This window comes from Notechis scutatus, chromosome 2 (assembly GCF_049901735.1).
Source record: "Notechis scutatus isolate UNSWTSFEM ecotype Mainland chromosome 2, rNotScu1.2, whole genome shotgun sequence".
Classification (NCBI taxonomy): domain Eukaryota; kingdom Metazoa; phylum Chordata; class Lepidosauria; order Squamata; family Elapidae; genus Notechis; species Notechis scutatus.
Genome location: NC_142010.1, coordinates 18,028,845 through 18,172,732, shown reverse-complemented (window position 1 = coordinate 18,172,732; position 143,888 = coordinate 18,028,845). Strand labels below are relative to the sequence as shown.

General features: G+C 44.1%; 3 protein-coding genes, 1 long non-coding RNA gene and 2 other non-coding genes across 7 annotated transcripts in view; 2 read left to right on the top strand and 4 right to left on the bottom strand.

Annotated features, from left to right (window-relative positions):
- Nucleotides 1-26,529, bottom strand: part of MDC1 (mediator of DNA damage checkpoint 1) — a 31,514-nt gene extending 4,985 nt beyond the window's left edge. Inside the window, 12 exon segments of the mRNA XM_026684461.2 lie at nt 3,356-3,538; nt 4,764-4,895; nt 6,308-6,708; nt 6,711-6,834; nt 8,458-8,522; nt 9,739-10,158; nt 13,283-13,465; nt 14,185-15,944; nt 21,468-21,564; nt 22,383-22,856; nt 26,189-26,324; nt 26,327-26,529. Of these exon segments, the coding sequence (XP_026540246.2) occupies nt 3,356-3,538; nt 4,764-4,895; nt 6,308-6,708; nt 6,711-6,834; nt 8,458-8,522; nt 9,739-10,158; nt 13,283-13,465; nt 14,185-15,944; nt 21,468-21,564; nt 22,383-22,856; nt 26,189-26,324; nt 26,327-26,416 (4,065 nt within the window). The 5' untranslated portion in view covers nt 26,417-26,529.
- LOC148131855 (uncharacterized) overlaps nt 1-52,495 on the top strand; it is a 205,892-nt gene extending 153,397 nt beyond the window's left edge. The window contains exon 2 of the long non-coding RNA XR_015747433.1: nt 52,380-52,495. This is a non-coding gene — a long non-coding RNA (uncharacterized LOC148131855). The remainder of the gene's footprint in view (nt 1-52,379) is intronic.
- A 2,565-nt stretch (nt 52,496-55,060) lies between these two features.
- On the top strand, nt 55,061-76,891 carry TUBB (tubulin beta class I). The gene is made up of 4 exons (XM_026684468.2): nt 55,061-55,304; nt 73,231-73,339; nt 74,696-74,806; nt 75,756-76,891. The coding sequence occupies exons 1-4, from the start codon at nt 55,248-55,250 to the stop codon at nt 76,811-76,813; spliced, it is 1,335 nt and encodes a 444-aa protein (XP_026540253.1). The 5' UTR covers nt 55,061-55,247; the 3' UTR covers nt 76,814-76,891.
- Nucleotides 76,892-83,552: 6,661 nt separating this feature from the next.
- On the bottom strand, nt 83,553-83,640 carry TRNAY-GUA (transfer RNA tyrosine (anticodon GUA)). Its single transcript is given in 2 exon segments — nt 83,553-83,588; nt 83,604-83,640. It is a non-coding gene; the product is annotated as a tRNA-Tyr (tRNA).
- A 6,818-nt stretch (nt 83,641-90,458) lies between these two features.
- Nucleotides 90,459-116,196, bottom strand: FLOT1 (flotillin 1). 2 transcript variants are annotated; one of them, XM_087954353.1, is made up of 13 exons: nt 116,123-116,196; nt 111,107-111,164; nt 108,334-108,409; nt 107,871-107,961; nt 107,002-107,145; nt 104,000-104,119; nt 102,145-102,240; nt 100,782-100,934; nt 97,387-97,568; nt 95,469-95,514; nt 95,235-95,372; nt 93,535-93,699; nt 90,459-92,182 (listed from the first exon to the last, which is right to left on the bottom strand). In XM_087954353.1, exons 2-13 carry the CDS (start codon nt 111,147-111,149, stop codon nt 92,147-92,149), a joined length of 1,290 nt encoding a protein of 429 aa, XP_087810479.1. In that variant the 5' UTR covers nt 111,150-111,164; nt 116,123-116,196; the 3' UTR covers nt 90,459-92,146. The 2 variants fall into 2 exon arrangements, with proteins under 2 accessions (XP_087810479.1, XP_087810480.1); XM_087954354.1 differs by having other exon boundaries at nt 90,459-92,179.
- Nucleotides 116,197-119,027: 2,831 nt separating this feature from the next.
- On the bottom strand, nt 119,028-119,100 carry TRNAV-AAC (transfer RNA valine (anticodon AAC)). Its single transcript has one exon. It is a non-coding gene; the product is annotated as a tRNA-Val (tRNA).
- Between the last annotated feature and the right edge of the window lie 24,788 nt (nt 119,101-143,888).

Sequence of the window (143,888 nt, the reverse complement as noted above, 5' to 3'; positions counted from 1 at the left end):
AAAAAAACCTTTCAAACTGCATCCCAAACACCTGGATTCCCTTAATCCAGTGATGGCGAACCTTTTTGTTTTGGTGTGCCAAAAGCTTGCGCGCGCCAGCACCCGCAATGCAATGCGCATGCGCGTGCAACACCCCTGCCCTCTTACCCGCACTGCGCATGCACGTGTCTCCCAGCTGATTTTCGGCCCATTTGAGGCCGTTTTCACCATCCCAGAAGCTTGAGAAAAGCCTCTGCGGCCTCAGGAGGCCGAAAAATGGGCCTTCTGGAAATACTGGAAGTGCCCGCTTTCAGCCTCCAGGGGGGCCTCTGGAGCCTGGGGGAGGCCGTTTCACTCTCCTGGGGGCTCGAGGGAAGTCTCTGCAGCCTTTGGAGGCCAAAAAGCAGGCTCGTTCGGCACTTCCAGTATTTCCGGAAGGCCTGTTTTTGGCCTCCCGAGGCTGCAGAGGCTTCCCTCAAACCTCCGGGAGGCGAAAACAGCCTCAAACGGACCGAAAATCAGCTGGGAGGCATGCACGTGCGCAGTGCAGGTTAAGCTTGGCTGGGGCTTGCTGGCCTGCACAAATGGCTCTGTGTGTCACCTATGGCACGCGTGCCATAGGTTCACCATCACGGCCTTGATCAATAGGTCTGTGTCCGCAGTCCTAGTGTTGAGCTCTTAGCTGTCAAGAGGCTCCCAGATTTCCCTCTATTGGAGGATCTTTGGAAGTAGCTGGATGCAAAGCTAGCACACTTCCACCGAACTATCCCTTCCCTCAAGGCAGGGGTGTCAAACTCGCATCGTCACGGCATGGTCATGTGATGTATCCAGTGGCGGGATTCAATTTTTTTTTACTACCGGTTCTGTGGGCGTGGCTTATTTGGTGGACGTGGCTTGGTGGCCATGCGACTGTGGTGGGCATGGCTTGGTCATGTGACCGGTGGGAGTGTCTGGTGGCCATGTGACTGGGTGACTCAATGTCACTCACATCAAGGCGTGCCTCGCCTGGCCCCTCCCCTCCCAGCCATTCCTTGTCAATTAAAAACAATAGCACATAGTTTTTTCTCTCTCCCCTCCCTTTCTATTTCTTTTTCCTTTCTTTCTCTTTTCTTTCTTGCTCTTTCTTTCTCTCCCTCTTTCTTTCTTACTCTCTCTCTCTCTCACACACACACACCCACACACACCTGGTCGGGAGGGTGGAGGAGGCACTGCTGCAGCGGGCGCTGCTACAGGAGGCAGCCGGGATCCCAAAGCATGCTGCACCCATGCCTTTCTTCCTTTCCTCCCGGGAGGAGGAGGACGCGGGTGGCAGCGGTCCAGGGGGACGAAAGGAAGAAATCTGCCGGCTAGTCTTCTCTTTCTCCACCTGTTTGTTTTGTATAGCCAAGGAGGAGGAGACCAGCTGGCCGATTCAGGGAGGATTTCGGTGCTGAAAAGGCGACTGGAGACCAAAAAAGAGTCACCTCCAACAGCAGCCCTTTTGGCCAGCTGATCTCTTCCTCAGCCATACAAAACAAACAGGCGGAGAAGGACCAGCCAGCCGATTCGGGGGAAGATTTCTGTGCTGCAAAAGAGGCAGCTACTGATCCCCAGCTTCGCTCTGCTTCTCCAACAGTCCGGTGCCGCCCTGTTCTATGTGCCGGCTGCTCGGACTTGTCGGGCCCGGCACACAGAACAGGGTGTGCTTTTTTCGGTGCGGCTGCTGCACTGCAGCCGCACCAAAAAAAGCACGCAGCAGCTGCAGGCATCTCACGACAAGGAGGGCGAGGACGCCCGGCATATCCGCTCACCCACCTCCTGGCTGGGCTGAGCCGGGCCGGGCCAGAAGAGGCGCATCTGCTGGGAGAAGGAAGGAAGAAAACGTGCTCCAGGAGGGCAGGCGGATGTCCCAGGGCTGCTACACAGGCAGTGCGCATGTGCAGCAGTCCCGAGACATCCGCCCGAGCTGCGCCACGACCGCCACATGGTAGGGAAAGCTAGGAGAGTGACCGGGGCAAGTGAGCAACCGGGCGACCTGGTCAGGGATGTGGCCAGCCAGGCGTCGCCACCGGTTCAGCGACCCACACCAAATCACTACCGGTTCGCGTGAACCGGTGCGAACCGGTTGAATACCACCTCTGGATGTATTGTGACTTTCTCCCTTTTGCTAAACCGGGTATGGGAGCGGCCAGCGCATGACACATCCGTCCTGCGGGCTGCGAGTTTGACACCCCTGCCTTAAGGGATACATTCCATCCCAAAGCAAACTCAACTCAACACACAACGAATTCAACTCAGAAGCACTCTTACGCTTAAAAAAGATAAAGTGGCTCATCTTCAGAGAAGTGTCCTCCTTGTGCTCTTGCATGAGTCACTGTTCTGAAAGACCTCCAACAGCACAAATGTCTCCTTTGTTCTAGGAATCACCCCCCAGAAACACATCTTTATGCTGCTACATCGCCTTCGGGAGACTCCTCCAAAAGGCGGGTGCATATGTATGAGGAAAAATAACATGTGTGAAAGCAATTCCTTGGCCTCAGCCGAAGCAGGATGGGTAGAAACAGAGCCAGAGCAATAGAACATGCAGAGAAGCATCGTGAATCCTCTCTGGGAGTGAAGTGCACTGGACTTGCAGAGACCAATCCTTGATTCTATTTATTTCTCACAGAAATCTACCTGCAGTTGCTTTGCAGGGCATTAAGCTGGAGTTTGGATTGCATCGATTAAAAAAAAATAGTGGAAAAGTATAGGTAATCCTTGGCTTACAACTAGTCATTTAGTAACTGAAGTTACAACAGACTCCCAGGGCTACTTACGACCCAGATTCCAATAGCTTCAAGTTCCAACAGCTGCTCTACCCTGCAGTCATATGACTGCATTTCGGGCACCCTGCAACCAACCTGTACTTCAGCCATTTTTAACATCCCGCAATCACAAATGTCCACAATGTACAATGTGTTTTGCTGGAAATCAGAATTTACTTCCAGTTGCTAGCAAAAAAAAATAAAAAATATGCTCATTGTGGACAAAGGACAAATTGTGGACAAATTGTTAACAACTGCAGTGTTCGCCACATCTGCTTAAACAACAGTCACAAAAAAAGGGTAGTAAAATCGGGCCTGTGGTACAGCCCTGGGTGGCACAGTGGTTAGAATGCAAAATTGGAGGCAAACTCTGCCCACAGTCTGGAGTTCGATCCTGACTGGATCAAGGTTGCCTCGGCTTTCCCTCTTTCCTAGGTCGGTAAAATGAGGTCTTAGGATTGTTGGGGTCAACATGCTGACATTGTAAAGCGCTTAAGGGAGCGTTGCAAAACACCGTGAGGCCTAAGTGCTATTTCTATGAACGATTGGCATGACATACGACCGTAATTCTGGGTATTAGAAAAGCGGATTACCTTCTCCAGCCAATCGAGCGTCACAATGGGGATTCCCCGAGCCAGGGCACACAAAAACTTGACGGTGCGACGTACGCGGTCCGTCACAAGGTGAGTGCAGTCAAAGACGGATTCTGCCAGAGAACCCCCCAACTCGGCCACTACACGCTCTCCTTCCTCATCAATCACACCTGTAAACAGCACCTGAAAAGAGAAAGGGGAGGGGGAGAGATTAGACAAAACTTTCGTGTTAACGGTGGAGCCAACACAGCTCAAGGGAAGCCATCTTCCCTTGTCCAGCCTCTAACCTTCCCCCGCTATCCTAATGTGCAGCACAGTACTTAAGGAAAATAGTTCGGTTGAGATCTGCATATGTGGGGCTGATTGGGGTAGATTGTAGGGGGTGACACCGAAATACAATTTTATCATACTTTTATCTGTATCTTTAAAAAAAAAAAATTTTTAAACAATTTTATTAGTTTTTAAAGACAAACAAACAAAACATAAAAACATCCAGCTTTCTTTCATAAATATACAAACAGTGTGTCGGTTGGTTTACCAATTTTTGTGCATCCATTTCGTAGTCTCAGTTACAGTTACATTACATAATAACTCATATTATCAATCAGAAATTATATACCCTAGTATCACTATTAAACAATCATTTGACTATAATTTTATTCATTCATACTTTGCGAGATAACTATAATTTACTTAGTTTATTTTATAACAAATCATATAATCATACCAAATCTATCCTGAAGACATTTTATAAATATGATATCAAATAAAAAAGAAAAAAAATCTCTTTATATATTCATTATTATCTAAAATTCTAAATATTCTATTATTGTATTTTATCATCCAACCATTGATAGAAAAGGTCCCAAATTTTATAGAATTGTTTATCCTCTTGTTCTCTAATTTCAAATGTCAATCTACTCATTTCAGCACATTCCAATATTTTCTTAATAATTTTTCCTGCAATGGTATTTTCTCATTTTTCCAGTTTTTAGCAAATACAATCCTAGCCGCTGTTAATACATTTACAATCAGGTATTTCAAATCTTTGCTATGTGTATCAGGTAAGATTCCCAATAAAAAGATCTCTGTTTCAAGTCTATGTGTTTTACTTATCTGTATCTTAAATTATTGTATTTCGTTCCATTTTCATCTTTAGATTGTATTTTATTCCCATTTCATTTTAAATTGTATTTTATTCCCATTTCATTTTAAATCGTATTTTATTCCCATTTCATTTTAAATCGTATTTTATTCCCATTTCATTTTAAATTGTATTTTATCCAATTCCATTTTAAATTGCTTTTGTCAAATTTCAGTGATAATTTGTTTCTGGAACTCTGCACTTCGATATGGCCCAAGGGCTAATCAATCAATCAATAAAAATAATAATACGCCAACACCATACCTTGGGGGCAGGGCTGCCGGGTCCAGTGGCGCGCCGGGTGTGACTGTCCGATGAAGCCTTTGGACTTGTTGCTTTGCTCTCTGGGCTGTGACACCGCAACCTCCTTCCTGAAGACGGAGTGAAGACGGGTTCCTGGCAAAGACAAGGAGGGGAAAAGCCCACCGGTCCCCAATTGTATGAAGACTTGGTGAAAGAGCAGCACAACCTCTGACCACAACCTCTGGCCAAGTACGCCTCTCACTTCCTGTATGGAGGCCTGAGCAGTCGCACAATCCAATGACAGATGGCCTTGCTCAACAATCCCATGTCAACTCATAAAATATTTCTATGGTCTTTTTAGAGTTGCCAGCAGAAAGGGAGGGGGAAGCAGTGCGGCAGCTTGCAAACTGAAAGTGCATACCATAAATGTTTTCAAAGATAGTAACTAGGCGACTGAAGTTTCTGCCGCACAAAATTCTACCTGGAGAGTATGATTGATGTCTCTGGCTATGGATGTGTCCCATTGGAGAATATGAATTATGATACACAGGGGGGTGGGGGAAAACCAGGATCAAGGGTGACAATGAATGATGTGTCTCAGAGTCGGCTACACTCAGGCAGTGCCGGACATTTTAACTCCCCATCAATCCTTTTTAAGTTTTGGAAGTTTGGCTCTAGACTCATGATTTAAATGAGGGTAACCGGCGGAACCTTAACACCCCCAAGTTTGTTGGCTTCACAAAACCAAGATTTACCAGACTGGATTCACTCCCGGACTTCTAGAATCCGTTTTTACCAACAGGTATTTTAACGTAGACCTGCCGGCTTGCCGATTTTCCAGACTCAGCTTAAGGCAGCTGTGTACAGGAAGCTCTCGACTTACAACAGTTCATTTAGTGACTGAAGTTACAGTGGCACTGAAAAAAAGTGACCATTTTTCACACCTAACGACCGTTGAGCCATCCCCCAGGGTCAGTTCAGAGGCTTGGCCGCTGACTCGTATTTATGATGGTTGCAGTGTCCTGATCCCCTTTTTGCGACCTTCTGACCAACAGAGAAGTCAGATTCGCTTAACAGCCGTGTAACCAACTTAATAACCGCCGTGACAGAATTAACAACCGTGGTAAGAAAAGTCGCAAAATGGGGCAAAACTCGCTTTTCTGTTAGCAACAGAAATTTTGGGCTGTCGTGGTCATAAATAGAGGACCACCTGTGCTCATTATATCAAAAGGGGTGCATCAGCTGGGAATTGTGGGAGCCGCGGTCACAACCCACCAGGGAAGGCAGGCAGGTTGGGGACAGATGCTCCCCATTGGTTCGTGGAACTTTGGAGACCCTCCCATTTAAGATGATTGACTAGCATGACCCCGCTAGGTCTGTCAAGGGCCTAGTTTGAATGGAAAAAGTGTGACAGAGCAGCAGCATCCACCCGTCTAAGCAGCTGTAGATATACGAGACCTAGAGAGGGACAAGGTCCTTCTTATGATTCAATTAAGGGTCCATTGCCCTGAAAGGGGAGAAAGCTTTCCTAGGGCAGCTTCTCCTTCTTTTGCTTGGATACCCACCTGCCCAGGCTTGGCACCTTTCCCAGAATCCTTGGGGCTTGGGGTGCTCACAGAAGTGCTGCTACTGGAGTGCTTGCTGGCCCGAGTGTTTCGACGCTCCGCCTGCCCTTCTAGCCCGGGAGCAGGAGCCTTCCTGACCCGTTTCGTGGGCTCCCTGGGCCCAGCGCTGCCAGGGATGGCTTTTGCTACTTCTGCAACTTTGCTGGCAGCCCTGGGTTCCTTCTGGGAGCCCCTCGTTCGACCTTGAGGGATGGGAGCAGCGGTGGGGTCTCCATTCCTGGCCTTCTTCCTTGGCACCTCTTCTCCGGGCTCTTCTGGGCTCTCCTTTACGCCCCTCCCTCGCTGACCTGTGTTGCTGAGCTGCCTACACCTGGTCTCTGGGGCAGCCGGGGTGCTGGAGAGCGGAGGCTTCGTCTTTCTGGCACAGGGGTGGGTGAAGCGGAAGCGGTTGAAGATCGCAGGCGGCGCCGCAGCTCACGGGCAGGGGGCGTCGCTGAAGCTGGATCCTCCTGGGTTGGCACCAACACCTAAGGGTATCAAAAGAAGCTCAGGCATCATGCCAAACCATGATTCGGTTAACCAGGTTGGGTGGGCCTGCACAAGCCACAGTTTGCTGAGTTCTCATAACAAACCGCAGAGTCATCACGGTTATCTTATTCTACCCCGTGAGATTAAGAAAAGCGCGAAGGTGAGCTTCACCAAATCAGTCCTTGGTTCATGAAAGAATGCCAGTCGCCCTCAGTCCAACCCACCTCACAAGGTGGTGGTGGTTGTTGTTGTGGGGAAAAGAGGAAAAGGGAGGCGTATTAGGTATGTGCCACTGCCTTGTGGTATTTATAAAATAACTCATTTGTAATTATCTATAATAAATTTATATATTTATTATCGTTATCATTTTGTCTATCCACTGTAAGATGAAGGCCTCTTCTGCATATTTCCAACCAGTACAATCCTGAGCTTTCTTTTGCCAAGCGGGCCCACAATACTTGCTGATATATACAAATATGTATGTGTTGTGGCTCTGAGGTTTGAGCCTGCATTGTTAGAGGACGAAGACTCGGACAATGGGGAAGAGGAGGATTTGGAAATGCCTTCCTCCCCAGGACCTTCCTCTTCGGCAATGCCTTCCTCCCTGATTGTGCCTCAGGTGTCGGCAGATAACTGGGAGGGAAGACCTGAGGCTAATCAGGAAAAGGAGGAGGGTGTATCAGAGTCTCTGACTGAGAATCAAGCAGAGGAATGCTGGCTTGATGCGAGGCAGCGTCGCAGGCAAAAGTGTGAGCTGCAACGCAGGAGGAAGGGACGAATCAGAGACTGAGCTGAGGGACTGACACACCCCACAGGGGAATAAAAGTGGGTGTGTTCGCTCTGAGAGTTTCGTACGGGACAACGTGTGACTTATTCAGAGGAGCTCCGGAGTATTCTGTGTTGTGACAGCTTGTGTGATTTATATTCCTGCTTTCTTGTCGGACTTGGCAGCCAGCGTGTGTGTGAGACTGCCAAGAACTTTATCGGCTCAAGGAATTAACTCTATAATTACTGGATTTGCTTGCTTGTTTGTATTCAGTTGGGATTTGGACTTCTCACCTCCTTTGTAAAGGTGAGACATAACATGTATGTATGTATGTATGTATGTATGTATGTATGTATGTATGTATTATACATAACAGGAGTGTCAAACTGGATTTCTTCGAGGGCCGAATCAGCATTGTAGTTCTCCTCCGTGGGCCAGCCACGGATACTGCCTCCTGCAGTATCCTGCCGGCCAAAATGGGGAACTGGGGGAGGGGTCCAGGCTGAAAATGGGGCGCGGCCCTCCTGTGCCCCATTTTGGCTGCCAGAGATACTGCAGGCTGGTCCTTTGCTATTTCCAGGCTGGCCCCGTGGGTCGGATTTAAGCACCCTGCGGGCTGGATTTGGCCTGTGGGCCTTCGAGTTTGACACCCCTGGTATATAATGCAGACACACCACGGACAGCCCACAACTCGTCAGATGTCAACGATGGATGAAAGTTATCATATAATAACAAATAACTATTATTTATATTTAACATAATGTATGTTTTATATTTTTTTATATGTAATATTTATTATTTATAAAAAATAATAAAGACAGGGTATTAAATAAGTAAAGGCGAATCTGGTGCTTACCTTCTTAGGTTTCTTTATTTTTCTTACTAATTCCGAGTTTTCTGCCACCCGGTCATCCACAGGAGCTAGAAAAAGCCAAAGGATGAAACAGCCTGGATTGAAAAACACCAATATTTTGCCACCAGGGGGCAGAGCAGAAATACGGACTTACTATAATGCAGGCCCTGTGCTCCCCACCTCACATAAACCAATGGGAAATAGAACTCTAGTCCGCACCAATATACTATAATCCCGGCTTCCTGCCAGAGGTTTTTGCCTATATACAGATAACTGGCTTATGACTGGTTGCTTAGCAACCGTTCAAAGTTACAATGGATCCCCCCCCAAAAAGGCTATTTATAAGGTGCTGAAGTTACAATGCCCCTGTCACATGACCCCATTTTGAGCGGCCAGCAACCAGCCTGCATTTACAATGGGTTTTTTTTCCAGTTTCCGTCCCATACAAACAATGGATTCACTTAACAACCAGATCCTTTCACTTAACAACTGTGGCATTCTCTGTGGCCTTTGCTTACTGACTACTGAGCCTCAGTGGCGCAGTGGTTAGAGTGCAGTACTGCAGGCTACTTCTGCTGACTATCGGCTGCCTGCAATTTGGCAGTTCAAATCCCACCAGGCTCAAGGTTGACTCAGCCTTCCATCCCTCTGAGGTGGGTAAAATGAGGAGCCAGATTGTTGGGGGCAAATATGCTGACTCTGTAAAAACCGCTTAGAGAGGGCTGGAAAGCACTGTGAAGCTGTATATAAGTCTTAAGTGCCATTGCTATTGCTACTGCTGCCAAAAAACAAAACAAAACATAAAAAAGATGTTGGGCTTGTAGGCTGGAAAGCCAGCAGCCCGGGTTCGAGATCCAAGCTCCATGCAAAGGGGTGAGTTCCCTTCCTCTCCCCATCTCTGGCCAGCCTAACAGTTTCAAAGCATACAAAATGCAAGTAGATAAATAGGTACCCCTTCGGTGGGAAGGTAACAGCGCTCCGTGGTGTCATGCTGGCCACATGACCATGGGAATGTCTTCAGATAGCAATGGCTCAATGGCATTGAAACAGAGATGAGCACTGCCCAGTATAGTTGGCAAAGATTAACAAAGTAAAATCCACAGGGACTTCTTTTTTCAGAGCCAAACTATAAGGAATGGCATTTGTAAGTAAGTAAGTAAAGAAAGAAAACAGGCTCCACAAAGATTCCCCCATATGCATTGCAGCCTCCATGACACATTGCAGCAGTGAGAACCATAATCCATTCATTCCCTTTATGACAATTTTTCACATGCTGCCACTCACTTGCCTCACTCTGTCTCGGGACCTCCACCCTTTTCTTTTCCTGTGAAGTCAAGGACCCCTTGCTGACCACAAGGGGGATTTGAGCTTCCTCTTCAGGGGCGCCCTCTGGTGTCTGCAAGGAGGACTGCAGAGAGGGAAACTCCACCACCTGAGGCAGAGGGTTGTCTCCTGGAAGACTGGAGGTGGTTTCTTCTCCTAGAGAGGCTGCAGCTGGGAGGTCAGGCTGAGACACCTGCTCAAAAGATTTGTCCCCTTCGGGTTGGTTCTGGATAAGCCGTTCTGGGTCCGCCTTCTCTTTGCCAGCCAAGGCCTCACGGGGCTCTGCTGAGACTTGCTCAGACGCCTCACAGTATGGCTGGGTAGCTTCCAGGATGTCATCTTCTTGGTCAGAGGTGTTGTCTTTCAAAGGTGAGCTGGTTACTAGGAGGACAATGAGTAGAGACATATTGTCTTCATTTGCTCTTAAGACTTAAGCAGGACTTCCCTGCTCTGATGTCCTTCCTGGGCTACAATTGCCTTGATCTCCAATGTGATGGAATCTAGAATTTCCATGGTAAGTCATGATGGTCATAAGGCAAAGCACCACATGACCAGACCTGATTTTATGACTATATTTTGCAGTGGTCATTAACCCAATGCCACAGTAGTCTTTAAGTGATTGTGGCAGTCAACACAAATTAATGTATGCCTATGTGCATTTTGGGTGGAAAGCAGCTGAAAAGACTGGAAACTGGCCAGGAGCAATCCTTGCTGAAACTATGGGGACCAGAGTCCATATATTTATTTAGAAGGGGAATCAGGTGAAGGAAACCTTGAAGCTGATAGATCTTCGTGTTTATCGTACCAAGTTGCAATCATTTCCCTCCCTGTCTATTAGAAGCAACCCAGCTACAATTTCAACCAATCAGAATAGAGCTTGGAAGGGAACTTGGAGGTCTTGTGATCCAACCCCCTCCCTGCTCATGCAGGACACCCTGTATATCAAGGGTCTTCAAACCTGGCAAGTTTAAGACTTGTGGACTTCGACTCCCAGAATTCCTGGGCCAACATGACTGGAGGAGGAATTCTGGGAGTTGACGTCCACAAGTCTTAAAGCTGTCAAGTTTGAAGATCCCCTGCTATACACCACCTGAGACATGTGGTTCTCCAATCTCTTCTTAAAAACCTCCAGTGATGAAGCACCCACAAGTTGTTCTACTGTATTTGTACTAATTGTATTAATGATCACCATGTTCACGTAATGACTGTGGCATTGAATTAATGACCGCTAGAAAATAAGAGTCATGAAACTGGATCTGGTCATATGAGCAGAAACATAGGCCAACCAAATTTAAAACAGAAACGGCTGTGAAAGTCTGATTCACAGACGAACACTATATAGAAGCCTGATGATGGCAGATGAGATTCTGCCGAAACGTCGCTACAACTTTAAAAGCACAACTATAATGACGTGGGAAAATACCCGAACAAAGGTGAATACCATACATATAAATACCTGCGAAAACTTAAGAAAACAAATATATATATACCCATCACACAACCCATTACCCAAGCCGTTAAAACACAAGAGGCTATTGGAAAAAAGATCACTACAAAACAAACGACCCAAGAGATTACAGCACAAGATCCAGGATATCTCTACAACAAAACTCACAAGGCCACCACACAGCCCATTATACCAACATCAACTCCATCAACCAATCAAGAGGCAGCACCGCAGCCAACCAGCCCAGCACACCAGCCCCCACCACCAGTATTTATAGAGAGATGGCAGCTCCGATCACACACTGCTTGCCCTGGCACGAAGCCGAAAGCACCAGCCTGAGGATGGCGAGTGGGACCTCGCCAAAACATCACCAAGATACTCTTAATCTTACACGGGAAAAGACCCGAACACACCTAGACCTACATACCTGTACCCGTGAAAATCTACGAATATATGTATGTATGTATGTATATTTGTTTTTAATTGTATAAATGTTAATTTTTTTTTTTTAAAAGACAGCACCAAGAACCGTCATATAAACCCTGAGCTACAAATATTGTCTTTTATTAATGCCACGTATGGGCATCAAACACTTCAGACAGCACACAAATGGGAAAAAACTGCCTGCAGGCACAACTTTTCTTCCTGCACGAATGCCTAGACCAGCATTAATGATGTTCCCTAGTTTGGGTAATGAAATATCTGCAAGAAAACAAGCAAGCTATGAAGAGCACCAAGGACCCCTCACGTCAACCCTGAGCTACGAATATTCTCTTTTATTATATCTCAATGATTGTTCGTAGACTACCATTTAGGAAAGTCTGTAGAGATTCTCAGTTATCCAGGTCATGGTTGTCCCAAAGGTGCTCTTTCAGAAGGCAACTGGACTTCCTTGTTTTTTCTTTGAAGACGAGGATGAGAAGCGAAATGTCTTCAAAGAAAAATAAAGAAAGTCCAATTGCCTCCTGAAAAAGCACCTTTGGGGAAAGCACCATTTAGGTAGAGCCTTGATGAATGAAGGCAGGGTCAGAGCTGGGCTGATATATAGTTTCCCCTCCATAACTGACTTAAAGTCGGTATAAAATCCTTAACTAGGGGCCTAATACCCTGTTTCCCCAAAAATATGACCTACCCTGAAAGTAAGTCCTAACTTGATTTTTACACATGCGCCCAATATAAGCCCTACACCCCAAAATAAGCCCTAATTAAGATCCTGCCCATTTCAGAGTGCACGGGTAAAAATTAAGCTAAGGTGTGGATGGGTATGTGTGGGTGTGTGTAGCTGCCCTACTACTCATCTTTGGACAGTTGTAGCCAGGCGTCACACACCCCAACCCCTGCCTTGCCAGCCCGTTTCTTCTGCAGCCAGCAAGGCTTTCCTGAAGGCCTCTGTAGCGAATAACGAAGCTTCGGAGCGATCCAGAGCTCTGTTATCTGCTGCAGAGGCCTTCAGGAAAGCCTTGCCAGCTGCAGAAGAAAAAATTCCTGAAGGCCTTTGACAGCGAAAGGGAGGCCGGAGGCGACACGTGCAAGTGAGGTTAGTCAAGTGGATGACGTCCCCCGAAAATAAGACCTGTGCCTTTTTTGGTGGCCAAAAAAATAAAATAAAAATAAGACAGGGTCTTATTTTCGGGGAAACATGGTAACTCTTTTCCACTATGAATCCATGTCTATCAAAAATCCAGAGGGAGTCCTGGAGCCATCACAACAGGTTACCCATTTCTCTCGTCCTCAAACCCATTTCCAGACGTTTAAACCTCTCCCTATATACTTTCTCCTTTTAATCTTCTATTTGTCATTGATGGCATGTTCACAATAACCATGGATCACCACTATGATTATTGTCCATTTTGTTCCACTGATACAAGATGAGGTTTTGCTTTGGGATCACGAATCCTACATAAGCAGACTATGATCTGCACAGGGCCTTAAACTACAGCTCCCATCATGCCCTAATCAGTTCTTCTGGCACCGAAGCCAAGAACCAAGCGTCTTGGCTTTTATGCCACCAGGTCTCTTCTCTTCCTGATGATCCAGAAGTATAGCAATGTTTCTTACCTGTAGCTGTGATACCTCCAGCTTTTTCAAGTCCAGGGGGTGTGGTTTCAGTTGGCAGGTAAGACTGTGTAGCTTGCAAGGACACATCTGTAGCTGTGATACCTCCAGCTTTTTCAAGTCCAGGGGGTGTGGTTTCAGTTGGCAGGTAACACTGTGTAGCTTGCAAGGACACATCAAGCTCATCTGAAAGAAGAGAAACGGTAGAAAGAAATGCACCATGTACATCTTGTGCTTAGTCTTGAGTAAAGATGGATAACTAGTCCAAACAGCATTTCCTACATACCAGACAGTAGCAGAAAACAAGCAATTGAACAATGAAATGTCTCAAAAAATATCCCTAGAACCTGCCAATCTTTGAATGAGAAGCTCTGTTCAACAGAGGGAATGATCTGGGCATATTTATCTGAAGTTGTTTCGTGCACAGTATACATTTCCAAATATTTTTCCTTTCCTTTTCCCTCTTTTTCTTGTTAACTTTAAATCCCGAAAGAACTCGTTGCATAATCTGAATTCAGATTACATAATTTGTTATTTTTTAACATCAAAAGATTGTGACATGTTACTATTGTGACATTAACATAACGATTATTTTGTAATGTGCACATCTGCCTTTCTAACTACAGGCAGTCCTCAAGTTATGACCGCAATTGAAGCAATCCAAGAAGCTTCTTCAGGACTAGCTTGCCAAAACTGCCTTGGCTTTGCCCTGCCTTGCCAAAAGTGGAGAAGCTTCTCAAATGAGAAGTCAAACAGAAAACAAAACAAAACCCAGGAACGTCCAGCTGCCTTTTGGAAAAAGCACCTTTGGGAGAACCATGACCTGCGTGATTGGTAATCTCCATAGACATACGGGGACAACAATACTTGAAATTTGCTTCTCTCTTTCCTTCCCTTCTCCTTACCATCGGTGCTGCTCTCGTCTGCTGAATAGGATCGCCCTCCCTCTGCATCTGTGTCTTCATTGTCTTCACGAGATTTGAAGGACACTCCAATTCCCACGGCAGAAGAAGCCAACTTCTCTCCTTCCGCCTCCGACGTCACTGGGATGATTAACCGAGAGCTTTTCTTTTCTAGGGGTTTTCTTAGTAAAGATGCAGCAACGTCTTCTGTGTCTGTATCACTGTCTTGAGCCGTGGATTTATCACGATCCATGGATGTCCCTTCAGCATCCGTATCGCTGTCCTTGTCTTGTACAGATGAAGGTTTTCCCCGAGATCCAATATCTGGATCCCGCAAACGGCTCGCTCTGCTTCCTTTGCTGGACTCTCCGCCGGAGACTTGCTGGCTCTTGGATTCCACACCTGGATTACCTGCCTCCTCTTCCTCATCTGTATCACTACCTAGAAAGAATATGGGCAGGTTGTGTTGTGCAAGATTCGTCGAGGGCTCCTTCTCGTCGAAGTCCCTAGGAGATTTGTCACCAACTTCATAACTCGTCTCAAGTTCAACATCAGAGTTTTTTGTCAACCCAACCACATCACTGTGTCTCTCACCGACACTATGACCCTCTGGCACAATCCTCTTGAGGGGGACCTTTTTCTTGCCCGTGCTGCTCTCCTTACCACTTGAAGAATAAGTCCTCTGAGGGCAAGTATCTTCTGAATTCTCCAGCCGGGGTTGAATCGCTTCCTCCTCGGTATCACGGTGTCCATCAACTCCACGGTTCTTGGTCCTACCTGGAGTCTCTCCCTTGGCAGATAAGTCTTCCACATCCGTGTCAACATCTTCACCATCACCATCTCCACCAACTCCACGGTTCTTGATCCTACCTGGAGTTTTTCCTTTGACAGATGAGTCTTCCACATCTGTGTCAACATCTTCACCATTACTGTGTCTACCAACTCCATGGTTCTTGGTGCCACCTGGAGTCTCTCCCTTGGCAGATGAGTCTTCCACATCTGTGTCAACATCTTCACCATTACTGTGTCTACCAACTCCACGGTTCTTGGTGCCACCTGGAGTCTCTCCCTTGGCAGATGAGTCTTCCACATCTGTGTCAACATCTTCATGTGCAGCTGGAAGCGGGGCATTCACACCGCTTCCTGGATTATCCAAATCTTCCTCCACATCTGTATTATCATCATCCTTTCTCCCACCAAGTTGGACATTGTCCTCATTGTCTTCCAACCGTTTGCAGTCACCTGCAACAGGCTCATGTTTTCTTGGACAAACAACACTTGGATTTTCCACTTCTGCTTCCACATCGGTGTCGACCTCTTCTTTTTCCATAGAATTAGAGGGGAGCTTCAATCTGAAGACAGCTGGGCTTTCGATGGTCTCCTCCGCATCCGTATCGCTGCCAAGCTCCATTGAGGTTTGGGGACAACAGGCCGCTGGAGCCACCACTGAAGACTCATTCAGATCAGAGTCAGGGTCCACTTCTGGGCCCCTGTCCCTTTTTGCAGGTGCTTCAGAGATGCAATCCATTTGGTTTTCATCCTCTACATCTGTATCGCTGTCCAAATGAAAGCCTTCCACCAGGCCATGTTCTGCAGAAGCTCCCCCCTCTTTAGTTGTGGGCTCTCCACAGTCTTCTCTGTTGGAGGAAGGACCACTACCACCATTTTCTATGGGGGTCCGTCCAGCATCTTGGCTCTCAAAGGAAAGGCGCAGAGCAGGGCAGGGTGGGCCAACGACTGAAGGGTCTCCGTTTTCATCATCGCTTGAGAAACAAAAAGAAAGCAGAACAATTTAAGCTCGCAGTAATTAACTGAAGTTGTCTACATTGCTATCTAGAACTATTCTCCTAATAAGAAAAATACAGGTAGTCCTCAACTTATAGCAATAGCTCTTAGACTTATATACCGCTTTATAGTGCTTCACAGCCCTCTCTAAGTGGATTACAGAGTCAGAATATTGCCCCCCAACAATCTGGGTCCTCATTTTACCTACCTCGGAAGGATGGAAGGCTGAGTCAACCCTGAGCTGGTCAGGATCGAACTTCTGGCAGTGAGCAGAGTTAGCATGCAATACTGCATTCTAACCACTGCGCTACCATGACTCTTATAACCACAACTGGGACCAGAAAAATGTATCAATAAGCATTGAGATCATTAAGCCAAGTGTCACAGGACTACTCTCAATTTTATGCCTTTTCTTGCAGTCATTAAGATAATCGCTGCAGTTATTAAGCAAACCCAACTTCCCCACTGTCTTGGTTGGAAGCTGGCTGGAACGGTCACAAATCACAATGTCCACAGGGAGCTGTAATTGTCGTGTGAGCCAGTCACCAAGCACCCAAACCACAATCACGTGACCATGGGGGCAGTACAACCCTCATAACTTTGAGAATGAGTTAGACATCACATTTTTCAGCAACTTCAAACTGGTTTTAAGTGAACAGTCATACGTCAAGGACAACCTGTATTAATTGAGCTCTACTCCCAATCTGATATCCGTTTGATGAGGTAAACTACAATACCTGGTATCCCATATTTTAAACAGTTAAATAAGTGTCCAAAACACTTTTGAGATGTGTGTTTTAAAAAAAGTGTTTCATTTGTTTTTAATAGGGACTAAAATATCAAGATCTCCATCCTGCTGATGATGTAAAGACAGATACTTTTTCTAAGATACCACCTGTTCCCTGCATGGAGTATAAATATTTTATATATTTGATTTGAAATACTTCTGCTGGTATACAACACTCGGAGCAACTATTGTCCCAAAGGTGCTTTTTTCCCATTTCTTTTTTTCAAGAGACAGGAGGAAGAGATGCTGCCTAGGGAATGGACGGATAAGAGACAATATAACCCACAACTGATGGGGTAAGAAGCTCCAAATGGGCCTAGTAGTTTCTCAGACTGTAAAGTGGATGGTGGGAGAACTGTACGTTCAGACTTGCTAGATTCTGCTAATGTAGTTTTGCAATAAAGTAAAGGTGTAGGTAAAGACTCCAGGCCCTAGGGGGCAGTGCTCATCACTGTTCTTTTGTCGAGGGAGACAGCTTTGCCTGAGGACACTTACTTGGCGATGTGGCTGGCATGACTGCAGCACACAAGAGCGCTGTTTCCTTCCTACCAAACTGGGACCTATTTATCTACTCGCATTTACATGCCTTAGAATTGCTAGGTCGGGGGTGTCAAACTCAATTTCATTGAGGGCCGCATCAAGGTTGGGGTTGACCTCGGGGGGGGGGGCAGTCTAACCGGGCGAGTGTATCCAACTGGATGGGCACAGCCAGCTTGGTACCACTCCCCAAACTGCTGGCTTGTTTTTTCTTTGGATTGGGTAGACTAGGCCAAAGCCACGTTAGCCCGATCTTTCCTCTTCGCATTGGGTAAACCAGGACTGCCCCGCAGGCCAGATCCGACCACATTGCAGGGTGGTCAGGAACGAGAGCTCACCCCATTAGCCATCGGCGCTCGAGCCCGGGATGCCAGCTTTCCACCTGACAATTTAATTGTCTTTGATCATCTTTGTCTTTAATCACTGAGCCATCGCACCTCCCAATACAACGAAGCAGAATAAGCTTATCTGGCCATGTTTTCTGTCTGGCTACCTGGTCATGTTGACACCATCTGGATGCACTAAAGATGCTCCCAAGCTGTGACTGGAGGGCAAAAGTTCCCATCTGCTGTTGCTACCTAGTAAACTACCTTAAAGACCGGCTCCCTCTGGTTCCGGAGGCTGTAAACAGCCATAAATAAGCCACTGATAACTTAATCCTCCTTCAACTTTTCCCAATCCTCTTTAAAGGTATCTAAACTGGCTGCCATCATCACAACTTCTACCAGCAAAGTCTATAGCTAATTCAGCACTATAGATTTCAAATCTTTCTGCACTTGGTTATCCATTGAGTATCATTTAATTACCTACGAGGCAGCCACAACCCAGTAATTATTTACGAGGTATTTCCTTACCAGATTCTTCACTGACTGCCTTCCACAACGGAAGAGATTCTAACGTACAAGCAGTCCTCGACTTATGACCACAACTGAGTCCCAAAACCCCATTGCTAAGCAAGACTGCTGTTAACTGAGTTTTGTCCCATTTTACAACCTTTCTTGCCACAGTTGTTAAATGAATCAATACAATTGTTAAGTTTAGTATCCTAAACTAAATCTTTTTTTCAAGAGGCAACTGGACTTTCTGAAAAAGTGGAAAACTGGACTTTGCCTCTTGAAAAAAAGCACCTTTGGGACAACCATGACCTGGATGACTGAGAATCTCAACAGACATTTAGTTGTTAAGTGAATCTGGCTTCCCCCTTGATTCTGCTTGTGAGAAGATCACTGAAGCTGATTGTCAGGATTCCAGCAATTGCCCTCATTAAATCATGATTCTGGAGCCAAACTTCAAAAAGCTTCAAAGGATTCATTAGAGACAACATACTGGCACTGCCGTGTATGAAGCCAACTCTGGCATATGTAATTTACAGTCACCCGTGACCCTGTTTTCCCCCCTCCCCCCTGGGTGTGTCATAAACCAGATTTTCCAATTGAGCTCGTTCACGGGTTGGTTGTCATCATTCACGTTCTCCAATTAAATATATTTGTGGTAAAAAGCTCTGGTATTTTAGTTACAATCTTTTAAAGCAGGGGTTGCCAACCTTTTGTACCTCACAGACCACCAAACTCATAATTTTAAACCCTGCGGACCACTAATACGAATTTTGAGTGACGGTGGCTTGCTGATGTTGGGGGGGGGGGGAATCTAACCTCAGAGGGCTGGTGGTGATGTTCTCTCCCTCTCCCTCCCTCCCTCTCCCTCTCTCGCATGTGCACACACACAAACACACAGAGAGATCCCTCACGCATCCCCACCCCCTCCAAGGCCACATTCCTAACCTGCTTTTCAGCTCCATTCTCGGGTGTGGGGGAGAGACGGTATCCTGCGATCCCAAATAAAGAACGACCCATCGGTAGGAAAACAGGGTAAGGAACTTTCCTGCAAACTTTTGGGGGGATTTTCCCAGGGTCTCTGCAGAAAAAGCAGCAGGAAATCCCAAAAGAAGTCTACAGGAAAATTCCCCACCCCGTTTTCCTACCGATCAATTATTCTTTATTTGGGATCACAGGATTACCGTCTCCAGCTCAGTTCTCAGGGGGAGGGAGAGAGGGAAGGAGAGAGAAAGGGAGAGGGAGAGAGAGAGAGAGAGAGAAAGAGAAACTTTTGGCTTCATGCAAGGAAAGCAGCAGAAGGTCTTTCTTTTTCTCTCCCAAACTCCACCAGAGTGGTGCAGCCTCTTGGAGCAGGATGCCTTGCAGGGTCCCAAAGACTCATTTCTGGTGGAGTTTGGGGGAGAGAAAGAAAGACTTTTGCTGCTTTCCTTGCATGCAGCCAAAAGCAGAAGAAGAAAGAAATGGAAAGAAGCAGCCTGGTGGCCAGGAAATACTGGAAGTGCCTGTTTTCAGCCTCCAGAGGGTTTCTGGAGCCCGGGGGAAGCCATTTTTGCCCTCCCGGGGCTTGAGGAAAGCCTCTGCAGCCCTTGGAGGCAGAAAAACGGGACTTTCGGAAATTTGAGCCTCCGGGAGGGCGAAAATGGCCTCCCCCGGGCTCCAGAGGCCCTCCGGAATTTGAAAACGGGCACTTCCGGTATTTCCAGAAAGTCTGTTTTTCAGCCTCCTGAAAATCAGCTGGGAGGCATGCACATGCGCAGTGCAGGTAAAGGGGTGGGGGTGGGGGTGTTGTGCGCAATATGCACGGGAGGGCACATTGCATTGTGGGTGCCGGCCTGTGCGCACTTTCGGTACACCACAACAAAAAGGTTTACCATCACTGGCATAGCCCTTATTTATTTTATTAATATTTCCTTTTTCCAAACCACCCATCTCCCTCAGAGCCGGGGGTATCTTTTGAAAATTAACACCCAGAGAGTCACACACCGCCCATCCTCACATGTCTTAATCAAAAACATACAGGTAGTCCTCGGTTTACAACCACATTTGAGCCCAAAATTTAGGCGACTGAGTGAAACACTGTTTGCCCCATTTTACGACTTTTTGCAAGGTCGCAAAAGCGGATCACATGACCCCAGGACACTGCTGCAACCGTCATAAATATAAGTCTGTTTGCAAAGCATCCAAATTTTGATCGCGTGATTATGGGGGTGCTTGCGACGGCCATGGTGTGCGAAAAACGGTCATCATAAGTCACTTTTTTTCAGAGCCGTTGTAATTTTGAACGGTCACTAAATGAGCTGTTGCAAGTCGAGGACTACCGGTACTACAAAGGAAGTTAAAAGAAAAATGCCACGATGTAATAACCCTGGAGAGATGTGGATTAATCCTTCCACAGATTAATCTAACTCTCCCCACAATAGACTCAGGGCATGTTCACAACATGCTAAGTTGTAATGTGCTTTGTCAGGCTTAAATTTTAGCCTCTTCTCTCAATCAAACCACTTTAACTGGTAAACCTGCATACTACTGAGGAGAAAACTCCTGATAGTGAAAGCAATTCTGGCTTGCCTCCAGAGGTTGTGGATGCTCCAACACCGGAGGCATTTAAAAAGAAATTGGACACCTATTTTGTGTAAATGGTATAAGGTAGTGATGGCGAACCTTTTTGTGGTGGTGTGCCAAAACGACAGCACACACGGGTACACACAATGCAATGCGGCTCCTTCCCCCCCGCGCATGCGCACGCAACACACACCCCGCCCCCTTACTTGCACTTTGCATGCCTCCCAGCTGATTTTCGCCCTGTTTGAGGCCGTTTTCGCCCTCCTGGACACTCGAGGGAAGCTTCTAGAGCCTCGGGAGGCCAAAAACAGGCCCGTTTTGGCACGTCCAGTATTTCCGGAAGGCCCATTTTTTGGCCTCCCGAGGCTGCAGAAGCCTCCTGGAGGGCGAAAACAGCCTCAAAACGAGCCGAAATTCAGCTGGGAGGCACGCGCATGCGCAGTTCAGGGAAGTTTGGCTGGGGTTCGTGTGCCTGTACAAATGGCTCTGCGTGCCGCCTGCAGCACGCGTGCCATAGGTTCGCCATCACGGGTCTACGGTCTCCTGCTTCAAGCAGGGGGGTTGGATTAGAAGAGTTCTAATTTCCCTTCCAACCTGTTATTCCATGTTCTTTGTTCAAGTGCGTTGTGTGAACCCAACCAACTGCTATTTGGTCCCTAAATAATGGTTGTAACAAACCATCATTGAACATAATGCATGACTCTTGCCTTACACTCCTTTTGAAAAATGCAGAAATATTCCAGTTTGAACCCCAAGGAATTTGTGACATGATGACCTACCTTTCAGGCACCACTGTAGTTGAAGGAGAGAAGACAGCAAAGGAAGCCAAACTCGCTTGTCCTTCTCCTGTGCCGTTTTTGTTAGAACAACCAGACTCTGTTGATAAAGATGGAGATAAGAAATATCAGCATTAAGGCATTTTCTATTATTTTCACTTTAACAATGTTCAAAAAGCGGTGGGGGGGGGAGGGGAGGAAATGCCAGAAAATATTCCACAGGAAAATTTCATCCCATATCAACTGCCTTTCTATACGTTTCTTAATGTTATTGGGAAAAATGCATGTTGATTGGTGTAAACAGCATCTTTTTTGGTTAAAAATTAATTTGAATCATTGTATTTGGCTGCCTGCAAGTCCCTTGGACTGCAAGGTGATCAAACTGGTCAGGAAATCAACCTTGACTGCTCCTTAGAAAGCCAGATCCTGAAGATGAAACTCAAAGACTTTGGCCACCTCATGAGGAGGAAGGATTCACTGGAGAAGACCCTAATGCTGGAAAAGATTGACGGCAATGGAAGAAGGGGACGGCAGAGAAAGAGGTGGCTGGATGGAGTCACTGAAGCAGTTGCCATGAACTTACATGGATTCTGGGGATTGGTAGAGGACAGGAAGGCCTGGAGGAATGTTGTCCAGGAGTCGCGATGGATCGGACACGACTTTGCGGATACGACTTCGCAACTAACAATAACATACGGCTGCCCTTCTCTCAAAATATAAGTCCTTGACTTATGACCGTACCTTGAGCTTGGCAAATACAGCCTTAAGTTGTGACGGTTGTAAAGCAGATCATCATGTGACCGACCCATTAGTTTAGCATATGCTAAATAATATAACTGACCCAATCTTACAACCAAGGAGTCACAAAGCAAACGCTGTGGTCCATAAAGCCCCCAGTCTGAACACCGACTTCCTTACCCTCTTTTGAGGCGTGGTGCAGGTAGCTTCCTCTCCCATAGATCACTTCCTCCCCTTCCTCTTCCTTGTCGGAGTCCTGGACCAGAACTTGCCCACAACCTATTCTCCTGCCAGGTGCAGGTGTTTCCTCAATGGCTAGCGCACTGGCCTCCACTCTTTCCTGGGTTGGTGGCACCGCCATGGAGTCATTGGGGGAGTTGCAATCGGTATCCGGGACCAGGATGAAGTACTGGCATCCCATGTCCGCAAAGAGCAAGGTGTCTCCATCCTGGAGGCTGTAGCGGACCTGAGGGATCAAAGTAATCCGCTGGCGCCGAGTCCGGTTCAAGCTGCCCTGATCGTACAAAAGGTGGGGCCCATTGGCAGAGAGCACCTCGATCATCGCGTGCGTTTTGGAAACAGAATTAGCAGGCAAACAGACACGACAGCTTTCCAAGCGGCCAATGGTGTTCTCGCCAGGGTAGATCCAGAAATCTAGAAACAGAGAAAATATACGTGAAGAAAATCTACTTTGGTTGAATCTGTTTTACTTCCGTGTCGGAGTGTCAAACAAAAAATTCAAGATGACAGCCACAACCATCTGACCAAAAGCCCACCCCCTTTTAAAACTGCATCACAATAAACATAAACAGGGGGCGGCACTTTGATTTGGTTGTGGCCGCCATCTTGACTTTGTTGATTTCCCCCCCCCCCAATGCCAATATCTCTTCTTTCATGGTTGCCCCAGAAAAACAGTTTTACTTAAGCATGTGGTTAAATCAAGTGAATAACCCAGGGAAAATCAATGATATTCAAATTGAGTAGTTATAAAAATCGTACATGAGGGTGTGCGCACAAACACATACACACACACACATATATACAGGGGTGGGATTCAAATTTTTTAACGACCGGTTCTGTGGGTGTGGTTTAGTTGGTGGGCGTGGCTTGTGGTCATGTGACCGGGTGGACATGGCTTGGTGGTCACGTTATTGGTTGGGTGTGGCCAACTCAATATCACTCACATTGAGGCACGCATCTCCTCCCCTGGCCTCTCATGATTGGGGGGATGCTGCAACAGTCGTAAGTGTGAAAAATGGTCATAAGTCACTTTTGTCAGCGCCATTGGAACTTTGAATGGTCACTCCACACAAGCAAACTACCAGCAAAGGAGAGGAAAAAAACTCCAGAGAAGTTCCAGAGACAGGAAGTCTAGTCCTGCCAAGAATAAGGGTTAATGGAGAGGCAGTTTCTATAAGCAACACCAGAATGTTTCCTTCCTGCCTTCCTTACAGGATTAGGCCAATAATTTCTTCTAACAACCGGTTCTCCAAACTGCTTAGAATGTTAACAACCGGTTCTAGTGAATAGGTGCAAACTGGTAAAATCCCACCCCTGCACATATGTATGTATGTATGTATGTATGTATGTATGTGTGTGTGTATATATATATACACACACACACACACACACACGTATGTATGTATGTATTATATACAGGAAACACAGGAAATACAGGAAACACAATGTTGCCAATACAGGAAACACAATGTTGCCAGCCAATCAAGACAAAAAAAGCCACAAAACAGACAGAAGATATTAGAAACACCAATCAAGCAGAACACAGCAAACTCCAAGACCAATAAAAAACAGACCAAGACTCCCAACCAATCAGGATGAAGAAAAAAAAACATTCTGGCACAGCAGTAGGCTAGCCCCAAATTTAAAACAGCAATGGCTGTGAAAGCCTGACTCACAGACCAACACTATATGGTATTCCATATGGTATTCAGCTTTGTTCAGGTATTTTCCCACATCATTATAGTTGTGCTTTTAAAGTTGTAGCAACGTTTTGGCAGAATCTCATCTGCCATCATCAGGCTTCTGTATAGTGTTGGTCTGTGAGTCAGGCTTTCACAGCCGTTTCTGTTTTAAATTTGGGGCTAGCCTACTGCTGTGCCAGAATGGTTTTTTCATGGAATAACAGAGCCAGCCATGCAGAAATGAGGGCCAGCTTGATCTAAGTCAAGGTGCTAAAATAGAATCTAGGGAACTATGAGTTTTAATCTTGATTTGGACATAGAAGCCAGCTGGGTGACTTTGGGCCAGTCAAACTCCTCCCTAGAACAAGATGGCTAGGGCAAACCATTTTCAAAAATCTCACCAAGAAAACTGCAGGCCTCTGGTCAGCTTAAAGAATGCATATGACCAGCTGTCTGCAAGGAATATAAATCCTTCCATTCCCCACCATCCAGACAGAGCTGAAGCAGCTTCTTGGATGAGAAGAAAAATGTCTTCAAAGAAAAAAACAAGAAAGTCCAGTTCTTTGAAAAAAAAAAAGCACCTTTGGGTTCCTCAAAATGTAATTATCCACAAAACCAACTACCCAGTCCATGAAAAGGATCTCCGCCATATATGAAAAACAACTCTGAAACTAGTACATTCCCAGGCACCATAATAGCCCATAGACCACAAGAATTTATCCAAAAGATCCCAACCATACTCAAAAGCCGACAGGCCAAGAAAACCAAGTAAGTGTTATTTCAGTGGGGGCAGGTACAGAAAACGCATCCATGAAAACTGGGAGTTGGAAGATATGAAAACTCCTTATGTATGAAAACATACATTTTCCATCGGGGAAGCTATCAACATCTTGCACCAAGCCAGATCAAAAATCCCAGAGACTTCTTAGAAGCAAAGCACTTTGAGGAATCAACCATTTAAGAAACACCCTGAAATCTGGAAACTCTCCCTTTCGGGAAAGGAAGCCAGTTCAAGGCTAGGAGCAATGATCCCGAACCCCTCATCACTTCCTCTTATCACATGCCAATTAGCCAACATCCAGATAAGCAAGAGGCTGCAGAGAAACAATCAATCAAAGACCAATCAAAGAAGAAACATCATCCAGATAAAGGAGAATATTTGTAGCTCAGGGTTGAAATGGGGGGACTTTGGTGCTCTCTGAGCTTGTTTGTTTTCTTGCAGACATTTCATTATCAGTCCTTCCCCAAACAATGTTCCATCCAAAAAAACAGTCACGGAAGAAATAATACCCTATCAAGGCTAGCACGTGTAAACAGCCTACAACTACTCCCCCACACCTTGATGAAGTTATGCAGGCTGGTAATGAAACATTTGCAGGAAGTGAAGCAAACACACAGAATACCAAGAACCCATCATTCATGTGAAATAGCAACAAGCAAACATATTGTACGCTGACATTGTAACATATCTTATTACAGACCATGGCTTGTTGTCCCACTCTACAGCAAAATACACTTCCATATCAGTAAATATGAATCTGGAGTGATCAATCAATCAGAATAGAGCTGGAAGGGAACTTGGAGGTCACGTAGTACAACCCCACTACTCAAGCAGGAGACCCTATAGTACCATTTTAGACAAGTAGCTCTCCAGTCTTTTCTTTAAAACCTCCAGTGAGAAGCCCCTACAACTTCTGGAGGCAAAGCTGTTCCACTGGTTAAGTGTCCTCCCTGTTAGCAAGTTTCTCCTTAATTCCAGGTTGCTTCTCTCCTTGCTTAGTTTCCAACCATTGTTTCTTGTAATCAGTTTAGTTTTAGTTTCGTTTACTTTTTATTGTCACTGCACCTCGTTACAACGAAATTAAATGCCATCTTCAGTGTACATTATAGCCATAAAAATAAAACACAAACACACACCCCTTCCCATTCTGTACAACTGAATTGAAAACCCGATATTGCGTTAATATTGCACGACACGGTAGAATTCACACAATTCCACCAACCTGGAAGCCACCAGGGTACCTGTAGCTCTCAGGAAGCAAAGGCAGCTCCAGAAGGCCTTACCTTTCTCGGGGCCGTACTTGCTGCTCAGCAGATGCAGGCGCCCCACCGGCTTAGGGGTCTCCCCTGCACCATCAGACCTATCCGGGGAGTCGCCTTCTCCATCCCACTCCAGCAACTGAGTTTGTTCCATCTTGCAATTAAAAGAAAGGACTTTAATTCTCCTGCAGAGTGGAAACCCGCCCCGCCGCGCTTTATTACACCCGAATCGCCGTTTTCCCTTCCTTGCATTACTCCTTTCTCTTACTTTGGCGGTGCCCCCAATTCCTGGTTTTTATCCCCACCTTATATGGCAGCCAACTTTTTTTAAAATAAAAGAGGCATGGCCCTTTAAGCCTTAAAGTGGCAGCAGCCCTTTCCCGATTAAACGCCGGGGAAGCCGGGGAAGCGGGGTCCTCAGCTTAAAAAAAAAAAATCAGAAAAGGAGATGGGGGCAAATTACCTTCCTTGCACCCCCTCCTCCTCCTCCTCCGGGCACCCTAAAGGCGAAGGTGGACGATCGCTCTTTCTGGGCGCGCCCCACCTCTCTCGGCAGGAAAGGTTTCCATTCGTCCACTCCGCTGCCGTTTAAAAGTCTTCCTTCTCTTGATTGGACCATTCGAGTCCTGGAAGACGGGAGAGTAAACGGTCCTACCTTTGCACCCCGCTTGTCCCAGAACCAATGAAAAACCCAGGGGGAAAAAGATCATAGAGAGGGGAAACGCCAGGCTAGAGAGTATTGCCATAGAGTTGCTTTTCAAGTCTAGCCCTTCTTATCTGAGTTTTCTAACCGTCTGTTTATTGTCTCCTCTTAAGTCGCTGCCGTTCATAGCAAATAATATTGTTTAATATGGCGCGAAATGCAGGGATCTACCGCAAGGCGCCGTAAGCTTCGACTGCCACCCTAAAACTAAAATGGCCAAAACTGGGTTAGAAAATCCGAACGACTGGCGAGTAGCAGCAGAATGCTAAGTGTCCCCGGGTTAGTTTGTTTTTTCGAGCAAAAGCCGTACTTTTGCAATTTGCATGCAAAATTCATTTAATTTTTTTTAATTCAAAATCATTTTGAGAGAGTAGAAATGAAATAATGGGGATCATCCCAAAGATGCCTTTGCAAGAGGCAACTGAACTTTTTGGTTTTTCTTTGAAGACGTTTCACTTCTCATCCAAGAAGCTCTTGAGCTGAAGTCCAGTTGCCTCTTGAAAACCTTTGGGATAACCATGACCTGGATGACTGAGACTCTCCATAAACGAAATAATGGAGACTTTGTATTTTCCCTAATTTTGTCCATCTGTTTATGTTTCCCCTGAATATGCTGCTTGCAATTCAGTTCAAATTTATAATTAGATTAGCTAAAGTTTGTTTCTGAAGATCCCCATTTGCCTCATCATCGTTGTCATCCTCATTAAGATGGCAGTGTTGGAGATGAAATGGTAAATGTTTTTCATTGTGGAAATCCCTCTGCTCTCAGACAATGCACATAATTAATTACAGGAATGCATTTTTTTCCATTTGCAGCTATTCCTTCCATCCACCCATCCTTCTGCCACCTACCTGAACAATATTCAAAGAAAAAGAAAGTATTAAAAACTGTAGACAAAAAAAGAGCAGCAGAGGTAAAAATAATTCAATCACAAATTAACATAACCAATATATTGACTCACCCACAGCTCCTAAGCTGGTTATATCTTGAACTTCTGTCTATCATAAACTTTAAAGAACCTAGAAATTTATACACAATCACAATACAATCCACTTTTACTTGCTTCCATTGTGTGGAAGATGTAGTCCTCTACTTACAGCAGTTTGTTTAGCAACCAAAGTTACAACGGAACTGAAAAAAGTGACTTATGACAGTTTCTTACATTTATGACTGTTGCAACATCCCTAATGTCACATGATCAAAATTCAGATGCCCGGTTCATATTTATGACGGTTGCAGGAATCTGGGGTCATGCCCTTTTGACAACCTTCTGACAAGCCAAGTTAATAGAATCCAGATGGACTTGACAACTGTGTTACTAACTTAACAGCAGTGATTTGCTTAACAACTGTGGCAAGAAAAGTTGTAAAATGAAGCAAAACTCACTTAACTGTCTCACTTAGCAAGAAAAAATATGTGGTCGTAAATCAAGGGCTACCTGTACTAATCCTTTCAGATGTTGGTATGAGAGTCAGTTTGGTGTTAGGGCTAAGACCTCAAGCTAGCAACTGGGAGACCATGAGTTCTACTCCCACCTTGGGCACAACGCCAGCTGGGTGACCTTGGGTCTGTTGCTTAGCTCTAGGAAGGATGCAGTGTTAAACCACTGTTAGGGATAACATTGTTTTACCCTAACTGTTTTGGGTAAAGATAATAAAATGATGAATCATGGTTTGTCAGATAAAGTGTATGTGACTTTAAGCTAAAGGAATGTAATTAAGGGTGCAGCTGTAAAAGTACTATATAAGCAGCAAGGCACTCTCTGGCTTACTGATCCCTAATTACTGGCTGGCTTATTGAAGACTGCATTCTTGCTGGATCGGGGAGGAGAAGAAGTGTTGGATTACTTTAAAGATATTTCTCAACGGAGAGAAGATAAGTTTTGGACAGATTTATTATATGTGTACTGACACTGGCTATTTGACACGGACTTTGCAATTAGAGTATCCTCGACAAGACTTGACTGAATTTGGTATATGACTAATGGACTGTTTATAATGACTATGCTATCATTCTAAATGGAATAAACTATAATTTTGGTAGCACAAGCGTATCTGTATTTTTACTGCGTGTTAACTAGAAAACTTATCTCACACATTTACCTGTCTTCCTATCTGACTTCGCTGCACATTCTGTTTAGTTTGTTTTCCTTAACACCCGTTGGGGAATCCAGGCTTAACACTGGTTATGGGCCCAGAGAGACTGCAAAGTCAGTTTAACTAGGATAAAAACAGGTTTATGTAAAAAGTGAGATTTTGTGTTGTTACACGTTACAGTAAACAGACAGCTGTGTTTTATCAATTATAGTTTTATATCCATATAGTGAAACATGGCACAAGTCAGTCTACAAAGTTTGTCCCTTATATCCAAGCTGGATGGAACAAACTATGTTTCATGGTCTATGAAATGTAGTCTACTTCTACGAAGAGAAGGTCTGTGGAACATAATTGAAAATCCACCAAACGTAGAAGAATGGGATTCTGAAGATGAGGAAGATAGTAAAAAGATAGAAGAATTTAAACAGAAAAATGAGCAAGCACTTTGCATCATAGGACTATCATTAACTGATCAGCAGCTTGTTCATATACGTGAAGAGCAAACAGCTGTTGGGTGTTGGCAAAAACTGAGGAGGATTTATGTTCGAGATAACGTTGGTGCTCACATAAATCTAACACGGAAGCTTTTCCGGACGTATCTCCAAAAGAATGGTGATATGCTGAGTCATTTGAATACTATGAAAAGCATTTTCCAAGAACTGCATGAGAAGGAATTAATTTCTCTGAACTACACCAGGTCTACATAATTCTATCTTCATTAGACGAAAGTTTTGATGACTACGTAACTTCCCTTGAAATATTGCCTAAAGAAAGTCTAACTTTAACTGATATCACTGGCAGATTGATTGAAGAGGCCAGAAGAAGGCTTGAAAGAGATCAGTTAAGGAGGGAGCAACCTCAAAAGGAAAATAATGAATCTCCTACTGCATACGCAATTAAAAAGTGTTTTAATTGTGGGGGGAGAGGACATTTTGCAAGATTTTGTAAGAAACCAAAGCGCCAGAATGCAAGCCAGAATACTGTAAGCCATCAAAGAAGAAATAAGAATTATGAGTTAGCAATGTATAGTAATGGAGTTGTAAAAAATAATTTATGGGTGGTTGACAGTGGTGCGTCCCACTGTATTACAAATGATAGCAAAAAAATTGTAAAAATGTCCATGAGTTCACAACATATCTCATTGGCAAACGGATGGAAACTGAAGGCAAAAGGTGAAGGTATAGCTCATTGTTCTTGTATAAATGAGAACGTAAAAATGTTACCGTGTTTCTCACATAATAAGGCCGGGCCTTATTTTTTTTTGACCCCCGAAAAAACGGCTAGGACGTCTTTTCGGGGGTGACTTAATTTCCCCCCCCCCTTGCATCCTCGGGTGGGCGGGCGGCGACAGCTTGGATGTTCGGGAGACCTTCCGCCACCGTTAATTTCCCTTCTCCCTTGCTGCCGTAGCGTTACAGCAACGCCGCTGCGTTTGGCGCAGCCACGTGCAGCCAGTCAGGGCTCCTCCCTGCAACCGGAGCCCTGAGGAGACATTTGGCTTCAGGCGCTCCTGTGGCCGCCTTCCCTTTGCCTTCGATGGTAAAGTGAATTATTTTAAAAACCTCCGCTCATCCTATCAGGGCCGTGCGAGCTGAGCAGAGCCGGGAAAGCAAGCCGCGGGTGTTTCCTGGTTCTGCCCAGCCCGTACGGCTCTGCCGCGGCCCTGGCGGGATGAGCGGAGGTTTTTAAAATAATTCACTTTACCTTCGAAGGCAAAGGGAAGGCGGCCACAGGAGCGCCTGAAGCCAAGTATACCAACAACAAAAGGCAAATCCTCAAGGTGGGCTGGAGGGAGGTGGCTACGTGCCCCCCGGGCTGCTTCAATGCAAGGTCCTGACTTGCAGCATCCTGCCGTTGCCGCCGCGTCCTTTTCGCCGCCGCCTCCTCCCTCTCCGACTGCAAAACTCGTGTGCTTCGCCAAACGCTCCGAGCGAGGCGAGCTCTTTCATACATAGAGAGAGAGGGAAAGACGCCGGCGTGCTCCGAGAGGCTGGCTCTTTTCTCTAGCCGAGGCTGACAGGAAGTGCCTCCAGGGCCGTGGCAGGCAAGCCGCGGGTGTTTCCTGGTTCTCCCCAGCGCGCGCGGCTCTGCCACGGCCCTGGCGGGATGAGCGGAGGGCCCGGCGGGGAGGCACTCGTTGCCTTGGTGACATTTTGGGTGCCTCCGCCGCCTCCTCGCCCATCGCAGGTGGCGGTGGCGGCGGCAAGCGGCGGCGCTTCGCTGAGGGAAAAAGAAGACAGCGCAGCCACCTTGCTTGCTTTCCCACCTGCCCGCCCCAGATGGCCTCAGGAGCGGCGGCAGTGGCAGCAGGCGCGCACACTCCTGCCGGCGAAGGGAGGAGAGGCGAGGAAAGAGAAGGGAGTGCGGCAGCAGCGGCTGTCACAGTATCGTCTCATAGCGGGGCAAGGCTGGCAAGCTGAGGTGGCCGCACCAGAGAGCGTCACTGCCGACCCCGTCGTGAGGATAAAGGAGCGGGATAGAGATTCAGTCAGAATCGGCTAGAGAAAAGGGGTCGGCAGTGACGCTCTCTGGTGCGGCCACCTCAGCTTGCCAGCCTTGCCCCGCTATGAGACGGTACTGTGACAGCCGCTGCTGCCGCACTCCTTCTCTTTCCTCGCCTCTCCTCCCTTCGCCGGCAGGAGTGTGCGCGCCTGCTGCCACTGCCGCCGCTCCTGAGGCCATCTGGGGCGGGCAGGTGGGAAAGCAAGCAAGGTGGCTGCGCTGTCTTCTTTTTCCCTCAGCGAAGCGCCGCCGCTTGCCGCCGCCACCGCCACCTGCGATGGGCGAGGAGGCGGCGGAGGCACCCGAAATGTCACCAAGGCAACGAGTGCCTCCCCGCCGGGCCCTCCGCTCATCCCGCCAGGGCCGTGGCAGAGCCGCGCGCGCTGGGGAGAACCAGGAAACACCCGCGGCTTGCCTGCCACGGCCCTGGAGGCACTTCCTGTCAGCCTCGGCTAGAGAAAAGAGCCAGCCTCTCGGAGCACGCCGGCGTCTTTCCCTCTCTCTCTATGTATGAAAGAGCTCGCCTCGCTCGGAGCGTTTGGCGAAGCACACGAGTTTTGCAGTCGGAGAGGGAGGACGCGGCGGCAACGGCAGGATGCTGCAAGTCAGGACCTTGCATTGAAGCAGCCCGGGGGGCACGTAGCCACCTCCCTCCAGCCCACCTTGAGGATTTGCCTTTTGTTGTTGGTATACTTGGCTTCAGGCGCTCCTGTGGCCGCCTTCCCTTTGCCTTAGAAGGTAAAGTGAATTATTTTAAAAACCTCCGCTCATCCCGCCAGGGCCGCGGCAGAGCCGTACGGGCTGGGCAGAACCAGGAAACACCCGCGGCTTGCTTTCCCGGCTCTGCTCAGCTCGCACGGCCCTGATAGGATGAGCGGAGGTTTTTAAAATAATTCACTTTACCATCGAAGGCAAAGGGAAGGCGGCCACAGGAGCGCCTGAAGCCAAATGTCTCCTCAGGGCTCCAGTTGCAGGGAGGAGCCCTGACTGGCTGCACGTGGCTGCGCCAAACGCCGCGGCGTTGCTGTAACGCTACGGCAGCAAGGGAGAAGGGAAATTAACGGTGGCGGAAGGTCTCCCGATATGAAGTGCTCCACCAACGCAGGCAGCACCATATCCGGGCATGCAACAAAGTACTTCCAAACGGCAAGCCCCCCCCCGCCATTCCCCCCCCCCATTTCGCATGTTTAATATGGGCCTTAATTTGGGGGGAGGGGCTTAATTTGATTTTATGCCAATAAATCATGCTGGGGCTTCCTATTGGTGGAGGCCGTATTGTTGGAGAAACACGGTATATGTACCTCAACTTAAATTTAATTTGCTTTCAGTTAGAATGTTGGTTAGATTAGGATACATAGTTACCTTTAAGGGAGATACTTGTTTAATTGAAAAAGAAGGTAAGAAAATTACTGCATCTTTAAGAGGTGACTTATATGTGTTAAATGATAATGATTTAAATGTGGCTAACACAGTTTATGAAAATAAGAAACCTCATGATGAATGTATTCACTTGTTACACCGAAGGCTAGGTCATTTAAATTTTAAAATGATTAAGAGAACTGTTCAACTATCTAAAGGAATAAGTTTGAAACCTTGTAATAAGTATTTGCAATGTTCTGCTTGTAATCAAAACAAAAGCAAAGTTATACCGGCAAATAGAGTTGATGGATTTACTACCAAAGAGCCTTTAGAGGTAGTATTTGCCGATATAATAGGTCCTAAAAAGGCAAGTGTAGGTGGTGCTAGATACATATTAAGCATAATGGACCACTATTCTAGGTATGGTTTCTGTTTTCTAATGAAGAGAAAAACTGAAACGTATACAAATTTCTTGGTTAAAATTTGCAGAGAGAAAAACTAAAAAAAAAATAGTAACTCTTATAACAGATAATGGTGCGGAATTTATAAATAATAAATTCCAGAGTAGACTTAGAATGGCAGGTATTCAACATAAAAAGTCTGCACCATATAGGCCTCAGCATAATGCCTTTATAGAGAGAAGAGGCCAAACACTGCAATCAATGGGAAGGATAATGTTATCTGATTCTGGATTACCTGACAATTTGTGGGGAGAAGCTATAATGTGTGGGAATCACATATTAAACAATGTTGTTAATTCAACAACAGGTGAATTACCATTCACTCTGTGGCATGGTAGGAAACCTGATTTGAGTTATATTCACACATTTGGTGCACCAGCATGGGTGCATATCCCTACACAACTCAGGCACAAAGGACAACGTAGAGCTAAAAGATTAGTTTTTGTTGGATATCAAGCAAACCATAGATCTTATAGATTCTGGGAACCAGGTACAACTAGAGTATACTGCAGTGCTAGTGCACAATTCCTAGAACATATAGGATGGAATAGATTAGAGCAGGATTCAGATAATGATGTTATTATAGAACACTTCAAGAGGCAGAAAGAAAAGACTAGTTATAAGAAAAGTCCAATTAAAGAAGAAGTCCACGAAGAGCAAATAGAACCAGATCAAGAGGAAATAATTGATCAAGAAGAGATAGATAGTCAAGAACAGGAAATAAAGGAAAGTCCACCTGTAAGTCCTGTTATACCTAGACGCACAACGCGTATAACTAAATCACCTGAAAGATATCAGGCGAGTATTGTTTGCCAAGTAAATAAAGTTCCTACTAGCATAGACGAACTTAAGATGTATCCTGCTAAGGATCAGGAGAATTGGCAAAAGGCAATGGAAAAAGAGTTAAATTCATTAAAGGAATGAAGGTTTATGAAGAAACCAAATTACCTCCAGGAGAAAAATCCATTGGGTACAAATGGATATTTAAAGTAAATAGCAATGATTGTTGGAAACTCAAGAAGAGTTTATATGGATTGAAACAATCTGGCTATGAATGGAACCAATATATTGTGAAAGAATTAAACAATATAGGGTTTAAATCTGGTTTAGCAGATCCATGTATGTTTAAAAGAGAAAATAATGGAACGGTGTCATTATTGTTATTATTTACAGATGATATTGCTTTGATTACTAAGACCAATAATGAAGCTACTGAGATTATTTCATTATTAGCCAAAAGGATAAAATTAAAGCATTTAGGTGAAATCAAAAAGTATCTAGGATTGACAATTGACAAAACATCAAAAGGATTTAAGATATCTCAAGAGGATAAAATTTGCCAATTAATTAAATTATATAAAATGGAACTTTGTAAGCCTGCAAAGACTCCAATGAGTCAGGAAATTTGCAAAATGGATGCTCAAAGTCCCAAATTTGATAAGACCATATATCAATCTTTGATTGGTAGCTTATCATATATAAGCAATTGGTCAAGGCCAGATATAGCTTATAGTGTTAATCAGCTGGCACGATATAATAATGATCCACATCAATGTCATTGGCAAGCATTAAAAAGAATTTTAAGATATCTTAAAGGAACAATGCATCATGCATTGTATCTAGAGCCAAAAGGTGATTTGAATCTTAGTGCCTATGCAGATGCAAGTTTTGCAACTGACATAAACACTAGAAAATCAACATCTGGGATGGCTATATTATTTGGTAAGACTTTAATAGGGTGGAGGTCAATCAGGCAACAGCATATTAGCTTGTCAACGATGGAAGCAGAATTTTCATGTCTGTCATTACTATGCACTGACTTAATTCTGTACAAACAGTTATTATTAGACATGGGTATAACTGTTAAAGATTCTATTATTGTGTACGAGGACAACCAGGCAGCTATACAGTTAGCTACTAATATTGCTGTAAAGACTAGATCAAAGCATACTGATTTAAGATACTTAAATGTTAGAGAATCTGTTAAAAATGGTCTAATTAAACTTGAGTACTGCATGACGGAAGAAAATATTGCAGACCAGTTTACAAAAGCACAGGGTGTTGTAAAATTTAAAGAGAGTTGTGACAATTATGATTTGAAAGTGTAAATGGTTATATTATTGTAATATTTATTATTATTACCCAAAAGGGGAGAATGTTAGGGATAACATTGTTTTACCCTAACTGTTTTGGGTAAAGATAATAAAATGATGAATCATGGTTTGTCAGATAAAGTGTATGTGACTTTAAGCTAAAGAAATGTAATTAAGGGTGCAGCTGTAAAAGTACTATATAAGCAGCAAGGCACTCTCTGGCTTACTGATCCCTAATTACTGGCTGGCTTATTGAAGACTGCATTCTTGCTGGATCGGGGAGGAGAAGAAGTGTTGGATTACTTTAAAGATATTTCTCAACGGAGAGAAGATAAGTTTTGGACAGATTTATTATATGTGTACTGACACTGGCTATTTGACACGGACTTTGCAATTAGAGTATCCTCGACAAGACTTGACTGAATTTGGTATATGACTAATGGACTGTTTATAATGACTATGCTATAATTCTAAATGGAATAAACTATAATTTTGGTAGCACAAGCGTATCTGTATTTTTACTGCGTGTTAACTAGAAAACTTATCTCACACATTTACCTGTCTTCCTATCTGACTTCGCTGCACATTCTGTTTAGTTTGTTTTCCTTAACACCCGTTGGGGAATCCAGGCTTAACAACCACTTCTGATAAACGTTGTCAAGAAAACTACAGGGACTTGTTCAGTATGTTGGAAGAAATATCCTTCTGGGTTCAGTTCCAAGTGGGGAAAAAGACACTGGAGGCTGTTTGGAAGGTTTAATGGTGGACAGGAGGAACACATGGCTTGAAGCTCCAGAGTGAAAAGGATGATCACATGCTTCAAGGTGAAAGAAGAGATCAAGAAAGAAGGGCTTAGGTGCTGAGAGTGCCTGGGTTTTATAACCTTTGTTGGGATTTGAATTGGAGCTTGTTTCTAATTGGTTGTCAGACTCCCATGAGGCCATGCAGGGGCAACTCTGTAGGCTGTCCTGAGTTCCAGGCTTGGTTGAGCCTTGCTGGGTGATGATGCACTGAAAAGGGCTTTTGGCAATTGCTATAGTTTTACCTGCGGATCCTTGTTCTATAAAGTATTCTGGCCCAGGCCTTAATGGCCCACCCATTAACAAAGGTGGGGGTGAGCTTCTACTTCTGAGGTGAGTTTCTGCTTCAGAGTTTCTACTCTTTAGAGGAAATATTTGGCCTTTTTAATATTTCCCAGGATATTTCATTTTTCTAGGAGAGGGGTGGGTGCTAACTTCCTACAAGTCTTAATGTAGGGCGCTGGGCTGACGGGAGGCTCGGGCAGGCTACAAAGTAAGCTTGCTTAGAGAACAAATCAACTACAGTCCAGATTATAGTATTGTGGAAAGGGAATTTCATGAGGACAGTGGTGATATCCACGCAGGAAAAGCCCGAGGGGAACATCAGGCCAGCCATAAAACAAACTTGCATAGGAAAAGAAATTTAATAAAAGGTATTGAAAGAAGCCCCCTAGACAAAAGCTAAGTAATTAAGAAAGCTAGGGAAACAAGAAAAGAAAACCCTTACAAACACAAGACATGCCAAATCAGCAAAACAAACAAACAAAAGACACAAAATATATTGCAAAGGAGACAGACAGGAGATTGCCACAAAACAAATATAAGAAACCATTAAGCAAAAAAAAGATTAGGACGAAACCGATAATCCAATCAAACCACCCCGCAAAGTTTGCCTTCTGCACCCCACGGAGTTTACCCTCCGGCAGAAATGAAGACAACCCCTGACAGGATTTAAAACATTAAGAAATACAAACACAAGCACACACACACAAAATGAGAAAAAAGGGTACAAAAATCAGGGGACTTATCATACAAAGCTAGCTAGCCCAGGAATGCAGACTTCTTGCTATCTCTTGCCTTCCTGAAAAATAAAAAGATCCAGCTTTCAAGCAGTTGTCTGTATCCTTGCACCAGAGCTCTCCCAGCGGGAAAATCGAATCCTCAGAAGAAAGGCATTTTGTCAGCCTTTCAACAGTATTCCCCCCACTTTCTGGGAGTTCTACTGTGAAGTCCATAGTTATTTTTCCCCAAGGCTGAGTTGGCTCAGCCACTTGCTGTAACAATCCCGAGATCTTCCCTGGTCTCCATTTCATGGAAATACAGCAGAGGTGGTATTCACCAGGTTCTGACCAGTTCTGGAGAACCGGTAGCAGAAATTTTGAGGAGTTCAGAGAACCGGCAAATCCCACCTCTGACTGGCCCCGTCTCCATCTATTCTCTGCCTCCCGAGTCCCAGCTGATTGGCTGGGTCTTCTTTGGTTGCCCTGCACAGGAGAACAGAGCTGGAAAGCAGGCTAGTGGGGTGGGGAGGGAATGGAGATTTTACAGTATCCTTCCCCTGCCATGCCCACCAAGCCATGCCCACAGAACCGGTAGTAAAAAAAATTGAATCCCACCAATGAGTCACACAATGCTACTTTTTACATAGTTCTCTATGTCCTTTTTCATGCCTGGCCACCAGAATTGTCGTTTGGTCAGGTGTAAGGTTTTTAGGAACCCGAAGTGGCCTGCTTGCTTAGCATCATGGCTTCGTTGCAAGACTTTCATCCGTAGACTTTCAGGAACCTACAGCTTGTCCCTCTTCCAGGCCATCCCATTCCCTCAATGACACCATCTTCAAGAATCGGATAAAATTGAACAGAAGGAGAAAAAAATGGTGTTGGTATGCTGTGAGAATAAATCACTTGTGTTTTCTAGAATAATCTGTTGGAAGTTAAAACCCACCTCTTCTCCTAGGAAAATGAAATATTTTAGGATATACAAAAAAAGGCAGAAACATTTCCCCTAAAAAGAATAGTAGAAACTCAGAGAGGGACTTCAATGGCACCAAAACCCTAGCCACAATAGAAAACCCCAGCTACAGAATTATCAGAGAAGCCATAGAGATTGAAAAAAGACCTGAAAGCATGAATAGAAGAGATGATTCCACCAGACTGTCAATCATTTGGAAGCCTGCACTCTCAAACAAAAAAAATCTCCACACCACAAGCCAGGCAAACACCTGGGCACAAACAGATCCCCCCTGATACCTCCATCTCAAACACACCCCTACCAGGCACCCAGATGAAACCTAGCTTCCTAATAAATGATATCTGTCTGTTTACTCGGAGCCAAGCCGCACTAAAAGCCTCCAATACAGGAAACACAATGTTGCCAGCCAATCAAGACAAAAAAATGCTACAAAACAAACAGAAGATATTAGAAACACCAATCAAGCAGAACACAGAAAACTCCAAGACCAATAAACACAGATCAAGACTCCCAACCAATCAGGATGAAGAAAAAACCATTCTGGCACAGCAGTAGGCTAGCACCAAATTTAAAACAGAAATGGTGTGGAAGTCTGACTCACAGACAAACACTATACAGAAGCCTGATGATGGCAGATGAGATTCTGCCGAAACGTCGCTACAACTTTAAAAGCACAACTATAATGATGTGGGAAAATACCCGAACAGAGCTGAATACCATACATATAAATACCCACGAAAACTTAAGAAAACACACACACACACACACACATATTGGTGTCCGATAATCAGAAGGAAGGGGAAGGGAAGACAGAATGGTTATGCAGATACAGCCTCGGGTTTTCAGCATTGGCGCCAATCTCGGGTATCTGAGGGTTCTACACTCTCCGCTTTAAATCCATATGAAGTTGCTGAGTGAGGTCATCGGTTGGTATTGCTTAAAGTATCACCAGTGTTATCAGTTCTCAAGGTAGGCTGAGTCAAGAAATGGATTCCAGGAATTCTATGTTATTGTTATGGGATATATTAGTGCTAAAAAAACCCGTCCAAATTCACAACAGCCCCATTTAAGGACAACGAAGTCACTGAGGGCTGCTCTGGGGGGGGTCTCTTTTGCACGTTTTCTATCTTGCCATGGCTGTGCAATTGTTTTCCCGCTTCCACTTCTTCCTCCAGGCAGAATTAAGTCCCTTCTTTAACTAGATTAACGATAACCAGATGCATATCTTCAGCCTAAACAAACCAGGTGATCATGTCAAAGTCCTTTCCCAGTGTCTGCACTTTATGGCATCCTGGAACAGGCGTGAACTGGGGCATCTCTGAACATGGAACTGGAGATTTGGTACCATTGGTTCTGTAGGGGGGAGGGTGGTTATTTGCAATCAGAACCAAGGCACAATTTGAAGGCCCCTGTGATGTCACAGCTTTTGCTTCTCATTTTTGGTTGTTATTGTAATGTTATTACAGGTAGTCCTTGAGTTACAACCATATTTGAGCCCAAACTTTCTGTTGTTAAGTGAGACATTTGATAGGTGAGTTTTGCCCCATTTTACGACCTTTCTTGCCACAGTTGTCAAGTGAATCACTGCAGCTGATAAGTTTTGTAACCCACTTGTTAAGGGAATCTGGCTTCCTCATTGACTTTGACAAACGGTTGCAAGAGTTGATCACATGACCTTGGGAAACAGCAGTGGTCATAAGTATGAACCAGTTGCCCAGCATCTGAATTTTGATCACATGATTATGGGGAATGCTGCAATGGTTGTAACTGTGAAAAATTGTCATAAGACCCTTTTTTCAGTACCATTGTAACTTTGAATGGTCACTAAATGAACTGTTGTAAGTCGAGGACTATCTGTACTACTTTTTTTTTTTTAAATGTGAAGTACACTGCTTATAGTTATCATTGAATTGAGCAGCTCCATCCATTTTCCAAACCAGTGTTTCTAACCCTTATTATTTAAATATATGTGGACTTCAACTCCCAGAATTCTCCAGTGTTGGCTGGGGAATTCTGGGAATTGAAGTCCACACATCTTAAAACTGCCAACACTGAGAAACACCATTTTAAATAATTCGGAGGAATGTATGTCTTTCCTCATGTGAGATGCTAATCCGTAAAACTCCTCTACCTTTGAATGTTGTGCCTTAAAAAATCCCCCTTCCAAATTGCATTTAAATTGTACAACTCCTGTCTTCTTTTGCCTTCCCCATATAATACACAGCTAAGCTATCTCCTTTTTTTAAAACCAGAGACAGCAGAAGATATTTAAATAAAAATTTGGATGGCTCCTTCAAGACGGATCTTGAAGGCAAAAGTCTGGCACTCACTCAGTAAAATAAAGAGGAGAGCTTTCAGTACAGTGAAAAAGCAAATAATCCTTATAATGATACCGTGTAGTCTGGTTAAACCCATTATGCCTAGAAACAAACATTGCTTAAGTGCATCAGTAGAAGGTCTACACGTCACTCTTTCTCATGTGCAAGCTCTAAAGATGGCATGTGAATCCATTTTAGAGAGGATCAAATTCCAGCCATAATGAAAACCAACCTTCAAGCAGAACAAATGATAGCCATCAAAAGCTACGTTCTGGAAGGAGGCCAAATGGATGCACATCCTGAGTGCTTTTAAGAGCGCAGAGGAACAAAATGGGCATTGCTGGGTGCCTAAATTATTCAGAGGTAAAGTACATAAATGCCCCCAATGTCAGCTTGCTTTCGAATACAAAAATCTCGGTGAGAGCTGGCTTTCATTGATCTGACCTCTTGTTTCGCTCCCACAGCTGACACATCGCAACTTCTGAAATGTGTGTAACCCGTTTCTGAGCGAAATAAAAATTTTCTAACCTGCCCTTTTAGTGTTGAGCCTCCCTCTGAGCAGTTGATTGTGAATTAAAACATTTAAAGCATCTCTTAGAGCCTTTGGGGAATGAACCAGAGATGTTTCCCTTGCAGTATGGCATTGTTCGTATGGAGGGAAAGATGCCAATCTGGTCTAGTGGTTCAAGCACCAAGCTAGAAAATGGGAGAGACCATGAGTTCAAATTCCACCTGAGCCACAAAAGCCAGTTGGGTGACCTTGGTCCATACACTGTCTCTCAACCCAATCCACCTCACAGGGTTGTTGTTGTGGGGAAAATAGGAGGAGGAGGGAGTATCAAGTGTGTTTTGAGTTATGTGTGCAAACAATAAACAAAGTCAAGATATAAATAAATGAATTAAAAACATTTACAGTTTAAAACTTTACAATGCTGCCACTTTGTAAAATAATGTATCATATCATGTTAACTATGGATATTGTTGTATAGTTGCAAGAAATATTAAGTTTGGATTAATAAAAGATGGTGCAGTGGACCGATTCAAAGTTGACTCAGCTTTCCATCCTTCCCAAGTAAAATGAGGACCCAGGTTGTTTGGGGGCAATAGACGGACTCTGTAAATCAGTGGCCCCCAACCTTTTTTGTGCCATGGCCCGGTACCGGCATCACAAAATGATCCACGGCCCAGTACCGGCATCAGTACGCATGACAAGGCAAGGCGAGCCGAGCGACTGGCCAGCCAGCTGTCCCCCGCTTCTCCCCGCCACCTTCAACTCCTCCTTTGTACCTTTGTCGATGGGCTTCGGGACGGCTTCGGGACGGTCGCTCGTCTCGGCTTGCCTTGGGTGCTGAAAGAATCCTCGCGCCTTAGTTTCGTTTGAAGCCGCCCCCCCTTCGATGAAACTAAGGCGCGAGGATTCCTTCAGGACCCAAACGCCGCTTTCCAACCGGAAAAGCTCACCCGGAAGCACTTTCTCATTGAAACAAGATGGCGGCACCCAGCAAACCGGCAGCCCGGTAGAAAATGTTCCATGGACCGGTACCGGTCCAGGGCCCGGTGCTTGGGGACCCCTGCTGTAAATCACTTAGAGTGGGCTGTAAAGCACTGTGAAGCGATATATAAGTGTTCTGACCAAGGCTTCCTGAGACAGTAACAATCACATGCTATTCCCAAAAGTCTTTTTTATTATTATTTCAACAGCTGTGAATTATATGCATTCACAGCCCATAATGAGTCCCAAACAGTTTATGAATAGTCCAACAGAAGTTTACTACAATCTTTCGGGATAAGGCTGATAAGCACCCACCTTTATCTCCCTTGAAATGCTGCCAATAACTAAATTGCTAATTAGCTGTACAAGGCCAAACGGAGCACAAAGTCAACACAGATTTTAAACTGACCAGAATGAACAAAGTTGCTTCCTGCAAAGGCTCATGTCCCTTTGTTCCTCCTTTATGTCTACCTTACTCCCGAGTCACCCCTTTTGTCTTAACTGTTCTTGCCTTCTGGCAGCTCTGTGCAAATGCACACTAGAAGCCAGCTCCCCCTGTTCTTCTGCCTTGCTGATGTCAGACTCTGGAGGCTCCGGAGTCAGCACATAACTCTCAGATGGCCAGGCCGCATCTCTGCGTCGGATGCAGATCTCTCGTCCGAGCCTTCCTCAGGCTCCAGGAGTGGCCCATGTTCCTCCCCACTATCCAACTCTGCTGCCAGCTCCACAGGCCACTGACAGACCACAACACTAAGTCTAAGTGCTATTGCTATCTTTCACATGGCACTTGTCTGCTCCAAGATGGGTTGTGTATTTCCACGATATTGTCACTTTTGACTCAGTGGTCACACATTTCAAGCTGCTACATCAGCTGCTTTTTAAAAGAAAAATGCTGTGGATGAGATGCTTGGTCCAAATTTGAGGGAAAGGATGACTAAACCCACGATGGATTTTTACAGCAACTGCATGTATTCCTCAATTTACAGCCATTCATTTAGCAATCATTCAAAGTTATAAGTGGCATTGGAAGAAAGTGACTGACAACTGGTCCTCACACTTAAAATGCTCGCAACATCCCCATAGTCATGTGATTGAAACTCAGCCACGTGCATTTGCAAAATTCAGCATGTACTTCAGTAGTGGGATTCAAAAATTTTTTACTACCGGTTCTGTGAGCATGGCTTGGTGGACGTGGTGTGGCTTGGTGGGTGTGGCCCGGTGGGCGTGGCAGGGGAAGGATATTCTAAAATCCCCATTCCCTCCACACCAGTGGTGGTATTCTAACGGTTTGGCCCGGTTCTGTCGAGCTGGTAGCAGCGATGACCAGCAGAGACTGAACCACCACTCTGATGTTGGGTTCAACTGTCCGCCTGGCCTCCCATACTCACCTTTATCCCCTGAATTTGAAGCACAGCTGCTTTGCGCAGCACAGAAGAGTGCCGCGCGGCAGCTGCTGAAGCAACTGAGATCGTGCAGGCTTGCAGGAGGTCAGGTAGAATGCCTCCGCGCCTGCGTAAAGTGTGCATTTGGCACGCGCAGAGCAAAGTGTGTGCACGTGCACAAAGCACGACCACCAAGCCACGCCCACCGAACCGGTGGTAAAAATATTTGAATCCCACCAGTGCTCCGCACCCCACTAACCTGCTTTTCAGCTCCGTTCTCCTGTGCAGGGCAACAAAAGAAGACTCAGCCGATCAGCCGGAACTCAGGAGGCAGAGAATAGATGGGGGCAGGGCCAGTCAGAGGTGGGATTTGTGGGTTCTCCAAACTACTCAAATTTTCTGCTACCGGTTCTCCAGAACTGGGCAGAACCTGCCGAATACCCACCTGTGATGTATTTACGATGCTTGCAGCATCCGAAAGTCATGTGATCACCATTTGAATAGAATAGACTACAACTAGAAGGGACCTTGGAAGTCTGCTAGTCCAGCCTCAAGCAGAATAATCTATCAAAGTCAACGGGGGAAGCGGATTTGTTTAACAACTAAATCATTCATTTACCACTGCAGTGATTCGCTTAACAACTGTAGCCGAAAAAAGGTCAAAACACCGGGGCACAACTCAACAACAGCCTTGTTTAGCAATGGAATATCTTGTCCCAATATAATAGCATTAACATGATCATAAAGATGGCCACATCCAGGTCAACATTGTAAGCCCCCTGCAAAAGAGTTCAGTTTTTAAGAGTTTTCAACAGATCAAGGAGAGGATTTATATTACTTGCTTTTAACACGCAGCTTGTGGCAAACTGCTCCGGAGAGACTGGTGAATGGAGCAGATGGCAGTCAGGAAGTGACCAAATGTGTGGATAATGCCATCTTAATCTACATTATGTATAACGAAAGACTTAGCTTCAGTGTTATCCGGATCCGGAGTGGCAGTCATTTTTATTTTTACTGAATCTGGCAACTGTAACCTGGGCTTCTGTAGCGGGCACAGGAGGTGCAGTTAATCTATAAGTTGTGTCAAATGAGAGAGAGACCGACTGGCTCAAAGTGTATGCAACAGATAAAGCATAATGTTCAATAAAATATTACAGGCTGAAAACCAATATGATAGAGATTAAGAACTAGCTCTCCATGTGTGCTTGTTTAGGCCAAAATGCCCTAGTTAAAAAAAAGAAATCAGAACAGATCCTTTGATCTCCATCGTTTTAGCCATCCTCCAGCTGTGTCAATGCTACGTACAGCTGGAGGTATAGGGTAGGGAATGACAACAAAAAAGACATCCAAATTTCTAATTATGTGACCTTACTTCCTGTGATATTAAGGTTTATTTCAGGGAAGAAAAGTTCCCTTATCCCAATGTTATAATTTGCTTTGATTTTGTTTTTAGAGTATAACCAAAAGGGATGTTAACATGGAACAACCGAGGCCTTGGTGCCTGGGTGAAAGCCACACAGGGGCAAGATAACGAAAGCTTTTTATTTTCCTTTTTCCTCTGATCTGAAGGATCTTGAGTGCAAAATTCAGGGCTCTTTTGAACCTCAGCAGTAAAAATGTCACTGTCATCCAGAGTGGGAACTGGCAAGAAACTGTGCCAGGTTAAAGAAGCGCTGACCTCAATTTCAACTCTTACAACTAAGCAGATGGGATTTTTGTGTGTGAGAGAGAGAGGGAGAGGGAGAGAGAATATACTATTGCTGTCTGCAAAAGAGGCAATGGGTCAGGCACAAGGAATCAAGAACCACACCTCGAATTGCTGAGTAGTTTCTTCACTGCTGCTCACTCCTAGGCAGGAATCTTGCCAGACTAAAGCACATTTTGCAAAATTATCAGATATGTGAAGGTTTAGGGAGGATTCCTTCTGCATACCAAGGACAAGACTGATTTGCCTCTTAGCACCTTGGAAAAGACCCACGCCCCCACCTCCTCCTCACAATCGGATTCCACCACAAATGAGACAGGACGGAAAACGCCTCCTTTGGTGTGTTGAAAGGCTGGCAAAATGCCTTTCTTCTGAGGATTTGATTTTCCTGCTGGGAGAGCTCCAGTGCAAGGATACAGACAACTGCTTGAAAGCTGGTTCTTTTTATTTTTCAGGAAGGTGAGAGATAGCAAGAAGTCTGCGTTCCTGGGGCTAGCTAGCTTTGTATAATAAACCCCTGATTTTTATACCTTTTTTCTCCTTTTGTGTGTGAGTGCTTGTGTTTGTATTTCTTAATGTTTTAAATCCTGTCAGGGGTTGTCTTCATTTCCGCCGGAGGGTAAACTCCGTGGGGTGCTTTGATTGGATTATCAGTTTCGTCCTAATGTTTTCTTATATTTGTTTTGTGGCAATCTCCTGTCTGCTTCCTATGGAATTTATTTTGTGTCTTTTGTCTATTTGTTTTGCTGATTTGGCATGACCTGTTGTTTGTAAGGGATTTCTTTTTCTTGTTTCCCTAGCTTTCTTAATTACTTGGCTTTTGTCTAGGGGGCTTCTTTCAATACCTTTTATTAAATCTCTTTTCCTATGCAAGTTTGTTTTATGGCTGGCCTGATGTTCCCTTTGGGCTTTTCCTGCTTGGGTGTCACCACTGTCCTCATGAAGTTCCCTTTCCACAGGTGCCAGTCACTAGCAGCAGCAGATCCACAGGTGCCAGGACTGCCACTCAAAAGATCCTCCTCTTCCTTCTCCTGACTTTCAGGGTTGGTCAGAGAATGGAAGAAATAGCCTTGTGACCCAGTAGAAAAACCCAGTTTTCTCACTTCCCAGAAACAAATGGCCCTGAAAGTCGTTGGCCAGGAGCCAGAGGGTTGGCAGGTTCAGGTAGCTACTGGGAACAAAGATTATCACATGGCACTCTTGTCAGAAGCACTGAGGTACATCTGGGTTGAATGGATTAGCTGGTGACATTACTGTTGCCCAGGGAATGCCCAGTTGGGGGCTCCTGTCATGCTTCTGGTGAAGACTGACTCTGAGGGAGAGGAGGAACAGCTGACAGAGAGTGGAAGTGTGGCTCCGGAGGTTGTGGAGGAGGCTGGGAAAAGACAGAGGCCAGCTGGGCAGTCAGAGGAGGACCCAGGCCCATCCCCTCCCCATCCTAGGGCACGCAGGGAGGAGAGGCTAAGGGGGAGACGTGGTCTACTGGGGAGGAGAGGGCCTTGATCCTCTTCATGGGCTGCAGCTGTGACAACTGAATAAGAGGACGGACCTTGCGTACTGGCGAGTGCTGAAAACAAAGTGTGGAAATATCTCTAGTTTATGGTTCCTCTCTGACTTTGGCATCCTTCCCAGTGTATTCTGATATCTGTGGAAGTTTTCAAGCCCTTATCTTACCTGTTTGTGTTGTTTTTTTACTCTTTATAATTTAAACAGCATTTTTAGTTTAAACGGCATTTCCTCCTTCTTGTAACTTCTTGTGTGGGAGTTTTTTGTCTCCAGTCAAGGATATTTGGAGCTTGGAAGCAAAGTGAAGGAATAAAAGGGGCTTCACCTGTTTTTTTTTTTTGTGACTGTGTTTATTTTGTATCCCACCCTGGGTCATCACAGCTCCTTTTATGGCCTCGGCTGGAGCGAAGGATAGGAGCTCACCCCACCCCACAGCAGCACTCAGGCCTTGAATATGGCCTTGCTAACTTCCAACCCTGCATCTTAACCACATGAGCTACGATCCTTCTTCAAAGGGGCCTCTAGTTCAGCATGTTGTATTTCAGACAAACTGGACAGCACAACTTACGTGAAGAGCTGTAAAACAGGGGTCCCCAACCACCGGTCCGCGGACCGGTACCAGTCCATGGAACAAATCCTACCGGGCCGCTGGTTTGCTGGGCGCCGCCATCTTTTTTTGATGAAAAAGTGCTTCCGGTGAGCTTTTCGGGAAAGCTCACGGGCCTTTTCATAAAAGCTCATGAGCTTTCCGGGAAGCCATTTCTACCCAGAAAGCTCACTTTCATCTGTTTTGATGAAAGTGCTTCCGGTGAGGTTTCACCGGAAAGCTCACGGAAGCACTTTTCATCAAAACAAGATGGCGGCGCCCAGCTGATGCCGGTACCGGGCCGCGGCATAAAAAAGGTTGGGGACCACTGCTGTAAAACACCACTTTGGAAGCATGGAAAGAAAAGGAAGCTGGAGATTCTTTTGTGGTGAGTAAAGGGGAGGTTGATGTTCATATCTTCAACAAAATGGTTAGTAGGATGTTGTAAGACAAGACCAAAACTACAGATGAGCCCCCAATGAGAAATTACTCTAAGGCAGGGGTCTTCAAACATGACAGCTTTAAGACTTGTGGACTTCAATTCCCAGAATTCCTCCTCCAGTCATGTTAGGTCAGGAATTCTGGGAGTTGAAGTCCACAAGTCTTAAACTTGCCAAGTTTGAAGACCCTTGAGTCTAAGGCAATAGCTGGACTTTTCACAGCCATGGTTAAATTAACTGACATATTTTTCAATTAAGCCAGATTTACTGATGCTTACAATACAGTTATTTAACTGGAGATAACTATTTGGTAATGGATCAGTGTATTCAATGAACCAAAACAATTTAATTCAGCAGTTAAAGATATTCACTTGCCAATTATGAGTTTATCACATGATCCAGTTGATATAACCCACTGGGATACAACCAGGCTATCAAGCAAACCCAGCCTAAATGAAAAAACTCTTCCTCCAAAATTAACATAACTTGAGGGCCGTATTGCTACTGCATTACCCATTTCAGTGGCACCCTAGATTGTGATACCGTGGTTTTATCTATTAATGGCTGAGTTACAGGGAAAAAAAGGAGAGTTCTGGAATTCACTTCTGGTTTGATTTGGAAAAGTGTCCTTTTAAATTGAAAGCTTTGATCTGGGCACTGAATCAGCATTCCCCATATATTATTTGGTCTGTCTAGGGAATAAACATGTTGATTTTCACTCCAGCCTCTGTTGAGAATCAGAAATTTGGGTGATGGAAGCTCAAAGTTGTACCTTCATATTTAGAAGATCCAGTTTATCCCAAAGGTGCTTTTTTTCCCCAAGAGGCAACTGGACTTTGTTTTTTCTTTGAAGATGTTTCACTTCTCATCCAGGAAGCTTCTTCAGCTCTGACTGGATGAGAAGCAACACGTCTTCAAAGAAAAAACCAGGAAGTCCAGTTGCCTCTTGAAAAAAGTCCCTTTGGGACAACCACAACCTGGATGACTTGAGAATCTCCATAGACATTTAAGATCCAGTTTAGGATGCATAAATAGATGTTATGCAAGATGCCTCTACTTGCTAGCACGATATTAAGAAGTCTAGCATGTATCAGTATCAAAAGACTTTCCATGATTGGAGAGTCCAAATGCACAAACACCCAGAAGAAGACATGTTCTCCATGGATCACTATTTTGGAGCTCTGAGTAGCAGAAAAAAGGAAGTGTTGGTTTCTAATTTGTGCTGTTAGAAAAGAAAGCATGCGTGTGTGTGTGAGAGAGAGAGAGAGAGAGAGACAGGGAAAGAATCTTCACACAATATTAAGACTTAACCGAGGTTGCTTAGTGTTGCCTTAACATGTTTTTGCCAACCTATCCATTGTGGCTTATAAAAATGCACGTTGTACTGACCTAGCCCATTCTGGTTTAGTCAACTATGGTTAAAACGCAGGTTAGTACAATATGTGAACCAGTCCTTATAGGACAATGTTGGCAAGCCTTTCTGGCACTGAGTGGCAAAACAGGAGCACTTGTACGTGCAGGAGAGCACCAGAAACCGGAAGAGCAGTTCCCTGGTGTGTGCGCGCTGGAGTGCCGGAAACTGGAAAAGTGGCACATAGAGCCATCTCTCCGGGCACGGCAGTCATCACCCGTTGCTCTTCCAGTTTCTGCCGCTCCTGTGTGTGCAAAGACCAGCTGGCCAGTGTGCATGCGTACACCGGAACCCAGAAGAGCAATGGGCGACGGCTGGTGTGCTTGGAGAGATGGCTCTGTGTGCCACTTCCGGCATTGGTGCCATAGGTTCTCCATCACGGTTATAGGATAACTCTCAGTATGCATTTTCTCACCTGCTATCCTCAGAACATTTTCTCCAAGTACAGGCAGTCCTCGACTTACAATCACAATTGAGCCCACAATTTATGTTGCTAAGTGAGAAATCTATTAAATCGAGTTTTGTCCCATTTTACGACTTTTCTTGCTGCATTTGTTCTCACTGCAGTTGTTAAATTAGTAACACGGTTGTTAAGTGAATCTGGCTTCGCCACTGACTTTGTCAGGCAGGTCACAAAAGATGGTCATATGTGCCCCCCCACAGGGACCCTGCAACCATCATAAATATGAACCAATTGTCAAGCATCCAATTATGAATCACGTGACCTTGGGGATGCTGCAATGGTCATAAGTGTGAAAAATAGTCATAGGTCTGATGTGGTTCGCCGGCAGCAGGTGCGGACGGCTGAGGTCTCGGAGAGCGAGGACTCAGATGAGGGGCCTGCGTGTGATGCAGGGATGGGGCCAGGACCATCAGGGAGTGGAATGCTGCCTTCAGAGATTGTGGAGGCTGGCAGCAGTGATGAAGAGGTCCCCGAGGAGCCTGTGCACATGCGCACAGGACTGCTCGAAGGAAAGAGCAGCTGCGGCAGCACGGGTGACTCTGGAGTAAGGTTGGAAGGAAATGGCCCCTCCCTGAGAAGATAAAAGTCAGCCGAGAAATGGGAGTTCTTTGCAGAAGGCAAAGAAGTTTGATACTCCAGCCTGGTGGACATTAGGAATATCTGACTTGGTGCTTGGAGACTCTTTGATTTATTGTTTAGGAACTTTATCCGTTGTTCTTGGCAGCCTTGCCAAAACTTGGCAAGGCTCTTTCTTGTCGGAGGTAATTAGTTGGAAGCAGCCTTTTATCTGTGAAGAAACAGGATTCGTAGATGAAACATTAAAAGGTTGTGCTGCTGCCTTTGTCGTGTTTGTTCTCTTGGAACCAAGTTTGGGTCAGAACAAGGTCACTTTTTTCAATGCTGTTGTATTTGGAACAGTTACACGGCAAACTGTTTTAAGTTGAGGACTACCTGTACAGACAAAAATACAGAGAAGACGACTCTCAAAGAGACAAAAGCCAGACACACTTTCTTTCCAAGATCTGAAGCAGACCATTGATCTTCCCCGTATCCAGTAGGCTAAACTGTCAGCTTCCATCTTACGTTTCCTTGTGTTTCACTAGCTGTCTGACCAGCTGTCTGCAAGCTGTCTCCATTCCCCTCCATCCTGTCAGAGCTGAAGAAGCTTCTTGGATGAAAAGCGAAAGGTCTTCAAAGGTTTTTCAGTTGCCTGCTGAAAAAGCAGCTTTGGGGTCGTTGCATTAGATGACTACTGCTATGAACTGGGGAGATGGGGGAACTGGGCAAAGGGGGAAAATGAAAGTAAGTGTAGCATCTCTTTGAGATGCTGCTTCAAGGTCTCCAGGCATACTAGCTGCATACTGAGTGTTAGGAAAACGTCCTGCCTGAACCTGACTGTTCACATGGGTATGGGAGATAGCTAAGAGAGGGAAAAGTTGCATTTTGCCATGCGATGCTCAGTTCTGACTATACACTATTGCAATATATTTGACTTCTAATGAAACCATGCCTTTCTCAACAGATGAGAGCCAAGGATGATTTTTATGTAGAGATTTAAGCGGCAGAAGGTCTGACACAGGCTTTAACTCACCTTTTTTAAAAAATTAAGTCAATATAGGCTAAACTCACCATGCCAGAAAACATAGGATCTGCCCCTAGAATTATCTTTATTCCAAAGACAACCTTAGGGTTTCATTGGCATTCCCAAAGCAAAAAGAGCAATTAATTGTGTCACATATATGTGTGTGTGGGGGGGATATATGCATAATTATTCATTCATTTTGTCATGTTTATGTAGCATATATTGGACACGGTGACCCTTTGAGAGTTGTATGCAATGAAATTTCATTTTAATGTATGCCGATTAGTGTATATTTAAAGTGACAATAAAGTTATTCTATTATAGCCCAGTGTTATGCTTGGAAATATATCCCTGGACCAAGGCATCTTAAGCAGTTAAACAGAGGTCTTCAAACTTGACAGCTTTAAGACTTGCGGACTTTAACTCCCAGAATTCCTCTTCCAGTCATGTTAGCTCAGGAATTCTGGGAGTTGAAGTCCACAAGTCTTAAACTCGCCAAGTTTGAAGACCCTTGAGTTATAACATCAGCAAGCAACGTCTCCCATCCGCTTTCTGATTGCAGGCAATCCTTGGCTTACCACCATTCATTTAGTGACAGTTTGAAATTACAACATCGCTGAAAAAAACAGGCTTGTGATTGTTTTTCACGCTTATGACCGTTGCTGCATCTCCATGGTCACATGATTAAAATTCAGCCACTTGGCAACTGGCATGTATCTATGACAGTTGCAGTGTCCTGGGATCATGTGATCAATTTTTGTGACCTCCTGATGATCCAGGTACCACCTATTTTCTATACCTGTGCATTTGGCTTTTCTTGCCTAAGTACAAAACCTTACTTTTCTCACCACTAAATTTCATTTTGTTACCTAGGGTTCAAACTCTCTGTGTTTAGGATTGCATGTCTCCAAATACCAGTTGTAGAGGAACAAAAAAATACAAGAGTCCTTGACTTACAACAGCTCATTTAGTGATTGAAGTTAGAAAAGCCCTGAAAAAAAGTGACTTAGGGCCATTTTTCACACTTGACTGTTACAGCATCCCCGTGGTCACATGATTTAATTCAGATGTTTTGACAACCGGTTCACATTTATGACGGCCACAGTGTCCAAGTCACGTGATACCCTTTTGCGACCTTCTGACTGTCAACTCATATTTCTATGGTCTTTTTAGAGTTGCCAACAGAAAGGGAGAGCAGAGCAGTGGGCAGCTTGCGTTCCATAAATGTTTTCATAGATAATAACTAGGCGACTGAAGTTTCTGTTGTGCAAAATTCTAACTGGAGAGCATGACTCTCGGCTATGGATGTGTCCCATTGGAGAATATGAATTATGATACACCCAGGGGGTGGAGGGAAAACCAGGGTCAAGGGTGACAATGAATGACGTGCCTCAGAGTCGACTACACCCAGGCAGTGCTGGACATGTTAACTCCCAATAAATCCTTTTGAAGTTTTGGAAGTTTGGCTCGAGACTCGTGATTTAAATGGGGGTAACTGTCAGAGCCCTGACACTGACAAGCCAAGGCTTCAGTGAGGAAGCCAGATTAACAACTGTGTTACTTAACACATTTTTCACTTAGCAACATCCATTCGGGCCTCAATTGTGGTCGTTAAATTGAGGACTACCTGTATATTGACTGACATGGGCTTTATTATCCAGCAGGCTTATGCATTCCCCCCCCCCCAAAAAAAAAAACTATGGGGAATGGAGCAAGGACAGGCACATGTATAAAAATAGAGAAAGCCCAAAATAGTGATGAGTCAGGAAAGATGAGCTTAACATGTGCAGAAGGAAACTGCTGCCAAAAAAAAAAAAAAATACCCCACTGCAGGTAGTAACTTAAGAGTCTTTAAAAGAAAAAAGCAATTTAGCAGCTTGAGAAAAAGAACATGCCATGAAAATTTATGGGCTGAGGAAACAAAGAGAAATTTGAGCAGAGAGGAAGAAGCTCCTTGGGGAAATCAACGGAGAAATTCTTTTGATAGCAGAGGGAATTGGTCTTCTAAAGTAGGCAGCCTCACAAATCAAGAATTAGTGTCTGAAGGGTAAGCTATTTCTTCCTTAATGGTTTGACTGTTTAGGGAAGGGGCTGCAATCTGAACTGTTTGGGGACCTACTGCTCTAACTTGGCTTAGTTCTATTGTACATCAGGTATATATACTATGAAAAATAACAGGGGGGAAAAATCCCTCCTCCCAAGAGTAGATGGAAACAGTGTAAAACCTCATGTATGGTGACCTGATGCAATGTAACATTTGTATCTCTCCACCTAAAAGCTTAAGAGAAAATAGAAAAGGTTAAGACAAAAAAAAAAAAAAAGACTATAAAATGAACGTAAACCCAGAAATAAACAAGATTACTCACTGCACAAAACATTAATTCCTAATTTTCTACGGTGAAAATTAGTGTGTACCATGGAGAAGTGTACCATTTTGATTTCGCTTACCTCTGAAACGTTTTTCTTCTTGCTGGCCTTAACCCCCCCCCCCCCCATTAGATTTTATTAAATGATATAATGTTTCAAGGAGCTACAGTTCACCCTAATATCTTTTAATAACATGGGTGGGTCTAAAAAGTCACTACTGTCTCCTTGATTCTTGGCTAACCTAGAGTATTGCAGCTCTCCTCCTGCAGTTTTTCCCCAACTGCATTTTCAATCTTATTTTTTTGGAAGAATCCTAAATAAGCTTCAATCTGTATTAATTATTAAACCCTGCCCAATCTTTTCCCCATAATACATTGTCAGCAACATTATCCCTTTTACACATTGTCTCTTCCTAGCAAGATAGGGTCAAGGGTCCATATTAAAATACAATGTAAAAAAATAATTAATTTTCCAAAATAATTAATGCAATTAGCAATTAGTACATATTGCACAATTAACATTAGGACTATAAAACATTTTATTGCTCACCCTCCATGGCACCTGGCTAAAATATTTATCTTTGCTATCCAAAGCCAGTTTCCTAAAACTTTTTCCCCTCTCAGGGCTCATGTTCATTTTTAAAGATTATGGATAAGAGCTTTTGTCTGTAAGGGTGATATTTATAAATACTGTATTTGCTGTATAAAATTAATGTTGACACATCCACGGTCACAATTGCACCTCAGGATTGTTTGGTGGGTTTTAATATATTATTTTTTTCAACATAGGCTGGCAAATGATTTTGATTTTGAGAATACCTGAGAGGATCTTTGATGGAGGGGTGGGTGGATCCTAGGATCACCCTTTAGTACTGTACACTTACTGCATTAAGCCTAACTTTACAGCAATAATACAAAAGATAGGATCAATAGCATAAAAATAGAAATTAGAGAAAGCCAGGAACAAATGAAATCATTGTACAAGACGTTAACTCCTAATTTTTCATGGCAAACCTTAGTACCAAGGAATAATGCATTTTCCCAGGCTAAATAAATACCTCGATTGGAGGGGTGGGGTGGTTTAGGGGAAGACACCAAACCATATTCTACCATTTTCAAACGCTGAAAAGACCCCTCCCTATTCCTGATCATAAGCCACAAAGAAGATGCATTCCGCTAGCTAGGCATTTCGAGAACCCGCGAAAGCCTTTTAAAAATGAAGTCATTACAGCCAAATGCGTTTTGCACCCAGATATGCCCGGACTCTTTTAAAACCCAGCACAGCAAGAACCACGCGTTTGAACGCAGCACAAAAGCGGACGCGATCTCGTGGCCTTAATACTGTAATGCGGAGGGGGAAGCGCGGCGCTGTTTTTTTATTTTTTTAATCACTGCTCGCCCATTAGACAAGCCTTCCAACGCCCCTTCCCCATTCTATCACCGCCACAAAAAGGAGAGGGGAAAAATCGCATTTTCCTCCCCGACTCCCTCCTCTGTCACCGACCACACCCCAACTCTGCCTTCTCCCCCTCCCCTTTTTTTTACCACGTGGCTCTTCCTGCCCCCACCCCGCCCTATCAGCGCGCGCTCCTGAACCCTTTCGACCAATCAGAGCGCGAGCCGACCGCCAGTTTATAAAAGCTTTGTCTGGTTCTCCGCAGGCTCCCCAGAACGTTTCGCTGCTGTTGCCGCCGCGTTCGGAGAAGAGAACCTTGAGCTCCGCAACGTTCTAGCTAGACTTAAAGGAGCAGCGGCGTCCGGCTAGCGCAATCTTTTTTTTTTTTTAAATTATTATTATTATTAAAAGCAGAAGTGCGGGCGAGGCATTAAAAAGAGGCAAGGCAAAATGAGGGAAATCGTACACATTCAAGCTGGGCAATGTGGTAACCAGATCGGAGCAAAGGTGAGGCTGGCAAATTTTCTCTCTCCCTTCTTCCCCTCCCTCCACCCACCCACCCACGTCCACGCGGGCCCCAGCGTTGAAACTTCGAATAGAGTCAAGGTGGAAAAATAGCGGGAGGTGGAACGGCTCAAACGCATTGCCGTGCTGCTCCTCGCATCCATTGCCACGGTGGCAAAACGGAAGTGCTCCCCGTGGCGAGAAGCACGTGGCTGCGTTAATTTTTTGAAATAAAGGGCTGCGGGAGGGAGGGAATCTTTTGTTCGATCGCCGTTGCAAAAAACACCCGGTGCGATCGCTATCAAATCCAGTTACCCCGGTGCTCTTTCCCTTATGTATACATAAAGGAAAGCACCGCTGTAACTGGGGTTTTATATATAAATTATAAATAAATAAAATTTGTGTGTGTGTGTGTATATATATATGTATATATATGTATATATATAACAATGGCTTTAATCTATAGGCGATCCCTATACATATATAGATATACAGATATATTATAGATATATATGGAGAGATAGATAGGTAGATAGATAGGTAGATAGATAGATAGATAGATAGATAGATAGATAGATAGATAGATAGATAGATAGATAGATAGATAGATAGATAGATATGGATATATGCAGGTCTTGGCGTGTTCGGGTCTTTTCCCGTGTAAGATTGAGAGTATCTTGGCGATATATATCTATGTATGTATGTATGTATAGGGATCGCCTATAGATTAAGGTCATTATCCGAGGGGAAAAGATTCTCTTCCTCCTCCCCCGCTAAAACCATCTTCATTTTCCTTCTAAAGGGAGGGGCCCTTGCCTTTGTTCGTCTTTCCTTCCCTTTTAATCCTGCGATTTAGAAAGGAATGGGATTAGACCCTTAATGGCAGAAGTCTACCCGTGGACACCACTCTTGCCGGGGGAGGGGGGGGGAAAGGGGAGGGGTGAAATGCCCGCCAGCTATAATCGGCGTAGCCTGTAAATTCTAGCGCCAAAGCGGCTGCGGAAAGGGAGTGCAATTTCGAAAGAGATCCGAATCGAAGTGTGAAACGAGAACAAAAGCCGGGCTGTTTTTTTGTTTAGCGGCGGGACGCGAAGGGCGGCTTTGTGTGTGTGTGTAGCCGACACACACACACACACACACACACACATATATATATATATATATATATATATATATATATATATATATATATATATATATATATATATATATATATATAGAGAGAGAGAGAGAGAGAGAGAGAGAGAGAGAGAGAGAGAGAGAGAGAGAGGTCGGCTACACCGATATATATATACACACACACACACATAAAATTTGAACTCAGCCGGAGAAGAAAAAAAGACGGGAGGATTCGCACAGGGTTCGCGCCCCTCCACCAGCCCGCCTAAATCCAACGACGCAGTTTCGTTCGTGGGTTGTTTTTTTTCGGGTTTTTTTTTTTTGCGACGAGCGAATCCCGATTTCTTCTGAGCCGATTTCACTCCCTGGGATCGTCCGTATCCACGCGGTCGATCCCTCTTTTTTTTTTTTTTTTTAAGCCGAGCCCCACCCCGATTTCCTGATCCGTTAGAGATGGGATCGAGGCCAAAGGAGAGAGGGGGATCCAAAGGGGTCATAGGCGCGGCTCCCCTAGGAGAGACTAAATGGAGGAATCCCTTTCCATAGATTGGGGCGTGGGTAGCCAAATTCCGGGTTAGTCCCACGAAGCGCTCTCCCAGTTTTAAAACTTTAGCTTCCCCTCCCCCATCGGTACGTTTTGAAAGAGGTATGCCTTGAAAGGCGTTTAAAAAGCAATTATTTTTTGCTTGCATAAATAAAACTGCCTCCCCCCCCCAAAAAAAAAAATCTCCATAAATATAGATGAAGGGGGGGAAAGGAGGGTCCGGAATTCTGCTTGAATATTTTTTTTCTCATCATTTTTGTTAGGATTTAATAAAACGGCATTCAAGTTCGGGGGAAATCCCTCCTCCCCCCCGCTTTTTTTTAAATTATTTAGGAAAGGGGCTCGAGAGGCTCCGTGGCTTCTCCGTCCCTATCTTGACATTGGATCCTGACTTGAAATTAAACCCCTCTTTTTAAGGCCACCCCGCACCAAACCGCGGGAGCTTGAACCTCTTTGTATATATAATAATGTCGGATTAAGCCAGGAGAAAGAAAGAAAAAAAAGAAACGCGCCCCCCAGTAATTTTGTTGCAAGCCCGAAGCCTGAAATGTTACAAAAGAGAAAGGTTGCTTGGAAAGGAATATTCTCCTAGCGTTAAAAAAAAAAAATCCCTTGTAACGACTTTTCAGACATTTGGGGCTTCCTCCCTCATTCCTCATAGGGCAAGCATGCTCCAGAGTGTGTGTGTGGGGGGGGGAGTGGATGATGGGAGCTGGAGTCGAGAGCATTGGTGTGGGGGGGCGCCAAGTTGAGGAAAGCTGGCTTGCAAAAGCTGGACTTCCTCTACTGCAGAACGGATGCCATTGCTGGCGCCAAAGTCCCGTCCCCACCTTTTTTTTTTTAACCCGCCCACCATTTCCAGTCTTTGTCTGCAGTCGGGGAAGCACATGGCCGCTGAGCGCTCCTCTCTCTCTCTCTCTCTCTCTCTCTCTCTCTCTCTCTCTCTCTCTCTCTCTCTCTCTCTCCCTCTTTCACTCTTTCCCTCCTTCCCTCCATCCTCTTCCTGTGCCCTTCGGCCTGGCTGCAGCAGCTGCAGACATGGGGTTTGTGGGCGCCTGTAATGGCCGCTGTAATGGGCTCTGAAAGCAGAAAGGGAAGAAAGGAAAGGGGGCAGAGATGGCAGCGAGGCGTGGTTGAAGTGGAGATTTCGGTTCTTTTATTGAGGGGAGATTTCGGTTCTTTTATTGAATTCATTCTCTCTATCTCTGGCTGGCTTAAACCCCCCCAGAGTTATACTTTCCGAGCCTGCCAGTCTGCTGTCATGTGCAGTCAAATGGCTTGAAATCCTGATTTATCGGAAAAGCCTCCCCACAAAGCTGGTGAAATCTGTCCAGTTGCTCTCTCTTGATTAGCTGGTAGAAAGGAATAAAACGGGTCTTCTTAAAGTGGGGGGGGATGAACCTGTGGGATGAAACCTTAAATTGCATTTCAGCTTAGCAGGCTTTTAAAAGACTGGGAGATCAGAGCGAGAGACAATGGCAGATTGTCAGTGCCCGCCCACCTACCATATTCCCCAACCTCTCAGCATTAGATGCCCTCCATATTTCTGTCTTTGGGATGCTCATGTGAGGAACCATCAAAGGGCTTCTGAAGCAGCATAAAAACTTTTTTTTTTTTAAAAAAAACATCTTTAAAAAAATCCTTTCTTTTTAAAATCTCTCTGGATCTCCTGCCTGAGCAAGGTCTACAAGACCTCCCTTCCAACTGCGCTACATCCATGTTGAAAGGCAGGAAGGATGCCCAGCCAGGTCTTCTGGAGAAGAAACTCATAAACTTGACAGTTGTGTGTTACTACACACTTCAGAATCTTCTTGGTTACGCTTTTACCCCATATCCTTAAGTGAAGCTGGGTTTCTGCAACATGTTAAGTCATCCCCCCTCTAAAGTTAGGACATTGTACCAAGCAGACAATGACGTCTCCATTGTGATGGTGGTCAGGTTTTTTTTCTCCATTGTGCTACTTACATCAAAAGGCTGGAGAGGAATATTCACCTGTATCCTTAGGACAGGAGCTAAAATTGGCTTTCCTATCTTGCGAGATTGTTCTCTGTCCTCCCAGAGGTATAGCTCATCCTTTTATTTTTCCTGTCCTCCCCCTTTTCCCCCTGACCTAGATCACTCTATAATTTTAGACATTGTGGAATAGGGGATTGCCAATGGACTTAGGAGTAGTAAAAATAATTCAGCACCTGCACTGTGTTGGTGATAAATGATAGCAATGCAATGAGAAAGCAGAATCCTACAGTTTGTAGAATAGGCTTCTGGACCTGTGTGCTTTGTTCTCTTTGTGGTAAATTCTTGTGCATGTGGGAAGATGAAAGAAAGAAAAATCAATACCAGGGATCGTCATTCGTTTTCCAAAATGCTGCATTGTTCCTAGAAGGCTGTTGTAGCCTTTAAGACTTGTATTCTGGGGAATCCATAGGTGCTAATCCAGTGTCTGCTCCTTCCTAGCTGCCCCACCCTGGTCACCTCTACATGACCTACATTGCGGTATACGCATCCACTTCGGCATGCCTGTGGGTGTGTCTGCAGCTTTTTGCTGGCACCTGATGAATTAAAAAGCAAGACTGGACTAACTGAACTTGCAGGCTTTCTCTATTAGATAAAGAACAGCATCATTTTTTTTTTCAGGAAAAAAAAACAGAATCCCCCATTCATGATCCTTTAGAACAATATCTTCCCACTGGAACTCTTAAAACCCTAGCTTTGGAATCTCTGCACATTCCAATGATGTGCATTGGCTTTTTGGACTGGTGTCTTGTCTGCAGTCAGGGTGGGGCTAAACCCAACTCCCCACCTTCCTCCCCACTAGTGTATTTAAAAATTTATGTATCTGCAGTGCCTTGCGTGTGTTTGGTCAGCAAATGGGAGACCCAAGGAACCAAGGTTTCTCTCCCCACCCCTCCCAATAGCCTCTGTAAAAACATCTGAAACTGAAGGCAGAAGTGATTTACATTGGGAAGAACAAGCCCACTAGAAGCAATAATCTCTTAGGCACAAAGTACTACAGTTTTGTCCTATGGTTTGTCCGCTGTCTTTGGCCACAAACTATGAAGGAACCTTATCAGGATTTTATTTCAGTGCATTTCTTACAAAAATGATGCTATTATTATCTGCCTTGGGGAAATGTATCCCTATGAAGACAAAATTGTGCTTCTAAAACTACAACACACAAGCTCCTTCCTAGCTGAAGCTCTTATGACTGAATGAGGATTTTTAAAATTGGCATACAATAAATAGAAACTTTTTTTAAAAAAAAAATCATTGACTGAATACAAATAAGCCTTTATGAAAGTTATAGGGGGGGTGGACCTAACAGAAAACTACAAAGAAATGCCTACAGGGCATATATTCATACATAAATATATATGAGTAAAATGTTACCATAAGTATTACAATGAATGAAAGCTATATCGCATTATAATCCTTAATATGTACATATATTTAAATGCAGCCAGTGGGCCACACCCCCTCATTTGTTGCTTGTGTCAGTGACAAACTTACTATGCTAGAAGCTGGATAATTACAAAAGGGCTATTGATTCTCCTACCCACAAGGAAGACATTTTGAAGCCAAGTCTGCTTCTTAGAAGTATCTCTGTTCTTCCCACACCGCTATGAAAAAAAAACCCAACACATTCCTTTTTGATGCTTTGGAGAACACCATTCATGATTCACTCTGTGCTTTCTTTCTCCACTGCTCTGGAAGTTACTAGACCAAAGAAAATGGGAAGAACATGGGTAAGAGTCATGATGCCTTTGGCTGCCCCCAATTTTACTATATGCATTATATTTTCCTAGTTTTGGGGGCTACAGGATGAGATTAGGTTATTACAACAGAAGGCAAGACAAGAAACAATGGGTGGAAGTGTTAATCAAGGAGAGAAGCAACCTAGAACTAAGAAATTTCCTAAGTGAGAACAATTAATGAGTGGAACAGCTTGTCTTCAGAAGTTGTGAATGCTCCATCACTGGAAGCTTTTAAAAAGAGGTTGGACTGCCACTTGTCTGGAATAGTATAGGATCTCCTGCTTGAGCAGGGGATTGGACTAGATGATCTCCAAGGTCCCTTCCAACTCTGTTACTCTGTTAACTTCTTTGACTTGTCAAGCTCCGAGTGGTATATTGAACCTGAATATCCTTTATTCAGGGGTACTAGGAACTGAACTTAGATCAATATGTATTTCATTTCTTCACAGAGAACTGAAAACTTAGGAAAGCAAGGGAGTATCATTCATAGGCTTCTGAGGGTCTTGAACAAACTTTTTAAAGAACTGTTGGCAGCGTGAAGTTGAAATAAAGATATAATTGAAGTTAAGTGCTGTGCTAGAAGTGGGGAGATCCAGGTTCCAATCTCTCTTTAGGTATGGCAGGTAGTCCAATCATTCACTCTTGGTGCTCTTTAGTTTTTCAAGAAATTGAACAAACAACTACCTCCTAACCTTAATTGGTGGATTTCAATCCATAATCATCAATGGAAAGGCTTCATTCTGCAGGGAATTGATTCGCCCTAGTATAGTGTTTCCCCACTTCACACCTTCGAGGCATGTAGACCCTCCTGTTCTTCCCCGGCCCTAGGAACTTGAAGCCCTCCCATTAAAGCCAGGTGACAAACACTGGTAGGGCGATGATGGTTATGGTGATAAATCATCATTTGATAAATGGAGAACTTTCAACTCATTTCAGAATTTTCACAAAGGATCCTGTCAATATCTCTTTAAAGCAATGGTGGAGATTACTGTGGATATCTTCCTAATGCTTCAGATGGTGCAGGATGGCAAATCATTCACTCTTGGTGCTCTTTAGTTTTTCAAGAAATTGAACAAACAACTACCTCCTAACCTTAATTGGTGGATTTCAATCCATAATCATCAATGGAAAGGCTTCATTCTGCAGGGAATTGATTTGGCCTGGTAGTAGTAAGTGTTTCTCAAATTTTGCACCTTTCAGCTGTGGACTACAAAAGTAACCTGGAATTCCCAGCCTAGGATTTACGGTACCAGAAATCTTTCGAGATGTTAATGATAAGCCTGTAACTAAAACCCTGAATGTTAAGGATATGCACAGTTCATTGATCCAAGGTAGGAACATTCTGGACCTGCAGTTTTTTCCAGACTTCCTTAATTGTACCATTTGGGGAGCAGATAAGCAGTTTCGGACAGTAAATCACTCCTGATGGGAACATTTACTTCTGAAAACCGTCAAAATGCACCTGTAATGGGGTATTTTTAAGGTAAAAATATTTCTAACTTCTTTGGTACATTCTTTACTTGGATCCATGAATATTGCACTTCTGTACTGAATACTGTCTTGAATTAATGTCTGTGTAGTAGCCACAACAGTCACCACATCATTAGCCTTATTCTCACCGCATTGTAACTGTCTCCCATTCTCTGCTCCCATAGCAACACTATCAATGAAAGGAAGTTATTGTGCCAGGCTGTAAGATGCCTTAGATTGGATTCCAAAATGATGTTTTGGATTAAGGGGAGTGGTGGCTATGAGTCCAGCTTCTTTGTGCAGCCTCTTTAAAGGAGCTGCATCATTTACCAGAATCGGTCACAGAGGCTGTCACACATAATCCCAGGAAAATGTGAAGCTAGCTATTTTAAAGAATTACTAATGCATACACATTTTCCAAATTTTATTTCCAAAGTGTGGCACAAGCCTATGTCCTAAGCGCCAGGTTTTGCAAAAAGGAGCATTCCGTGTTATCCTAAGCGCTTTGTTTTGAGATGTAAAGTCTGTTTGGAGATAGATACTGTAATGAACGGTTCACAGTTAGGAATTCCTCAGAAAAGGTGCTTTATGGCCTATATGCATTGCCGTTGGGCTGCATTTTGGGCATTTAGCAACCAATTCACTTTTACAAATGGTTGCTGCATCCCTTGTCTCATGACAATTTGTGACTTTTTTGGGGGGGACGGTTTCTGTCAAAAATGCCCATTCTAGAGAATGGGTTCAGACTTTTAATTACCTGATTCACTTAGAAGCTGTTGTAATATTGGGGTCTGGTTATGGGTGTCTCAATTTACAATTTTTTCTGATTCTCATGAATTTCCAGTCGCGCTTGTGGTTGTAAGCCGAGGAGGAGTACCTGCAAATAACCAGTCATAAGTTGAGGAGCATGTGTAAATAAATAATAAAGTAAATTCCATAATCCTAGCCAGGGTTGGGCAACTGGAAACTCTCCAAATATTGGTCGTTGAATTTTCTTAACACTGTTAACCTTCCCTACCCAACACAATCAGTAGAATTTAACAGGCTTACAATCATTTGTTTAGTGACCATTCAAAGTTACAACACTGAAAAAAGTGAGTTAGGACCATTTTTACACTTACAACCATTTGCAGCATTCCCGTGACTAGGCAAATTGGCATGTATTTGTGATGGTCGCAATAATCATGTAATCAACTTTTTGTGACTTTCTGTCAAGCAAAGTCAACTGGGAAGCCAGGTTTACGTAACACAACCATGTTACAACAATTGTGTGATTCGCTTAACAACTGTAGCAAGATTTGTAAGATGGGGCAAAACTCATTTAACAAGTTAAAATTCATTTAACTCCTTTTCGTTGCTTAGCAATGGAAATTTTGCACTCAATTATGATTGTAAGTCAAGGTACTCTTCTCTCATTCCACTACCATTCTAAAACTTGGGTTCCCAGATTTTAACGTTGTGGAGAAAAGATCCATTTTCTGACCATTGTCTTTCCCTTTTGTCCCCTCCTCCTTTGTCTCAGGGGAGTTTCAAACCTCTAAGACGAAGTTTTCCAGGTCCAAGTAGTTATTGGAAGAATGGATGAAAATTAACTTATATCTCACATAAGATAATTCAATTCTCCTGGGCATAATTGTCTACACATATTGGTAATTTACATTAACTATTAACCAACATGACATTCATTACTCTAGAGATGACATGGGTATAATGCAAGTTGAAAGAATTTGGAGGACCCATGCAAAGAAAAGAATAGTTGATTGGATTGTCCCTTGCTTGTATTATCTCAAGAATCTAACCTTGCCTGGGGCTGGAATATAATCAGGGCTAGACTACATGGATAATGAGTACATGGATAATATGCCTCCATCAATTTCCTGGCCTGTTGAGTAGATTAGAAAGTTGAAAAAAAAAAAAACCACTCAAATAATATACCACTACATTGTGCTTTTACAGCACTCTCGAACCACTTTCCAAAAAAATAACACCCCCAACCCCAAAAAAACCCCCCCCCCCCCCCCCCCCGTAAGCCTGAGTTAACCTAGAGCTGGTCAGAATTGAATTGTTGACAGCGGGCAGAGTTAGCCTGCAATACTGCATTCTAACTACTGCGCTACCAGGATTCTTAAAAGTTGAGTGGCACCTAATTTTATGAAATTGTGGTATGGTCATTAAAAAAAAATACAGTTCTTAAGTAAATCCTGCTTCCTCCACTGACTTGGCTTGTCAGAAATCCTGAGGAAAGTCACAAGTGACCTTGGGATGCTACAACCACCCTAAATATATTGGCAAGTGCCTGAATTTTGATCAAGTCACTGCATGGATGATGTAATGGTCATAAAAGTGAGGACCAGTTTTAGGTTACTTTTCTCAGTGTTGTCTTAACTTCAAACAGCCCTTAAATAAATGGTTATAAGTCAAGGACTACCTGTGGAAAGTAATTTCTATATTGTCAGCCATGGGTATATTCATGAAATGACCAAGAATCAAGTTACATTGAAGGAGAATTTACCTTTTATTCTTTAAAAGCTTAGTAGGATAGCTTGGTTTTATTATGAGCCACGGTGGCGCAGTGGTTAGAGTACAGTCCTGCAGGCTACTTCTGCTGACTGCCGGCTGACTGCAATTTGGCAGTTTGATTCTCACCAGGCTCAAGGTTAACTTAGCCTTCCATCCTTCCGAGGTGGGTAAAATGAGGACCCAGATTGTTGGGGGGCAATATACTGACTCTGTAAACCACTTAGAGAGGGCTATAAAGCACCGTAAAGTGGTATATAAATCTTAAGTGCTATTGCTAATCCTCACATTTAGAGAGAAAAAAGACAGGTACCATCTCCTTAAGGGGAGGCTGGAACTGGATGAGAGCTGCATTTGCGTCAATCTCTTCTTATGTTTTCCTGAATAGATTAGTACAGCTTTTATACTAGTCTGGCATTTGGGGATTGACAAATTCCCTGAATTTGGGAAATTTAAAGTCTCATTTATTCTGAAAAACATTAGGTTGGGGATCTCTAAAGGAGGATTTTTGATTATGAGCAGAATTTGTGGGCAGGGAGGAGACACATTGGATCTACTGTGGCCTTTTAACAGGGTTTTCAGTTTTTATCCATTGATTTGCTTACCCCTTGCTGTCCAATCAGTGGTTCAAAGGTTTCTGGGTTTGCTTTATTGTTTGGCTTCATGGATGAAGTGATTTCAGAGAGGAACTGAGCAGTTTAATTGAGGAAGAGGAATTTCTGGCCAGAAAGCAAGGCATATCTGAGAGCATTATAGTGCCGATAAATCTTTCTGCTGGTGCCTACATGTTTCTTCCTCCTCCTTAGTTCCGCATTTTTTGCTCTGGATTCTTGAAAATTAATTAGTTGTAAAACCAAGTGTTTCTTGGCAGCTTTATTTTAAAGAAGTTTTTGGCATATCACATCCCATGGGCATTTATAGAAAATTTAAAAAAATGTTGGATGGCAACAGTACAATTGAAATATTATGTGTAAGAATGTGTCTGCCCAGAAATGCAAAAAAAGTGAAGAAATATCTCCAAGGGTTCTGGGGAACAAATCCGCTTGTTTTGTCTTCTGATAAATGGGTATTTTGGGACAGCCATTTTGTGAATAGACACAACATGGCGGGCATTTTGAGAAAGTATCGATCAACGTGGTCTGAACATTCCAAATTGTCTACAAACCCTAAGACAGGACTCCAACCTTGGGTTGTGGACTTCAACTCCCAGAATTCCTTGTTGAAGTCCACAAGTCTTAAAAGTTGCCAAAGTTAGAGTCCCCTGCCCTAAGGAGGGATGTCAAACTTGTCATCACGTGACATATTGTGACTCCCCACCTTGCTAAAACAGGGATGGGCATGGCCAGCACTTGACACAGTTTGACATTCCTGCCCTAAGAGGTTTGTGCCCCTTCTGCCTGCCCTTATAGAAGGAGAAACTTTGCTTGTATTAAGAGCGGAGAAAGTGGGTTGAAGACATACTATGAAATGTGGCAACTTTCAAGTTTAAGCTGGTCTCATGGACTTGGGAAGGCCCCCACAGCGTTGTCTAAAATTAGTATCTTTTTAGAAAAGATGATCTGGGCAGGTACTTCATTAAGCAGCTAGATTTTACAGAGGTCAGCAATTACAGGCTAAAACATGTTAGCCATGTTGTTTTGCAAGACTAAGTTTGCACGAACCCTGTAAGAATGTTTTGACACCTCAAAGACAGCACATTCCACTGGGCATTATTAAGCAAGTTTTGCCTTTCAGATACTGCAAGATTCTTTGCCCTTTCAGATACTGCAAGAAGCAAAAACAATCCCTCCAGAAATTGCTTCCTTCCTTCCAAGTCTTTGTAAAATGTTCCTTCGAGGGACATAAGGGCAGGGAAGAATGGAAGCTGTTCATGGGACCCAGTGTCCTTTAAATCAACCATTACTAGTTTTAGAAAAATGCTTGGAATATTTCTTTTCCTCACCACTGATAATCACTGCCTAGAGAGTGAAAAAGAGGTTACTTTTCCTGCATCTTGAGACCCTGCTTCCTATCTTATCTATCACAGAGTAGTGGTTAAAAGATGTTGAAGTTTGTCAACTGAAAATCTGACCGCCGGGTTCGAGACCTGAGTGCCTTGTGACAGGGTCAGCTCCCATTCCTGGCCAACTCCTGCTCACCTAGTAGCTCAAAAGCATGCAAATGCAAGTAGATAAATAGGCACCACTTTGGTGGGAAGGTAACAGCATGCTGTGTGCTTTTTGGTGTATAGCCAAGCTAACTGGCCAGAGAAAGTTTTAAAATGATGGACAGCAACATTTTCCTTTTGGATCCAATTGCTTTACTGTTACCTAAAACAGTGATCCCCAACCTTTTTTATGACGTGGCCCGGTATCCCCAACCTTTTTTATGGCGCGGCCCGGTACCGGCATCAGCTGGGCGCTGCCATCTTGTTTTGATGAAAAAGTGCTTCCGGTGAGCTCACCGGAAGCACTTTTTCATCAAAACAAGATGGCGGCGCCAGCAAACCAGCGGCCTGGTAGGACTTGTTCCACGGACCGGTACCGGTCTGCGGACTGGTGGTTGGGGACCCCTGACCTAAAAGAAAATTTAGAAATGAGGGAATCTGGGCTTTACACATAAGCGCATACTAAGGTAACACCGTCTTATTGTAGTTGGGTAATGAAAAACGTCTACAAGAAAAGAACCAAGCTCAAGGAAGCACCAAGGACCCCACAACTAGCGTTGCTGATTGTTTAGCTAATGTGTCATTGCCAACTCTTGCTCTACAATCTGCACTTTGCCCCAATAGAGCCAGCTAAGATGAGGTGACTCGTCTTCTTTAAATAGATAAGACACTTAAGTATGAGATGACCCTTAATCCATGAATTGATCTATGGATACAGTATAGGAAATAGTACACAAATACAGATGTGTAACACTTATAATACAAAAGAGTTGAAATAACCTGCGATTCATTCTAGCATTGGAAAATAGTCCAATGCTTAGAAGTTGCTTCTGTATTGTTGGCATTTTTGTTAGCTAAGCACCCATCTTTGCAACTGATGCTGAATTGTTGCAGAATTAGATTCTCCCTATGCTGTTCGGGAAATTTGAACGTTAAAAGACTGTTTTCATACTGTAATTATAATTTGCAGCCAACAGGGAGAGACTAAATTGGAAATGGGTGATTTTAGTTCTTTAATTATCGCCTATTCTATCAAAGCAGGCATGCAGATGTATGATGGAGATTAAATTCCAAGTCTGTAATTTCCTCAAATCTGTTTGCCATCCCCCAAATGTATTGAACTTCTGCTCCTAAAATCCTTAGTCAGCAGGTGCCTATTTTGATCCAATTCTACATGTTTTTTATTAGGTATCTTGGTCTATTTTTAAAAAGCTTGCTTGGAGTAAAATAGTGAAAAATCTTCCATCTGCTTTTCATCTCTGCTTTTTCTCTGCTGCTTTTGAGTGGCTACAGTGACTTCGCTCAGATAGGAAGGAGGGTAGAATCAATTTGCCCTACATGAAGATGAGTCAGGAATGTTAATATACTTAGTGCAGAACACAGCAGTTGTACAAGAAGTCCTTGACTTAAAACGACCACAACCAGGACCAGAATTTTGGTTTTAAGTCGAGGCATCCACACGATCAGACCCAATTTTTTTATGAGTTCATGACAGTCATTAAGCAAATCACTCAGTTGTGAGTTAGAATCCAGGGGCGGCCCAAGAGCCAAATCTAAGTAGTGTCTGGCCCACAGGCCTCAAGTTTGATCCCTTGTCTAGGAGGTGAAGGGATGTAGCTTTCCAGAGGTGGTCCCTCTTAAATCGAAGCTTCTGGCTGTTGGCCTCATCACTCTGCTCTTTCTTTTGCTGTGGACCTTGGGAATTCTGGGTTAGTCAAAAACATTAACAATGCCTTGTGGAGAATTTATCTCCAAGGGATACAGATGCAAGCTGTCTATGGAATAAAAGCTGGTAGGCTAGTGAGAACCATCTCTTTTCTCAATCTCCAAAGAAAGGAGGTATTTAAAGGGCATATTTCCTGCCAGGTTAAGAAATGTGTTTATTGTGGATTTAGTGCACTCAAGTAAACTGGTGTCGCGAATGGCTCTAAAGGCAAAATGTGATTTAGTTGGGGTATTAGGTAAATACTGTCATTTTAAAAAAAATAGTGGACATCTAGCAAAAAACCCAATCACTGTGGCCCACTGTGGAAGGACATTGCACCAGGTGCCTTGTTCTCTACCTGAGTATGGGTAGTTCTTGACTTACAACCACAATTGAGGCCAAAAGTTCTGTTGTTAAGCGAGGCATTTGTTAAGTGGATTTTGCCCCATTTTACAATCTTCCTTGCCACAGTTGTTAAGTTAATTTAGTTTTCCCATTGACTTTGCTTGTCAGAAGGTCTCAAAAAGAGGGAATCACATGACATAAGGGGACACTGCAACGGTAACAAATATGAATCGGTTGCCAAGCCTCTGAATTTTGGTCACATGATCCAAGGGGATGCCGCAATGGTCATAAGTGTGAAAAAGAGCCAGTCACTTTTCAGTGCTGTTGTAACTTCCTGGTCACTAAATGAACTATTGGTAAATCTAAGACTACCTGTATATTAATTTGGTCATGCAATCTTTCTAACTTAGCGTATCATGGTACATGTTAAGTCATTTGGGTTTGTTAGCTGGGTTTGCACAACACTAAGCATATGTCAAAATCAACAACTAGCTATGAATTAAACTGATAAGCTTGTAATACGCCTTCCCAAGGATCTGGAAGCATATCACCCAGATGGATGGGTGGTTAGCCAATTTAGTTTTATTGCTGTGATTGGATTAATTGACTGAAAAATTGTGTGTGAGTGTTGGTGAATATTCAAAGGTTTTGAGATTTATTTTAATAAGTGGTGAAACCTGTTTGAGCCAAGGCTGTGGAAAAAGGACAGAAAGAGCGAGTCACGGACTGTTCAGCGGAGCTCATACGATCTTAAAACCTTGCTTAGAAATGCCCATAGAGTTTCTGAAGGGAGAAGATGACAATTGATATGCAAACTGCCCTAAGAGACCACCCTTCCCTGCAGTATGTCATCTCTTAGGATTGTTCTAAGGCTGGTATTCCCCAGCCTGATGTCCACAAAGACCTTGTCCATCATAACCAGAAAAAGAGTATAGGTGTTAGCCTTTATTTTAGTATCTCTTTTAGTATGCCACTGGGTTTCAGGTATGCTTTATCCTTATAGGTATCTGTAGTTTAGCTTCTAAGACTCATGACCCCAAGAAAGGGGGCTAAGCTTAAAATGGATGAAGATGTGATCGAAACACTAGAGAGATGCCACTGGTTTATATTGTTCTTATTAGGGCTCTGGCATCTACCCCCATTCAAATCATGAGTCTCTAGCCACATTTCTCAGAGTTAATTTTTTTTTAATATTAGGAATGAACATGCCGCTACTACCTGGGTGCAGCTGACTCTGAGACACATCGTTCATTTCACCCTTGACTCTGGTCTTCCCCCACCCCTGGATGTATATTCTCCAATGGGACACGTCCATAGCCAAGAGTCATCATCAATCATGCTCTCCAGTAGTAATCTTGCGTGCCAGAAGACTAGCGATTATCTATGAAAGCATTTAAGGAATGCACTACTTCCCCCACTCCCTTTCTGCTGAGAAATATTTTTGAGTTGACACTTTCGTTGTGCTGTGGTGGTGCAGTGGTTAGAGTGCAACACTGCAGGGTGCTTCTGCTGACTGCCATCTGCCTGCAATTTGGCAGTTCGAATCTCACCAGGCTCAAGGTTGACTCAGCCTTCCATCCTTTCCAGGTTGGTAAAATGAGGACCCAGATTATTGGGGGCAATATGCTGACCCTGTAAACCGCTTAGAGAGGGCTGTAAAGCGCTGTCAAGCAGTATATATAAGTCTTAAGTGCTATTGCTTTATATTGGATCACCATATGAACGGCAGTCATTTTGTGAATAGGCAGAATCCCAAATTTTCTTTTCTAGCATCAGCCAAAGACATGGGGGGGAGGCGGGCCTCTTCCAATGTAGGGTTTAGCAATCTGATTTCTGGGTACCTGGAACTAAATCAGCTTGAATCCTCCTGAAGCCTGTTGTAAGCTGAGATGGAAACTATTGAGAAATTCTGCCCAGAATTACTTCCTTAAGATGGAAGGCATTTTTTTTTCAATCAAAACAAAGCAAAACAAATGTGAAAACAATTTGTAAGCTAATTTAGGAAAGTCTTTTTGCTAATTGCAAAATATCCTGCGGAAAGGGACAATTTTCAAGACATTCTTAAGGGATGAAGTGGTTGGGGAGCCATTCCTTAGCTCCTATACTAAATAGGAGATAGTGATAAGAAGACCATTTCAAAGTGAAGGTTTGGTCCTGCTTAGGAATTCTAGCACAGGTCCATCAGATCTTCTAGTACAGTGATCCCCAACCTTTTCTTTGCCGCGCCCGGTAGCGGCATCAGCTGGGCGCCACAGCCCTGTACGGCTCAACTGGGCGCCCGCCATCTTTTTGATGAAAAAGTGCTTCGGTGACCTCACCGGAAGCACTTTTTCATCAAAAAAGATGGTGATGCGTTTGCACTGCTCCCGGTGAGCTTTTCCGGGTAGAAATGGCTTTCTACCGGAAGAGGCTCTCACTGAAGCTTCCGCTCATCTTTTTTTTTGATGAAAAAGTGCTTCCGGTGAGCTTTCTACCCGGAAAGCTCACGGAGAGCCGCCCTATCAAAAGATATAAGCTGGCCAGCTTGGCCCGGTGGTTGGGACCCTGTTCTAGTAGGTGGAAGAAGTCCTCTGATGAATAAGCAAGGAACAGTTGTTTTCTAAAGATGGGATGTGGTGGGAGATGTAGTCCACACCTGTAAGAGCAAGGCCATCAGACACGATTACAACTGCAGCTAAGAGCTTCTTTATGAAGCCTGGCCTTCAGGAGAACAAAGCAGAGCTTGTATGGCTGTTGCAGCTGCTTAGTCAGCTCCTCTGTCCTTTAAGAGGGAAGTTTTGTTGCTGCTTTTAAAAAAAGGGTGACTGTGATTAATGTGAAGATCGTTGGTGTCTTAGGATGGTTGGGCCTTTTAAAATAGGCATAAATCCTTCTCACTTGCATTCATGTTGTTTTCCCCCATCCAAGCCTGGATGAGAGCAGAGAGCCCTGAAGTCTACTTACAACGCCCAGATTCCAGCTTGGAACTGTAAAGGGATAGCAATGGATTCTGACCACACCTTGAATTCACCCTTTTTGCCATTGAGGACGGAGAGCTTTTGGCTCAAAGGTGCTGCGGCCAATTAGGTCTATGCAAAAATACAGTTTTGGTTCGTTGTCAGTGCCAGAGATTCTTGTATTTTCTCCCATCCTATCCTCTGAGAAGATCTCTCTTGGGGGGTTCTTTTCCTCATTTTGTTGGGTCTGTTCTCCAGGTGGTTTATCCTCCTCAGAATTCTCTCTACCAATAGGACTGTGCTGGCTAGAGATCCCATCACAGCTGGGCACCAGGTTAGGGAAGGGTGGTGGTTTCTAGTTAGGGTAGAGATTTTGTGGACTTTGTTCCTTCTTTCATATTGGAAATACCAAGCATTTAAAGCAAGGGTCTTCAAACTTGACAGCTTTAAGACTTGTGGACTTCAACTCCCAGAATTCCTTCTCCAGTCATCTTATCTCAAGAATTCTGGGAGTTGAAGTCCATAAGTCTTAAACTGCCAAGGTTGGAGACCTTTGATTTAAAGGGTCTTCTGAATGGAAAACACGTATGGCATCTCTTCACAGCTTCCTTGTTCTGTGTTAAGGTATTGAGATTTAATAGCTGACCAGCTGTTGTAAGGGTGCTGTAAACGATGATGCAATGAGAATGAGTCAGCAGGGTATTTGCCACTTTAAGAAGCTGTCTATATAAAGGCGGCCATGAAGAGGGCGTCTCTCTCCTCATGTTCTATCTCCATTGTAGTTCTCAGTGCAGAGTAATGAAGACTGATTGCTTGCCTGGTATGTGCCTAACACATATATGTATGTATATAGCAGTATGTATATAGCATATATGTATGTATATAAACCACGGTTAAAAGACAAAGCCTCTGTATGCTGTGTTGTGCTCCTGGGTGGTCTCACAACAGTAGTCACGCTGCAAACACTCTTACAGTGTCCAAAATGTTTGGGCCCTGTATAAAACTAAGCGGATTATAAATTGGCTAGTAGCACAAGACTTATAATAAAGTGTCGAGAGGTTCTCTAAGATACAAAATTTCTGATGAGAAACCCATCAGCCTCAGCCACTCTTGTTGTGGGAAGGCATATGGGGAGTTATAGTCTGCCACAGAAGAGTACCAAGTTGGGGAAAACTTGGGACTTTTTAAGGGCTTGTCTCTCAGTGTTCGGCAAATAAGTTTCTTGACAGATTGTCCCAAGAATGTATGTCTCTTAGTCTAAGAATGGAAAATTGGCATATAACCTGGAAAGATCATACTTCCTATTGTAAATACTTTGGAATGTGCTGCTGGAATACACAGCTTTTTCCCCCTCCACCTAACTCAAACCTTTCTCTTTTTATTTATCCTTGAAAGTTCTGGGAAGTGATCAGTGATGAACATGGAATCGACCCAACTGGGACCTACCATGGTGACAGTGATCTACAACTGGATCGCATCAGTGTTTACTACAATGAGGCCACTGGTAAGCCTTCCTCTCCTCTTCCTCCTCCCTCACTCTTTTGGCCTGATTTGATCCAAATGTTTTCCAACAAATAAATATGAATCCTTGTTGAATTTCCTCATTGTCTTCTCTAGAATCATTCCTACTGTGTATGACCTTGTATAGTTATAGTCTGAGCTTGCTAAGAATCCCAACAGTCATTACGTGAACTTAAAGTAGACTTCTAATAGTTATTTCTTAACACTCAACTTATGACCAACCCCCAAAAGGTGACCCAGATCCAAAACTCCCCTTTCCTGTGGTGACGTGACCACTGCATTTGGCAACACAGCTGCATTTAAGACTTTGCAAGCTGGTCATGTGGCTGCATTTTATGACAGTTTTGCTGAAAATTGGTACTTCTGATTTTTGGCAAAACCACGCCCCCCCATAATGACCATGGGGTTTGCTTTACAATTGCCATATTCACTTAATAACGGCTGCAAAAAAAGTTTGTAAAATCAGGTGTGACATAAAACTAGTTGTACAACCTGTGACCATAATGGGCAGTCTCCATTACAGTTGTAATTTGAGGACTACCTGTATTAAATTAAAAGGCTTGGCTCAGGATTAACCTTCATCTTACCCTACAAAGATAGCCTAATAAATTGGATTGAGATAATAAATTGGATTGAGAAAGGTGTACCCCAACAAGTATTGGAAAGATGACTACAATATTTTTAATACTATATTGAAATGCCTCTTTTTTTTCTCTCCCACTTTTTGTAACTCAATTCTGTGTGTTCCTTCCACCCATCCTTTATATCGAGGGCCTCCAAACCTGGCAGCTTTAAGGCTTTAAGACTTCAACTCCCAGAATTCTTTAGCCAGCTATATTGTGTGGCTAGGGAATTTGGGGAGTTGATGTCCACAAACCTTAAAGTTGCCAAGTTTGGAGGCCTCTGCTATAATTAAGGAATGTCTGACATCCTTTAATTCAGGGGTCCCCAACCACTGAATTACCTACCGGGCCGCTGGTTTGCTGGGCGCCACCATCTTTTTTTGATGAAAAAGTGCTTCCGGTGAGCTTTTCCGGGTAGAAAGCTCACCGGAAGCACTTTTTCATAAAAAAAAGATGGCAGCGCCCAGCTGATGCCGGTACTGGGCCGCAGCGCCCAGCTGATACCGGTACCAGGCCGCGGCATAAAAAAGGTTGGGGATCACTGCTTTAATTCATTGACTGCCTTACCAATGCTCAGCCTCTCCTCTGAAATCTTAACAACTAGGCACAAGCAAGCTACTTTGATAGCTAGAACTCAACTGTAATTTCGTCAGAGGAAACTTACTTTGTTACGGCAATGGATTTTCCCTTACACGTGTTTTTGTTTGTTTGTCTAGGTGGTAAATATGTCCCTCGTGCCATTTTGGTTGATTTGGAGCCAGGAACCATGGACTCAGTGCGTTCTGGACCTTTTGGACAAATATTTCGACCAGATAATTTTGTATTTGGTAAGAAACTACCTCTTTTTTTTTTGCTACTTGTAGCTATATTTGATAGGGGAAAATATAGGGTCTAGACTAAGTTTGAGCAACCAGCACCTTTTGTCAAATTGTCTTGATAATTTACTTTGCTATTGAAGGAGGAAGAGAAGACGACGTTGCAAAGCATTGACATGATAGGAGGGGCAGGCAAAGATAAGTGAGCTCAGGGCAAGCTGGGATAGCTACGTCTTCTGGAATGTTTGGTTCTGCCTTCCAGGTTTTGGATCTCTGCTGCGTGAACTTCAACTCCCAGAATTTCTGGGAATTGAAATCCACCCAATTTTCAGGGGACTGTCGCACTTCGTTGATACTTAAAACTGCTGGTGCCCTCCAGCTGTACTAACTAGGCTGTCATTTTTATGACTTAGGTATCAATCGAATTGTCACCCGAAACATTTGGAGGACACTCCAGAGAGGATTGTATTGAATGTAGAAGCCAGTTCAATCTAGCGGTTAAGGTGCTGGACTAGAAACCAAGATACTTCATGAGTTCTAGTCCTGCCTTAGGCATGAAAAACTGGGTGGGTGATCTTGGACCAAATAACAGAGTGGGAAGGGACCTTGGAGGTCTTCTAGTCTAGCCCCCTGCTCAAGCATGAGAACCATCCTATACAATCTCAGACAAGTGTCTGTCTAGTCTCTTCTCAAAAACCTCCAGTGATGATTTCTGAAGGCAAGCTGTTTCACTGGTTAATTGTCCTCACTGTTAGAAAGTTTCTCTCGTGAGTGTGGAGGGTTTGAAGGACCCTCCTATGGTAGGTTTGAAGAATAGTGTTGCGTGTTCAAGAAGATAATCTGTATACATCTGATGCGGAAAGGCCAGGGAAGTAGAAGTAGCTAGCAGTCGAAGGGAAAGGTGGCTTTCCTAACCCAATTTAATGATGTATTCCCCATCTACTTCTTCTGAACTTTTCAGGCCAGAGTGGAGCTGGTAACAACTGGGCCAAAGGTCATTATACAGAAGGTGCCGAGCTGGTGGATTCAGTCCTAGATGTTGTGAGGAAGGAAGCTGAGAGTTGTGACTGCCTGCAAGGATTCCAGCTGACCCACTCTCTAGGGGGTGGAACCGGTTCTGGAATGGGCACCTTACTGATCAGCAAGATCCGTGAAGAGTACCCTGACCGTATCATGAATACCTTCAGCGTGGTGCCTTCCCCCAAGGTCTCAGATACCGTGGTGGAGCCTTACAATGCTACCCTCTCTGTCCACCAGCTAGTGGAGAACACAGATGAGACCTACTGCATCGACAACGAAGCTCTCTACGACATCTGTTTCCGCACCCTCAAGCTGACCACTCCAACCTACGGGGATCTTAACCACCTGGTCTCAGCCACCATGAGTGGCGTAACGACCTGTCTCCGCTTTCCCGGACAGCTGAACGCCGATCTCCGCAAGCTTGCTGTAAACATGGTTCCTTTCCCTCGGCTCCACTTTTTCATGCCCGGCTTCGCTCCTTTGACCAGCCGTGGCAGCCAGCAATACCGGGCCCTCACGGTCCCTGAGTTAACGCAGCAAGTTTTTGACGCCAAGAACATGATGGCAGCCTGCGACCCCCGGCACGGACGCTACCTCACGGTGGCCGCCGTCTTCCGAGGCCGCATGTCCATGAAGGAGGTGGACGAACAGATGCTGAACGTGCAGAACAAGAACAGCAGCTACTTCGTCGAGTGGATCCCCAACAACGTCAAGACGGCCGTGTGCGACATCCCTCCCCGTGGCTTGAAAATGGCGGTCACCTTCATCGGCAACAGCACGGCCATCCAGGAGCTCTTCAAGCGCATCTCCGAGCAGTTCACAGCCATGTTCCGTCGCAAAGCTTTCCTGCACTGGTACACAGGTGAGGGCATGGACGAGATGGAGTTCACGGAAGCGGAGAGCAACATGAATGACCTCGTCTCTGAATATCAACAATACCAGGATGCCACAGCTGAGGAAGAGGAGGATTTTGGAGAAGAGGCGGAGGAAGAAGCTTGAGGCTAAACCTCGCGCCCTTTTGACACCTGTTCAATAAGTCCTCACAAAATAAAAATTAAAAAAAAAATTGCATCTCTACCCTGTGTTTCCTTCTCCTTCTTCTCAAAACTTAACCTGTCCACTCTCTTTTCAGACTTTTCTTACACAGCAGCCTCTTAACGATGGTTTAAAGTTGGCTTGGCTTTTTTTTACATGTAGTACTTTTTTTAGTTATGGCAGGTACCTTGTAAAATCAGGTGAGGGGAGGCTGTGTAAGACACTGGGAGAAGATGCAGTTCCTTCCTTGCCTGTAATTCTTACTGTATTTATTATTCCCCAACCTACCATATCTCTTTTGTCAACCTAAATAAAACTGCAGCTTCGACAAGGAAGTAGACAGTTTGGAGCAGACTTGCTTAGGGGAAAACAGATACCTTTAAAATGGAACCACTTCCTTGTTCTGCCAAATGCTCCTTTCACCTTCCTGGCTTTGCCTTAAAGGCATCCATATTCTGTATCTGCAATGGAAAAATCCTTGCGTGGGCTGGATTTGGCTCTTTTTCCCCACCATCAGTATTCATGTCCCACCTGTCTACCACACTTGACTTATCCCACTCGGGGTTGACATGTTTCAAGTCTGTGACTAAATCTAAGGATGTTTATCACAGCTTCATGTTTTGCCAAACAAAAAACTAACAGTATTTTGCTCCCTAAAGCGGGCGTTTGTTCAAACTTTAGCTTTAATCTTAAATCCTAACCTTAGTTGAATTATTAATTGAACATTGCTATGTAGGGCATAAGATGCACTAAAAACGAAGGTCACTTCCGCTTCATTCAAATTAGGTGCTTGTAAAAGATACATTGCTTAATTGCTGCTCAAAGAAGCAATTCCATTAAATAGGAAGGAAGGTGCCGTGTAAGTGCTAAAAATTTAAATTTGTTTTAGGGAGAGGTGTAGAGATAGATGTGTTTGAGGGTATGTCTGCTCCAAAAGAAATATGAATGAAGTTCAAATGTTCCAGGATGTACAAGGGGGCAATGCATGATTTGTTTCAGGTTTACTCAATATATGACGTGCCATCTTATTGCAGATGTAGACTGCCATTGTGTTGCTTAAGTGATAGCAAGTGTCAAATATAGAGAGGCCACTTAAGTTAGTGTGGCTAAATGGAAGAGCATAAGACACACTAACTTTGCCCCTAAAATACTAGATGGAGTATTTTTGGCTCGATGGGTCACCCCTAAAAGATTGCCTTCTATCAGTATTTCTCAACGAGATGCGTGGACTCTGTCCTGCCTTTTCTTCTGCTTGTTGATCCAACTTTTTACTCACCTGTTCCACTCATTTGTCTTCTTTGCTTTTTCTTCTTTTTAAAAAAATCCCTGTTTGTTCATATTTGAAAAGTCCTGTGAACAAATAAAAGTTGTTTTTTTAAAACGTTTTCTTTTGTGTTGAGTGAATCTGATCATTCACCTTGTGGGACGAGCAAGCCTCATTCTATCATTAAAAAAACAAAAACAAATGGAATTTCCTAACTGGTAAGAGTCATCCACCTGTAGTGTCCGGTGAAAGTTGATTGAACTCTATAGGGAGAGGAATGGTTAGCCAGCTGGAGCAAAGGAAGAATGTGCAGATTCTGGAATTGGTCGCTTAAGATGACCTGGAAATCTGATCAGCAAAGATTGGAAACCAGCTACAGAGGTGTAAATTATTTACATGGAAAAATGCCAGCAAGGAGGCAATGCAGTCCTTTTTACAGAAAACACCACCGTGCTGTTGGTTCTTTGTTGGCCACCACTGGGGATACAATATTGAAGCATTAAACCAGGGGTCTCCAACCTTCACCACTTTAAAACTTACAGACTGGCTGCAGAATTCTGGGAGTTGAAGTCCACATGTCTTAAAAAAGTGGCCAAGGTTGAAGACCCCTGCATTAATTTAAAACAATACACAGTAACTTATTTAATTCAGCAGCCTTGTTCCTTATTCCTTGCCTTGTTAAATCAATGCTGGCCAGTCAAGGTGACCCATCGTTGAGTGGTGTGACTTTCTTGAAACAATTTATCAGAAATTTTTATCCCATCTTTATTACTTTATAAGTAGCTCAAAGCAGCAAACAGACCTAATACTCCTTTCTCCTACTTTCCCCAAAAACGATGGTGGATTGGGTTGAGAGAATAACTGGCCCAAAGTCACCCAATGGGTTTTCACACCTAAGGCAGGACTTGAACTCACAGTCTCCTGGTTTCTAAGCCAGCCCCTTTGACTACTACACCAAACTGGCGCTCTCTTCAACACAATTTTCTCTCTTGAGTGCCTTCCAAATGTCTCGGGTTGCAATAGTCCATTTATATCCAAACCATGAATGAGAGCCTAGCTAGCACATATGGAAAACATCAGCTAAGGTGTCAATGAACTGTGACAAGATTGGCACCGTGTCCAACGGACTGACTTCTGGGTTTGTTCAGAGGTATAGGGGGAAAAACATTCTATATTTCCTTCAGGGGTGCACTCTCCCCCCATGTAAACAAAGGCCGCAAAAAGCATGTTGTCTCCAAAACTGGGCTCTTGCTTGGTGTCGGAAGCCGAGAAGTCACCGAACACAAGGTGTGATGCAAAATGATACTTTTATTTTGGTACCAAGATATAAGGACCTTAGTTCAAAAGCTAACCAAAGGCCCCGATTCCACTCTTGCAGCAATTTTTATAGTCAAGGGGTGGTCCCATTCAGCCCTTTGCCCTTCCCCTCATAATGCATTTATAACAGATAATATTGATTGGTTATTTGGATCTCAGACCCCTACACAGCTAAATGTTGCATCACCTGTGTTTCACCCCAGGTCACGGGTATCATGCAAAGTATCCTAGTTTCATATGCCAGCTATGTGGTTTTGTGGTTTTTTTCATATAAGCAAACTATTCTTGTCCCTAATATCCTGGCTAGTGGTTTAAGGTGGTAACTTCTTCCCTGCTAAGATTGTGCAGTTCCAACCTCTTTCCTATTGCAGAGCTGTTCAAAGCAGCACCCCCTCAACTTCCCTCGACCTTCCCTCCTTCCGCAGAGAAAAGTAAAAGCAGTTTTAAATCTTTGTCTGAGGCAGTACCCCCCCACCTCCATGACCCCGCCTTCTTCTGTAGAGAGGGACAGAAGGGAGCAAGGCTGCTTAAGGCATAGAAACGAGGACGAGAGAAAATGTTTTATCAGAATTCCTATTCCTCGCTCTCATGTCCATTCCATCCATACCTGGGTCCTATCTCCACATTTGACCCTTCCTCTGATCCCCAGGGCCTCCTCTGTACATACATTCCACCACCTGATCCTTCAGCAGACGGAGGCCCTTCCATGTGGCAGATAGGAAAGAGGCTGCCAGAGAAGGGAGGGAGGTGGGGTTGGGTTCAGCCTTTCTATACATGGTAGCAGCAGCCAGGCTCCAGTGGGTCACGTTGTGTGGAGCTATCATACTTTGTGCGTGCTTCACCGGAATTTATTTTCTAGCCACATGACTGGAGAGACCAGCTCTGTTGCTGGAACTAACCTGGAACTAAAAGGGAGGATGATTAACCAGTGCAGGGGTGTCAAACTCAAGGCCTGCGGGCTGGATCTTGGCCTGCAGACTGCTTAGATCTGGCCTGTGGGACTGGCCTGGAAATAGCAAAGGACCGGCCTGCGGTGCCTCTGTTAACAAAACCAGGGCACAGAGCGGGCTGCACGCCCACCCTTTTGACTGTCAGGGTGCTGCAGTCCAGGCCAAAAATTTCTCAGGAGAAATTTCCTGACAGTGGGAACAAGTAACCAGTGGAACAGCTTGCCTTCAGAAGTCGTGGGTGCTTCTTTATTGGAGGTTTTCAAGAAGAGACTGAATAACTATTTGTCTGAAATAGTATAAGGTTTGTTTGAGCAGGGGGTTGGACTAGATGACCTACAAGGTCCCTTCCAACTCTTATTTTATTACGTGTTTTTCAACCTTGACAACTTTAAGATGGGCGGACTTCAACTTAAATATGGATCTATTTAAGGCACATATCCTGGTCTATATATATATTTTTTTGTAACCCAAATGATTAATCAGTAGAGCCTTCAAATGTGTAATCATCCAGATAAAGGTAAATGGCAAACATCTGTAAGCACAAAAGAAAGCATTGCCATTTAAATATTTCATTTTAAACTTGGGGAGATACGATTGCATAGTCTTGGGCCAAGTAGGCTTAAATATGATGGAAGATGCAAACAAAGCTTTATTTCGACCTAATCCAGTTAATGAATTGCAGAATCAACTCTGTTGACCCATGGCTTTTCATGCTAAGAAAGCTTTAAAGAACTTTGGAGCCTGTCTTTGGAGGTTCTCAATCATCCAGGTCATGATTGTCCCAAAGGTGCTTTTTCCAAAAGGCAACTGGACTTTCTTGATTTTTTCTTCCCCCCCTTGAAAATATTTCACTTCTCATCCAAGACCTTGGCTGAGGGAATTCTGGGAGTTGAAAAGTCCACATCTGTTAAACTTGCCAAGTTTAAAAAAAAACCACTGAGTCAGATTATTTTTCCAGTGGTCTAGAAAAAAAAAGGACACGTGGCATATTTAATTTGACATATAAATAAAGTTCATGGTGGCTTGAATACTACTGCTTTGCATGGAAAGATAGATTCCGCTTTATAGAAAGGAGGAGGAGAGGGTTTTAGGATCAGGGGTGGGCTTCAAAAATTTTAGCCACGGGTTCTCTGCCTGGTTGCTGGGTGGGTATGGCCATGGTGGGCGTGGCCTAGTCGGCCTCCTGCACCATGGCGGGGGGGTCATTTTTGGCCTCCCCAGGCTCCGGAGGCTTTCCTCAAGGCTCAGGGAGGGCAAAAATGGCCACCCCGGGCTCCAGAGGCCCTCCAGAAACTGGAATCAGGCCCATTTCCGGTCTTCCTGAACTTCCGGGTGGCCCGTTTTTCCCCCTCTGAGAGCCTCCAGGTACACCCTGGACTTACCTGCATCCCAAATGGGCCGTGTGGGGACTCCTGGGAGAGGAGGAGTGGGGTGGCGAGGCCAGCCAAGAGTGGGATTTGGGGGTTCTCCAAACTGCACAGAATCTTAGCTAGAGGGGCTCCCGAACCCCTGCAAACTCCCAGCAGCCCACCCCTGGTTTGGTTAGTGCAGTAGCCCCCAATCTTTGGGGCACCAGGAACCAGTTCTATGGAGATAAGTTTTTCCATAAACTGGAGGGGTGTGTGGTTTCGTGTGCTATGTCAACATTCCGAGTAATGCACCCATTGAAAGCAGAACTCCGCGGCAGGTAGATTCCTCAAAGAACATGTTTATTGGATACATCACATCATGGTTGTAAGATATGTTAGAGAACCTCATATATTGGGACTGTAATTGCTGGGAGATGAAAAAATATTGTTTAGGGAAGGATCAGGGGTGGGATTCTACCAGTTCGCACCTATTCGCTAGAACCGGTTGTTAACATTCTAAGCAGTTCGGAGAACCGGTTGTTAGAAGAAATTACTGGTCTAATCCTGTAAGGAAGGCAGGAAGGAAACATTCTGGTGTTGCTTACAGGAACTGCCTCTCCGTTAACCCTTATTACATTCTTGGCAGGACTAGGCTTCCTGTCTCAGGAACTTCTCTGGAGCTTTTTCCCGCCTCCTTTGCTTGTACTTTGCTTGTGTGGAGTGACCATTCAAAGTTACAATGGCACTGAAAAAAGTGACTTATGACCATTTTTCACACTTACGACTGTTGCAACATCCCCAGAGTCATGATATGCCAGGCAAGGAGATGCATGCCTCAATGAGTTGGCCACACCCAGCCAACAACATGACCACCAAGCCATGTCCACCCAGTCACATGACCACCAAGCCACACCCACCAACTAAGCCACGCCCGGTTGTTAAAAAATTTGAATCCCACCCCTGGGAAGGAGGTTCAACTGGAGTCATCTGGTAGCCTCAGAGCTCCAGGCCTTCCATATATTAAAGGCAGTATTCTCGAATTTGATTGTTAGTTTGTATCCTGCCTTTATTTTTTTTACTAATAACTTGGCAAATGTTTATTTAATTTGTGTTTCACACTTCTGAACTGCCCTTCTCCTTCCTATCCAGCACACTTCCCTCCTCCTATTTTCCTTAGAACTGTGATAGCAAACCTATAGCAGGCATGCCGGAAATGCAGCGGTGGGATTAATTTTTTTTTTTACTATTGGTTCTGTGGGTGTGTGGTTTGGTGGATGTGGCAGGGGAAGGATGCTGTAAAATCTCCAGTCAGAGGTGGGATTTGCTGGTTCTCTGAACTACTCAAAATTTCCGCTACCGGTTCTCCAGAACTGGTCAGAACCTGCTGAATACCCACCTCTGTGGAAGTGGCAGACAGAGTCATTTCTGCCGACATGTGAGTCGTCGCCCCAAATCAGGCGCACTGTGCCTGCGTGCCCCGTCCCGTCAGCTGGCTGGTTGTCGGGTATCTGCCGTGCATGCACGGGGTGTGTGGTGTGTGGGGGAGATGTGTGCGCATGTGCAGAGGCATGCAGCGCATGGGGGGGCAGGGGGAGCCACGTGTGCAGTGCATTAAGGGTGCCGGCATGCGTGTGTGCATGCTAGGACGAAAAGGTTAGCAATCACTACCCTAGAACAACACCCCTATGTGGTAGGTTGGGCTGAGAGACAGTGACTGGCCCAAAGTCACCCAGTTGGCTTTGGGCCTAATGCAGGACTCACTGTTTCCTACTTTTCCATCCAGGTGCCTTAACCACTGGATCAAAATGGCTCCAAAAACAATTTCCTTCGAGCCGGAATCGAACCAGCGACCTAAGGATGACTCAAGCAAGCTTCTACAGTCCTCCGCTCTACCAGCTGAGCTATCGAAGGGAAGCTGCCTGCTCTTGTTTTTTTTCTCTCTCTCTCTTTTTCTTTTGGAAGATTCTAATAAGATATCGGTTGATGCCAACAGTATAATAGGAGCTGGTTTTGCATTCCTTGAAAGAGCCTGCAGTGAGTTCTACACAGGTGCAACCTCAGAGGCGCTGTGGCTTATGGAAACTGTCGTCGGCCCCAAACTGGGCCAAGTGCCAGAGAGCAGCATAAGGAACTCATGGGAACTCCCTAGAATTCTGGTGATCCTAGATGGGAGGGAATTCAGAAAGTTTACTTTCAAGAATGATTAAATGGAAGCACATTGCTTTCTAACCAGGAGGCTGTGTGTTCGATCCCAGGTAGAGGCTAATATTTGGAATAGACTCTCGTGCTCGAGCAGGGGGTTGGACCAGATGACCTCCAAGGGCCCTTCCAACTCTGTTATTCCATGACAGGGGTAGGGAAACTTGGCTCTTCTATCACTTATGGACTTCAACTCCCAGAATTCCTGAGTGAGCCATAAAAGATTCCCCATCCCTGGCCTACTGGTTTTTTCAGTTGTGGGGGAAATCAATTTTTGACTTGAATGGGACTGTTTAATATACAAATGTAGGACATATAAAGAATATATATAAAAATATGTCCTATATTAAACAGTCCCATTCAAGTCAAAAATTGATTTCCCCACAACTGAAAAAACCAGTAGGCCAGGGATGGGGAACCTTTTATGACTCACTCAGGAATTCTGGGAGTTGAAGTCCATAAGTGATAAAAGAGCTAAGTTTCCCTACCCCTGTTCTATGATAATCTGTTTTTTTCCCCTGTTCCCCTTGCAGACTAGGGGGAAAAAATGATTTCATGCTGGCTAAATAGCTAACAGCAAGCAGCCAACTCTGCACTTAGCCTGATGGATTTTTGTCCCTTTGCAGGCAGGATGTGTGAGCCTCACGTCATCCTGGAGAAGAAACAGCCCTGAGTCATCAGAAGGGGGCCCAGCAGACATCCCTTTTGTTCGCTGCTATTTTTTTTGCAACAGCACATCTGTCACGTTGTGTCTTTCAGGGCTGCTGTGAAATCCGCTGCCCCTCGCAGCTGGCGTCTCAGGGTTGAGTTGTGCTCGCACGCAGCTGCACAGCCCTGGATCAGCCTCACTTCATTTCCCCACTAAATCAAACACAGGGACAGGAAGGGCTACTTAGTGTCTGGATCCAAAAAGCCACGTGAGAACATTGTTGGATTAAAAAGCTGCTGAATTAAATGAGAAACCTGTTTCAGCTGCAGCGTATTAAAGAGTGGGAAAGGAAGGAATCAAAACCAAGGCATATCTTATAATCGCTTGACAAAATAAATAAATAAATAAAATAAAATAAACATAATCCTATCCAGGAGTCATAAACAAAATAACAGTTGGAAAGGGCCTTGAAGATCTTCTAATCCACCCCTTTGTTCAAGCAGGAAATCCTATATCAGTGGTGGCTAACCTTTTGGGGCTCCTCTGCTGAAAATTGTGTGCATGCTCGCATACGCTCGCTCGCGTGCCAGCACCCAGAAGACAATGTGCGCCCCCCCACGCTCCCTACGCATGCTCGTGAGATTTTCCCCCACCGCCACCCCCTTACCTGCACCGCGCATGTGCGCACCTCCCAACTGATTTTTCGGCCCGTTTGAGGCCTTTTTCGGCCTCCCAGAGGCTTGAGGGAAGCCTTTGCAGTCTTTGGAGGCCGAAAAATGGGCCCGTTTCATCACTTCTGGTATTTCGGGAAATACAGGAAGTGATGAAACAGGCCCATTTTTTTGGCCCCCAAAGACTGCAGAGGCTTCCCTCAAGCCTCTGGGAGGCCGAAAAAAGGCCTCAAATGGGCCAAAAATCAGCTGGGAGGCACGCAGTGAGGTAAGTTTGGCCGGGACTCACGTGCCCGCACAAATGGCTCTGCGTTCCACCTGTGGCACGCATGCCATAGGTTCACCATCACAGCCCTATACCATTTCAGGCAAGTCTCTTCTTAAAATCCTCCAGTGTTGGAGCAACCACCACTTCTGGAGGCGAGCTGTTCCACTGGTTTACTCTCTTCGCTGTCAGGAAATTTATCTTCAGTTCTAGGTTGGTTCTCTCCTTGATAAGCTTCCATCTGTTACTCCTTGTCTTGCCCTAAGGGGCATTGGAGAATAAGTTGTCCCCCTCTTCTTTGCGTTAGCCTCTCAAATATTGGAAGACTGCTATGAGAAACGAAATCTCTCTTTAGCTTCCAGACCCCGTATCTTTGATGCTTTTCTCTGCACTTTCTTGTGTCTCAATATCATTCGTGTATCGTGGTGACCAAATCCAGATGCAGTATTCCACGGATGGTCTTAACAGTGCAGTGTAAAGCAGTAGTAACGCTTCTCGTGATCTTGATACTATCCCTCTGTGGAAATACGATCCTTGCATATGCATCAATATTTTGAAAACTTCTTGGCCACTAGACAAACTGTAATCAACTATCTACGTATCTATGGAGATTCTCAGTCATCCAGGTCATGGCGGTCCCAAAGATGATTTTTCAAGGGGCAACTGGACTCAACAGAGACATCATCTATTTCCAGTCTACCACACAGTCCTTTCAACTGTTCCAAGAAGGCTCCACACCCATTTCCACTAATCAGATGACCCTGATGACACAGATAAACCTCCAGATAGCCCTAACAACTCACTAAAATGCAAATCACAGGCTGTCTGCAAGGAGTGTAAATCCTTCCATTCGCCACCACCCAGTCAGAGCTGAGGAAGCTTCTGGGATGAGAAGTCTTCGAAGAAAAAGCAGAAAGTCCAGTTGCCTCTTGAAAAAAAGCATCTTTGGGACCATCTATATATCATGGATTGTCAGGCATTGTGAAAACATACGTTATTTCCCCCCTTTGGGTTGGGAAACTAGTATTTCAAGCCAGTTGAAAGCTCCTTAGGTTCTTATAGGGACAGCAACCATTTTGTTACAGAGAATAAAAGGATAAATGAGTTCATTGGGATTTTACTCAGCTAGTAGTTGCCAAATAAAGGAGATGGTACTCGTTCTTCATTTCAAGGCTATTGAACCAGCACTATCTGAAGACATTTCCGTGGTGATGTAGCCAGCATGACGTGACAGAGTGCTGTTACCTTCCCACCGGAAGTGGTACCTATTTATCTACTTGCATTTGTTTGCTTTCGAACTGTTAACTTGGCAGAGCTGCAGTGAGGACAGGAACTCGCCCCATCGTGTGGCGTGTGGGTCTCAGACGTGGGCTGGTGGCTTTCCAGCCGACAAATCCAGGGTCTTAACTGCTGAGCCAACCAGTTTTCTGGTGGTTACAGAGAATACACCTCTGAAATGCAATGTGACAACAGAACTCCACTTGATGGGAGTCCTCTAATGGAAACCGTTCCCAACAGCCTTCCAAGTGTGTGGAGGTCTCCAGACTGGCAACGGGCAGTGGCATGCCAAAAATTGGGCCACACAGACAAGTGAAGCCCAATCTGTGGGATGCAAGCAGCACACAAGACCACACCCCCTCCAGTCCACGGAAAAACACCTCTCTACAGAACTGGCCTTTGGTGCCCAAAAGGTTGGGGGCCACTGCTCCAGAACATTCAGTGCCAGCAAATGTGGAAGCTGTAATCCCAATTCATTTGCATGGACAAAACTGGTTTTTTTAGATCAGCGGTCACCAACTGGTGGTCCGTGGACCACCGCTGATCCACAAGAAAACTTTGGTGGTCCACAGAAAAAATATTTGCATAATTTCATATTGCACCAAATCAGGGGTCCTCAAACTATGGCTTTTGAGGTAATTCCACGTTAGGAGAATGAGCGCATACAGGGAGACGTATAGAGAGTAGTGTTGGAATAATACACACAGAGCACACAGATACACTGTACAGTAAATGTAGGTTTTTACTTCCAGAAAGGTTTAAGCAAAGTCCAAAATAAGCAGTCCAAAAGTCATTCACAGGTAAATCAGTCAGTTTTTCAATCCAGGGATAATCGAAATATCAAATTCCAGTGTCAAAAACAATTCAGTATCAGACTTACATCAAATCCAGTAATATCAGTCAATTAGGAAAAATGGAGGAACAGCAATACTTTCCAACAGAAGGAAACAGAGATACTCACTCAGACACTCTCTCTTCTGAGACTAAGACTGAAACAACCCAGGTTTCTGGCTCCATCTTATGGCCGTTTGAGAAACCACACCCAATTGCATGCTCTTGCATTCCCTTAAAGATATAGTACTAAAATGTTTATCCTGGTTTATATATTTCTAACCCAAATACCTGTTAGGTGACTTATATTCCTAACAATGGCCCTTGGGTAGGATACATGCAATGAATGTTTGTGTTGCTGCAGAGAGTCTCCTTCTTCGGGGTATTTTTGTGCAGGTCAGAGGGGGGCAGAAATTCCAACTTGGGGTCTGCTTCAGCCTCTTAGTGTGGGGCTTTGGGCGAAGGCTGGAGGGAAGAGCCACTGGTGGCGAAGAGCCGGAGTGGGACTGCATCATGGCCTGGAACTGGCTGACCATCTCAGTCTGCTAAGCCTCCAGGTGCTGGTACCTGGCCTTGCACTCCCGCAGGTCTTCCCTCTGCTTGGAAAACCTATGCTCATAGTCCTCAGTGAGGTGCTTCTGCCGAGCCTCTTCCTCGGTCAGATCCAATTTGAACTGAGCCAGCTGTTTTGCCAACTCTTTCTTGTGGTGGTTGCTTAGCTATAATTGCTTCCTGTTGGGGCCCTAAGGAGCCCGGGTAGGCAGGCGAGGAGTGGCTGGGAGAGGGGAGAAGAGCATGGCGAAGTGCCCCTCGATATGAGTGACATCAAGTTGGCCATGCCCACCCAGTCACATGACCACCTAGCCACACCCACCCAGCCGGTCATTAGGCAGGATCATATCAGTGGTCCGCGGGGTTTAAAATTATGAATTTAGTGGTCCCTGAGATCTGAAAAGTTGGTTTAGACAACCCTGTTTTAGACAACCAGATTTAGACTGCAAACTTAGACCGAAAATTTACTTATGTATGCACGTTTGGGAAGCTGGATGAAGCTGTTAATCATCTCCGTTTGTGTCCAGTGCCTTGTATTTCTATTTAAATCAGTCGTGTATTCTGAATTTGTGCTGGACTTGTAAAGGTGCCCTTCTGTCTCCTCTTTTTTGAATTACCCCTCTTCTTTGCAACAAGGTGTAAACGGCCCATTTGCTGCACGGAGTATTTTTGGCTAGATGGGTCACCCATAGAAAGTTGCCTTACTCCAGCTATACTGACTGGGGTATTCTGGGAGTTAAAAGTCCACACATCTTGAAGTTGTTGAGGATCAACACTGCCTTGAACCAAGCCCAGCTGCATTTATGGATCACGCAAAACCAAGGTTTATTTTAATAGCTTAAATCTATATATTTTGCCATACACTTTTCAAACAAGGGACTGGGTTCATACATACTGAACAAAAAGCAAATGAAGTAATAGGTATTATGCCTTCACAGAATATGTGAAACCATCCACTGACTAAACTAGCTAAATGATCTCTATTACCCACAGTAAAAATTCCTCACAGCTCAAATCATCTCTTTACACAGCAGCTTGCATGGCTTTGGACACTGAGGGAGATACAATTCGGGGCTCCTTAGATACTCATGGCTAGAGCCAGTTTGGTGTAGTGGTTAAGATGCTGGCCCGGAAGCCAGGAAACTCTGAGTTCCAATCCTGTCTTAGGCACAAAAAGTGGCTGGATGATTTTGGGACAGTCACTGTCTCTTAGTCCAACCTGCCTCACTGGGTTGTTGTTATGGGGAATATAAAAAGCAGGAGTATTAGATATGTTGTCTCCATTGCATTGACCACCATGTGATATAATAATAACAATCTCAAGCAACACTGAACACCATTGGCATTGACAAAAATCGCTATCGGTCAATTGCAAAAGGCAGCTTTACATGGAACAGCTTACATTCTATGATGATAAATTTAGTTATTCCACAACAATGCATGGCGATTATCCCAGGTCCTCGGGAGGAGCTTGATAGGTGAATAAAATAATGCCCAACCCAGTCTAATCATCTGGCTCACTTTGCAACCAACCATAATAATCATCATCCCAACTGCAATCCAAAGGATTGTTAGAGATTATGCAGACAAAATTCGTATTATATCTATACTGATAAAGCAGGATCACATGTGAAAACAGAATGCAGTTTGCTGTTATGTATTTTCTATACAGGTAGCTCTCAACTTATAACACTTCATTTAGTGACCGTTCAAAGTTACAACGGGACTGAAAAAAGTGACTTGTGATCGTTTTTCACACTTATAACCATAGCAGTGACTTAGTGCACCTAGCCACGTGATTGACATGCGGATGCTTGACAAATGACTCACATTTATGACAGTTGCAGTATCCTGGGGTCATGTGATCCCCTTTTCCAAACTCCCCAAAAAGCAAAGTCAACGGAGAAACCAGATTAACCACTGTGTTACTAATGGCAGTGATTCTCTTAAGAAATGTGGCAAGAAAAATGGTAAAACTCTCTTAACAAATTCCTCACTTAGCAACAGAAACATTGGACTTGTGGTTGTAAGTTGAGGATTACCTGTATTCATAGCAAGTATTTTCCTAGGTTCAGGATATTAGATCAGGGGCCTTCAAACTTGGCACATTTAAGACTTGTGGACTTCAACTCCCAGAATTCCTCCACCAGTCATGTTAGCTCAGGAATTCTGGGAGTTGAAGTCCACAAGTCTTAAATGTGCCAAGTTTGAAGGCCCTTGCATTAGATGGGGAAAACATGGGCCAGAAAGTAGAAATGGCTGCACAGAAGGGACACCGGAGGCATTCATTAATCTTGGCCTTTATTCTTAGTTGACAATCTCAAGTAGCATGAAGAACGGGCTGTCCTTCTTCTCCTCAGACCAACACAGACAAGGCACCATGCTGAGGCCACAACACACGAGCAAGCAAGAAGGCCAAACCCGGCATATGTGAATTCTGAAGCACAGGTCCAGGGGTGATATTTTAAGCCACTGTAGAAGGGCTGCCGTCTGACCACGTGAGCTTCGTGAAGATATGAGCACATGGCCTCCTTTAACGATTTGGGACAACAAGCAAAGATCAGAGCATCAGCAGTTACGGTACAAAACTTAAAAGCTTTCAGGGAGCATCCCAAAATTTAGGGGAGAGATAGCAAGTAGACAGTGAAAATGAGGACTCTTTGCATTTTCCCTTCTAGGGAAATGATGATGTATATATATATCTACTCCGTTAGTTCAAACAGATATAAGGCACATTCAGATGACGATTTTAAGAGGAGGTGAACATGCAGGCAGAAGAGACGCCTATGAGAACGGTCCTATCCTGAGGGAATCTCCTGTCTTCTTGGCAGGGAGATCTTTTTTGATTTAACACAGGAAAACTGCTATGGACCCCCAAAATTGAGATTAAGAACTGGGAGAGTGGGAGCGGTGAGGACAGAAGACAAAAGACCCCAAAAGGAAGTTTGCTAAGTGGAGGAATCTTAGCTATACGTAGCACCAAACATTATGGCACACACGGAGATCAAGATGGTGATATATCAAGCAAGTTGGGAAGGGTTAGATCGGGGTGGGTTGGAACAATGGCCCCTTTTATGACTTGTGGACTTCAACTCCCAGAATTCCTCCTCCAGTCATGTTAGGTCAGGAATTCTGGGAGTTGAAGTCCACAAGTCTTAAACGTGTCAAGGTTGAAGACCCTTGGTTTAGACCAAAGGTCTCCAAACTTGGCAACTTTAAGACTTGTGGACTTCAACTCCCAGAATTCTCCACCCAGCATAGCTTAATTAATAAGCATAGCTGGCTGGAGAATTCTGGGAGTTGAAGTCCACAAGTCTTAAAGTTGGCCAAGTCTGGAGACCCCTGGGATACCCACACATCACTAGGCTTGTTAACCGAATCCCTCTCTGTACATAGGCGGTAACTCTTTAGGGAAACGACTGAACAAAATCCTAAATGACCTCCCCTTGCTATAGAAATCCCTGAAATCAGGCCACCCACCTGGCCTTTAAAAAAATAAATAAAAACAGATCTTGGGTTTCAACCTTCATCCTTACTCCATTCTTATATTCTTCCAGGCCTTTTTAGAACTAGAGCCATTGTTAGATCCTTGAGGACAGCTTACGTATATAGGAAAAAAAAGGGTATCTAGTGACCAGCAGGCTCAGGTAACAAAAACAGCATCAAGGAAAGGAACGACGGGATCCTGTTTTACAAAGTGACGGTGGAAATCAGTATAAACGGATCCACAGTGCGACACACTGATGTCGCAGGTCCACCCAGAGACATCACCAGCTATCACGGTGCTTACAGCAGAGTAACGAGACCTCAGCATTTGCAGATACGGATCGACATGCAACAATCTTGTCCGTAGTAAAGGTATGGCATTCACAGGAGGGCACTGATAGGAGGAACACTAAATATGGGTGCATATTGATGATGATCCATGGGTGGTCACTCTCAAGATGACTTTTTCTTGTCCTTCTGACCCCATCAGTTCATCCGTCCTGGTTTCTTCTGATTCATCTGCTGCAGAGACAGCAAACCCACCCCACCCCAAAAAAAATTAAAATTCAGTCATCACTCCCATGAACATGGAGACTTTCCCCAGTGAAATATGCATTAGAGTCTCCGTGGCGCAGCGGTTAAGAGTGCAGTACTGCAGGCTACTTCTGCTGACTGCCGGCTGCCTGCAATTTGGCAGTTCGAATCCCACCTGGCTCAAGGTTGACTCAGCCTTCCATCCTTCTGAGGTGGGTAAAAGGAGGACTCAGATCGTTGGGGGCAATAGGGTGACTTTGCAATCCCGCATAGAGAGGGCTGGAAAGCACTGTGAAGCGGTGTATAAGCTATCAGGTGTGTTTCTTCATCTCCAAGAGATCTCAATAATACTCATGCTCGCTGGGGAATTCTGGGAATTAAAGAGCTCTCATCTCGAGGGTGTTTAGATTGGGGTAAGACGGAATAGTCGCCAGAACAGAGATGTTCTCCATTAGCATAGACCAGGGATGTCAAACTCAATTTCACTGAGGGCCACATAAGGATTGTGTTTGACTACAGGGGGCCGGGGGGGGGGCATAGTCGGGGGGAGTGGCCAGCTCAATGTCACTCATTGAGGCTCTATTTTCGACCATGTCAGTCTCCTCGGGGTCTGTTTTCGTCCACAATTGCCCTCCCGGGCTCCGTTTTTGGCCACAGCAGGTTCCTGCAGCCTTCTGCCAGTGGAAATGGAGCTTGAGGAGGCTGTGCGGCCCGCCCAGGCTTCGTGTTTGACTGCGACAGCCTCCCTCAGCCTTCTGCCAGCAAAAGCATAGCTCCGGGAGGCCGCGCACAGCCCGCCCGGGCTCTGTTTTCAGCCTCGACAGCCTGCAGCAGCCTCCCCAAGCTCCCTTTTTACTGGCAGAGGCACCACGGGCCGGTCCTTCGCTGTTTCCAAGGTGGGCCCGCGGGCCATATCTAAGCACTCCATGGGCCGGATCTAGCCCTCAGGCCTTGAATTTGACACCCTGGCATAGAGAATCTGTGGCCCTCCAAATACTGAGAAACTACAACTCCCAACATCCCTAGCAAGCACACTGATTAAAAGTACCTCAGGCTACCTACTTCCAGAAGATGAAACCCAGAAATAACAACAAGGTTGTTGCTCATCACTTGAGCTGTGTTTTCTCTTTGGCTAATTAAGGAGCACCTCTTTTGTCTCCAACCAATTGTTTTTCCTCCTTCCACACAGCCCAGATTTCGGGTTCTACTTAATCCGCTAAATATGGAATGGAAGCCAGGATAGGTAACCGCATATTTACTCTAGCTAAGTTGCTACTGAGAAGGGCTTTATATTTGCTCCACCCCTTCCTCTCCACAGCTCAGCAATCCTCGAGCGATACCTGAGAGATGCTAACACCGGTCAGCTTCTCAATAGTGTCAGGCAGCTTATTCATGATTTCCAGGACTTCCCCGGTCATCTTCGCAGCACCCACATCTCCGTTCCCGCTTGACACCATGGTGATCTTATTGACGGAAGCCAATGGTTTGCTGATCTCTTCGGCTATCTGTGAAGGGAACGCGAAGACACCCAACGATTAAGGTAGCAAACTTGCATAGAGATTGCAGTTCAAGTCCCTACTTGATCAGGAGACTGGGGGAGATGACTTTGGGCTTCTCTCTCTGTCCGACCTACCTTACAAGATTGTTGGGGTGGGAAAAAAAATCAGGGAAAATTCTAATTGAAGACTGGAAAAGTCTTTCCAGCGCAAAATAGTATATAGAAGCAAAATATTATTACCCTCAAAGGAACCATTTGGACCAGGGGTGTTCAAACTTGATTTCATTGAGGGACGAATCAGGGTTGTGTTTGACCTCGGGGGAGCGAGGTGGGTGTGGCAGGGATGGGCGTGGCCAGCTCGACATCACTTGTGTTGAGGGTGCATCTGAGGTGACCAAGTGCTAAGGCAGAACTTCCCTCAGATCCTCCCTCACTCTTATTAGAATCTCTTTCCTTCCTTCCTTCCTTCCTTCCTTCCTTCCTTCCTTCCTTCCTTCCTTCCTTCCTTCCTTCCTTTCCTTCCTTCCCTTATTTTTCCTTCCCTCTTCAATCTACTTTCTTCTTCCTTCTCCTCTTTTCTTATTTTTCCTTCCTTGCTCTCTTCTCATCTTTTCTTCTTCCTCTTTGAAAATAACCCTGAATTTGACACCCCTGATTGAGATTAAGGATATCTGCAAAAGGCCCGCGGCTTCTTTTTGCCCTATACTTCTGATTTCCAGCAAAAAACATCCACTGGAGAAAGTTAGTCATGTGGTACCCACTTAATGACTGTGATGACCTACAGCTGTAATTCCAGATTCAATTATTAAGTCATAAGTCGAGGATTAACTGCACTAGAAGTGGGGGGCGGGGGGTCCTTGGTGTTCTCTGGGCTTGGTTGTTTTGTTGCAGACATTTTGTTACCCAAACTAGGTGAGGGAGGGAGGGAGGGAGAGAGAGAGAGAGGGGAGGGAGGGAGGAGGAGGGAGAGAGAGGGAGGGAGAGAGAGAGAGAGAGAGAGACAGCAGAGAGAGAGAGAGAGAGAGAGAGGCAACTGGACTTTCTTGGTTTTTTTTTCTTTTGAAGACATCTGACTGGATGGTGGGGAATGAAAGGATTTATACTGCTTGCAGACAGCTGGTCATTTGCACTCTTTTAAAGAGTCATTGAAGCACTTGAGAGGTTTATCTGTATCCTCAGATTTTTAGCTATACAATTTGGGATGAACACCCTTTGAATGGTGTGGGAGTTGGAATGGATTTCCAGAGGACAAAACTGCAGACTACAGTGGTCAGGAGCACTACTTAGGACAACTTAGATAAAACTTCAAGCGCTTCAGTGACCGTCTCAAAGGATGCAAGTGACCAGCTGTCTGCAAGGAATATAAATCCTTCCATTCCACACCATCCTGTCAGAGCTGAAGAAGCTTCTTGGGGGAGAAGCGAAATGTCTTCAAAAGAAGAAAAAACAAGCAAGTCCAGTTGCCTCCTGAAAAAAAAAGCACCTTTGGGACTTCATCTCCCTTTTTTTCTCCTTGGGATTACACGAGGAGGACGTGCTTACCTCTGGAAGCTTCTCCAAAAGCATGTCCACCATGGCAACCTCTTGATACTGCTTAAAAGCTTCTGCCTTCTTTGACATCTGCTCAGCGTCAGCCCGGGCTTTGGCCTCAACTGCGTACGCCTGAGCCTCGCCCTTCACCTAAAAAACGAAAACGGGATTTCAGGATAAGCTAAGTTCTCATCCACCTCTGCCTCCTCTTCGTTCCCATGAGGTAGAGAAGAATTAAGGGCTCACCCGGATGGCTTCTGCCTCTGCCTCCGCCTGCATGATGAGCTGCATCCTGTTTGGGAAGAAAACAGGGACACGGGTTCACCCCTCTGCCCAGCATCCAACATTCAAGGGCCACTTTTGGCCTCCCCAAAATGGCGGGGGAGACTAGGAAGCGACAGGGTTTGAGAGCAGCTTGAGGTGACAAACCTAGAGCAAGAGAACAGGCTTATTACTCTAGGGCCGTGATGGCGAACCTATGGCACGCGTGCCACAGATGGCACCCAGGGCCATTTGTGCCAGCAGGCAAGCTGCAGGCAAACTTACCTCACTGCGCATGCACGCACCTCTCAACTGATTTTCGGCCGGTTTGAGGCCTTTTTTGGCCTCCCAGAGGCTTGAGGAAGGCTTCTGTATGTTTTTCAGGCCAAAAAACTAGGCCCGTTTTGTCACTTCCTGTTTTTCTGGAAATACCGGAAGTGACGAAACGGGCCTAGTTTTCGGCCTGAAAAACCTGCAGAAGCCTTCCTCAAGCCTCTGGGAGGCCAAAATCAGCTGTGAGGCGAAATGCAAGTAAGTGGGCGGCAGGGATTACGTGCGCATGCATAGGAGGTGTGGGGGGCGCGATTGCCTTCTGGGTACTGGCACGCGAGCACGAGCGTGCAAGCACGCACACAATTTTTGGCACATGAGCCCAAAAAGGTTAGGCACCACTGCTCTAGGGCAGAGGTCTCCAAACTTGTGGACTTCAATTCCCAGAATTCCTCAGCCAGTTGGCTGAGGAATTCTGGGAGTTGAAGTCCACACATCTTAAAGTTGCCAAGTTTGGACACCTCTGCTCTAGGGAATTCTGGGAGTTGAAATCCACTAGTCTTAAAGTTGCCAAGTTTGGAGACATCTGCATGGTAACCCACCCCTGGTTTGCAACTGGAGAGTTAGTTGCAGGAAATTTAAAAAAGGATAAAATGCGTGGAAGCCATGCTGGGAAGTCCTTTTTGCATCAAACAGCAAAGGATAAGGAATATCTGTGGAGATTTTCAGTCATCTACAATGGTCTCAAAGATGCTTTTTCAAAAGGGCAACTGGACTGTTTTCCCCCCTCTTTTTTCCCCCTCAGAAACAAAAAAATCCACCGTCTTCCTCTAGAAAAAAAACAACAGTTCAGTTACCTTTTGAAAAAGCAACTTTGAGACAAAAGGATGGGAAATTTATGGGCTGCCAATCGTAGCCTATGGTCGCCTGACTGCATTTTACCACAGTTTTGCCCCCCCCAAAACACCCGGAATTTATTTTGGGCTTTTGACAAAAACAGACCCCATTGTGAACCACTGGTTTGCTTAATGACCAGGCAGGTTCCATTACGGTCATAACTCAAGGACTATCTGTATTATTTTTGTGGAGATACATTCCATTATTTGACCCTCCAGCTTTACAGGTAGTCCCTGACTTACAAAAGTTCATTTAGGGACTGTTCAAGGTTACGACAGCACTGGAAAAAGTGACTTATGACCATTTTTCACACTTACAATGGTTGCAGCATCCCCCTGATCAAAATTCAGATGCTTGGCAACTGACTCTTATTTATGATGGCTGCAGGATCTTGGTGTGTGTGTGTGTGTGTGTGTCATGTGATCAGCTTCTGCAATCTTCTGACAAGCGAAGTCAATGGGGAAACTTGATTCACTTAACAACCGTGTGACTAACTTAACAATGTAGTGACTCATTTGACAACGGTGGCAAGAAAGGTCGTAAAATAGGCCAAAATTCACTTAGCAATAGAAATTTGGGACTCAACTGTGGTCAAAAGTCGAGGACTACTATACTATAAAGGGGCATAGCCAGCATCAGTTCACTCCTTTGAAAAGTGCTCTTCTATGATGAGTAACGGCAGATTCTGAATAGGAAGGGGAAAAAAGAGGAGAATAGAGGAGTGTAATGTCCGTACCTTTCAGCCTCGGCTAATTTCTCCAACCGGTAACGTTCTGCTTCGGCTGGTTTCTTGACCTGGGCCTCCAGCGCCCGTTCTTTACGGATCATCTCCTGCTCCTGGATCTGAATCTGCTGAGTTCGCTCCACCACCAAGACCTGCATCTTCTCCTCTTCAATTTTCTGCTTGGTCTTGGCCACCTGCATGAAGGATTCAGAACAACGGAACCTGAAGGGTTCAGAAATTCCCCGCTGAAGCTTGTGTTCTGTCCTGGGCTTCACCCAAAAAGCACTCAGTCAATTCTTTTTTCTTTTTCTTTTTTTTGGTAAATTTTATTTGAGTGTTCACAAAGAGAAAAAAATAATACAAATAAAACATCTTTTTTGAAAGCAGCATAATCCCGGGTTACATTTCTTCGTACAGACACAAATTCAGGTTCATGCTCGTTTTTATACTCTATTCCATATCTTATTACTATTTTACATTTTCTGCATAGCTTCTCCCCTCTTTTAATTTTCTCAATTTTATTTTAATTATCTCATCTCAATTCAAATCGTTGTATTTATATTTTTTTGTCTGTCCTGTTTCAATTATCTATTATCTTTTCTCATTAAACAAAACTTCTCCTGTAGTTACTGATTGGAGTATGACGCCTTTATATCTTTTCCCTAAAGTTGTAACATTCAATATAATACATAACTTCCATTCGGATTCTGCTTGGTACATTCTTAAAATACACACTGTATTCTTAAAAAAAGAAAAAAAATTATAAATATATATAATTAAAACAACATTCCATTCCAATTCAATTCTATTATTAATATTAATATTCATTAAAGTCTTAACATCTTTAACATTACTTTTCAATTAAATATACTTCTATGGGAACAATTATAAGCTTTCCATAGTTAATTCCCCCCCTCTTCACTTATATTTTATAAAACATTAACTAATTAAAATGTTCCCGTTCCTTCCTAATTCAATTTTCTCATTTATTTTATTTCACTTGTTTTATTCACAAACATTTCACTAAATTACACTAACTATTTTATCCCTCATTTTAATCATATGTTGTTTCCAATTTTCTAAAGTTATTTCTATTACTAATATAACAATACAATCTTATGTACCTTTACAGAATCCCTTTTTCAGTTAGATTTTCACCCATTATCTCTAAATAGGTCCTGTTTCTCTATAACTTGCTCCTGTCCTTTGTAACTTCTTTTCCTTTCCTTCTTCCCTCTCTTCTTCTCTCTCCCCTTTTTACCCCCTTGTCTCTCTACCTCTATTTCTCTCTTCTGTATTCCCCCTTTCTGTTGCTTTCCAGTATTATACTTATTTTTTGAATTATTTTTCTTTTCTTTGGTTGTTTTTTTAAGTCTTAAATTCTCCACTCTCTTTCCCCCCTTTCCTTTTTCTTCCCCACATAGAATTGCTTGTTCATTAAAGATGGCTTCTTCTTTGTCCCAATCTTCTTGTTTTGCAGTCTTTTCTTGTTGTTTCTCATAGTTCCAAATCTCCATTTCTAAGAATTGAAAGACAAAGCCAAAAGAACCCTTCCCTTCTTGTGCATCTTCTTTGTACTTTTTAAGTTCCATTTTCAATTCATCCAGAAGTGGTGCCATTGTATAAATTTTTAAACAACCACCCAGTTGATTTTAGTCATTCAAATATAATAACCAAAAATCCAAAGATCACCAAATAATTCAAATACACGCAAGCTGTTTCTTTTTTGCTCTTTTTTTTCACTTTCTCTTCCTGGGGTTACTATTTAGTTGCAAAGTTTCAGTTAAAATGTATCTTTCAGAAGTCTTGTTGAAGTTTTACTTTAGATTCTTTTTAATTCCAGGCAGTCTCCTCCCTCTTCCAGATCCTGCCCTTATTCTTTTTCTCTCCCTTCCTGCTTATGAAAAAGAAAGTTTTTAATGTCCAGAAATCTTTATTATCCCTTTGACATTTTGTTTTATTTTCAGCTTAATTGTCTATTGATGTCAAAGCGGATTTTTCCAATTTCTTATTTAAGTCTCTTAGTTGTCAGTATAGGGAAGGAGAGAGAAGGAAAAAAAAACCCAAACCTTTCCCTTTTCACTTTCCTTCGCTGCTTCCGACTCTTCTTTGGGAGCGATGTTATTTTTTGTAAGTTTAAATTCCAGGGTACCTTGGTTGTTACTTTTACAATTTAACCCGGTCAGCCAAAACTTTCACTTCTTATTTTCCTCCTGCACATTCTTTTCCGGTCGAGTTCTTCTTTGCGGTGGCCATTTCTGACCACCGCTGCAACCGCCTTCGGGAAAGGGAGTAATGGCCAGCTGAGGAGAGATGCGGCTCTCCTCAACCCTGCTGGCGGTCTCCCCCCTCTTCACCACCTCTACGGGGTGGCTTAGCCCCGAAACCAGCCGGCTCAGGGCGCTCCAGCGGCGAGCCCAAACAGAAACCACGCACGATTGCAGATTTCTGTCTGTCACCAAAGCCCTTCAAACCGGAAGACCAGCACTCAGTCAATTCTGAGTCCCAGCAAAAACCTCTTTATTTACGATAATGTGAATTGGTTCATTCACAGTCAGCCAACAGCTCGGCACACATTCTCCCAAAGGTGAACTAATTATCTCAGACTGTTATCAATCCTGCAATGCTGCCTGGTAAACAGTTCCATACTCACTGTTGCAGGGAAGGCTGGAATTACAGACTTTTACAGACCCACAAGGCTGGAACAAACACAAACATGCAACGAGCAAGTTGTTTCCTTCAAAAGCCCCCTCCTCTTTTGCTCCTCTTTTAATCCTGGTGGGAAGGGCCATTCGTCGGCCACCAGTGGCCTTGCTCCCATGTTCACCCTGAGTTCTTAATTGCTCCTTTCTTTTAACAGCTCTGCACATACGCAGGCTGGGAAACGGTTCCAACTGGTCCCCAGCCTCCCTGCTATCTGAGCCCAAAAGCAGCTGATGACTGCCAGCCTGCCCTGGCCCCATCTCTACCTCGGATGCAGATCCCTCATCCGAGCCTTCCTCAGCTTCCAAGACTGGCCCAGGTTCCTCCCAATCTCCTCACTACTGTCCAACTCTGCTGCCAGCTCCACCAGCCCCGGCAGGCCACAACAGCTTGTTCATAGCTCAATATGTCAACATCCCGCAAATTTATGCTCTAGCTCAGGGCTGTCCAACCTTGGCAACTTTTAAGGCTTGTGGACTGCCCCTGGCTGGCTGGGGAACTCTGGGATTTGAAGTCCACAGATCTTAAAGTTGCCAAGGTTGGACGGCCCTGCCCTAAATGAAGGATGTGACTAGGCCGAGGGGCAGGAATCACAAACATTTTCCTATGCGTGTTTCATTTGAGGAAAAAAAATAGGCCACAACTTATTCCATCTCTGCCACCTGCCAATCCCCTTTGATTGGCTGTGCGGTGGGGTGGCTCACCTGCAGCTGATAGGCCAAGTCCGATTCGGCTTTTCGTGTGTTCACCTCAATGTCGTAAGTAGCCTTCTTCAGCTCGAAATCTCGGTGAGCTTTGGCCATCTCAATATCGTTCATAAACTGAGCAGACAATTTCTGTTGCTTGGCTGTGGCTTCCTAGAGGTGGACAAGATGGGAGAACTCAGAGGCAGTGCCCGACAGGAAGAGTGAGGCAAGAGCTCAGGGATAGTGCAAAAGCCAAGAGTGCTGAAGAAGTTTTGATTTTAAAGAAGAGTCTCAAGTTTTTGTTGGATTCCTGGTGAGTTTATGGGGAAGTCTATTTGATACTATTGGGAAATCATTTGGCAGTCACGGCCTTCCTTTCTACAGCTTTGGGGTTTCCAAGTCGTCTCCCATCCAATTAATACCATTTCCCTGAAAATACAACCGACCCTGAAAGTAAGTCCTAGCTTGATTTTTTACACATGCGCCCAATGTAAGCCCTACCCCCCAAAATAAGCCCTAATTAAGATCCCGCCCATTCCAGAGTGCACAGGTAAAAATTAAGCTAGGGTGGGGATGAGGCGGGTGGAGCTGCCCTCCTACTTACCTTTGAATAGTTGTAGCCAGGCCTCACACACCCTGACACCTGCCTCACTGGCCCATTCCTTCTGCAGCCATCAAGGCTGACAAGGCTTTCGTAAAGGCCTCTGTAGCTGCTAACAAAGCTCTGGATCGATCCGGAGATCTGTTATCGGCTGCAGAGGCTTTCAGGAAAGCCTTGCTGGCCACAGAAGAAGAAGTTCCTGAAGGCCTCTGACAGCGAAAAGGAGGCCGGGGGCGACGCGCACAAGTGAGGTCAGTCAGTGGATGGCATCCCTCAAAATAAGACCTGGTGCCTTTTTGGTGGCAAAAAATGTATAAGACAGGGTTTTATTTTGGGGGAAACATGGTATCCAGATCTGAACTTGCTAAGAATCATAGGGCATGAAGGGACTTTGGAGGTCTTCTAGTCCAGGGGTCCCCAACCACCGGTCCGCGGACCGGTCCCGGTCCGTGGAACAAGTCCTACCGGGTCGCTGGTTTGCTGGCGCCGCCATCTTGTTTTGATGATAAAGTGCTTCCGGTGAGCTTTTCCGGTAGAAAGCTCACCGGAAGCACTTTTTCATCAAAACAAGATGGCGGCGCCCAGCTGATGTTGGTACCGGCCGCGCCATAAAAAGGTTGGGGATCACTGTTCTAGTCCAACCACCTGCCCAAGGCAAGAGAGACCTTATTCCATGCCAGAGAAATGGCTGTCCAATCTTTCCTTAAAAACCTCCAGCAATCTCTAAAACAAGGTAGACAGTCAAAAGCCCACCACAACTTTCCTTCCACAATTGCCCACCTTGATGCCAGCATCTCTCTTGGCTTCAGCTTCTCCAATCCTGGCGTCCTTCTGTACCTGAGCAGTTCGGGCTTTTCCCAGAGAATGAAGATAATCCTACAATTGACAAGAGGGGGAGATGATGGACAGGAAAAGCAATCCAGAATCCCCAGAAAACACCCATTTTGCAAACAATATCTGGTAATGTCTGAATTCTGATTTTTTTTTTACCCCCTTGGGTTACTGAACAGTTGCAGAATAGACGGGCTCTAATCCTGTCCCAAGTGAGGAAACCCAGGTTCCAATCCTCCCCCTGAAGCACTTTGAACTAATCATTCTCTCTCAGCCCAAACTAGCTCACAAGGTTGTTGTGGAGAAAAATAGGAAGAGATTAATGCAGGGGTCCCCAACCACTGGGCCCCGGACCGCTCCCGGTCCGTGGAACATTTTCTACCGGGCCGCCGGTTTGCTGGGCGCCGCCATCTTGTTTTGATGAGAAAGTGCTTCCGGGTGAGCTTTTCCGGTTGGAAAGCGGCGTTTGGGTCCTGAAGGAATCCTCGCCTTAGTTTCATCAAAGGGGGGGGGGGCGCTTCGAACGAAACTAAGGCGCGAGGATTCTTTCAGCACCCAAGGCAAGGCGAGCCGAGCGACTGTCCCGAAGCCGTCCCGAAGCCCATCGACAAAGGTACAAAGGAGGAGTTGAAGGTGGCGGGGAGAAGCGGGGGCCGGCTGGCCGGCAGGTCACTCGGCTCGCCTTGCCATGCGTGCTGATGCCGGTACTGGGCCGCGGATCATTTTGTGATGCCGGTACTGGGCCGTGGCACAAAAAAGGTTGGGGGCCACTGGATTAATGTGTACGCTATGAATAAGATGTCCTTGGAGAAACAATGTGGACATGATGGTTGCAACAACAAAATACATGTTAAGCCCAGGAAACTGAGAAAACAACTCATTTTGGCTCCACCTTAATTCACTATAGGAAAGGAAACACTTTTAAGATTTTGTTACTATAGCCTACAACCATAGAGTTCTGGTTGAACTTAATATAATTATTTATTGACTTGGCCGATGTTGAAGGACTGAGAGATATAAATCCAACCTGTCAATAAATGCGTTCAGTCCAAAACTTGGTTGTCAGTATCAGAAAGAACCTTGTATCATTTTTCCATTAACAAGAAAAAAACAAAAACAAATCAAGCAATTCTATTTGGCGTTGGGATAGGTTGATGCTGGTTTTCTATGTCTATTCCTGAAAGATTGTAAATCTGTTGTGGTTAGCCGGCAGCAGGTGTGGATGGCTGAGGAGAGCGAGGACTCAGATGAGGGGCCAGGACCATTATGGAGTGGACTGCTGCCTTCAGAGATTCTGGGGGCTGGCAGCAGTGATGAGGAGGTTCCCAAGGAGCCTGTGCCAAGTGCGCATGCGTGCAGGATTGCTCGCAGGAAAGAGCAGCTACAACACCACGGGCGACTCGGGAGTAAGGCTGCAAGATAAAGGCCCCTCCTTCAAGAAGATAAAAGCCAGCTGTGAAGCGAACGTTCTTTGCAGAAGGCAAAGACGTTTTGAAACTCCAGCCTCCTGGACATTCCAGTATCCTGAGTTTGTATTTGAAGATTCTTGTATTGCAAATTATTTCTTGTCTCTTATCTTTTGGCAGACTCGCACAGTTTGGCAAGGCTTGTGCTCATCACAGCTAATTATTTTGCAGAAGCATTAAAAGGTTTCTGTTCCCTTGGCATTGTATTTGATTTGTTGGAAAAGGGCGTGGGTCAGAACAAAAATCAGACATCCTTGGTTAAGGTATCTCTATTGACTGAACATTCTCAGTGACATGAACAATGGCTTGCATCAATACCAAACAGCCCATATGTGCACCTGGTCATCGTGAATATCCTTGAGGGTATAACTGACCACACTGATCCCCATGTTGACCAGGTCAGACGAGGCCACTTTGAAGACCTGCTCTGAAAACTTCTGACGGTCCTTGTAGATTTCCTGTTTAACAAAGAGAGGTAACTATGTTAGTACCAAGCAGAGATTCGGTTCACCAGTTTTTAAGCCCACCTAGAAGCAGCATCAGCTAGAGTGGCGTGGTGGCCTTGAGGTAGAGCTCTTGCCTCACAATCAGGAGGCTTGTGAGTTTGAGCCTAGGAAAGAGGCAGATAGTTCTCTCTTTGGGCGCAGTGAGAATGTATCTGCTGAAAAAAAAACTCCGCATTGGCGACAGGAAGGGTATCCAGCCAGTAAACACTCAGCTCCATTCAGTTGCCGAGACTCCACCCCGCAAAGGATTATGAGGTCATGAAAAGATGATGATGATAGAAGCAGCATTCCTGGTGGGACCCAGAAGAAGGGCCTTCTCCGTGGTGGGCCCCAGAGATTAGAATGGCTCCACTCTAGCACTCTTCCGGAAGGCACTGAAGACCTGGTTTTGCCAGCGGGCCTGGGAAACCCAGAGCAGGACGGAGCCCATCAAATGGCTAGTGTGATCTGCTGTCACCGGGGCGGGAGGTGGGAGTTGGGGGGGTTATTTTTTTATTTTTTTATATTTTTTCCAGATTTAGTTCTATTGTACTTTATTCATTTATTTGATTATTTTTGTTAGTTTTTACTGTTTTTTATTTTTAGTTTTAAATATGGTTTTATATTGTGTAAGGCAGGGGTCCCCAACCACCGGTCCGCGGACCGGTACCGGTCCGTGGAACAAGTCCTACTGGGCCGCTGGTTTGCTGGGCGCCGCCATCTTTTTGATGAAAAAGTGCTTCCGTGAGCTTTTCTGGGTAGAAAGCTCACCGGAAGCACTTTTTCATCAAAAAGATGGCGGCGCCAGCGCTCGTGAGCTTTTCCGGGAGAAAGCCATTTCTACCCGGAAAAGCTCACAGAGCGCTGGCGCGCCATCTTTTTGATGAAAAAGTGCTTCCGGTGAGGTCACCGGAAGCACTTTTTCATCAAAAAAAGATGGCGGCGCCCAGCTGATGTCGGTACCGGGCCACGCCATAAAAAAGGTTGGGGATACCGGGCCGTGGCATAAGAAAGGTTGGGGATCACTGGTGTAAGGCGTCTCGAGTCGCTATGGGCGAACAGGCAGCAATATAAATTAAATAAATAAACAAACAAACAAATAAACCAACTCTTCTTTTTATCCTATAGCCTAGGGTAGCGTCTTTGTTTGTGAACTCTCAAAACAGTCTTTCTTCACTCAATCCTCTCCATAGGGGTTGGAGTCCCAGGTCCCCACTGTCCCATGGCTAATGCAAACCATGATTCAGTGCAGGGTTGTTGTCTGCAGGGAGCGGATTAAAAGAGACAAGCCTATGGTCACAACCACACCATGAAAAGGCCATCCCTTGTCAATGTGTCCTGTGAAAAAGGTGTGAGGTTATGGTTGTGGTTACCGCAACCTTTTTGACCCCCACTCCTTTAGATACCCCAGATTCAATTCAATTGGATGGATTAAAGTAACAGCCCAGCGTACACAACTGGAGAGAAAACATCTTTTAAGAAGAACAGAATTGGAGGGCGCTTTGGATATATTCTAGCCCAAACCCTCCTGTTCAGGCAGGAAACCCTGTGTCAGTGGTGGCTAACCTTTTCAACACATGCGCATGTGCCAGAAACCGGAAAAGCAGCTCCCTGATGCATTTTCGTCAGAGCGCCGGAAACTGGAAGCTTAGCTTCCCGGCGCGTACGCATTGTGAGTGCAAGGACCAGCTGCCAGCGTGCGCGCATGTGCTCCAGGGAGCTGCTCTTCCAGTTTCCGGTGCTCCTGTGCACGTGAAGACCAGCTGGCTGGCATGCATCAGAACCCAGAAGAACAATGGGCGATGGCTGGCGTGCCTGGAGAGATGGCTCTGCATGCCACTTCCGGCACAGGTGGCATAGGTCAGTGGCCCCCAACCTTTTTTGTGCCACGGCCCGGTACAGGCATCACAAAATGATCCGCGGCCCGGTACCGGCATCAGCACGCATGGCAAGGCGAGCCGAGCGACTGGCCGGCCAGCCGTCCCCCGCTTCTCCCCGCCACCTTCAACTCCTCCTTTGTACCTTTGTCGATGGGCTTCGGGACGGCTTCGGGACGGCCGCTTGGCTCACCTTGCCTTGGGTGCTGAAAGAATCCTCGCACCTTAGTTTTGTTCAAAGCCGCCCCCCCCTTCGATGAAACTAAGGCGCGAGGATTCCTTCAGGACCCAAATGCCGCTTTCCAACCGGAAAAGCTCACCGGAAGCACTTTCTCATCAAAACAAGATGGCGGCGCCCAGCAAACCGGCGGCCCGGTAGAAAATGTTCCACGAACCGGTACCGGTCCGGGGCCCGGTGGTTGGGGACCCCTGGCATTGGTTCACCATCACGGCCCTATATCATTTCAGGCAAATGGCTGTCCAATCTCTTCTGGAAAACAATCTCCAGTGATAGAGCATCCACAACTTCTGGAGGCAAGTCATCCCACTGATTACCGGTAATTGTTTTCACTTTCAAGAAATTTCTCCTTAGCTTCAACCAGTGGTGACATCTTGCACACATACTTATACTCCCACAAGCACACAACAGATACAAACACTAAGTACACCGCTCCAAACTCGATTGCAGAAAATATGACTTCAGCAACAGAGGGGTCAAGGTCTGGAACTCACTACCTGACTCCGTCGTTACAGCCTCAACCCCTCACAGCTTCAACCTCAAACTGTCTGTTGACCTCACCCCATTCCTAAGAGGTCCTCAAAGGGGGCGTGCATAGGCGCACCAGGGTACCTACCGTCCCTGTCTTACTGTCCCCATTCATCTGTGTTTACTTCCTTTGTTCCTGTTTATGTTCATACCTGTACTTGTTATCTTGTACAAGTTTGACAAACTAATAAAATAAAGCCACCTCTACTTGCCTCTACTGTCATATGGGCCATGATGGCTCTCTGATGTCCTTCCAGGGTCTCCAGAGCAATGTGCGCGACTTCTGCTTCGGATTTGCCCAGGAACATTTGGCAAGCAGCTGCCAGCATCTCTTTGTTCTGGCCCTGGATCTTCACCTAGGTGGGAAAAGATGGCGGAAGAAAAGAAGGGAAACGGTCCTTGCTTATATCACACCCTCGACACGGAGTTTGTCAGCCTAAGGACCGTTTCTCTTCTAAGCAGCTGGTGATTGTCCTCTTCATCCCAAAAGAGAGTTCCATCAAATCAAATCAAGGGAAATAACAGGAGAACGGAGCTGGAAAGCAGGTTAGTGGGGTGGGGAGGGAATGGGGATTTTGCAGTATATCCTTCCTGTCAGCTTTGGAAGCCATATTGAGACCCTGATGCTGCCACGCTGCCACATTTTGAGGCCTGGGAAAATGGGAAGGGGGAATTTCTCGGGATGTACGTAGTTAGACATAACAACATTCTTTTTTCTAATTCAAGGTCATGTTATTTGGCGCATAAGTGAGGGGAAGTCTCAAGTTGGGGTGGAGGATTATTGGGGCCTGTGATGTGATGATGGGCGCAGAGGATGGACTTGTAGGTTTTACTTATTGTTATGAAGCCCGGAACTTTCATATTCGGGATTCCCCAGTTGTGCCAGTTTACTATCCAAAATAAAAAGAACTTTTGAGAAGATGTCTGTCTCGGAGTTATTGGTTGGATTGGAGGTTTTCTGGAACGCTGACACTTCTCCCGCCACGCCCACCAAGCCATGCCCACAGGATCGGTAGTAAATTTTTTTTTGAATCCCACCACTGAATTCCTTGGGTGTATTGCTGGAAAGAAAAAAAATTACCTGTGCAATGCCAGTGACTGAAATGGGGACCCCATGCCGGGTATAAACTTTCTCACTCTTCACATTTAAGGTCAGAGTGTTAAGTGAGATCCTGTAAGAGCAGGAAGGAAAGGATGAATGCACACACAACACACACACACCCATCAATTTCAGCTCTAACAAAAATGTCACCCTGTCTTTCTATCAGTGAATTCAACGAGGGCAGAGCACTCCTCCACTCCGTTTTAAACCCAATTAAGGTTAATGTCTGAAGGACGCAATGGGGTTGAATGGCTCGGCATCCTGCCAACCCTGGCTAATCTCGGAAGCTAAGCAGGGCCAGCCCTGTTAGTATTTGGATGGGCAACTGAAATGTAACCAATGGGCTACATTGTAAGCAATGGGCTTGCTTAATTAAAAGAGTGGCCAAGCCTTGGTGAGATCCTGAGAACCTTTAAATAGAGCCTTTCACAGCAAGATTTACCTCTGAATCTGTTGTATGCACGGTACCACAAACACCCGGCCACCAGCAATCATAACTGGGGGGCTGCGGCAGAAACCTGGGGAAAGAGATAAACAGTGCAGAATCAGCCAAGGCTAATTTAACGGATTAACAGAGTTGGAAGGGACCTTGTAGGTCATCTAGTCCAACCCCCTGCCCAAGCAGGAGACCCCACACCATTTCTGACAGATGGCAGTCCAATCTCTTCTTGAAAGCTTCCAATGATGCAGATCCCACTTGAATTCTTTAAGTACGGTCTATACTTAGCAACTTACCAAAGCTAAAAAAACCACGTGTTTCCTTAAGGATATCTACCTGTCCTACCAGATCAGATAGACACGCTCCCGATTCCTTCCCCCAGATATTATGACCTAAGAGGAGCTAGGAAGCATAACCAGATCCCTTGATCAATCCAGTCAATTAGATCCCTCGGTCAACTGTTCATTTGGTTTTTTTTTGATAACTGGTAATAAAAAGCAAAGAGACCTCTACAGAAAATGGTTCAGCAGGCATAGAATCTGATCGCTTCTTTGGGAAAATGAAGAAAAATGGCCAATTAATTCAAGGATCTCCAAACTTGGGAACTTGAAGACTTATGGACTTCAACTCCCAGAATTCCATGCTGGCTGGGGAATTCTGAGAGTTTTGACGTCCATAAATCTTAAAAGTTCCCAAGTTTGGAGACCCTTGAATTAAAGGAAGAGGAAACAGAATGTAATACAAGTAGCCCTCTACTTACAACTATTTGTTTAGTGACTATTTGAAGTTGTAATGGCACTGAGAAAAAGTGATCTATGACTGCTCCTCACAGTTACGACCGTCGCAGCATCCTCATGGGCACCTGATCAAAATTCAGGCACTTTGCAAAGCGGCATATAATTACGATGGTTGCAGCCTCCCAGAGTCATGTGATCACTCTTGGTGACCTTCCCAAGCAGCGACCAGCAAGCAAAGTCAACGAGGGAGGCCCGATTTGCTTAATGACCGCGTTATTCACTTAACAACTGCAGTGATTGGTTTAATAACTGCGGCAAAAAAAGGTCATTAAAAATTAGGCTCAAGTCACATAAGAACAACCTCGCTCAGCAATGAGAGTTTTGGTCCTTTTTGTGTGATCGTTAAGTCAAGGACATCTTGTATTCTAAGAAGAAACATGGGAATTGCTGACCAAGATTATCCAATAGGGCATGATTTTGTTATACATTAGTGGCCAAAATTGTGGAAACTTTTTGGGAAAAGTGTCTCCTTGTGTATTTTATGCCACCACTACCAAACAGGGAGATTTTGGTCTCATCACTCCAAATAACACTGTCCCATTGTTCCGCTGTCTGGGTAACATGGGTTTTAGCCCAGTTTAGTCTTTTCAACCTTTGTTTGAAAGATATAAAAATGGCTTTTTTTTGTGGAATTCTAGATTTTAGGCCAAATTCCTGCAGTCTGCGCCGAACAGTCCTTGCAATCAACTTCACATTGCATTGCACCATTTCATCTTGTATACACCCAAATGATTTTCTTCTGTCACGTAGGCACAGTCTTAATTAATTAATTCTTCTATCATCACTTGCTGTTGTGCACCTTTTCCTGCCTTTACCAGTGTGGTTTTGTAGTGACTGAGTCCCTTTATACCTCTTCAAAAACTTAGAAATGCCACCTTTGGTTAAGTTTCCACTAATTTTTCTTCTAATTTCTTTATAATTGTAGCCTTGTTCACTTAATAATACTATTTTACATCACTTTCTGGGCGACAGTCAACTCTTTGAACCATTACTTTAATTTTATTGTGTTTTACAAGCTTCCTAAATAAAAGAATACAAAAAAACCCCAACCAACTTGATAGCGATCACATAACACACTGACAAATGTCCTCCTCTGAGCTTTAACACATGACATCAAAAACTGAATCTGACTGGCTCTCTAAACACCTGATTGGCTCTCTAAACACTCATGCTCATTGGCTACAATCAGATGAAGGAAAGTTACCTGATATCAACCTAAGCAAGTTGTGCTTCCTTTTTCTTGTTATTTGGCTATATCTTTTCATAGAATACAGATAATTGAACAAACTTCATTGCATTACGTTCTTGATTAAATGATCATTCCATAGATATATAATTTTATGGTACTACTTTAAAAAAAAGTGGTGTTATTAGCCATCAAACCTCAAAAATACACCTTTCCCAAAAGGTTTCCACAATTTTGGCCGCTACTATAGATCCCCTTCACAAACTATTCCAAAGGACTGTGAAACACTTTGGCTTCTGTTCCAAAAATCTGCTTTAAAAAGCGTAGGTCATGATTGTTAACACTCGTCAATAATTCTTTAAAGCAGCTGTGTCTTTTCCCAGGACTGTACAGCTGCCCTAGGCTGCACAGCTGTATTAACAACAAGTTTGAGTCTGTGCTCTAATGATTATACAGCCAAAACGTGATGATTGGAAAATGGGAAGCCAGCACAGTCAGGGGAACAGCCCTTGCTGGAGGAAATCCACTTTGTGAAAATAAAAGCACTGAGTAGTTAAAAAGAAAGAGGAGAAAATGGTGTCTCCAAATGAAATCCTCAAGAGCGAACTACGTCTGAACAGCTGAAAGATGGTTGAACATGCAAAGTGATCCATGCATGCTTGAACAGAGCAATCTGAAAGAAAACACGGCTAGCTTGGACAAAGGGCATACTGCCACATTTTGTGGCTGCCCTGAAGGCTGATCTTATCAGATAAGAAAGCTAAGAAAACGGAACAGGAAATGGAGCACTTACCCGAGACAACCATGGCTTCATTGGGGCCACAGGTAAAGAACATCTTGATCTAGAGAGTCTGGAAAAGAACAGAAAACTGGGGTTTCAGGATAGTAGGGCTGGAAGGGACCCTGGAGGTCTTCTAGTCCAACCCTCTGCTCAAGCAGGAGACCTTATATCAGGGGTCTTCAAACTTGACAGCTTTAAAACTTGTGGACTTCAACTCCCAGAATTCCTCCTCCAGTCATGTTAGCTCAGGAATTCTGGGAGTTGAAGTCCACAAGTCTTAAAGTTGCCATAAATCATTTCAGACAAATCCAGAGGTGGTATTCAGCAGATTCTGACCAGTTCTGGAGAACCAGTAGCAGAAATTTTGAGTAGTTCGGAGAACCGGCAAATACCACCTCTGACTGGCCCCGGCCCCATCTCTTCTCTGCCTCCCGAATCCCAGCTGATCGGCTGGGTCTTCTTTGGTTGCCCTGCACAGGAGAACGGAGCTGGAAAGCAGGTTAGTGGGGTGGGGAGGGAATGGGGATTTTGCAGTATATCCTTCCCCTGCCACGCCCACCAAGCCACACCATGCCCACCAAGCCAAGCCCACAGAACCGGTAGTAAAAAAAAATTGAATCCCACCACTGGACAAATCTCTTTAAAATCACCAGTGATGGAGCACCTGTAACTTTTGAAGGCAAGTTGTTCCATGGATTAATTGTTCTGATTGTCAAGAAATTTCTCCTTAGTTCTAGGTTGCTTCTCTCCTTGATTAGTTTCCCCCCATGGCTTCTTGTCCTGCCCTCAGGGGCTTTGGAGAATAGCTTGACTCCATCTTCTTTGTGGCAGCCCCTGAGATATTGGAAGACTGCTATCCTGTCTCCCCTAGTCCTTCTTTTCATCAAACTAAACATACCCAGTTCCTGCAACCGTTCTTCATATGTTTTAGCCTCCAGTCCCCTAATCAACTTTGCTGCTCTTGTTTCATATCTTATTTCATATCTGGCCTTTCCGTTTCCCCTGTAGTGAAACATCCTGCTTGCATTAATGTGGGATAATGTGAAACCCTCCAGATGTTGCTGGATAGTGGGAGATGGCCAATACTTCACTTCAGAACTAAAAGTTTTTTCATCCTCACCCAGAATTAAAATACACTACACTCCTTCACAATTAATCTCCCCTCCTTCAAATTAAATTGCTTCAAACCTAGGATCCTATTCAGGGGTGGGATTCTACCAGTTCGCACCTATTCGCTAGAACCAGTCGTTAACATCCTAAGCAATTTGGAGAACCGGTTGTTAGAAGAAATTACTGGCCTAATCCTGTAAGGAAGACAGGAAGGAAACATTCTGGTGTTGCTTACAGAAACTGCCTCTCCGTTAATCCTTATTATATTCTTGGCAGGACTAGACTTCCTGCCTCAGGAACTTCTCTGGAGTTTTTTTCCCCTCCTTTGCTGGTACTTTGCTTGTGTGGAGTGACCATTCAAAGTTACAATGGCACTGAAAAAGGTGACTTATGACCATTTTTCACACTTACAACTGTTGCAGCATCCCCGCAATCATGAGAGGCCAAGCGAGGAGATGCGTGCCTCGATGTGAGTGATGTTGATTTGACTACACCCAGCCAGTCACATTACCACCAAGCCACGCCCACCAACTAAGCCACACCCACAGAACCGGTTGTTAAAAAAATTGAATCCCACCCCTGATCCTATTCAATGAACTACCTGATTTTCCCCAGTGCTTAAATCTGCAGCCAAGCTTGCAATGCAGATTCCTTAAAATCAACACAACTTTGGACTCAGCACCAAAGAATAGGGAATAACTCTGACTTGATGATAGAACACCAATTCTGCATGCAGAAAATCTCACATCCATTCCCAATATCACCAATTAGATTAGAAAAGATCCATGCTGGAAACACCAAAGAGTTCTTATGAATGAAGAATTCTTGAGGAATCTACTGAAGGTAATAAAGCCGCCGATGCCAACTACACTGGTCGCTGAGCTTCCTCCAACCCAGGGATTTTGGCAACTTCCAAATATATGGATTCCATCCCCTGGAATGTCACACACATCTGTCCACACATCTGGAAGTGGACAAGATTGGAAAATCCTGGTGTAACCAAAGCTGCTTGTTTCTATGGACATTTACACAGCACCTATCTTACCTGGTGCTCTCCAGATGTGCTAGGTGTTAGGAATGTAAGTCACCTAACAGTTATTTGGGTTGGAAATATATAAACTAGGATAGACATTTTAATACCGTATCTTTAAGGGAATGCTAAAATTGTAATTGGGTGTGGTTTCTCAAACGGCCATAAGATGGAGCCAGAAACCTGGGTTGTTTAGTCTCAGGAAAGTCTCCCGCGAGTCTCTGTTTCTTCTGTTGGAGAGAGTTGCCTTTCCTCCATTTTTCCCTATTAACTGTTATTCTTGGATTTGAGGTAAGTCTGTTACTGAACTGTTTTTGATACTGGATTTTGTTATTGGATAATCCCTGGACTGAAAACTGACTGATTTAACCGTGAATGACTTGGACTGCTTATCTTGGACTGTGCTTAAACGTTTATTGGAAGTAAAAAAACCTACATTTACTGTACAGTGTATCTGTGTGCTGTTTGTGTATTATTCTTCACCACTCTCACTACGTCTCCCTGTTATGCGCTCATTCTCCTAACGGGGAATTATCTCAACACTAGGCCCACTCCCATAGTTTCTACATGAACTGGAAATGAAGGTCGACAGATGGAAGTCACAAAGTCCAACACACCTGAAAGGCACCTAATCCAGAGAATCTCCTTATAGATCACAAACCTGGCAACCTTTGCATCCTGCTACTTAGGCATTGTCCCTGGAATCCTCAGAGCCGAAATAACTCATTTTCAAAAACAAAACAAAAAACAACAAGCAAACAAAACCTTCTGTGGATCAGAGTTTGTCCATTGCTGCTAAACTTCTATTGCAGCGAGCGGTCTCCAAACTTGGCAACTTTTAAGATTTTTGGATTTCAACTCCCAGAATTTCTCAGCCATGCTCGTGTTTCCCTTAGTTGCCAAAGTCTTCTCATGCTTGGAGATGCTTGGAAGTGGACTTTGGATTGCTCAATATGAAAAGGGACATATATACCAATTCCAAGCCTTACAGAGCTCTGAAGTTCACGACTGACTTTTGGATTCATCTCCAAGACAGGGCAAGGAAGTTATACAGCTGTTTCAGGACTGGTGAGTGATCTCCACCCCAAGTCTGGTTAACTAAGTTTGCCTTAGAATTATCTAAACTTTCCAGAACACTTTTGAAGGCAGCCCCACCTCTGACAGCTTCCAGTCAATTACACATCCTAGACCCAAAACTGTGACAAAAGTCATAATGCATGTGTGCTTGGATGAAGAACATCATTTTACAAGAGTACTTGTTAATGGTTAACACAATAGATACTTGAGTCTATCTAACATAACCAAAGAGTAGTGTTTCTCAACCTCGCTAACTTTTAAGAAGGTGGACTTCAACTCCCAGAATTCCCCAGCCAGCATGGCTATTGATTGCTAAGAATTCTGGGAGTTGAAGTCCACATTCTTAAAAATCACCAAGGTTGAGAAACCCTAATCTAGAGCTTGTTTTAAAGGACAGAAGGTTATTTTAGAACAAGGGTCTTCAAACTTGGCAAGTTTAAGACTTGTGAACTTCAATTCCCACAATTCCTGAGCTAACATGACTGGAGGAAGAATTCTGGGAGTTGAAGTCCACAAGTCTTAAAGCTGTCAAGTTTGAAGACCACTGTTTTAAAATGTTGGATGGTTTTAGAATGTTGAACGTTACATAAAATAAAGGTAGTCCTTGACTTACAACCATTCATTTAGTGTCTGTTCAAGGTTACAGTAAGCACTGAGAAAGTGACTTGTAACTGTTTTTCACACTTAAAACCACTGGAGTATCCCCAGGGTCATGTGATTAAAATTTGGGTGCTTGGCAACTGGTATGTATTTCTGACAGTTGCATGTCCTCAGGTCATGTGATCAGCACGTCCCCTTTCCACCTGAAGACAGTGAAGGAAGCCTGGTTTGCTTTATGACTTGATTCACTTAACAACTGCAGTAATTCGCTTAACAACGGGAGCAAAAAAAAGTCATGAAATGCAGCACAACTCAGTTCTAACTGACTCTCAGCAACACAAAATCTTGGGCATACATTGAGGAGTACCTGTAATGTACATTTGCCCTGAACTTTTGCAGTGGGTGACATGCATTTATTTATACATAAAAATGGAAAGGATCAAAGAGGTCATCTAGTCCAACCCCTTCTCAGGACAAGATTCTGTGAAAGGAATCCATCCAGCACCATTATTCTGAGCAGAGCATTTCAATGCTCAATAGTGCTACCTTATTTCCTCCTAATTATCCTGATAACCATCCCCTTTACCGTAAGTCTTGCCACTGGCCGCATATATTTCTTCTAAGTACGTCGATCATGGAAGAGGCTATATCCTCCCCCTTCCCCCCCCCCCACCAAGACCCCCCCCCAACCCAAAAATCTGGAGCCATTTTCCATAGGAAGATGTAATTATTTAGGCAGTGCATTTAGCCACGGGGTGTCACTTTAGTTAAGGCGAGCAGCTCATGAGGACTAGTGCGTTAATTCAAAGTAAGCACCCTCCAAAGAGGAAGATGACCCAGTAAATTTCCACACTTACAGGATGCCAGCCGCCACATCCTGTAGCGTGGGGTTTTTCTAGGGCAATGTGAAGCTTGTCTACGGTAAATAGGAAGCTTTTCGTCCCTAGGGATTGATTGTCCCCACGACGGCTTATACTTATGCTATCGTTGTCGCTTGAGGAGAACGCACCCAGAGAAGAGCCACCGCTCTCTGCAAAAGGCAGCCGCAGGCCTGTTATTATTCGTGTGCATTTGGCAAAAAGAGCGCAAGGGGGGAAAGGGTACGATCCCCAACGGAGCTGCGTGCAATCTTGAAGCTGCCCGCTGCTCGTTGGCGCAAGAACCGCTTCTCCCCCCACCCTTCCCGGTTCCCCTCGACGCCCAGGCCCTACCTGCCTTCCCAGGACCCGCTGCTTTCTGCTCCCAAACAGGCACACACCCTTCCTGCCGACGCCGCGCCTTTCCCGGCAGCCCTCGCTGGCTCCTCACTTTCGCTTTTCCACAAGCGCAGCCCCTGCTGGAGGCTGCCGGGCGGCGCAGGGGCGGCTGATGGCGGGAAGGGAGCAAGACCGCCGCCGCCACCTCAGCCGCCACAGCCGCCTCGCCCGCGCTCGCCTTGGGCTGGCCGGCCGGCCGCGTTCTCCGTCGGGCGAAGCGGCCGAAGACGGCACCTGAGGTCCATCTGGTGGCCGCCAAGAATATAGGAGGTTGAGGCTGAAATTGGGATGAGATGGGATAAGAGGAGGGAAGAAAAGACGAGAGGGAGGAAGGCAAAAGGGGAAGGAAAGAAGGGAAGGAGGGAGGGAGGAAAGAAGGAAGGCAGAAGGGGAAGAGAAGGGAGGGAGGGAGGAAAGAAGGAAGGTAGAAGGAAGTAAAGAAGGGAGGGCGGCAGAAGAAGGAAAGAAAGGATGGAGGAAGGAAAGAAGGAAAGTAGAAGGAAGAAAAGGGAGGGAGGCAGAAGGGGGAGGAAAGAAGGAAGACAGAAGAGGAAGGAGGGGAAGGAGGGAGGCAGAAGGGGAAGTAAAGAAGGGAGGGAGAGAGGAAAAGAAGAAGGTAGAAGGAAGTAAAGAAGGGAGGGAGGCAGAAGGGGAAGAAAAGAAGGAAGGCACAAGTGGGAGGGAGGGGGCAGAAGAGGAAGAAAAGGGAGGGAGGAAAGAAAGGCAGAAGGGGAAGAAAAGAGGAGAGGGAGGGAGGAAAGAAGGAAGGCAGGCAGAAGGGGAAGGAAGGGCTGGAAGAGGAAGGGAGGGAGTTGGAAAATGGAGGAGGGGTAGGAAGGAAAAGAGCTAGAGGAGAAGGGAACGAAAAGAAGGGAGCTAGAGGAAAAAGGAAGGAGAAAGGAGCAGATGGAGAAGAAAGAGTTGAAAAGAGATGGAAAAGAGAAAACAGTTGGAGAGGAAAGGGAATGAGGGAGATGGAGACGGAAGGAGGGAAAGAGAGGAGAAGGGAAAAGAGATAAGGAAAGAAGGAAAAAGAAAAAAGAGGGAAAGAGATGGAGGAGGGAGGGAGAAAGAAAGGAAGAGGGACAAAATAATTGGGGAAGGAAGGGAGGAAGGAGATGGAGAGGAAAAGAAAGGTGGGAGGGAGGGAAAGAGAAGGGAAGAGAGGGATGAAAGAAGAAAGAAAAAGGAAGAATGTAATAAAATTTGAATGAAGGGAAGTTCACCTTGTACAGTTAAATGAACATGGGGAAGTCAGGTGCAAGTTGAATTAGGAACAAAAGAATTAAAATTCGTGTCAGAAAGTGTGAATTGGTATCCCGTCACTTATTTTGGATGGGCATAAAAGTAGAAATCTACAGGTTTGTAAAAGCTGCGTGCTAGGTAATTATTGATTGATTGGTTTTAAAAGACTTACATGGTCCATCTTTAATGCCACAACTCTTACCCACAAGAACAAAAACATAGAATAAACAATGAAAGCCAACATCCAAGGAAAAGAAATCTGGATGCCTTAAATTAACCCTAGAATTATGGTTGTGGATTGTGGCTGTTGTTAAGCGACTACAATCCCTGTTCCTCCCCATTGTGGACACTAAGTCGCTGCAGGTTTTCGTGGTCATAGCAGTGCTTAAAAATGGATCTCCAGGGCGGCAAATGGAGAAAGAAGGAAAGGAAAGGTCGCCCCGCCCCCCCCTACAACCTCTTGTTACTAATAAAGCAGTTTGAAAGAAAAGGAGGAATGGAGAAAGAAGGAAAGAACTTAAAAAAAAAGAAAGAGAAGAAGGCTCAAGAAGAGAGAATTAGCACTTAATGCTTCGATTTTTTTAATAGATTCAAGGCTGCTCATTCACGAGCTGAAAGCAATATTGAAAGAAGATAAAAGATGCCACCAAGGAAGTTTGTCCCTTGGAGACACACAATGTGGAATGTCTATGGAGATTCTCATTCATCCAGGTCAAGGTTGTCCCAAAGGTGCTTTTTCAAGAGGCAACTGGACTTTCTTGGCTTTTCTTTGAAGATGTTTCGCTTCTCATCCAAGAAGCTTCTTCGGCTCTGATTGGATGGTGGGGAATGGTATAAATCCTTCCATTCGCCACCAGTCAGAGCTGAAGATACTTCTTGGATGAGAAGCGAAACATCTTCAACAGTGGTGGGATTCAAAAAATTATTACTACCGATTCTGTGGGTGTGGCTTGGTGGGCGTGGCAGGGGAAAGATACTGCAAAATCTCCATTCCCTCCCCACCCCAACAACCTGCTTTCCAGCTCCGTTCTTCTGCGCAGGGCCCAGAAGACCCAGCTGGGACTTGGGACTCGGGAGGCAGAGAATAGATGGCCAGTCAGAGGTGGTATTTGCCGGTTCTCTGAACTACTCAAAATTTCCGCTACTGGTTCTCCAGAACTGGTCAGAACCTGCTGAATACCACCTCTGGTCTTCCAAGAAAAAACAAGAAAGTCCAGTTGCCTCTTGAAAAAAAAAGCACCTTTGGGACACAACGTGGAAATGTCCTTATTTTCTCCATCTTTCCCAGCGCATGTCCTCTCCAATCGATGAGTGTGTGATATCTTTTGGTCGTTGATAGCTGCAAGGTAAAAATGTAAAAAAAATGCCTTCTCCCCCTTACTCATGCACTGCTGAAGGACAGTCCCTAGATGCTTTCAATCTCCAGGGGTTTTGAATGACTATGGAATTCTTGCAACACAGAACGGAAGGGACCTTGGAGGTCTTCTAGCCCAACCCCACCATTTCAGACAAATGGCTTGTCCACTCTCTTGTTAAAAACCTCCAGTGTTGAAGCACCCACAACTTCTGAAGGAAATTTATTCCACCAATTAATAGTTAAAAAGACCCAAAGAGCTGTTTCTGCCTGGTTTTGAACCAGGGACCTTTCGCGTGTTAGGCGAACGTGATAACCACTACACTACAGAAACTCCTTTAGAAAGAAAATCCATTCCCTGACCAGGAATCGAATCCAGCCACAGTGGTGTGAGCACTGAATCCTTAGCCACTAAACCACTAGAGAACCCTTTGTTAAACCAATTGCCATAATTTCCAACCGGTGTGAGGAATTACTGAGATTGAATGTCGGTGCAATCTAGGAAATGCTGCTTTGAACGTATTAAAATGCTTTGCAAACAGAGCGTTTCTTTTTAAAATCCAGAGCCAGGTGACAATACACTTTGCAGCCAGAATATGGCACGCACAGATCAGCTAAGTCTAATCAGAGCACATATAATTGTATGCCACCTGGTGGTTGTAAAGTATATGATGACCTATCGATCAATCAGAATAGAGCTGAGAGGAAACTTGGAGGTCTTCTAGTCCAAAAGAGGGATAGAATCAAGATCCTCTGAAGTATTAATACCACTTTATAATGCCTTAGTAAGGCCACACTTGAAATACTGCATCCGGTTTTGGTCACCACGATGTAAAAAAGAGGTTGAGGCTCTAGAACAGGGGTGTCAAACTCAAGGCCAGGGCCTGGATCCGGCCTGTGGGGTGTTTAGATCTGGCCCACAGGGCCGACCTAGAAACAGTGAAGGACTGGCCTGCGATGCCTCTGCCAGTGAAAACGGAGCTCGGGAGAGCCACTTGTGGCCTTCCCGAGCTCCGTTTTCATTGGTAGAGGGTTGTAGGAGGCTGTCGCAGCTGAAAACGGAGCTTGGGAGCCTATTTTTGCTGGCAGAGTACTCGGACCACCACAGGTGCTCCCGACACGAGTGACATCGAGTCACGCCCACCCTGGCCATGTCCCCCCCCGTCCCCCTGAGGTCAAACACAACCCTGAGGCAGCCCTCAATGAAATCGAGTTTGACACCCCTGCTCTAGAATGAGTCCAGAGAAGAGCAACAAAGATGATTAGGGGACTGGAGGCTAAAACATGTAAAGAAAGGTTGCTGGAATTGGGTATGTCTAGTTCAGTGATGGCTAACCTATGACACGCGTGTCACTTGTGACACGCCGAGGCACTTTGACTGACACGCCTGTTGGTGTGGGGAAAACCTGCACATTTAGAGGCTGCCTGTGCTCTGCTCCAATCCCTGCTCCCTGCTTGTTGCGTGGAGGCATGGTGTCACCGCTGCCGCAAGATCTTTGCAGCAGAGAACCAGTTTTAACCGCCATAAACTGAGGTTTGTCAGTTTCATTACCTCAGGAACGCTACAGGAGGAAAGGAGATCCATGAGGTTCACAGCCCTGTAAGGTGGCCTTCTGATCCCCACATCCTGCACCTGCAGCCCTGAGACCAGAGAGACGAGTTTTACAGCCCTGTGTGATCACCCCAGCCCAGTCCGTCATAAACCAAATTATTGATATTTCTTGAAGTGACACACGACCCGAGGAAGGCTACACTTTTTCCCGATTTTCGACACACTAAGCTGAAAAGGTTAGCCATCACTGGTCTAGTTGAATGAAAAGAAGGACTAGGGGAGACATGATATCAGTCTTCCAATATCTCAGGGGCTGCCACAAAGTAGAGGGAGTCAAGCTATTCTCCAAAGCCCCTGAGGGCAGGACAAGAAGCAATGGGTGGAAACCAAGGGTGGGCTTCAAAATTTTTAGCAAAAGGTTCTTTGCCGGGTTGCTGGGTGGACGTGGCCATAGTGGGCATGGCCTAGTCAGCCTCCTGCACCACGGCGGGGGGGGGATTTTTGCCCTCCCTAGGCCCCAGAAGCTCTCAGAAGCCGGAAATGGGCCCATTTCCGGCCTTATTGAACTTCCGGGAGGCCCATTTTTCGTCCTCCCTGAGCCTCTGTGTGCGCCCTGCACTTACCTGCATCCAAATCGGGCCGTGTGGGGACTCCTGGGAGAGGGGGAGGGGCAGGTCAGGGCCAGCCAGGAATAGGATTTGGGGGTTCTCCGAACTGCACAGAATCTGATCTGGGGGCTCTCCCGAACCCTTGAGAGAACCCTCAGCAGCCCACCCCTGGTAGAAACTAATCCAGGAGGGAAGCAACCTAAAACTAAGGAGAAATTTCCTGACAGTTAAAAACAATTCATTAGTGGAACAACTTGCCTTCAGAACTTTTCCTGAAAGTTTTTCAGAAGAGATTGGATAACCCTTTGTCTGAAATGCTATAGGGTTTCCTGCCTAAGTAGTGGGTTTGACTAGAAGACCTCCAAGGTCCCTTCCAACTCTGTTATTCGGTTATTCTAACCCCATGCTCCAGCAGAAGACCCTATAACAGGGCTGTCAAACTCCTGGCCCGTGCTGGCCACACCCACGCCCAGTTTAGTGAAGTGGGGAAAAGTACTGATACATCACATGACATCACTGTGACAACGTAAGTTTGACACCCCTGCCCTATAACGTTTCAGACAAGTGACTGTCCAGTGTCTTCTTAAACACCTCCAGTGATGAAACACCAACAACTTCTGAAGGCAAAGCTGTTCCACTGGTTAATTGTTCTCAATTGTTCTTAATTGACCTTCTTTTCTCTAGACTGGCCATACCCAATTCCTGCAACCGTCCTTCGTATGTTTTCGCTTCTGGGTTACAAATTTTGTCCATTATGTACAGTGAGAGGCAAAAAGTCAACTTTCTTTAAGCGAATCTCAGTTACTCCAATTACAGTTTTTGAATTTCTCGACAGACGTGCAGCGTGATTTGCTTTCTTTGAAATATTAGCTTGCTTCCCTAGCCTATTCTGTAATCCTGGGATTTCCTTATGATCTTCCATTCATGTGCTAACAACCACAAGTAGGAACTGTGGAAGTTGCAGATTAACAGAGCCTCCTTCTAGAAATTTGAAAAGAAGTTGTTGCAATACATCTAGAGGATGTTACTCTCACGAAGGCTCAGCTATTAGTCATATTTCCTTGTTTCATACGCTGTGTAATTCAGATTCGCCAACTTGGCTTCACCTAAAAGTTGGATGGCTTCAAAATGCCAGCGTACCAAAACCAGGATTTGGGACACTCCAATACTTGGGTCCATGTTGGTGTTGGAAGATTGAGAATGACAGAATTGCATATGGTTGAGAAATAATATCTTGACAGAATTATTCATTCCTGTACATCTGTCTGAAGCTTGACTCTGGTTCACTGAGAGAACAGCCACTAAGAACCAACGGGTCCATTACAATCATCTCCTTTTAACGTCCCCGTAATCCCCTGTGGATTGGAGTCCGGGCAACTGAATGGAGCTAGCAGAATGTTTACTGGCTGGATGCCCTTCCTGTCACCAATGTGGAGTTTTGTTCAGCAGATATATTCTCAGTGCGCCCAGAGAGAGATATATCTGCCTCTACCTAGGATCGAATGCACAGCCTCCTGATTGTGAGGTGAGAACTCCACCTCTAGGCGATCGCACCACTTCAGTGGGTCCATAACAATGTGTAGAATAATTTTATCTACTGCTTCTTGGACTGCCTAGGTTCCCCTCGTACAAAGAATATAACAATTTTGTCCTTCCGGTGTGATGAAGAAATACATTTCTATTAATATCCATCTCCTTCATTTCCGTTTGGTTCCTTTTCCTGATTTTTTCTCATTCTTGGAGGTAAAGATTAAGTTTAATCTTTACCTCCAAATATTACCAAAACTACAGAACCTGGAAACCACAAACAGCCTGTCCAACAGTGAGGGATGCTGGGCCTTGTAGTTGAAAAACATCTGAATGGATTACATTTGGGATAAGGATTGATCTCTGCTGCGTGGTTCAGAGTTAGGGGACGGCATTAGCTGGGCTGCAAATCCCTCATCAATCAGACACTTCAAACTAAAAATGACAATTATTTTCAGAATAGAATAGAATAGCAGAGTTGGAAGGGACCTTGGAGGTATTCTAGTCCAACCCCCTGCTTAGGCAGGAAACCCTACACCACTTCAGATATAATAATAATAATAAATAAATAATAATAATAATAATAATAATAATAATAATAATAATAATAATAATAATAATAATAATAATAATAATATCTTGTGGGACTTCAGAATTCAGACAGACAGGCATTTGGCCCACAACTCACCTGACATAACCATCGTTGAGAAGAAAAAGGGTTGGTTCATTGACATTGCAATACCTGGTGATGCACGAATTGAAGACAAGCAGAAAGAAAAAAACCACAAAGTATTGGGACTTACTAATTGAAGTTGAGCGACTCTGGAAAAAGAAATCGTGTCTTATCCCAATTATAATTGGAGCCCTTGGAGCAATACCTAAAGGGCTATCTCGCTATTTGGAAATTCTGAATTTATCAGACCCGAATACCCTGATTCTACAAAAAAACCCACTCTACTTGGAACAGCTTATATCCTCTGATATTACCTGAACAGTTCCTAGGTCCTTGGTCAGGACTGTTGAGCTATCAACCAGCCCCAAAGGCTGTGAATCTGACTAAAGATATTATTATTATTATTATTATTATTATTATTATTATTATTATTATTATTATTATTATTATTATTATTATTGTTGTTGTTGTTGTTGTTATTGTTATTGTTATTGTTGTTATTATTATTCAGAATATTTTGAGAGGTTTTACTTATGCTATTACAAAAATAAAGAGGGAATGACAGGACTGTAGATTTTCCAGGCATGTGGGTAAAGGGGACAGGATTCTATGTAGTTTCCTGTTGATTGCATGCAGTACTTAAACGAAACTCTGGGTTTTCCCTGAGTAATGTTACACTAAGATGCCGTGGCACTAAAATTATGCTAACTTAAGCAGAATTTGAGAGTGTAATCAGCCCTGGAATGAGTAGCCCTATGCAGTGACTCAGGATGCTATTTGTAGATGTTCCTTGAATTATGATCATAATGGAGCCTGCCCCTCACAGTCATAATTTTATGACCTTTTACAATTTATGTAATTTTTTTACCATTTTACAGACTTTTTTTTGGCAGGGGTCGTTAAGCGAACCAACGGAGCTAAATGCCAGTTTCCAACAAAAACCTAAAACACAGTCACGTGACCACAGAATGCCGCAAACGGCCATAAATGAGACCTACCAATTGCCTGAAGCGCAGTCACATGACTGTGAGGGGAGGGGCTGACTGTCAGGACTTTGAATCTGGGTTGTAGGTTAAGGACATCCTGTAAAATAAAATCAATCAATCCATCTGGAATTGTGCCCATCAGCTTTCAAAGTTCCCCTGTTTCTTTGTGGCACAGAATGTTGTGGTTAGCCGGAGCAGGCAGTGGATGAGGAGGCTATGAGGGGCCAGGACCAGGGAGTGCCTGCTGCCTCAAGATTTGGGGCCTGGCAGTGCAGGAGGTTCGAGACGCAGGATTGCTCGGAGGAAAGAGCAGTTACAACAGCTTGGGCAACTCGGGAGTAAGGCTGCAAGGTAATGGCCCCTCCTTCAAGAAGATAAAAGCCAGCTGTGAAGCCAACGTTCTTTGCAGAAGGCAAAAACATTTTGAACTCAGCCTTGTGGACATTACAGTTGCTATTTGAAGACTCTTGTGTTGTAATGTAAACTATTTCTTATCTGTTGTTTTTTGGCAGACTTGAAAAAACTTAGCAAGGCTCTTTCTTGTCAGAACTAATTAGTTGGAAGCAGCCTTTTATCTGTGAAGAAACAGGATTCGTAGATGAAACATTAAAAGGCTGTACTACTGGCTTTGTCGTGTTTGCTCTCTTGGAACCAGGTTTAGGTCAGAACACAGAATAATATGCAATGATTAATATATATTTTTATTTCTTAATCAAATCCACGCGGCTGTTAGCTATTCTCCTAGAAACTGATTTTGGGTGGGGTACAGCAATCCAATCAAAATAGTAAATATATAAATAATCATTACCTAAAACCATTATATAATATGTCCATGGAGATTCAAGAGGCAACTGGACTTTCTGGTTTTTCTTTGAAGACATTTCGCTTCTCATCCAAGAAGCTTCTTCAACTCTGATAGTCAGAACTGAAGAAGCTTCTTGGATGAGAAATGAAAAGTCTTCAATAAAAACAAAGAACTCCAGTTGCCTCATAAAAAAGCGTATTTGGGGCAACCGTTATACAATCATTATTTTAAAAAAGCTTTAAAAACTATAAAAGCAGAACTGAAAGAGGAAAAATAATAATAGATGGAGGGTGTTGATTGTGGGAACCACTTCATAACTTAACCCTTCCCTTATTTTCCCCAACTCATTGTTTTATGGTGTTATGACACACAAATTATTTCTTATTAAAATGTAAATTCTAGCTGGGTACAGTGGCATTTATGGAATTTAAACGAATAACCGTTAACACTATTTTGGTTGAGATCGTAAACCTTGGAAATAAAAATTTAAAAATGTTGATATTGTTAAATATAATTTATAAAATGTTAATAAATATAAGGCTGCTTGAATTGTACAATTGTAGCAATTGTGCAGCATTGATAGACAACTGCAAAATGCATTAAATTATTTTATAATAGAAAAAAGGTCCCAGTCTTTGAGCTTCACACTAAGGTCTCCATATTTATTGTTACTTAGCTGACCAGATTGCAACGAGATGGGCGGCAAACAAATTTAACATATGAATAAAAGTAAATATTTATGAATGTTGTAAAGAAGGAAAAAGGAGAAAAAAGGAGCTGCTTGGGGGAAAAAAAGGTAATCAATCTCTGACTTTCTCTTTCTTTTTATTCTGACTGATTTGTAATATACAGATTGTCCTTGACTTACAATGGTTTATTTAGTGACCATTAAAAAGTTACAACGGCACTGAAAAAAGCTACTTATGACTGTTTTTCACACTTATGACCATTGCAGCATCTCCACGATCAAAATTCAGACGGTTGGCAACTGACTCATATGTATGACGGTCGCAGGGTCTCGGGGTAACATGATCGTTTTCTGCAATCCTCTGACAAGCAAAATCAACCTGGAAGCGATATCCGCTTAACGACCCTTGTTACTAGCTTGCAGAGATTCACTTAACAACGGGTGGCAAGAAAGGTCATTAAATAGAGCAAAACTCACTTAAGAAATGTTTCGCTTAGCAACAGAAATGTTGGGCTTAATTGTGGTTGTGGGTCAAGGGCTACCTGTATATAGTTACATGAAATCCTCAACTTATGACTGGTCACTTAACAATCGTTTGAAATCATGACGGACTTCACCGGAGGTACTTATGACCTATTTGTGGAGTTACAATGGACGTGCATGCTTGTACACACACACACACACACACACCCCTAGGGCCACATGATTGCATTTCTGATGCTTGGCAGCCAGCTCCTCTTTATGGCCGTTTGCAGTATCCTGTGGTCATGTGACTGATTTGTGATCCTTTTGCCTGATCTTGAAATTTACTTCTGGTTTTTGGCAAAGAACACCCCTATGGGAAAACGCATTTGCCTAACCAAAGCTGTGGTTGCTTAACAGCTGACATTAAAAAAAATGGTTGTAACTTTGAATCTGGTCATGTGATGCCTTGACTTAGAACCGTAATGACTTAGGATCGTAATTCCAGGCTCGGTTATGGTTGTAATTCATTTTGCCTTCGGACTCAAATCTCTCATTCCATATTGGTCTGTGGAAGCTCCAGGATGGGATGGACCCTCCTGGAAACATCTAGGTGGTTGGTAAGAGCTGACATCAATCTGATAAAAATCAACCCATGTACAGTATTCCCTTTCTCTCCCTCTGTTTCTGTCTTTCTCTGTCTCCCTCCCTCCCTCTCCCTCTCTCTATCTATATCTCTATTTATCTATCATCTAACTATATTTATCTACTCATCTATCCAAATCTATCTATCTATATCTATCTTTCTGTCCGTCTGTCTGTTTGTCTATCCATCTCTATCCTTCTCTACACCCATCTATCCATCTATCCATATTTATCTATCTATCCATTCATCTCTTTATCCATATATCATCTATATCCATATCCTATCTATCTATCTATCTATCTATCTATCTATCTATCTATCTATCTATCTATCTATCATCTATCTATCTATCTATCTATCTATCCATCTGTGTCTCTCTTTCCATTCATCCATCCATCTTTCCATTATCTATCTATCTATCTATCTATCTATCTATCTATCTATCTATCTATCTATCTATCTATCTATCATCTATCTATCTATCTATCTATCTATCTATCTATCTATCTATCTATCTATCCATCTGTGTCTCTCTTTCCATTCATCCATCCATCTTTCCATCATCTATCTATCTATCTATCTATCTATCTATCTATCTATCTATCTATCTATCTATCTATCTATCTATCTCTCTTTCCATTCATCCATCCCTTTCCATCATCTATCTATCTATCTATCTATCTATCTATCTATCTATCTATCTATCTATCTATCTATCATCTATCTATCTATCTATCTATCTATCTATCTATCTATCTATCTATCTCTATCCATTTTTTCTCCATTCATCTGTCCATCTATCCATATTTATCTATCTACCCATTCATCTATCTATCTATCTATCTATCTATCTATCTATCTATCTATCTATCTATCTATCTATCTATCATCTATCTATCTCTCTTTCCATTCATCCATCCCTTTCCATCATCTATCTATCTATCTATCTATCTATCTATCTATCTATCTATCTATCTATCTATCTATCTATATATCTATCTATCTATCTATCTATCATCTATCTATCTATCTATCTATCTATCTATCTATCTCTATCCATTTTTTCTCCATTCATCTGTCCATCTATCCATATTTATCTATCTACCCATTCATCTATCTATCTATCTATCTATCTATCTATCTATCTATCTATCTATCTATCTATCATCTATCTATCTCTCTTTCCATTCATCCATCCCTTTCCATCATCTATCTATCTATCTATCTATCTATCTATCTATCTATCTATCTATCTATCTATCTATCATCTATCTATCTATCTATCTATCTATCTATCTCTATCCATTTTTCTCCATTCATCTGTCCATCTATCCATATTTATCTATCTACCCATTCATCTATCTATCTATCTATCTATCTATCTATCTATCTATCTATCTATCTATCTATCTATCATCTATCTATCTCTCTTTCCATTCATCCATCCCTTTCCATCATCTATCTATCTATCTATCTATCTATCTATCTATCTATCTATCTATCTATCTATCTATCTCTATCCATTTTTTCTCCATTCATCTGTCCATCTATCCATATTTATCTATCTACCCATTCATCTATCTATCTATCTATCTATCTATCTATCTATCTATCTATCTATCTATCTATCATCTATCTATCTCTCTTTCCATTCATCCATCCCTTTCCATCATCTATCTATCTATCTATCTATCTATCTATCTATCTATCTATCTATCTATCTATCTATCTATCTATCATCAATGTATCCATCTGTCTCTCTCTTTCCATCCATCCATCCATCCATCCAATCTCCGCACACAGAATGAGAAAGAATTTTTAAAAATGACATAGTGTAGGCTATGAGATAATGTCATCATGCTTCTACATTCATTTTTCTCTGAAAATGCTGAATTGTATGTAGGTGGTGACAAGTCACATATTCCTTCCCTTATTTCTCCCTTCGTGCCTTTTTGAGTTCTGCTTCCTTAGACTGAGTGCCTGTTCTGTGGTCAGAAGACAAATGTCACCTTAGAGGCCTCTTTCCTCTCGTGCTATGACGGTTCTCCATTTCCTGAAATTCTTACTTCATCTAAGAGTGATGCACACCCAGGAAGCTGACAAATGGAGAAACAACAAAGCTCTTGCTTCCTTAATACAGTAAAGCCAACAATAACAATCTTTTTGGGCCGTCTTTTGTAAATCTTCGTAATCTTTCAACTTTCTTCTGCTCTTTCACTTTTTCACCCTCCCTCTCTGCCTTGTATATCATCCTTGAGGCATCAGGATAACCAGTGGCTCATCCCTTCTGCAATAAGTCCTTCCCTCTGTCTTCTGTGCCCAATGAAAATCAAAACTTTGCTTTCCAAACTGGGACAGCATCAATGCTTCCTCTCTTTTGGGTGGTGCACAACTTGTTCTTAAACGCAGCACCTTTGCCTGAGTAGGTCATACAGGTAGGGACTTGTAACTGCAAGCAACGCTGCTCATAAGTTTGGAAAAATGGATTTTACAGCCTCCTGTAAGTGGAAACATCTTCTCTTTTGCAAATAACATGCAGAGGGATGAGGAAATCCAGCCTCAGGATGGTAATAGGGCCCTGGGTTTAAGCCCATTTCCCCTTACCCCATCGTCCTTGGCCAATGTAACCACTCTACTTATTGCATATTCATTTTATTTTTTTTTGCCTCCACTCTAGGTGGATGAAATTTAAATCTCATTGAAGCTTAACTTCCAAAGAGGCTCGGGTTGGTCTTTAAAAAAAAAGTTTCTATCCAGAAAGTGGACTCTGGATAATGAGAAAATGATTTAGAACAGGTGTGTTCAACCTGCGCCCTGCCTGTGGCCCTGGACAGCTAGTAATGCGGCCCCCACAAGATTGTTAGCTTTTAACATTATTATGTGCATTTATATACATTAACTGTAGTATGCATTTTATATGCAGCCCGAGACAATTCCTTCTTCACTCAATGTGGCCCAGCTGAGCCAAGAGGTCGGACACGCCTGATTTAGAGGGTATTAACATTTTTAGGCACCAGGTATCAAAAGCGTAAGGAAGGCTGAGCGACAAAGAATGGAGGCCTTTGAACTACGGTGCTGGAGAAGACTCCTGCGAGTCCCTTGGACTGCAAGGCCGATCAAACCGGTCATTCCAGTGGTGGGATCCAATTTTTTTTACTACCGGTTCTGTGGGTGTGGCTTGGTAGGCGTGGCATGGCTTGGCGGATGTGGCTTGGTGGGCATGGCAGGGGGAGGATGCTGCAAAATCTTCATTCCCTCCCCACCTCACTAACCTACTTTCCAGCTCTGTCCTCCTGTGCAGGGCAACAAAAGAAGAACCAGCCGATCAGCTGGGACTTGGGAGGCAGAGAATAGATGGGGGCAGGGCCAGTCAGAGGTGGGATTTGCCAGTTCTCCGAACTACTCAAAATTTCCGCTACCGGTTCTCCAGAACTGGTCAGAACCTGCTGCATACCACTTCTAGGTCAGTTCTAGAGGAGATCCACCCTGACTGCTCTTTAGCAGGCCAGATGCTGAAGATTTAACTCAAATACTTTGGCCACCTAATGAGAAGGAAGGACTCACTGGAGAAGAGCCTAATGCTGGGAACGATTGAGGGCAAAAGAAGAAGAGGATGACAGAGAATGAGGCGACTGGATGGAATCACTGAAGCAGCCAGCGTGATCTTAAGTGGACTCTGGGGGGATGATAAAGGACAGGAAGGCCTGGAAGAACTTTGTCCATGGGGTTGCGATGGGTCGGGCACAACTTCGCAACTAACAACAACAACAATCAAAAGCAATTTTGAAAAAGGGTAAACTCACAGAATTGTGAAATCTTTGCAACGCTTTAACAACTCATCCACCGGAGCTTATAAGATGCTGGCATTCTTACGCAACAAACGTTTTGTGCAGAATCAGAAGGAACATCAACATTTCACGAGGTTTTTTTTTCCCCCCCTTAAGAACCTTGCAGAAAATCAACTGTTGAACACATTTTAGGATTCCTTAGAAGCCGTTTGGGAGAGTTGAGAGTGTTATGGTATGGTTGCAAAGCAGTTGCAATTGCCCTTGGAAAGTTGTAACCCTTCAACACAATGACATGGTTGAATGAAGATGGCATATGGGATGAGGAGAAAAATGTTTGTAGCTACAGAGAAGGTGAAGAGTCACTAAATTTGTTTATACTTGTCCTGAACGTTGGAAGTCACTTCTTCATATATTTCTTTTCTCTGTATTATATTGTTTTTTTCCTTTCTTCTTTCCTTTCTTCTTGCATTTTTACTCCTTTCTCTTATCTTTTCTTTGTATTTGATTGTATTATTATAATCCAAGAACCAATTTGGTGCAATGGTTAAGGCAGCAGGCTAGAAACTAGGAGATTGTGAGTTCTAGTTCAGCTGGGTGAACTTTAGCCAGTCACTCTTCTCTCAGCCCTAGGAAGGAAGCAATGGCAAGCTACTTTGAAAAAACTTGCTAAGAAAATTGTAGGGATTGGTCCAGGATGTTTCTGAGAATTGGACACTATTGAACAGAAGAAAAATAATGGAATGGAGTAGAGTAGAGTAGAGTAGAGTAGAGTAGAATAAGAATGGATAGGATAGGATAGAATGGAATGGAATGGAGTAGAGTAGAGTAGAGTAGAGTGGAATGGAATGGAATGGAATGGAGTAGAGTAGAGTAGAGTAGAGTAGAGTAGAATAGAGAGTAGAGTAGAGTAGAGTAGAGTAGAGTAGAGTAGAGTAGAGTAGAGTAGAGTAGAATAAGAATGGATAGGTAGAATAGAATAATAGAAATGGAATGGAATGGAATGGAATGGAAGAATAAGAACAAGAACAGAACGGAATAGAACAGAATAATAGAATGGAATGGAGTAGAAGAAAGGATAAAACCTGTAAACCCTCAACTTACAACCAATTCAAAGTTACAACGGCAATGAAAAAGGTGACAACCGGTCTTCACACTTACAATTATCACAGCATCCTTATGGTCATGTGATTGACATTTGGGCACTTGGCAACTGACATATGGTTACAGTTGAAGCATCCCAGGGTCATAATTATTGCCATTTAAAACCTTCTCAGCTGGCATCTGCCAAGCAGAGTCAAAAGAGGGAAGCCAGGTTCACTTAACAACCAAATGGTTCACTGAACTGCACTGATTCACCTAATAGCCATGGCAGCACCAGTCCTCCATCCATACCTTTTAAAGTAAGCGACAATTGTTATTGTAGTTGTTTTTTGGCACGGCTACTGCGTCATCACCTTTGCAGTATGGATTACTAGTTTAGAGCTTTGAGGACTGTTCTTATTTAAGCAGAATGAGTTAAAACTGTCTTTTCTTAAGCAAAAAATTGGCTTGGGTTACAGAAAAGCTGTGTGTCTGAATGCAATAGTTGTGCAAGATACTAAGGTGGACATCCATTATCCTGGTTGTTCCTAATTTGGTACCTTCTAAACATGGCTGGGATTAGTTCTCCAGATAATCACAACTTTGCCTCCTTCCTTTGAAACATGTCATCTATCATCTTTTTATTTTATCAAAATGGATTGATTAATTTAACTGTCCCTCATCTGTTATTCTGAATGTTTCTATGGAGATTCTCAATCATCCAGGTCTCAATTGTCCCAAAGGGGCTTTTCCAAAAAGCAACTGGACATTCGTTTTTCTTTAAAGACCTTTCCCTTCTCATCCAAGAAGTTTCTTCAGTTCTTTTGAAAAAGCACCTTTGGGACATAATGTCAACTCATAAAACATTCCTAGGCCTGTTTTAGTAGTTGCCATAAAAAAAAAAGTGGTGGGGGGAAGGAAGGAAATCTGGAAGAGCACTTGAAAGCAAAAGTACATTCCAACTCTTATCTTTAAAAGATTGTAACTAAAATACCAGAGCTTTTGCCTGGAATATATTTCATTGGAGAATGTGAATGATGACACTCAGACTGTGAATATGCTCAATTGGAGAATCTGGTTTATGAGACACCCAGGGGGAAGTGGGGGAAACAGGGTCACAGGTGTCTGTAAATTACGTATGCCAGAGTTGGCTTCTTACAAGGCAGTGCAGGTAAATGTTCACCTCTAATAAATTGTTTGAAGTTTTTTGAAGTTTGGCTCAAGAATCATGATTTAATGAGGGCGATTACTGGAATCCCGACACATTATTCTGAACACATTACCCCTTTCAGATATTCTCGGCAGCTCCCTTAGACCCAAACTGAAAAAAGCTCATAATTAAAACTCTACCAATATCCTCTTCCTTTTCTCTTTTTTGCCAGTCTGCCCAAGGACAATTTGTACTCTGTCTGCAACCTTGTTTTCGATGGGATTACTGCTCTACAATAAGAGCCGATTAACCAGGTGATATAAATTTGCACCCATATAATTTCTCCACCCCCCCCCCAAAAAAAAATGTCTTAATTGTTGTCCTTACTGTGATTGGGAAATGAAGCATTAAATATCTCCTTTTTGTACACCCCATTGCCAGTAAGAGTCAACGCCAGCACTAGTAATTCATTTTTTTAAAAAAAGCAATACTTGCATATTTCACTTATAGTCTGCTTTAAAGGAACTAAATTAAACTGTTGATCTCGGAAACAGTTCGTGTCTTTCCAAGAAACAGATTTCACAGACCCCTGAAGGAGAAATGTACTTACACATTCCAGGAGAACAAAAGTTTGCCTTTGTCCAGCGGATTTTATTGTAAGGATGTCTTTTGTTTTATTTCCTGAAGCCAAGCTCTCAGTCACGACATTTCGTGCAGGTGTGACCTTTTGTACTTCTGAAATTGCCTTTGCACGTATTTCTTCTCTATCTCCTTTGAGGTGTCAGGTATTGTGTAAGGTTATTTCCCTCTTTAATCTCTGAGCCAAATAATTTCACTTCCTTGCTTCCCTCGTTCTCTGGTTTGTCAGTGAAACAAGTGGGGACCGAGGTGTGAAGGTCAAAAGGCCCGTTTTCTGTATTGTAGCAGAATAATCGTAGCTTTTTCTCTGGTAATATCACACGACTAACTAGGGCATACAAAACATTTGCCAGGCCAATACTCGGATACAGCTCATCAGTCTGGAACCCACATTACGTATCTGATATTAATACAGTTGAGAAAGTCCAGAAATATTTCACAAGAAGAGTTCTCCACTCCTCTACTCGTTGTAGAATACCTTATGCCACCAGACTTGAAATTCTAGACCTAGAAAACCTTGAATTACGCCGTCTTCGGTCCGATCTAAGTATAGAATATAAAATCATACATTGCACATAATGTGTGTGTGTGTGTGTGTGTGTGTGTGTGTGCACCAGCTATTAATTCCCTTAAGCACATATATGTCAAAACCAACCAAAACACCTCCTTGCCAGCAATCAACATGCAGATAAACAGGAATTAATACCAGGATTAATACCAGATCAACAAACAAGCTGTCAAAAATAATAATAGCAATAAAAAATACCCCAATCACAGAACCACCAACTCAGACAAATAGTCAAACTGTAAACAACATCTAATTGTGAAAGCAGCAAGAAGAAATAACACTCCCACCAACAGTGACAGGGCAAACCACTATATATAAACAGAGATCAAATCCCACTCGCTTCTAGCATTGATGATGTTATCTAGTTGGGTAATGAAATATCTGCAAGAAAACAACCAAACAAGCTCAGAGAGCACTGAGGACCCCACAAAATTGTAAACAGAAAGATGCAAACACAATAGGAACATAACCTTTTCTTCAATCTCTCTCCACCCCCCACCCACCCCCGGTCAGCTGTTCTCTAAATAAGGCTAGACATATACTGGTATAGGGTTACATAAGTCCTTGACTTATGACTACAATTGAGCCCAAAATTTCTGTGGTTAAGTGAGACATTTGTTATACTTATTCCTATTATCTTGTAAGCGATTGACAAATCAAATAATAAAAATAATAAATAAATACTGGAAGACTGCTATCACATCTTCCCCTAGCTTTGCGTTCTGCTTCAATCACATCTGTGAACTTGCCTCACAGTTCAAAAAAACCAAGACTCCCACCATCATGAAATCATTCTCTGAAATGAAATCAAATGTCCGCCTAAAAAAAAAACATCATGGTATTTACTTAGGCTGTAAAACTCCCTAGTTCACACAGAGGGCACCATCTTTTTTTTTTTCTTTTGACTTGAAGAAGAAAGTACTTTGGGAAAGAACTTGGCCAAGACTTTGGTTACACATTTAAGAAGGGCCAAACAGAGGAGCATGTTTTAAGAGAGAGATTTTACTGGCCTTCTATTAAACGGTGGGGGGTTTTCGCCACATAATCTTTGGCAGAAGCATCCACAGGGAAGTCAGGATGGTATCTCTGTAATTAAAGTTGCACCCTCACCTTCTTTCCCAACACATGGGAGCTTTGATCACACAGCCGTGGAGCCATCATTTCTGTTTTGCTTTCCACCACAGACGCTATTGGTCATTGTGAAAACATGGAAGAAACCCAAGGCTGCCCGAAGTTCTCCACAGCTTGTTGTTGACCCTGAAATCAGCACTCCGGAGTTCATGGCAAAATGCTGTAGGAAGTTAGCACCCATCCCTCTCCTAGAAAAATGAAATGTCCTAGGAAATATTAAAAAGGCAGAATATTTTCCCTAAAAGGGAAATAGAAACTCAGAAGCAGAAACTCCCTTCAGAAGCAGAAACTCACCCCCACCTTTGTTAATGGGCGGGCCATTAAGGCCTGGGCCAGAATATTCTACATAACAAAGGCCTCTACCGATCTCACCACATGGCACCTGGGAAGATTGCATCAGCCAGCACTCAGGTGAAGCCATGTGGTCCAGACAAAGTCTACAAAGTTAACTAAGACCCCCCAACCCTGGGAGTCTGACAGTCAATGGGATATATTTCTTGCACAGGAACAGGAAACACTAAGGTGGGGCCCAACAGAGGGTATAAAAAAAACAATTGCACTCTCAGCATCTTGCCCCTTTTCCTTCTTTTCCATCACCCAACATCTTGAAGCATGTGATCGTCCTTTTCACTTTGGAGCTCCAAGCCATGTGGTCCTGTCCACCATTAAACCATCTTTCCAAACAGCTTCCATGTTTCCAGTGTCTTTTCCCCCCATTTGGAACTGAACCCAGAAGGATAATTCTTCCAACAATTCTACCTTCCCACAAGAACTGTCTGGCTTATGACCTCAAAGACACACAGTGACCAAGGGTGTTGGTTGTGAGTTGGTTATTTTTACATTTTTTTAAAAAAATTTGCCTACAAATAATACTCACATAATAAGTGAGTTGTGAGCTGATAACATCAGAAGTGACCCCTGAGGGAAGTCTTGTCGAGAAAGGTGGGATGATGGCATTGTGTGTTTGAGGCGAAAGCGTTATCACCGGCTTATTCCACATAACACACAAACAAATATCAGTTGTTTCGGATGATATCACGTGTCTTTTTTCCATCACAAACGGCCTAGAAACATGAGGTCATCTTCTCTCTTCTCCTGCTTTCACTCAGTGCTCAAGAATGAAGGCAATGGCGTCCTATGTGGGGATGGGGAGGTTAATAGGATTTGATTTATGAACAATTTAGGTTTAAATATACCATAAAGGGAGCACCAGTTTGGTGAAGCGGTTAAGTATCAGGTGAGAAACCAGGACACTGTGAGTTCTAGTTCTGACTTAGGCACAAACCTAGCTGGGTGACCTTGAGCCAGTTCCCCTCTCTTTCAGATCTGGGAAGAAGGTCGTGACAAGTCTCTGTTAAGATACATTGCCAAGAAAATTGCAGGAATAGTCCTCGACTTACAACGGTTTGTTGTAAAGCCATACTGTAAGAAACAGGTTTGTGCTCTTTTACAAGAGCACTCAACTTAGATTTACAGAAACCAGCATCAGATCTGACAAGTGTGCAAGAAATCTGAGATGGTTTCCAAGAAACAATGGATGGAAGCTAATCAAGGAGAGAAGCCACCTAGAACTAAGGAGAAATCTGTATCAGTATAGAAAGCTGGTGTTCTCCTGCCAACAAATGCTAAGATGGTTTAAATGTCTTATTCCCAATGATTATTTCTCAGGTGTCACATACCGAACAGCATTTCACTCCAGAAGCACTTTCGTGCCTTTACAATGTGGCGGGTATTTCCAATTTCCTAAGGTATTTTCTTCCCTTTTTTTTCCCTATGACTAATTCAAAATGCACTTGGTTAAAAGTCAGATCAAGGATAACCTTGGAGTGGGTATCCAAGGCCTGATAGTTTTAGCCATAACCTATCTTCTTTGCTTCTGATAATGACACAGTGTTGTGGGTGATTATGGAAGTTAATCTGTAATGTTTGTTGATTGTTGCATTCCACAGCAATGCCTAGGAGTGGTGTGGCAGTTGGGGTGTGATTTTGAAGGTGAAAATGCTTTCAAATCCGCCAAGAGCACAGATGATATCATTCGTGTGCGAAAAAGGGGCTTGTGTAGAGACAACTAAAAGTCAGGGGTGCAGAAGGAACATTTTGTTGTCGTTGTTGCCATGTTATAAAAAAGATGTTGAGACTCTAGAAAAAGTGCAGAGAGGAGCAACAAAGAGGATTAGGGGACTGGAGGCTAAAATATTGTAGGAATTGGGTATGTCTTGTTTAATGAAAAGAACGATTACAAGTGACACGATAGTAGTGTTCCAATATTTGAGGGGCTGCCATAAAGAAGAGAGAGTTAACCTATTCTCTGAAGCAGTGGTCACCAACCTTTTGGACCTCAGGGATCACCAAACTCATAATTTTAAATCCTGTAGACCAGAGACCCTGGGAAAATCCCCAAAAAAGTCTGCAGGAAAATCACCCACTTCATTTTCCTACCAATCGATTATTCTTTATTTGGGATTGCAGCTCTGTTCTTGGGGGTGGGGGAGGGCGAGGAAGATACAGACTTTTGGCTTCATGCAAGGAAAGCAGCAAAGCAGCAGAAGTCTTTCTTTTTCTCCCCCAAACTCAGCCTCTTGGAGCAGGATGTCTTGCAGGGTCCCAAAGACTCATTTCTGGTGGAGTTTGGGAGAGAGAAAGAAAGACTTTTGCTGCTTTCCTTGCGTGCAGCCAAAAGCAGAAAGAAACAGCCCATTGGCCAGGCCAGACACGTGGGGCGCATGGGGCAAATTCCCCCCCTCCGCCCTTTTCCCCCTCCCTCACTACCTCGTGTTGTTCGCAATGCAAGTGACGCAAGCCTTGTGTTCTCACCGGCCATGTGGGCGGCGCAGTCTTGTGTTCCCGCGCAGCCTGGATTAATTGCTTTGTGGGTGCTTTGGAGGGGGTGACATTTCTTTGTGGACCACCAAAATTTTCTCGTGGACCACCAGTGGTCCCCAGCCCACTGGTTGGCGACCACTGCTCTGAAATACCTGAAGGCAGAATAAGAAGCAATGGAAGGAAACTAATTAAGAACCAACCTAGAACTAAGGAGAAATTTACTGATAGTTAGAATAATTAATCAGTGGAACGACATTCCTCCAGAAATTGTGGATGTGCCAGCAATGGAGGTTTTAAAGAAGAGATTGGACGACTTGTCTGAAATGGCACCGGAACTCCTACTTGAGCAGTGGGTTGGACTAGAAGCAGGGGTGGGATTCAAATTTTTAACAACCGGTTCTGTGGGCGTGGCTTAGATGGTGGGCGTGGCTTGGTAGTCATGTGACTGGGTGGACGTGGCTTGGTGGTCATGTTACTGGCTGGGTGTGGCCAACTCAATATCACTCACATCGAGGCACGCATCTCCTCGCCTGGCCTCTCATGACTGTGGGGATGCTGCATCAGTCGCAAGTGCGAAAAATGGTCATAAGTCACTTTTTCCGGTGCCATTGTAACTTTGAATGGTCATTCCACACAAGCAATGTACCAGCAAAGGAGGGGAAAAAATTCCAGAGATGTTCCTGAGACAGGAAGTCTATCCAAGAATGTAATAAGAGTTAATGGAGAGGCAGTTTCTGTAAGCAACACCAGAATGTTTCCTTCCTGCCTTCCTTACAGGATTAGGCCAGTAATTTCTTCTAACAACCGGGTCTCCGAACTGCTTAGAATGTTAACAACCGGTTCTAGTGAATAGGTGCGAATTGGTAGAATCCCACTCCTGACTAGAAGACCTCTAAGATCCTTTCCAACTCTGTTATTCTGTTCTCTTATTTGAAATGCTCCTCTAGAATGGATGTGGTCTGGCAGAAAATGCCCTGCTAAATTCAGGCAATGAGGAACATAGTGAACAAAGCCTTTCAAAGAAGCTATTAGGGAAAATGGAAGCCTTATCTGGCCAGTGGATTGTGTTTAAAAAGACAATTCATCAGACGTTTTGATTCTTGCCTCACTTTTGCATGGTAACTTTCCGGAAAAAGTGATGGCTGGAGGCAGGTTATCTTTGTGAATTACTCACAACCCCTGGGCTGGTTGCTCATGACAAATTCTTAATGGGCCACGCCTTATCCTAGATAGCCAGTATTGTACCCACAGATAGCAAACACAGAAGGCCTAGAAGGGTAAATCAGGCTCAAACAAGACTCCTGTTGTACATTTGGGCAAAGACCCTCAAAATGCTTTTCACCGATATCTCTCCATGCAGTCATAATGGGTGTGTGTGTGTGTGTGTGCACCAGCTATTAATTCCCTTAAGCACATATATGTCAAAACCAAACCAAAACACCTCCTTGCCAGCAATCAACATGCAGATAAACAGGGATGAACACCAGAATTAATATCAGATCAACAAACAACCTGTCAAAAATAATAATAGCAATAAAAAATACCCCAATCACAGAACCACCAACTCAGACAAATAGTCAAACCGTAAACAACATCTAATCATGAAAGCAGCAAGAAGAAAACAACACTCTCACCAACAATGACAGGGCAAACCACTATATATAAACAGAGACCAAATCCCACTCGCTTCTATCACTGATGATGTTACCTAGTTGGGTAATTAAATATCTGCAAGAAAACAACCAGGCTCAGAGAGCACCAAGGACCCCACAAAACTGTAAACAGAAAGAAGCAAACACAATAGGAACATAACCTTTTCTTCAATCTCTTCTCCCCCCACCCAGGTCAACTGTGCTCTAAATAAGGCTGGACATATATTGGTGTGGGGTTACATAAGTCCTTGACTTCTGACTACAATTGAGCCCAAAATTTCTGTTGTTAAGTGAGACATTTGTTAAGTGAGTTTTGCCCCATTTTACAACCTTTGTTGCCACTGTTGTTAAGCAAATCACTGCAGCTGATAAGTTAGTGACATGGTTAAGTAAAGCTGGCTATTGATTTTTCTAGTAAAAAGGTCGTAAAAAGATAACACATAACCTTGCAAAACAGCAACGGTCATAAATATGATCCAGTTTGCCTAGCATCTGAATTTTGATCACATGATCATGGGGAATGCTACAAAGGTCGTAAGTGTGAAAAATGGTCATAAGTCACTTTTTCAGTGCTCTTGTAACTTTGAACGGTCGCTCAATGAACTGTTGTAAGTCAAGGACTACCTGTATATTGAAATTTAACTCTTAGAACTGGTAAATGGATGGGTGGTATCCAAAAGCTTGCTATTTGCTCTATTGTGCCTTATTTCTTTATATTACATCCTTGGAATATTCATGATTCTTTTTGTAAGGTGCTCCCCAAAGGAGAAATACACTTATTTCTGCTTGTCTCATGAAGCCAGGATGAGCTTCAGCCTGAATGGCCATGAACTAGTTTTCTGGTGTCCTGATGTTGTTCCAGAAGTTTTGCTGGCAATTCCCGAGGCTGGAAATTGAGCTGCTGTCAGATGGTGCGCCATTCAAAATCCAAAAAAGACACTCTTAGACTCCATTGTTATAGAGAAAAGAAACTTTTACTGGAAATCAAGTGGTAGCATCGAAAGAATTCTAGATCTGAGGATTTACGTGCGAAAAACACATATACAAAGTTGTTGTGGCTCCGGGTCTGGATTCTGCTCCTGTGGCTGATATGAGTTCAAGTGAGGAGGACATGGCAGAAAAATATGAGCCGGCATGGCTCAGTGATTGGAATAGTAACCAGGATGAGGAGATGGATGTGACAAAGGAAGACAGACCTGAAGTATTAGAATTGTCAGGACCTTTGACCTCCTCTGGTTCTTTATCTGATCAGCAGCCGGGAATGGCTGACAGGGAAGGCATGAGGGAGTCTTCTAGTGGAGATGAGAATTTGGAAAACTTGTGGTTAAACGTAAGGAACAGAAGGAGACTAAGGAGACAAATCCAGTTAGAAAGAAGGAGGAGGGCGAGCCAATAATTAGGGAAATTAGCACATTGCCTGAGTGAATAAAAGGACACAGCTGGGCAGGTAGAATTCGCCAGAAGCAAAGTGACTAATTGAGAGTGAAGACGTTACAGCAGAAGCTCTGAGGCTTGAGATTTATTGCCACGACAGGTTTGCCGGACAGAGTAAAGATTTATGCTGTGGATTGGGATTTATGGCAGCCGTTATCTTGTGGGACTTTGTTTTGTTTGAATTACTTCTGAAACGGCTGCTTTTTGTTTTGCTCGCTTGAATTTGAAGGGGAGTCATAACACAAAGTGATGGCAACGTTTCCACCCACCATAGTTCAAATGGTCCATCCAATTGAAGATGTGTATACTGTCATGTGGGGCATCTTCAGGTGGTGATACAGACATCTGGCTGTTGACCTTGGCCTGGTTTGATAAACTGCAGTTGCTCAGTAAGCAAGCAAATAAGATAAACAATAAAGTTTTCCCCAAGTTATACAGTTCATTCTCCAAAGCCCCCAGCACACTTCCCACCCCACAAAGCCCAATTGATTCACCCTCCCCCTGTTACTATGGCAGACGAAAAGACAGCGAAAGAAAGGAGTCTTGAAGGCTGACAGCTGCTTTGTAGTGAGTTTATCACCACAGGCAACTGAAGCAGAGATGGCTAGACTCTTGTAACTAATCCCTGATTGGTCCATGTGATGGGAATCTAAGAACTCTGGTTATTCATGGGTTCTTCATCTAGGTAGGCTTCTGATTGGTCTGTTTTGAAGAAACTCCAAGATAATTCATCAATGGAGTCTCAGTCATCCAGGCCAAAGGCACCTAAAGGTTGAGTCATGGCAACTGGACCAAACTTTGATCATGTGAGATGTTTCATCCAAGCAGCTTCATCAGTCAGAGCAAAAATCAGAAAGAATCAGAAAGTCGTGGGGATGTACCAACTTCAGGAGTTTCTCCTCAAAAGGGCTTACAAGAGAATTCATTTGTCACTGATTGACTGATGCTGTCATCATCACTCTGATATATTCAAGCCAAATTTATGGAAAACATGACTAAACAAGGAAAAAAAATCACGCTGTATTCAAAAAAGGCCACTCTTTTAGAAAAAGAAAAACCAATACATTTTGAAAATTGATGGACCATCTGCATGTATATAAAGTTTACTAAAGTTTATTTTTTTTTTAAGTGATGACCCTCATTAAATATTGGCAAACCATATTATTAGTCATGAAAGGGCAGGCGACGTTCAGGGGGAAAGGGGCTAAAAACATGGGGGTGACTCAGAAAATGTGATATTGGAAGGGCAATTGCAAATAGCTGCAATAAGGCAAAAATGGAGAAGGAAACAAGTGGGGAGCCAGAAGCTGACTGTGGATCGGATGAGGGAAAAGGATACATTAGAAGAATAGAGAGCCGCAGATTTCTATTGTTATTATTTATTTATTCATAGAGCACGGACCTATAACAAACCAGAAATTTCCTGACAGAACGATTAATCAATGAAACGATTTGCCTTCAGAAGTTGTGGGTGCTCCATCACTGGATGTTTTCAAGAAGAGAGTGGACAGCCATTTGTCCAGAATGGTATAAGGCTACGATGGCGAATCTATGGCACATGTGGCACACAGATCCATTTGTCTGGGCACGGGACCTCCAGGCAAACTTACCTCACTGCGCATGCACGTGCCTCCCAGCTGATTTTCGGGTCTTTTTCGGCCTGCCAGAGGCTTGAGGGATGCTTCTGCAGGCTTTGCAGGCCGAAAAATAGGCTCATTTCGTCACTTCCTGTATTTCCGGAAATACCGGAAGTGACAAAATGGGCCTATTTTTTTTGGCCTGCAAAGCCTGCAGAGGCATCCCTCAAGCCTCTGGCAGGCCGAAAATCAGCTTGGAGGTACAGTGCAGGTAAAGAGGGTAAAGAGGGGAATCAAGCGCATACACAGGGGGCATGGGGGGGGGGCTACGCACATTGCCTTCTGGGTGCTGGCACACAAGCGCTTGCATGTGCACAATTTTTGGCACATGAACCCAAAAAGGTTAGCCACCACTGGTATAAGGTCTCCTGCTTGAGCAGGAAGCTGGCTAGAAGACCTCCAAGGTCCCTTCCAACTCTGTTATTCTGTTAAATGACAGAGGGACAGATTGGCAAGGAAGAGTAGACAAAGCTAATGAGGCACTGCGGCGTCCATGCCAGGAAAACTTAAGATCGAGAACGAACTGTTGTAGATGAAGGAAGCAAAAGAAGAAGAATAAAAAGGGTTTGTTTGTTTTTTTAAAAAGAGAAGAATTACTATAAGTGCTCCTTATAAGTCCTATAAGGGAAAGGGCAATAAAGACAAGGCAGAACTACTCAGTTTTTAGTTTGGTCCAGTTTAAACATTTGCCCTATGAAGAGGTTGTAAAAAGAGAAAGAAGAAGTAGGATTGAATGAATAAAGAGAGAGTCAGCAGGGAATCCCTGGTTTGAATTCTAGGTAAATTCTAGATTTAAATTCTATTCTGAGGAACCTTTGTGGCAAATTCAGAAGTACACAACACTGAGGAGAAAACCCCCAACCACATTTATTGCATTGATAGTTGGGCACTTGCTTTACAAGAAAGAGAAACTCAAGGGATTGGGGAAGGGAAGAGATTTTTTATAGTTGAGGACCTCAAGGTGAAAAATCCTAGGGTTTGCTGGCCAGTTTGGGGGAAACGGAGGTCATTATCAGTGTACCTAGGATTATTTCTATGGTTAGACAAAGTGGCCCTTTCATAGGACAGAATAGAAATGTTCTCACTTCTGTCTCCTCACTCAGTTCAGTCCAAGGGAATTGCAAATTTAAACGGGAATTGCAACCTAGAAGAAACCCAGCCGTCCATCCTCAATCAGTCTGATGGCCTCAACATTCCATCTCCTTTAACAATGGTCCTAAGGGTGGAAAATGGTCACAAGTCACCTTTTTTTAGTGCCATTGTAACTTTGAAC

Bases quoted from the DNA above. Each gene is read 5' to 3' on its own strand.
- TUBB (XM_026684468.2), top strand. From the start codon at position 55,248: ATGAGGGAAATCGTACACATTCAAGCTGGGCAATGTGGTAACCAGATC. The intron at 73,340-74,695 runs GTAAGCCTTCCT...TTGTTTGTCTAG, and splicing joins TTACTACAATGAGGCCACTG to GTGGTAAATATGTCCCTCGT. The intron at 74,807-75,755 runs GTAAGAAACTAC...TGAACTTTTCAG, and splicing joins ACCAGATAATTTTGTATTTG to GCCAGAGTGGAGCTGGTAAC.
- FLOT1 (XM_087954353.1), bottom strand. From the start codon at position 111,149: ATGTTCTTTACCTGTGGCCCCAATGAAGCCATGGTTGTCTCGG. The intron at 107,962-108,333 runs GTAAATCTTGCT...CTGCTCTTACAG, and splicing joins TGCATACAACAGATTCAGAG to GATCTCACTTAACACTCTGA. The intron at 95,373-95,468 runs GTGAGCCCTTAA...TTCGTTTTTTAG, and splicing joins CAGAGGCAGAAGCCATCCGG to GTGAAGGGCGAGGCTCAGGC.